General features: G+C 41.5%; 2 protein-coding genes across 7 annotated transcripts in view; one reads left to right on the top strand and one right to left on the bottom strand.

Moving 5' to 3' along the window:
- The window catches only part of TECTB (tectorin beta), a 21,846-nt gene extending 311 nt beyond the window's left edge, over nucleotides 1-21,535 (bottom strand). Inside the window, exons 1-10 of the mRNA XM_032281616.1 lie at nucleotides 21,002-21,535; nucleotides 20,064-20,254; nucleotides 18,588-18,730; nucleotides 18,410-18,482; nucleotides 11,190-11,293; nucleotides 10,970-11,053; nucleotides 6,517-6,679; nucleotides 5,221-5,293; nucleotides 2,692-2,724; nucleotides 1-1,448 (exon numbers count right to left, since the gene is read on the bottom strand). The exon at nucleotides 1-1,448 is cut by the window's left edge and continues 311 nt beyond it. Of these exons, the coding sequence (XP_032137507.1) occupies nucleotides 1,399-1,448; nucleotides 2,692-2,724; nucleotides 5,221-5,293; nucleotides 6,517-6,679; nucleotides 10,970-11,053; nucleotides 11,190-11,293; nucleotides 18,410-18,482; nucleotides 18,588-18,730; nucleotides 20,064-20,254; nucleotides 21,002-21,077 (990 nt within the window). The 5' untranslated portion in view covers nucleotides 21,078-21,535 and the 3' untranslated portion in view covers nucleotides 1-1,398. The remainder of the gene's footprint in view (nucleotides 1,449-2,691; nucleotides 2,725-5,220; nucleotides 5,294-6,516; nucleotides 6,680-10,969; nucleotides 11,054-11,189; nucleotides 11,294-18,409; nucleotides 18,483-18,587; nucleotides 18,731-20,063; nucleotides 20,255-21,001) is intronic.
- A 53,836-nt stretch (nucleotides 21,536-75,371) lies between these two features.
- Nucleotides 75,372-139,324, top strand: GPAM (glycerol-3-phosphate acyltransferase, mitochondrial). Of its 6 annotated transcripts, XM_032281611.1 has the most exons (24): nucleotides 75,372-75,606; nucleotides 87,890-88,043; nucleotides 106,776-106,868; nucleotides 107,584-107,688; nucleotides 107,776-107,906; nucleotides 108,775-108,897; nucleotides 111,028-111,101; nucleotides 113,706-113,819; nucleotides 115,620-115,766; nucleotides 116,390-116,486; nucleotides 117,126-117,262; nucleotides 120,484-120,583; nucleotides 120,909-121,121; nucleotides 122,907-123,020; nucleotides 124,796-124,881; nucleotides 125,588-125,703; nucleotides 127,785-127,855; nucleotides 128,649-128,913; nucleotides 129,458-129,600; nucleotides 130,794-130,871; nucleotides 131,787-131,927; nucleotides 133,118-133,307; nucleotides 134,460-134,518; nucleotides 135,477-139,324. In XM_032281611.1, exons 4-24 carry the CDS (start codon nucleotides 107,679-107,681, stop codon nucleotides 135,591-135,593), a joined length of 2,526 nt encoding a protein of 841 aa, XP_032137502.1. In that variant the 5' UTR covers nucleotides 75,372-75,606; nucleotides 87,890-88,043; nucleotides 106,776-106,868; nucleotides 107,584-107,678; the 3' UTR covers nucleotides 135,594-139,324. The 6 variants fall into 6 exon arrangements, with proteins under 6 accessions (XP_032137502.1, XP_032137501.1, XP_032137504.1 ...); XM_032281610.1 differs by lacking the exon at nucleotides 87,890-88,043; XM_032281612.1 differs by lacking the exons at nucleotides 75,372-75,606; nucleotides 87,890-88,043 and adding an exon at nucleotides 105,534-106,053.
- The last annotated feature ends 4,855 nt before the right edge of the window (nucleotides 139,325-144,179 follow it).

The raw sequence follows: 144,179 nt of genomic DNA, 5'->3' as shown, positions 1-144,179 counted from the left end.
ATACTTCATGTATCCGGAGATTTCATAACTAGTTTAATTTCTGAGTTCACTAAAACAAGTTGTAAGAGAATCATCAAACTGCAGATGGCAAAACTTCTCAAATATATTAAATACTGAGAGACAAACCGATGTGTTGTTCAAATCATAAGCCCACTAAATTAACTCTTTACATAACTAAGAAAATAACTTAGAACTCTGCCTTTTCTTATCACAATCCAGCCCATTCTCTACCAGAATTGGTTCATTCAGTTTTTATTTTGTTGACAATGTAAATCATTTATATGGGCATATTTTTGATCACTGGGGTGGCCAGTTACCAATATGTGCTGCTGCCTAGTTTCATTGGCTGTATTTGCATTTGCATTTCTGATTGTGTGTGGGCTTCATTCTAATGATCATAAGTGAAAGAGACAAAAACAGATGTCAGCTTCCATGTTTAAGTAAAAGCTAAATGAGGTCAGACCGTTTCTTATAAATGAAAACTTTGTAGTAGAGCAAATAGAGAAAAAATAGCATTGAGTGTCACGAGGCATTTATTTGTAGGACTGGGTCACCATACTCATAGCACCTGTGTCATGGGAGTCACTTCATGGTCATGTTTCCAGCAGCAGTTTCACTGGGGCAATGCCACATTATTAGGTTAAATTAATGTGAGTTGTATTCTTCTTGTGGTTATTCTTTTTGCAAAGATTCCTATTTAATTTGTGATTTCCTTCTGACTTTAGAAGTATATATCAGCTATAAAAACAAGGAGTTTATACCTATATTTTATTTCTATATTTAACAAACTGTATAATAGAAACACATGAGGTCAGTACTAGGGGCTTTCAAGAATCCGTTTCCTTTATATCATTAGGTTTGAGCAAAGCTAATGTATTTCACTCTGATTCCCATGTCATCTCCCACGTCATCAGTCAAAAGGCTGGAACCCCCTGCCTGGGGGCTCAGCTCTGGTCCTTAGGTAGAATGATACTGCCTCAATGACAAAGCCCCTTTTAGGCAAAGTCAACTATTAATGTGCGTTCTGTATTTAGCATTGACTTTGCAGTTGCACCCTACATTCTCTTCAAAATGCTCAGCAGTACTTGGTTGGGTCTGCTAACCTTTTAAAGTTAAAATAGCTTTCAAAGGAATTCACTGCAGCCCTGACTTGCGTATGGAGAAAGGAGGCTCCTCCCCCAGCTTTAGAAGGACTGTGGGAGCTAAGGGCCACAGGAAGTGGCCTCAGTGTTTCTTAGGAAGAGAAAACCATCACTGAATCCACAGAAATGATTGGAATGCATATTTGGCAAAGTGCTATTCTCTGCTCTTCTGCTTGTCTTTTGGCAGCACAGGAAACATGTTTGTCATTCGCTGAGGATGTTTGTGGGTGGAGGAGCGGAGCTGCCCGGCTAACTCCTATAACACAGCACAAATCCCCAACATCACGATGAGGTGGTGCAGAACAACTGTGGACCAGAAAGGGAGGGAGATGGCATTCAGAGACAGCTCTACAAGGGTAAAGCCAACTCAACAAAAGAGTTAATGCAACAAGAGTCAACTCAGGGGTCTTCATAAAATTCCACACAGTTTAGACAAAGTCAATTTTGTTCATCCCTTGGGGATTCTGTAGCTCACGTTTATCAGCACAAAAAACCTGGCAGATAACCTAGGTCGTGAACCTCCAACAAATAGAAATAAGAACTTTGATAATACAGTGATGGTGCATTGCACTGTAGGGCTTTCACTGTAGAACTTAAAAAAGATGAGAATCTGGGATCGGAGTTTTAAAAGTTGATTTACACAATTTTCCTGTAATGATGAGAGCAAAATCTATGTCTGTGAGATTATTAATACATTGAACTGTCTTACCCCATTTCCTTGTGTAGTTGCTTCCTTCTCATCATTCAGGTGAGATCTTGGGTCTTAGCTGAAATGTTTCTTCCTCTAAGGGGATTCCCTGGCTACTCTCTAAATCACATCTCCGATGGTTCCCAATACTTTACATGTATTAAGGAGCCTTGTCTGTCTTGCTCATGGCAGTACCCACAAGACCACTCCCTGGTACAGTCAACATAATCATGGCTCACCCTGACTGGGTGTTTGCTGGGCATCGTTCAGTGCCCTTAGCTGAAATTAAATATCTATACATTGTATTTTGTTGACAGTGTAAATCTGGATCTCTGGGGTGGCCAGTTACCAAGATGTGCTACTGTGTAATTTCATTGGCTGGGTTTGCATTTGCAAACACATTTGCCATGTAGACAGGGGCAATCATTAGCCCAATTTCACAGAGGGAACTGGGGTATGGAGGGGTGAGATCATTGGCCAAGGTCACTCAGGTAATGAGAGGCAGAACCATAATAAGAATTCAAATATTTGTTGAATGAACAGATCACTGAAAATCTTGTTCTCCAAATGTTAGAACCCAAGGGAAGCCATCTAGTGATGGCTTTACTGAGACTAGCAGAAGTGAGGTCCAGTTCTGCTTCGTCCAATTTACCTTCAGTTTCTCCCTCTCTTCTGAGTTCAGGGGCTGGTCAGAGGGAGACCTCTTGATCGCGCCCCCTCTGCCCCACTCAGGTGTGCTTTAAAGTATAATTTTCAATCCTTAAAAGTTTTGCTGGGGCCAAAGTTAGGCTTCATTTAAAACACTCTCTTCCTTTTAGCAGCAGAGTCCCACAAAATCTCAGAAGCGTCTCTTTTCCTTACCTGAGAAGCTATAGAGACTGGAAAATCCTCTGCCTGTAGTGAGTAAAGGGAGAGAATGGAGAAAGTTTAAGAAAAGCTCATGGAAAGGAAACGTCTCAGAGTGATGTTTCTAAAACACAAAACCTGGTTGGGTGCGGTGGCTCACCTGACCACCAGCACTTTGGGAGGCCGAGCACTTTGTAATCCCAGCACTTTGGGAGTCCGAGGTGGGTGGATCACTTGAGGTTGGGAGTTTGAGACCAGCCTGGCCAACCTGGTGAAACCCTGTCTCTACCAAAAATACAAAATGAATGGGATGTTGTGGCACGTGCCTGTAATCCCAGCTAATTGGTAGGTTGAGTCAAGAGACTTGTTTGAAGCTGAGATCACCCCACTGTACTCCAACCTGGGTGACAGACTGAAACTCTGTCTCAATCAATCAATCAAAACACAAAACCTAGCCATAATCCTCCCCTGATTAAACCATCAGGTACCCCACTGCCTTTCAGACAGTTTATACTGGGAGTTTACAAAATTTCATCTCACAATACTTTCTCTCCAAGGCAGGGGTTGGTAAGCTTTCTGGAAAGAACCAGATAGTAAATATTGTCAGCTTTGCAGGTCATACCGTCTCTGCTGCCACCAATCTACCCTGTAGTTGCCATGCGCAGCTGTAGACAATATCTACATGAATGAGTGTTGCTGTGTTCTAATAAAACTTTCTTTAAAGGCACTGAAATTTGAATTTCATATACTTTTTTTTTTTTTTTGAGATGGAGTTTCATTCTTGTTGCCCAGGCTGGAGTGTAGTGGTGCGATCTCAGCTCACTGCAACCTCCACCTCCCAGGTTCAAGCAATTCTCTGGCCTCAGCCTCCCCAGTAGCTGGGACTACAGGTGTGCACCACCACTCCTGGCTAACTTTTGTATTTTTAGTAGGGACGGGGTTTCACCGTGTTGGCCAGGCTGGTTTTGAACTCCTGACCTCAGGAGATCCACCTGCCTCGACCTCCCAAAGTTCTGGGATTAAAAGCGTGAGCCACTGCGCCTGACCCTGAATTTCATATATTTTTTATGTGTCATGAAATATTGTTTTGATTCTTTTCTTGAACCACATAAAAATGTGAAAACTGTTCTTATTTTGTAGGTCATAAAACCAGGAGTCACCAGGGCCTTGGCCCTTGGCCATAGCTTGGTGAGTGTCCTCTAAGATAGAGCCGCTCTAGCTTCCCAGCTTCCCACAGGTTTTGCTCACCCTTCATGTCACACTATCCTCCAGGTCTCACTTGGAAATTGTCAGCAGAGTTCTTCTGCAAGTCCTGCCCTAGGTTGAATCCCCTTGCTCTGTTCAGGATGAATATCCCTTATCCAAAATGCTTGGGACCAGGAGTTTTTCAGATTTCAGATTTTTTTTTCTTTTTTTTGGAATCTTTGCATTATACTGGTTGAGCATCCCTAATGCAAAACCCTGGAATCTTAAATCTAAAATGCTACAATGAGCATTTCTTGTGAGTATGACCTTTGAGCATCATGTGGGTGCTCAGAAAGTTTCAGATTTTAGAGCATTCGGATTTTGGGTTTTCATATTTGTGATGATCAACTGTACCCCTGTGGCACCAGCCCACTGTCACCCCCCTTCACAGTAATTTTCCTTTTCCTTAGTGTCTAACATCTCTCTCCTTGCTACACAGTAAATCCCATGAGGACAGGGCCTGCGTGGCTCACATTTATTCCTAGTGCCCTGCCCAGGCCAGACAGTGCTGGATACTCAGTAGAGGTTTTTTGATTTGCACATGACATTCTCATGACATCTAATTTATTTCCTTCCTTCCTTCCTTCCTTCCTTCCTTCCTTCCTTCCTTCCTTCTTCCTTCCTCCCTCCCTCTCTCTCTTTCTCTCTTTCTCTTTTTCTTTCTTTCTTTCTTTCTCTCTCTCCTTCCTTCTTTCTTCTCTTCTTTTCTTCCTTTCAATGGAGTTTTGCTCTTGTTGCCCAGGCTGGAGTACAATGTGTGATCTTGGCTCACTGCAACCTCCACCTCTCAGGCTCCAGCGATTCTCCTGTCTTGGCCTCCCCAGTAGCTGGGATTACAGGCGTATCCCACCAAGCCAGGATAATTATATATTTTTAGTAGAGACGGTGTTTCCCATGTTAGTCAGGCTGGTCTCGAACTCTTGACCTCAAGTAATCTGCCCACCTAGGCCTCCCAAAATGCTGGGACTACAGGCTTGAGCCACCACACCCAGCCCCATGACATCTCATTTTCTATTATTATTGTTCACTGCAAGTTCTGTTTGGAAGCTCAGCACTTTCTCATTCCTTGTGGGTATTTGAATTTAGGGTGCAGTTAAAAATTGTAGAGTAAATAACAAACCTCAACTCCTTCATTTGGCTTGAGCTGTTCCCACCCCCGGCTGGAAGACTCCAGGAGCAGGTGAAGGTTGTGCCCACAGGCACAACTGGTTTGGCAATTCAGTGAAAATGCTCAAACCGGCTGTGCCTGTGGACACAGCCCAGAGTGAACTCAACTATTTGGGAAACAGAGACGCTTACTCCGCAGGGAGAGCTCCACCACCAGGACTCCCCCGGTCTGGTCTCGCAGGAGGCGCTGCCGTTTATCGCAGGTCTGATGACCCAGAGAGGCAGAGGAAGAGGAGCGGGGAATGTGGGATGACAAGTGAGCAAAGAGGAGAAAAGAGAAAGAAAAGAGATTTTAAAAAGGTCACAGATGGAATGGAGTCAAAATTCCACAACGAACAGATATTAGTTACCTTTAAAAAAAATAACCCAGAGACACACTGTTTATCCCTTCTCCAACTTGAATACCAAAAGAAAGGTTTACTTTGTTAACTCTTCAAGCCAGAGGGAATCCTGCTGGAAGAGGTCGTTGAGTGTGGAAGGGACAGACTTGGTTTCCTTTGATAAGGCTTTTGCTTACTATCGCTCTCAGCACAGTAATTAGAGACGTGGACACTTGGGAATGTATTCTGGTTCGTTTTCTTTCTTTTTCAACATGTGGCATCAATACTCATCCTTTGATCAACTGTACAATGTCTCTCCTCTCTTCTCCCTGGTTCCGCACTGTCTGTTTTTTTTCCCCTTTTTCTATTTGTGCTCATAAAGAACCATTTTCTGGCCAAATGAATCAGTAGTAATATGATGACCTTATTTTTGTTGGTTACTATGGGCTATGTAGGTAGCAGCCTCTTTGGAAACACTGAGTTCTCCAGTTGAAAGAGACCAGAAGGGAGAACAGTTTGAGATTCGGCGCATCTAAGTTTAAGATTTGGCTTGAGTGAGCATCAGCATGACTGATGACTTGTTAAAGCACAGCCCACCGGGCCTTCCCCTCACACGGTCATATCAGCCATGGCCCAGTGTTGGGAATTTCTGCTGCAGTTCTCTGAAGTCACAGAGGTGAACCCTTAGGCTGTTCAGTCAAGACTAAAAACACCCACCTTTTGAGTTATGTTCACAGCCTGTCCCTGCCACTTAGACCTTGAATTTCCCTTGCTCTTTTCACTTCTTCAAAGTGTTTCCATGTTTGTGATCACTTTCATTTACCTACACTGCTCTTTGACAAGCGAAGGGACATCATTACTTACTACACTCTGCTTAAGGATGAGAAAAGCAGGTCCCAGCAGGTTAGATGACACGTGTGTAGGCAGGGCGGTTCGGACCCGGAATGTCTTTCCCAACAAGCATCTGCCCTTATACCCACTGCCATCTCCTCCAGATGCCCTCAGCACGCAGCTGCACTGGTCTGGTTAATTTCCCCACTCAAACTACAGCTCCTCCAATACCCCGGCCCTTTGAGTAACATCGTCCTTCTGGAGAGAGGCAGCTCACCACCGGGCAGGAGAGTTTCTCGCTGTCGCAGATGAACGTCTCACAGTGTAACCACACCTTGGAGAGTTTGGGGATGTTCTGGAACCGGAAAGCATTAAATTGGAAGGTTGCCCTGTGATCTTTCCCATTCTCATGCACGAGGATGGTTTCATCCGTGGGGCAGCTGAGGCAGATGGGGAAAGAAGAGTGAGCTGTCACCTCCTTGAACTCCAGTAACAACTGCTGAGTAATTTACATACAAGGCTCCCCGAGGTTGCTATAACCTGCCCAGGCATTTGGATTAGCAGCACCTCACTTGATTCTCACAACTGTGAGGTCAGGTTGAAGAGCAAGGAGATGGGTATGATTGTCCCCTTTCTATAGACAAGGAACAGTGGGAGGGGAGCAACTTGTAAGGAGTCACACTTTTAGTAAGTTACAGCTCTGTCCGAGAGAAAGACAATCCCTGGGAGAGAAAGCCCTCCGAGGACTGGGATATGTCCAGCCCTTGAGGGACATGCAAGGTAGGGGCAATGGCACCTAGAGCAGCATTGCCAATGTTGCCACAGCTGCCTAAGCTCAAGCCACACCCAACACATTTCTGTGTGTGTATTGTGAGGTTTTGCCATTTGAAATGTGTATTTATGGTATATTATTTAAATTATGTATATCTACAGAGTTACCTTTGTAAAAACGTGGCCACACTTCTAATAGAAGCGCAGAAAAAAATTGACTAAAGGATACCATCTCAATGTTAACACTGGCTGATACAAAGTGGCAAAATTATGGGCATTTTTGTTTTTTTTCTTTGTATTTTTATGTTTTTTTCCAAATTCTCTATAATGAGAATATAATATTTGTATACAATTCCAAAGTCTCAAAGGTAATAATTCAGTTAAAAAAAATGACACTGGGCCAGGCGCGGTGGCTCATGTCTATAATCTCAGCACTTTGGGAGGCAGAGGCAGACGGATCATGAGGTCAGGAGTTTGTGACTAGCCTGACCAACATGGTGAAACCCTGTCTCTACTAAAAACACAAAAATTAGTTGGGCATGGTGACATGTGCCTGTAATCCCAGTTACTCAAGAGACGGAGGCAGGAGAGTTGCTTGAACCCTGGAGGCAGAGGTTGCAGGAGGAGAGATCACACCACTGCACTCCAGCCTGGTCGACAGAGTGTGACTCAATCTCAAAAAGAAAAAAAGACACAGATGGTCATTTATCTAAGCTAGTGGTTCTCACTTGGGGGTCCACTTTGTTCCCCAGGGGACATTTGGCACTGGTCATCCAGACTGGGGAAAGTGTACTGGCCTCTAGTGAGTGGACAGAGACCGGGGCTGTTGCTAAACATCCTACAGTGCACAGGACGGCCCCCACAGTGAAGAATGGTCCCATCCCAAATGTCAAGGTGCTAACATTGAGAAACACTGGTTTCAGCAAACGTACTTTTTCATTGAACAAAGACTGATGACCTCAGTGCCATTCCTTGAACTAGGTGTTAGAAGCAGACACAGTGATTCTTGGGACTGTACAGAGAGAATCACACTATTGTAGGGGTTTGTTATCTGCAGGTAACAAGGTATATCAGGGTCTGTCCCTCTGTGGGAAAAGGTCTATGTATCAAAAGCTTCAGACCCCTGAACAGCACCACAGCAGGCCCCAGATTAATGCAACTCTGAGGCATCTCCCCTCCTGTATTGTAAACTTTGCACACGTGCCAGCGAGTGATCCAGTTACCCCAGGGAACCTCCATGATGTTCTCTACCCCACCCCCCATTCCCTCAGAAACAGACAGCGGGGAGCTCAGCTAAAGGTAGGAGCTAAGGAAGTCAAGTGTGGGAGTGAGAGAGTGAAGTGAGGGAAGGCTGTGCCTTTGTATCTGGAGAAGGGGTCAGAGCCAGTTCTGTGGGTGGTGGGCTCTGAACAGTGATGAAACTGGCATTTTCCAAGTTGTGAAACAAGACTCCTGTAGGATCATTTGGTCAATAAACTTGAGATCCTTGTATGAACTTCAGATGGGAGTTCTCAAAATAGCTCTTTGCAGCCAGAGTGCCTCAGGCCTGGTGTCAGCCAGTGGAAAATAATGTAAGCAGAGCTTTGTCAGGGGGTGGGGAGGAGGCAAAACATGGGCAGGTCTAGATGCCTTGGCACTGCTGCTTCCTGGCACCAGCTGCAGCACCCCCACTTGAGCAGCAGCTGCCTCTAGATGGTGGAAGCCCACAGGAGGCTCTTATGCCCCCTCTGCACGAGCCTCCTTTCCCACGTGGGATTGCTCTTTGAGATAAGAATGCTGCTTTAGGGGCATCCACGTGCACAGGGAAATTCCTGATGATATATCTCCTGTCACCTCTCCTGTCATCTCTCCTGGCACTTTTGTAAGCTGGGTTTTCCAGAGGATCCCAGTGTGTGCAAACATTATCTGGAGATTGTGGGAGTGGACTTTTGCATTCTCCCCTTTGGCACTGATCTTTGCGCATGTATCTCCAACCTCGAGGTGCCATGTCAACGAGGAAGAATATAGAAATGTATCAGGATGTCTTACATCTGGCTGTGTTGAAATGCAGATTCCCGGGGTTTCCCCAGAGTCCTTCTGACCTGGCAGGTTTACAGTGCACCTACATATGTAATAGGCAGTCTAGGAAGTTTGCGTGTCCACTGGAGCTTGAGGAAATTGTGCAGACCACCCAAAGCCACAGGCATCCCTTTTTTGGCCACGTTGCACATCTGCTGGATGGGAACAACAGCACCAGAACTCCCTGCAGGGAGATGATGCCAGGGGCGGCAGAAGCCTTTGCCTGGTGTGACCATTGCCTAAGAGAGGTTCCCAGAGCCAGATAGCAATTTCAGGTCCCCATAGGTCAATAAGTTATTTCAGAATTCCTGAAGTCATTTGATTGCACCATTGCTAACAGAGGCTAAATGAAGTGAGTCATTCAATGGCAGATGTGAAGTCAACACCCAGATTAAGCTGCCATCTCTGCAGGTGGCTTTGCAGGAGTGAGTAGGTGTGCCTCGGCCAGCCTGTCCTGTGCAGGTCACTCAGGAGGTAACACGGACTGAGTCTGAATCCCATATCTTCTCCTTCCTAGCTCCATATCTTAAGCAAGTTTCTGGACCTGCCTGTGCCTCAGTTTCCTCATCTATAAAATAATGATTATTATACTATCTATGTTATAGAGGGTTTAATGACATTTAAATAAATTAATATTTGTAAAACACCTATCTAGAACAATGTTTGGTATATTGTACGAGCTGTATAAGTGTTTGTTAAATAAAAATAAAGGTCCGGAGTAGCTCCACTTTTGTTATCTAATTATCTTTATCCTTGGGATTAATTTTTCCTTGGCCTGATGGGTTCTGAGGATAACACAGGCTCATTGGTCTGTTAGGTACTTTGTTTAGAGAACGATCTCTTGTTTGTTTACTGCTAATTATGTGGATGATGTCCACGTCTCTTATCTAACTCTACCTCTCCACTGATTTCCAAAGGTACTAAGTACTTCTGGACAATCATCATTTGAAGCTTAACAAGTCCGTAAATAAACTCAGCTAGGATCCATATTTCCTTATCCAAAAGCCTCCTTCTCCAACAGCCGAATACAAACACTCTTCGTCAGCTTCGTAGTCCACAGATTTAAGAACACAAAGCCATCTTTGTTCCCTATTCCCCAGATTTCTTGTGCTGTCCATTCCTCTACCTCCTGTCTGATTTGTTCCTAAATTTTCTCATTTCTCTAGAAGCTTTTCCCTTCTTTTTATTACCTTTTTCCATTTGCTTGGAACAATAGCAGTTCACGTCTTATCACCCTTGCACAAAGCTGCCAGGGCCTCTGATCTGGTCTTTCTACCTTCCATGCATGTTTCTAAATCATCCTGTGTGTGACTTCCAGAATTACCTTTCTACGGTGTGCTTCTAGTACTACTTCAGTGCTTTGCTCCAAATTTTAAAAGCTCCTGGTTATCACTTAATTAGTAACAAAAACAATGATCTTATTTTAAATGATTGGACTATCTGGCAGGTACCATCTGTTAAGCTTTTGATATGGATTATTTAATTTAGTCATCATTACGATGGTTCTATTGTCAGACTAACTGGATTTGAATTCAGCCTGCTCACTTCCTCTTACACACATACACACATGCACACACACACACATTTACTATGAGACCTTACCCTCTCGTGGGCCTCAGTATCCTCATTTGTAAAATGGGGATGATAGTAACACTACCTTCCTTGTTGTAAGGCTTAAAGGAGTTAATATAGGGTAAAACTCTCAGAATGGTATTTGGTTCCTAGAATGCACTATGTAACGTTTCTTAGTATTAGTCCTTTGCCTGGAACCACAGAGGATGTCACTGATGTAACCCCAGCAGGCTTCACCTCTTTCTCCCAAGCTTTCCCAAGTCAGGGCAAAGTAGCCTGCTAAATGCCCAGCTACACTGCTTAGCCCTGTCTCTAGATAGTGTACCTACCCCTTGTTGATCAGCTGCCACTGCAAGGGATACATGAAGTCGGCAGAGGGGGTGGCCCAGCAGCTGTTCAAGACCACTTTAAACCTGGAAATAAAACAAACTGGCATCACTTTGAAACAGGATCTTATGCCTAGAAACATCTGATGATTAAGAAGTGTGTTGGAAAGTCTTTTTTTTTTCTTTGCATTTAAACATACAAACATGGAGGAAATGTACTTACCTAATGCTTAACCCTTTGGCTTCTACTCCTGCAAACAGATCTGAACCGATTTCGGATGTCTCCAGGACAAAGGGAGCTTCTTTCTTGGTGGAGAACTTGGCATTCTTTGGAAGGAAATTGACACTGGGCATTATGACCTCTCAGATTGAGCAGCTGGGTCTGCCAGGAGCAGATGAATTGGGATGGGGATGAGAATCAACCCAAAGACATAAGCACATGAGGCCACAGAGTGATCCTCCAGGACCAGAGAAACTCTCTCTCTTAGGATTCTATGCCATCTTAGAAGGGTTGAGGACATCATACAATCACATCGTATTCTAGATTTGCTCATCATGACGAGACACACACTGTATGTCTCATTTACTCCGGTGAGATTTGACTAATTAAAAACAAGTGAAATTCAGAGATACTGAGGCACTGTGTGATACGGAATCACCCAAGGACACAGGATCTGAGCACATGCAACACCCCCCTCTGCCCTTGCTCGTCTCGACTTTTTGCCTGAGCAGATTTCAGCATGGGTTGGGAAGTATAGGATTTGATTCTCAGTACAATCATCAGCAACAATAACAATCACAGCCACAATGTATTGATCAACTGCTGTGTGTTGGGCACTGTTCTATGTACTAGGGTGGTCTCTATGTCAGGATATTGTTAGTGAACAAAGCAAAGATATCTGTCTCCAATGATCTGGCATTCTAATGGGGAGACAGACAATAAGTGAGGAAACAGTATAGTATGTTATCATAGACCATAGGACATTATCTAGAAAAGCTATAAAACATGGAGAGCAGGATAAGGAAGATCAGGAGTGTGAGGAAGAGCAGGTTACAGTTTTAAATGCAGTGGCTGGGGAGGCCTCACTGAGGATGTGACATTTGAGCAAGCTTTGGAGAAAGTGAGGAAGGGGTCCATGCAGCCACCCACGGAAGAATGCTTGAGTTAGGACAAAGGCCCTGGGGTTGGAGTGTGGCTGTCAGCACAGCAAGGAGGCCAATGTGGGTGGAGCAGGTAAGTGAGGCAGGAGTGTGGAGAGTGGGGAGCGAGGTGGGGATGAAGTTAGAGAAGCTCTGGGGGCTGATCAAGAAGACTGGAGCCAGCCAGGCACTGTGGCTCACACTTGTAGTCCCAGCACTTTGGGAAGCCAAGGCAGGCAGATCACTTGAGGCCGCAAGTTCGAGATCAGCCTAGTCAACGTGGCGAAACCCCATCTCTATTAAAAATACAAAAATTAGCCAGCACGGTGGCAGGCACCTGTAGGTCCTGTAGTCCTAGCTACTCTGGAGGCTCAGGCAGGTAGATCTCTTGAACCCGGGAGGCGGAGTTTGCAGTGTGCCAAGATTGGGCCATTGTACTCCATCCAGCCTAGGTGACAGAGTCAGACTCTGTCTCAAAACAAAACAAAAATAAACAAAACAACAAAAACAGCAACAACAACAAAAACTCGGAAAAAGTAAACACTGTGTCTTACACTCTGAGTGCAGTGGGGCAATAAGGATTCAACACCACGATTTGAGCACAGGAACAGCAGGTTCTGATCACTGGCCTGGCACGTGTGATGTTTGCCTGCCTTTCTCATCAAGACATTCTGGGTGTGCTGTTAGAAGTAACAGCAGTGTTTCTGTCTGACTTATGCAAACGAGGCTGATTTATTTCTCCATTCTCTGAGTCTTGAGTTTATTCAACTCTAGTAACAATCTTGAACTGCTCTGTTGAACACTCCAGAAACGAAAGCGTTACCATGCAAGGGCAAAAATCCTGGGCTAACCCTAGCTCCCACGGCTAACTTGGGACACACTATAGGCAAGTCAGCCTTTCAGACCTCAGTTTCTTCCTGTGCGAAATGAACACAACCTTTGCGACTTTATGTCATAGAAAAGTAAAGCTTAGACCACGTTACTCTTTGAAAGATTGAGTTTCATAGAGCTACAGATTTGCAGAACCGCAATAGGTAGATAGCGGCAGGAGGAAGGGATTTCAGCAAGGATGTCTAGTGAAAATGGACTTTATAGTATTCCACAGTGCATATGTACCACATTTTCTTTATCCAGCTTATCACTGATGGGCATTTGAGTTGATTCCATGGCTTTGCTACCGTGAATAGTGTTGCAATGAATATATGCATGCATGTGTCTTTGTAATAGAATAATTTATATTCTTTGGGTATATACCCAGTAATTTGTTGGGTGAAATGGTCTTTCTGGTCCTTTGCAAAGACATGGATGGAGCTGGAAGTCATTATCCTCAGCAAACTAACGCAGGAACAGAAAACCAAACTCTACATGTTCTCACTTATAAGTGGGAGCTGAACAATGAGAACACACGGACACAGGGAGGGGAACATCATACACTGTGGCCTGTTGGTGGATGGTGTTGAGGGAGGGAGAGCATTAGGAAAAATAGGTGATGCATGCTGGGCTTAATACCTAGATGTTGGGTTGCTATGTGCAGCAAACTACCATAACACACATTTACCCATGTAACAAACCTGCACATCCTGCACATGTACCCCAGAACTTAAAATAAAAATAACAAATCAACATAAAATAAAATAAAACGGACTTTACCCCTCAAATGTCAAACACACAGGGACTTTGCTGAGAGGACTCAGAATCTGTTTCATTTCCCAGCACCTCTGACATTATGTTACTGACAGGAAGCCCAGCAAGAGTTCCCTGATTCAGTCAGCCAGAAGTCAGTTATTTCCTCCCATTTGCCACCTCCTGCACCATTTAAATGGCTACAATAATTGGGTAATAATGTTCTTAATCGTAAGGGATCTACTGGCTTAATATGCAGGTTGAAGTGACAGATTTACATTGTTTTTTTAATGTTCCTTATTATTTTCTGAGATTTGTCATATTTCAAGAGGCCATTTTCAAATATGGGAACTCATCTGGGGACCCTGATGTAGTCCCCAAATGTGTCAGAGGTATTACTCCCAACTCTTTCTGCCAGGGACCAGCCAGAAGAATGTGAGAATATTGGAAAAATACCTCTCCTCGTGGAAGAAACTGCCTGGTTCTGTTACAAAGTGAAGAACAGAGTTTGCATCATTAATTCGATTTCTGAAACAGAACACTTCATGACTGGGTTCTCTATATTCTCACCCAACAACTCAGGCAATGCTTGGAATAATTTTTACCCTATTTCCTCTATAAAGTGAAAATTAGAAACCTATTCCAGATCTAGTAACCCCCCTTTTTCCATAGGAGATACATTTCAAGATCCCCAGTGGATGCCTGAAACTGCAGATCGTACCAAACCCTATATATAATCCTAAGATTATTTCATTTACTCCTATAACAAACCTATAGGATAAGCGCTACTTTTTGTTGTTGTTGTTGATCTGATAACATTGATGGCTATGGAGTGACGAATGGACAGGTAGTGTCTATAGTGTGGATATTCTAGACAAAGGGATGATTTACATTTCAGGAGGAACAGAGCCAATGGTGCAAGATTTCATCACGCTACTCAGAATAGGTGTGCAATTTAAAACTTATGAATTGTTTATTTCTAGAATTTTCCGTTTAATATTTTTAGACCACAGTTTACCACAGGTAACTGAAACCATGGAAAGCAAAACTGTGGGTAAGAAGGGACTACTTTACCAAAAGTTTGAGTCACAACTAACTGGTGTCCCAAGTTAAGGATGAATACACCTGGCCTAACAATAGTTCATGTGGAAAAATCCCAGAGTTGCTTTTGCTTATAAGCTCCATGTGAGATAGTGGTGGAAAAAAACCCCGAAACTGCCCTAAAGTTATTTTCCTAGGACACATTCCTAGGGTCTTCCAGAACTTAGAAGGTCACCTCTGACCCATCCTGGCCTGCACAGGTCTGACAAAGTCTAGAATATAACATTTCAACTCTGGGCTTTATTTATTATAGGGGTATGGTGCAACTGGAACATATTCAGAGACAAGTGACTAGAGTGGTGAATGAACCACCAACAGTGACACAATGTTTAGCTTGGAGAAGGTGGAGATATTTGAAGGACTGTCAGCCTCCTAATTATATGGTATTATTTCAGAAGACAAAGCTAGGACACATGGGCGAGAGTTCAGGGTGTCAGATATGATAGCTGATCTAAAACGAGAAGGCCCAAGTATCACTGTCTTTGGAAGAGGTGGGGAAGCCACCCCATAGCGATCTTTTTCTTCTTCTTTTTTTTTATTTTTTTTGTTGAGTCGGAGTTTCGCTCGTTACCCAGGCTGGAGTGCAATGGCGCAATCTCGGCTCACCGCAACCTCCGCTTCCTGGGTTCAGGCAATTCTCCTGCCTCAGCCTCCTGAGTAGCTGGGATTACAGGCACGCACCACCATGCCCAGCTAATTTTTTGTATTTTTAGTAGAGAGGGGGTTTCACCATTTTGACCAGGATGATCTCGATCTCTTGACCTCATGATCCACCCGCCTCGGCCTCCCAAAGTGCTGGGATTACAGGCGTGAGCCACCGCACCCAGCCCCTACAGCAATCTTACAGAAGGATTTTGGGCTTTGGGTGGAAAGTCAAGGTTTGCCACCTTCGAGGTTTGTTCTGACTCTTGGAGTCTATGATTTTGGCCTCTAATGCTTGCATTTTTTTTTTTCCATATTAAGCTTTTTCGTTTCTCTCTCTCTAACTAAGAGTAATGGTCAGTACTGTTTCGATGGAATGAAAGTCAGTATAACCCCACACTGACATCAATGTTCAGCCTTGTAAAGGTGACAATGCCAGAAGTCCTCAGAGTTTCCACTTTAAATAGGGCCAAAGTCTACAATGACGAGAATGGCTACTTTCTTGGGCACTTAACTTGTGCCAGGTACTGTGCTAAGTGCTTCTTAAAGATTATTTCATTTAATCCTATAACAAACCTTTGGGGTAAGTGCTATTAGTATCCCCGTTTAACAAATGCAAAAATAGAAGCCCAGAGAGGTTAACTGACTTGCCCCAAATCACACAACTAGTAAATGATAGAACAAGGCTTCAAACTAGTGGTCTGCTGAGAAGACGCATTTTCCTAACTACAGCACTAGGATATTTCTGTAAGCCCACTACCTTCCTTTATTTTGCATTGGGGGTCAAAATAACTTTTCACTAGGAATACCAACCATGGGATATTGTCCAGAGTGAGTGGGAGGGGGATGGAGAGAAAAGAAAGAGGAAGCCTGCTGAGTAGAACTGGTGCTTTTAGAGCCCAGCATTTGAAGCTCTCAGAATCCTAAGCAATTAGCAGTGCATGGATTCCATTGTGTTATCTAGGGCACAGCTCTCTTTCTGGTAATTTGATGGAAATATATGCAGGGAGCAGTTGTTGCTTCAGAAACACATAAGAATGCTCTCAAAGCGGAAGAGGAGAGGAGAAAAAAATACCAACCACATGGGTCAGGCATAGGGAACTGAGCCCATGGTGGGAATATTAATCAGTACCAACGTGTCAGGACAGCAGAGTCCCCTCTTTGCTGAGGTCCATTTGTTCTGGAAGGATCTTGGTGGGCCTCAGGGGAAGCTTGACCCTTACTTCTATATTTGTTGAAGGGAATGTCCTGTTATCTGTCTATCCAATGCAGAGGATGGCCTGGATGATGCTGAGGACATGTCTCTTAATTTTTTTTTTTTTTTTTAAAGAAAAGAAGCTCCTTCCAGTTCTAAGATTTGATGTTTTGTTTATGCCTCAAGCTCAGCTCTACATGGCTGATGGTGGGTGATGATTTTTGACAATCCTGATGTCTCTGTGTTGCCAGCTATTGTAAAACCTTTATGGGATCATATCTATAATTTTATCTGGTTAAAATAACAATTATCCACTTCCAGACAGGGACTCAATAGCAAAGGCAGCCTGTCATCAGGGAGTCTCCTGAGACTGTTGTCAGTGCGTGGAAGCCTATTTTCCTCTCCGGAGGGCTTTCATCAGTGACTAGTGGTTTCTTCACCTTTTCATCACCCTGGTGGCCCATGCTGTATTTATCCCCCTGATTATGGGTCAAGGGCTTTATGGATTCCTTTTCTCAGTAGTTAACCACCAGTGGTGTGTGGCTAGGGGCAGATTTTGTGGGATCTTGAAATTTCTACAATCTGGAGAGCCCTCTTTAATGAGAAGAATCAACTCTTTGAATACAGAATTGGACACAAGACCTTGAAAGGGCCTTGAAATGAGTTTCATTCCCTTCGCGGTAAGTAAAATGGCCATATCTAGGAGATCTGTGTTCAACACCGGCCACTGCTCTGAACTACATGTGGGCTCTCAGGCTAATCCCTTCCTCCCTGTAGGCTTCTGGTCCTCATCTGTAAAATGGACTAGGTTATTCTAGGATCCTTTTCAGCTCTCACCTTCTGAGTTCAGCAGGGCTAATAGCTTCCAGGCCCCAGGTTAAGCAAGTTTAAAGAGTTCAAAGTTAATGGAGTTACAGGTCGCACGATTTTTCTCCTTTGAGAAGTGAACAGGTTGGACATGATGTCCTTCCAAGGAGGTCCTCTGGCTCTAATGTTCTATGCAAAGGTTTGTTTTCTACCCACATCTTCTTTTAGCCTGCTGAGACAGTGTCTCTGTGTGCATGTGTCCTCAATGGAAGCTGCAGGTTTGATGAAACAAAGCACCCCTTCTAGAGAGGAGGGCAGCTGGGCAAATGGCCATTGCATATTTAGCTTCTCTGGAGCACTTTATTTTGAGGGAGACCAAAGTGTGCCTTTAACTTCTATGTCAACATAGGCAGCCTGCCCAAATTAGGCAAGGAGGAAACACTAATTGAAAGGCTTCAGAGACCAAAGAATTAGGGAGTGAAGACCAACCCCAATCCTTCTCTTTAGCCCTGTCCTAATCAGGAAGCTCAATACCTTGTGCCAAATATTTTAAGGGCTAGATCTTAAATACAAACCTCTGGAGTGGGTTGTAGTGAAAACTAAGCTTGTTACGAGTCAGATATTGGCTATTGTCTGTTGGCCTTCCCTCAATTTTCCCATCTATAAAATGGGAAGATTGGTCTTATATCTTTGTGGAAGGTCAGTCTTATATCTTCTATCTTATGCCTTTCAGCTCTTCTATCCAGTCTATGAATCTGACTTTCTGTGATACTTTGTTTTTAAAGAAGTTCAAAGCTAAACTGAAGCTTATGTTTCAACTTGAATTTAAGAATGGGGCTCTGCACAGAGCGTGGGGAAAAATGAATCCCGAGGAAGCATCCCATCATCTCCTAGAAAGGCCACAGGGAAGTCATGGGAACCTGGAGACTACTTACAGTGTAGAAGTTGAGAGACAATTGGCTTTCAAATGTGCCCATGCTCCCGTTCTTCACGTGAACAGTGGCCACTCTGAAAAGGGGAGAGAATTTTGCATAAGGACTGAAACATGCTGATTGATAGGGACTGCAGCACACACACAAGGCAGCCAGCCCTCCATGCTGCACAACAACTTACCTCTGGTCAAAGGCAGCCTGGTTCACCAAGTAGGTGGAGTGGTAGGTGCAGGAGAAGGAGTAGTTGACAGGCTGGTTTTTCACAATCACTGTACTGTCATTGGAAACGATGTGACTGTAGAAGTGGTAGATAGGTGGCTTGTACTGGACAAAGAAAGGAGACAGTGAGGATGAATCTGTGTCCTCATGATGGGAATGAACGTTCTGGAAAAAGTGGAGGAAGACGGCTCAGAAACAAGTCTAGTGGGGAGACATGAATGTCTTCCACTGACAGTGGCATCCACTCTTCTTGTTTGTGAGTGAGCTGATAATTTTGTAAAGGGCTCCTTAGTTTATTCAACTAAGAATGTTTAAAAATAATCTAGGCTGATATTGCATGCTTAAAAATCTCTATGTGCCCACTGAGCTTCTGACCAAAAAGAACTGGCTCGAGAATCTTTATTTCCCAAGATCGAGTTGGTCATCCATTTCTCCTGTCCAAGTATCCTAAATAAATGCTTCACTCATCTCCAGTTTCTAGAATGTTCCCTTCTGGTTCTTTGCTCTTTCCTTCTTCTGACTGTAAGTGTGATTTCTGAAACTCTTTCCTCGATTTATTGGGCTCTAAAATCACAGACTATTAGAGCTAGAGGGGATCTTGAACATCTACTTGAGAAGTGATCCACCTGAGACCACACAGATGATTTCTAGATCACCAGGATATACTCAGAGACATGATGTCTTGTTAATCATGCTCATGACTCTTCCCAAGAAATCACTGAAGCGTTGTGAAGTCTTTAGAAAGAGGAGCTGTTCCTGGAAGCTCTTTGCTCTCATCCTCTGAGATGGATAGATGCACAGCCTCTGGCAGGTAGGGTAGTAGGAATTCTAGACCTTGGTGGGAGGGCACCTAGCCTCCTTTCATGATTCCATCCCACAGGCACTGCGGTCCTGAATGAGTGACTTTATTGGAAAGTCTGATTTCTCATCTGTCATATGATACTTGGTAAGAGGATGCCTGTTTCCTAATAATTACCTTATGATACCCTACCTTGGGCACTGCACAAGACCGAGTTAGAAGTTGTGTTACACATTGGTCACTCCCTAAACTGCCCTTCCAAATGCTCTTTATCACCTCTTTGAAGTCTCAGGCAGAGAATGGCTCGTCTATCCACTCATCCAACCCAGGAAGGATGGCAGCTTGTGAGCACAGGCTTAGAACTTGAAGGTGGGAAGTACTTTGTTCTATGAGAAGGTAGCTTCACTGGCTTTGGCAACAAATTAGAAGGATAAGGATCAAGCCAAAAGAGTTATCTAAACTAGGCAGAAGAGAAGATTTTAAATAGCACAAACACTCCAGAGTATTTGGGAATCAGGATTAACCTTTAAAAGGGAACTGGTAAATTCTGAATACTTAAAAGGACGGATGGCAAACATCTCATTCTTGGGTCTAGTTGCCTTACCTTAAACAACTCTGCACTGTGTGGCATGGTCTTACCTCAGACTGGGTTCCGCAATAGGACTTGTTTTTAGGTGATAAATCTGGGATCACAAATTGGTAGTAACCTCCTTCATGGACCCCATTGTAGCACAAGCCTCCGAGAGCCAGCTGATGAACTTCCCATCCATAGGGACACTCGGGGATTTTGGTGATGATGGTTTTGGGATAACAAAACACAAGAATGACATCTGGACAGAGTACACATACAGTTTAAAATTAGTTATGGTAATCACATTAATGTCTACATATAGAACAGTGGATTCTAGCCATACTTGAACACGCAAAAGCAGTTGGTGAAAAACACCTTCCCTGGTATTCTTCAGCACCTGTGATGAAAGTTTTCCCCAAACTTCAGTCATTGAAGAGCCACTCCTACAGTTTTTGCTGCATCTATTTAATGACTACACTGCATTTAACATGGAATTAAAATTAGCCCATTTGAAAATTTATTTTAAGGAATATATTTGTGAAACAACAGATCGGATGTATAAGATATAAATAAATACATGTTAAAATCTCCATAAAATAAGCACATAACTTAAACATTTTAACTGTCAATTTCATGCATAATATTGTGAAATACTGATTTAGGGCACAGGATAGAAATTCAGTAGTCAAATGGAAAAAAAAGGGGGAGATATTTTATATGCATACATATATATATATATATATGAATGGGACGGGGGAGAGAGCGAGTAAGTCAGAGAGTGAAATTGATAAGGATTCTCTAATTAAAAAAAAAAAGTCCAAGTTTATCCAATACATTTTTGCTCCCTTTGGGAAAAATCTGATTGGCATTGGGGGAACTCAAGTACTTTTCTACTTGGCTAAATCATTGTATTTTTACAACAAGTTAAGCATAGAGTGCTGAGCATTGTAAAAGGAAACCTCAGAAACTTTCCTTCCCAGGAAAATGGACTGTGCCGAGGGCATACCTGCTTTATTTGGAGTGCACGATTTCGCAGAGGCTTCTGCAAAGATGGCCAGCAGGACAAAGGCCTTCATCACCATTGCTTCTCAGAGCCTGGTCTTTGCCAGGTGTCCAGACCAAGCTGGCCAAATGCTTATGGTCCTTCCAGGGCCTGAGCCTCGATCATTCTAAGTCAGAAACATGAATGAAAGGTTAAAATCAAGGGAAGAACAAAGCAGCACACACAGTCCTGGGGACATTTTCAAGGAAGATCAACGATGTTGTGTCGTTTCTAATTGTTTCCTCTTAGCGCTGAGAGGTGAACAGTGGGGCTCATACCGTTGGCAGCGTCAGTGACACCTGGAGTTGTTTATGTTCCCGACTGTTTCATGCTCTCCGGACTGCGGAGGCTGCCTGCTGGATGCTCCCCAGATCTGCTGCCCCAGTCCCAGTTTGACTTTATATAGCCCTAGAATGTAAAAGAAACCGGCTCCAGATAAGTCACAATGAGCATGCATTATCCACTGTGTGGGGGAATAAAAGGGGGGGCTTGCACAGTAATCCGATGGGAAGCTCGGTTACTTGAGTCTAATTTCTTTTGCTTTACAGAGTTGGAAAAACTTTTTTTAAACCGTTTCAGCCAAGATTGAAATGAAAGTTGATTCCCCCCACTTTTTACACAAAATAACTCTGATTGGAGGCAAACTATTTCTGCGCAATTCCAGGTGATGACTTTAATTCTTTTGTCTTGCTTTCTTATTTTGTATGTAGGTGAACTAAACTTTGAACTTAAGAAAACTCAAGCTTAACATTGTTGCACCTGATAACTAAATACATATATGCTATTTGTGTGAGTGTAAACATTTTAAAGGATTTTTTCCCTCTAATTAAAAAAAATAAATACTAGTGTCTTGAACTTCATCCTGAAGAATAACTTTTAATTGTACACCCTTGAGCTGTCTAAAGCTTTATTAGTATCCCAGAACAACGACATTGAAGAAGAATCTTAGAAATCTTCTCTTATAATTCAATCCTTAGTCACCTGGCAAGATCCAACTGAAAACAACAGATAACATGCGACTCCCATGAAGGTTCCAGATATATTATTGATAATGCTTTTAATTTAATGTTTCAAAACATTGGGAGGTGTCTTATAAGCAATATGTGTATATAATACGGTAAAGTTTCCTTTTTACCTCAAAACCTATTGTTAAATTGATGGGATGGCTATAATGATGGTGTCAAAGAATGAAGGAAATAGCCATGTGGCAAGCCATTAAAAATTTCTGTGACTCAGTTTTCTTCTCTGTAAAATGGTGGCTGTGGTTCTGGGCTGAACTTACAGAGTAGGGGGCAATGACGTGAAGGTTCTTGTAAACTGCAGATTACATGAAAAGTCAACTAACATTTTCTGGTAACATGTATGTGTCCCATGAGTTACTTTTCCTTTCCTTAGATGCACCACAAAGTGACTCATTGTAGATTTATGATTCATGTAACAGGATGCAGATCTATGCTGTATAACATAGATGAAAAATATTTTATGGATGATGAACAAATGGGCTGAAAGAGAGAAGAGAAAGAATATATTAAAAGAAGTTTTTTAAACAGTAGGACCAAGTTTATTGTGGCCTGGAAACAATGGCATATTTCTACTGTTCTCCACAGTTCATTCCTGAGCAGAAAAAAGACAGTTGATTAGCTAGGTGTGGTGGTATGTGCTTGCAGTCCCAGCTACTTGGGAGGCTGAGGCAGGAGAATCACTTGAATCCAAGAGGCAGAGGTTGCAGTGAGCCGAGACTGCACCACTGCTCTGCAGCCTGGGTGACAGAGTGAGACCCTGTCTTTAAAAAAAAAAAAAAAAAAAGACACTTGAATCTGAAAAATATATGTGAATTTTCTGAGTTCCTCTTTCCTGGAGCTTAGCACTAACTCTCTATGTTTCTTTCTCCCTCTTTTTTAGTGAACATTTATTGAGCCCCTGTGGTATACTGGACCAGGCCCTGGGAAGATGCATGCACTTCAGGTGGCTTGGTTCCCTGAGGAACTAGGGGAGGAGAGTGCAGAGATGGAACTGTGGGCTGGAGGGGAGGAAAAATGCATGATCAGAATGCTTGGCAGGTAAGCCACAGAAGAGTGCAACAGCCCAACTGCATAAGGAAGGGCTTCTGATGTGACATAAATGATTATTTATCACTGGCAATTCAGTATTGCTTGTTATTTATTTATTTTTTTAAATTCAGACTGAGTCTCACTCTGTCGCCCAGGCTGGAGTGCAGTGGTGTGATCTCGGTTGACAGCAACCTCTGCTTCCCAGGTTCAAGTGATTCTCCTGGCTCAGCCTCCAGAGTAGCTGGGATTACAGGCACATACCACCACACCCGGCTAATTTTTGTATTTTTAGTAGAGATGGGGTTTCATCATGTTGGCCAGGCTGGTCTCAAACTCCTGAGCTCAAGGGATCTGCCTGCCTCAGTCTCCCAAAGTGCTAGGATTATAGGCATGAGCCACTGTATCCGGCCTCAGTATTGCCTTTTAACATGGGTTGGAGTACTTGTTCCCATTTCAAGAGGATTCTACAGATACATCTCTTTTCAACCAACTTTGGCCCAGGCAGGTCAACAGTGTCGTCTTATCTCTGACTTAGCAGGGCAGGGGTCACTCATGGACAGGATTGCAGTGGATATAGACACGTTTCCACTCTCCCAGCAGAAATGTCTGATGGGTGCTAGCAAGATGCTGTGAGATGTGATAGGAGAAGCCTGGGCAGTTGGACTCTGCTGTCTGCCTGGAATCCAAAACCCACCTCGGTCATTACTAGTGTGTGTTGTTGGGCAGATTACTTAGCTTCTGGGAGTTTTAGTTTCCTCCTCCCCTGAAAGGACATGCTAATATCTATGACACAGTGTTACGCAGAATATTAAATGAGATATATATCTACTAGCGTAGACATGGCTTATTTTCCCTGATCAGGGCAAAGTACCAGGAAAGTCTTTTGTTTCTATGCTCAGCTCTACTTGGCCAATCCAAAGAGGAAAGCCTAGTAGGAATAGGTCACCACTAGATAACATACATTATTGTCATCAGCTCTGGATTACATCATATGTAACTAAGATCACAGGTTCTGAAATTAGAGGTTATGCCTCTGTCACATTTCCAATGGTGTTCTCTTGGGTTTGTAACTTGACCATGCTAAGCCTACAGTATTCAAACCTGTAAAATGGGGCTTCTCATCACCTATGGCTTTTGCAAAGTTAGAATGAAATAAGGCAAACAAGTTGCTCGGCACGGTGCCTGGTCACAGTAAGTACTCTATGAAGACTTGATGCCCTAAAGGGTATTCATCTGAGGTTGGTATCCTCAGCCTGGAAGGACATGTCCATAGTGTTCTCATGTGAACCCTGGGTGTTTTCTAATGGTAATATTTCTCTCTTTAGAAGGCCACCTTAACAAAAGAACAGGTGCTTTTGATTTCTACAGAAGTCTGATAGCAATAAGATCCTGGGACAGAGAAAGAGATGTCGCCTACAATTTCTTGGAGTGGGAAGCCATCAGGTACATGATACTCCTTTCAAGAACAAGGTGAATGAAATTGGGAAGTAGATTTAACTTTTGTGGCAGGCTGGTCTCTGGATGTTTAATTTGCATGAGAAACAGAATGGGACAAAATGTGCTTGGGCCAAACAGTATTTGATTCTTGCTCTGATAAAAGGCAGGAGGCTCCTATTTTTTTCTGCTAAGTAGCCCCCATCCCCCACACCAATGCCCCAGCCCATTCCTCCTCTGCTTTCCAACACTCTCTCTCCCCCAGATGAAGATGGAGTGGGAGGGGGTGCCACTGGGAGATGGAATCCAAAAGCAAATCTCCCACTGAGATGCACACTGAAGTTTGCTATTTCTTTGAAAACACACAAATTAAATGGAATGGAAGATCTTAACATTTGCAGGACCTTGAATGAGAGCCCAAGAAAGGGAATTTTATGGCAGACTTATCTGAAAGATGAACTTGTCTGTCCTGTATCTTCCTTTTGTGAATTGCCTAGCAATGGAAGGTACCTATTCTATTCAAAGGCCCTGGATGATTTGTGAAAGCTGTGGCCAGACACAAAAGGGTTTCCATTTGCAAAATTCCAATCAGTATTTTCATCCACAGCCCAGAAATCATATAGGCAATGAATCATATGATAAACAACACCAATAAACTCATACTGATGTAACAGACAAAACATCAGACATAATGCTAGCAAGCCTGCGTTAAAGATTAAAAAGCTGCTTTATTGACTGATTTTTTAGAGTACTCTATTTTGAGTTCATTAAATGTTAAATGAACTCCATTGTTTCCTGAAAGCTCTGAATCAAGCCTTTTTCTACTTTGTGGGAGGCTCTGTTTGCCAATTTGCAAATGAGTGGGTGTTTCCATACAGGCTTCAATGGCTTAAACCTCACACTACTCCCCAGGAATTAACAATTCCCCAGAGAAAGTGGTAGAAAAAGAGAAGTGAGAAAAGATTCACTGGTAATAGTGCATCAGGAATTAAGAGTAAGACACCCTGCTTCTCCCATCTCTCACCTGACCCTGAAACTATCAGCTTCAGAAACCCACATTGCTCCTGGCAGATAAAATGGCCCCTTCAGGATATCTTGGACTCTTTTCTGCCTAATCTCTAAGCAATGCCTTGATCTTTCCCTCAGAAGACGGGGACCCACAGTCACATCTTTCATGACCCCATCAACCCCTCCCTTACCTGTCTCCCCCTCTCCCTCCTCGCCCCCACTGGCAATCATAAGGCTGGAGAATGAAAAATTGCTCCTCCTCAGATCAAGTTTAGGGATCTCATTACTGGTCTAAAACATCCAAGGCAAGTAATTTATTTTGTTCTTGAAACCTCCCGGAGAATCACTCCTGTAATCTTTTATTTATTTACCCATTCATTCATCTAATGTGTAATGAGTGTGTGTTATTACTGGGCAGTAATCAAATATCCATCTGTATCTGTGTCTTGGGGTAAATGTAAGTATATGGAGGAAAGGCACAAGTGGGCTTCAGAGATAAAGAATAATGGGGCAGGCCGGGCGTGGTGTCTCACGCCTGTAATCCCAGCACTTTGGGAGGCCGAGGCGGGCAGATCACGAGGTCAGGAGATGGAGATCATCTTGGCCAACATGGTGAAATCCTGTCTCTACTAAAAATTAGCTGGCCGTGGTGGCGTGTGCCTGTTATCCCAGCTAGTCGAGAGGCTGAGGTAGGAGAATCGCTTGAAGCCGGGAGTCAAGAGTTTGTAGTAAGCCAAGATCATGCCACGGCACCCCAGCCTGGTGACAGAGTGAGACTCCATCGCAAAAAAAAAAAAAAGAAAAGAAGAAAGAATAATGGGGCAGAGAGGAGTCATTGACTTTAGATGGCCTAGTCAAGAAAATCTTTGGAGAGAGACTTAAGATGAGGCCTGAAGGCTGGAATGGGTGACAGTGGGATTTGTGCAGATGTGTATGCACGTGTATGTGTGTGTGTGTCTGTGTGTGCATGAGTGCACACATGTGTGGGGCAGCGTATTCTAGGCAACGGGTATGATGCTTAGGGAGGCTCTGATGCAGGATGGAGACTCATTTATCAACTGTCACTTGTATATACTTTAAAAGCTCTTTTCAGTGTTCAATTTCCCAGACATTCAAGCAATTTTGCCCATTAGAATTGAAGCATAATTCCTCTTGCCATATATTGCATACCATGAGGATTTTCATCTTTTTTGGATAACACCATTCTGCATTTTCAGATGAGTGTCATTTTGGTTATGGATTTATAATTTAAGACGAGAGTAATTGTCTCATGGATCTGCAGAAAATAGAACTAACAGACTTACTCTCTAGGACCCTGTCTGTTCTGGTTGACTGTTTTTTCTCCCCAGGAACTTCATGGAAAGCTATTTTCTCACCCAGGGAAGCACCCACCCTCTGGCTTCTTCCTCATGCCCAGTCAGATGCTAACCAAGTCAGATATCATCATAATTATGCCAGACCTGGGGTGAGTTCCATTTTCCTTCATGTGTGTGACAGTTTGTTGTAGAGGTTATGCCTAGTCCTCAGACAATCAGAAGATGTAGAAGGAAGAAGCAGCAGAAGAAAAGACCTATAGAAACATCTTGTGCGCCATCACTAGCTGACTATGCAGTTGGAACCGGATGCCTACATGCTCCAGGCATGTCAAATACATGGCACACATCTTGCTACTTTCACCTTCTGTGTCCATGCCAGACATCATTAATCAAGACAGTCTACTTCTCTAGCCTCTAGCATGACCTCAGAAACATTCTCACCACCGTACTCCAAACAGACATTATTAATCAATTGGTATTAGCATATGAGTTGAAAACCATTTGTGATCTCTAGTGTAAGCAACTGTACTGCTTCTAAGACTGAGAGATATACCCTTATGGCACCATGGACTTCTCCTTCATAATGATTATCGTAGCTATGATAGTTGTGACTATTTTTCATGAAGTTCGTTTACTGGACTGAAAGCACCAGTAAGGCAAGCCTTCCATCTGGGTTTTTGTTCTTTTTGTATTAAAGAAATCCTTAGTTCTCAACGCAATACCTAGCACATAGTTGATTTAGCAAATGATTTACTGAATGTGTGAATGACACAAAGATGTTCTTTGGAAGAAGTCAAAGTACTTTTCAAGTTGCAACACAACAGCCCCAAACACTACTATAACACTACTAGCTCTGTTGAGGGCATGATTCTTTATTTCTTTTTGAAGTCAATTTGATTTTGGCCACTTAGCATAGGTAGACCAAGACAGAATCCTTCTAAGCCCTGTCTGAGTTTTCTTCAGCCAACTCCTTGCAGTCAATACTAGTTCTCGATACTAGTTTTAATTACTACAGTTACTGTAGGCACTATCGTTTAAGTGTTTCTGAGGAGCAGACCATTTCCACATTGCACTAAAAAGGTTTCTGGGCCAGGCGCAGTGGCTCACTCCTGTAACCCTAGCACTTTGGGAGGCCGCAGTTGGTGGATCACCTGAGGTCAGGAGTTTGAGATCAGCTGGCCAACATGGCAAAACCACATCTCTAATAAAAATACAAAAATTAGGTGGGCATGGTGGTGGTTGCCTATAACCCCAACTCCTCCGGAAGGCTGAGGCAGGAGAATTGCTTAAACATGGGAGGTGGAGGTTGCAGTGAGCCAAGATCAATACTTTCTCTGCAAAATGCAAGCTTGACACTTTGATTAAATGAGTTTTAAATGATTTATTGTACCAAATTCTGAGTAGTTTCATTTTTCTGTTCTTCTTGACCCTAAGTATGTGAGTCTCATTTGCTTAATAAGCAGGGAGAATTATGCTGATTAAAGCTATTGAGCATTTTTGTCCTTGGAGAATTGCAATGCCTATATTAAGCATTTTGAGGAAAGTTGAAAATGGGAAGTAACACAGGGAATTTCTACTATGGCACTCAACTACTTCTAAAGATTAAAGGGCAATAGTTTTGATTACTGAAAGCAAAAGTGAGTTATAAATAATAGTGTATTTTCTATCATCTATAATTTGTTATTTGAGAGAGGAAAATATGAGCAGTAAGTTTATGTTGCAAACTTTCTTCACATGGTAATGATTAAAATACAATGGATTGATAAACCTTCTGATTTCCAAAATGAAATTATTTGCTTGTACAGCCTCAAGGTTTAACTAGAGGGAAATGGTAATTAAAATGGATTGATCGATCAATAGCTGCAAGAATGGCAAAAAGCTAGAGTAATATAAATATGTAATTATAGTTTCATTTACCAACCATTTCCTTAAAGCCACAGACCCAAGGGTGTGATGGACCCATGGGAGAAGACACAAAAAATTCTGAAGCTGGAGGTTCTACCTTTCTAGCCAGAGCCTCTGGAAATGGGGAGTAGAAATGTTAAGTAATTTCAGAAGTTGCCATTGATTGAAGGCCATTGCATGGAAACTAGGATCCAGATCACCCCGGAAATCAGAAGACATGAACAATGGAGAAATATTAAGAGCCAGTGTTCTATAGGCTATGAGGGTAGATAGCGGATGATGGGGGATTCTTGTTGATGTTTTTAAGTGCTAGTGAATGAGTAGTTTCTCTATATCCAGACCATTCATACCCATTATTCATTGACAAGCTCAAGGCTACCTGCTATGTGAAGCCATCTCAGATCTCCCTACTTCTGGGAACTTTGAACTTTTTAAACTTAAAACTTACGTTTTCTACCTCATGTATATGGCTGCTATGCATGTGTCTTGTCTTCTTAAATGGAGACCTTCTATATCTTTGTATTTTCCATAATGCTAAAATATGTTTTAATGATTATTTATTGAGGGTTCTATGCAAGAATGAATGGGTCAACAGATGACAGAAGTAAAACCCCAAATCTTAGTGGCTTTATATGATAGAAATTTGGTTCTTACACATGTGAAGTTTCAAACATGTATTCCCAACTGGTAGGTGGCCTTCCTATAGTAACCCAAGGACTTGAGCTTCATGCATCTCATGGATCTGTTCTCTTCTGGGTCCTTGGAGTTCTCTATATCAAGCCAGCAAATAGGAAAATGTTATGAAGGATCATCAATGGAAAATCTGAAAAGACCAGGCCTGGAAGCGGCGTATGTCAATTCCACTCAGTTTATTGGCTGGAACTCCATCACGTGGTAACATCTAACTTCAACTGTCTGTGCGTTGAGAAGGGGAAATGGGTTTTGTTGAATACATAGTGATCCAATACATATAGTTACCTTCTGGGAAATTGTGTGTCTATCTGTCTGTTTATCTATCTATCTATCTAAGAGTGGGTTTTATTATTCCTATTTTACAGATAAGAAAATTGAAACTTGGAAGATGAAGTCACTTGCTGGGGTAAGTGCTGGTGCTTGAATTTGACTCATGGCTGTCAGTTCTAAAGCCACCCCACTCTACATGTTTACTAACTTGGATTCTTATGCCATCCCATCGTTTGCTCTTTCCCCTGTCACCTGTCTTATTCAGGCTTTCCAGTGGCCTAACTGATCTGCTGTAATAATCCCAAACTCCTCCCCTTGATGTCAGCTGACCAGGCAAATTGTTACCAGATCAATCTTCTTAAGAGACAGCTCTGACCTTATCAATTCACAGCCTGAAAATCTTCAGTAAACACTCAGCAACTATTTGTTAACTAACTCCCTAATGAATAAAAAGTAAAGGCCTTGACCTGGGTTTAAGGCCCCCATAGAGAATTATCCAGAACAAATCTGGACAATTCTGAGCATATTCACTGGGTCCCAGAATGTCCTAATGCTCTGTGGTAAGCCCTGGAGAAGACTGTGCTCAGAAATAGCAACCAATTGATTCTGGGTTGTCAGAAGAATAACTTCTTTTCTGATCTTATTCCACAAGTGATTAGGTATCTTACTCCCTGAAAACCTTTAGGTTTAATCACACAGGACTCAGTCTTTGGCAGGAAGAGAACAAATAGCCTTTGGACATGTCACCCAGCTCTTACTGAATTCAGTAATCCACGCACACTGGTTGTGGGCGAGGAAATTGTCACAGAGGATTCCCAAGCTTGTAGGGGCTCTGTTTAATCCAGTGATTTAGCTGGAAAAACTGGTTTATGTATGATGGTGGCAGCAGATTTTCTTTAAGGAAAGGCTTTAAAGCAGCAATCTAGTTAGAAAGTAGGATATTTGAGTGATTAAGGGCACCTTACATAAGGTTGAAAATGATCTTAAATGTTCGAAGCAAAGATTGAAATAGTCAATGTGAATTACAAAAAGCTGAATTTTCTCCAACCCCCGCCCCCATCTTTTTTGCTTTACTGCCCAGGATGTACTTTTTGCAGTACTGAGGTTCTCCGCCTCTTTTTCTTCTTCACCTAGTTCTTCCATCTCGGCTTCCTTTGGAAGCATTGCAAGGTTATACCTGCCAATGCCAGATGCATTAGAAGTGTCTACTAGCAACTGCCTCCTGGGCCCTGTCCCAGCAGAAGATCTACAGATGGTGCGGAGATTTCTTTGGTGGTAGCTGACTGTGTGGGGCCCATCCTCTCTTTCCTGTCCTCTAGTGGTGATCTCTAAAGATCAGACCCTGTAGAGATGATGGCAGCAGAGTTTAGTGCAAAGACTTTACACGTTGCAGTGTGGCTGGGTCTTCTGACCCAAGGCAGCCAAGCCTCAGTCTTGAGCATGCTGGGCTTCAGACTCCAGGCAAAGCTAGAGAAGAATTTGGGATTCTAGGCTGGATGTGTCGATGGTTGTCAAAGCTGATTGGGACTTTTGAGATTATCTATCCAGAAATTGTAAATCTTGGCCCAAGGCTGTTGCATCTTCTCCTCCTGCCCTGGGTACACATTTTTCCCACTGAAATGCCTGGTGAGGCCTTCTGTAGATTTCTGGTCTCACCCCAAGGGAGGATCCAAGGCTAGTACCCTATTGGCAAAGCTCTTTTGCCAAGCCAGCTATCTCAATGGTTGCTGATCAGCCTATAGATGGATCAATCCCTGGTCCAATCAGCTGAGATCAGAGAGCCATGTTCAAATTGGGTAAAGTAAGCTGATCAGGTATAAGAGAATTTTGTTTTTTCTTTCCTTCAGAGAGGCTCATAAGTGCGCGAGGCCCTTAGAGTGTTATGTCCAGGACATTCAGACAGGCCCTTCTTCTCCTACAAAGTAAAAATGCCATTATACGATATTTTTCAAATTTGAATTGCAATGATAGCAAGCTATTTTATAGTATCACATTTCCAGTTGATAGTTATGCAACCCTTTGTTATGTCAGTGCTATTATAAACACTTTTCATGCATTGACAGATTTATTCTATGCAACAGTTGTATGAGGTTGGATATGTATGGTTATCCTCAATGTGCAGCTGAGGAGAGGCTCAGGATCTTGCCTAAGAAGACTGACTATCATCCTAAGCTGTATGGCTCCAGGTTTGCATTAATTCAAGTGTTTTATTCAATTCAATTTGTAAAGTGAAGAGCAAAGCAAAAAGTTTCACTAGTCTTATTAGCAGAAGTACTAGCTAACAATTAAATTAACACAGCCTGGCAGCTAAGAAATATTTTTTAAATGAGTAAAATAAGAAAAATGAGCAAAACATATAGAAGTCTTAGAATGACAATACCTAAGTATTGAGGCAGTTATTCATCTTGTTAATAATCTTATTATTGACTGTAGAGATCTAAGTTAGTAGCACTTCTAAAACTTTTTGGTCTCAGGGTTCTTTTATGCTCTTAAAGATTGTTGAGGGCTTTCGTTTATGTGGGCTATGTCCACTGATATTTAGCTGTATTAGAAACTAAAGCTGATAATTTAAAAAATATTTATTAACTTATTTGAATATAACAACACTTAACCCATACATGCTAACACAAATAATGTATTTTTGATAAAAAATAACTATATATCCCAAAACAAAAAAAATTCATGAATGCCACTGTTTTTAGATTGTTATAAATATCTTTAAAATTTAGCTTAATAGTAATATTTATGTTATATATACATATTCTGATAGAGGTATACAATATATAATAATCACATTAGGTTACATAAGGTATTTATCACCTGTAGAATTTATTTTTTGCATTATAATCAATTCAGTTCTACAGTTTTAGTTATTTTTAAATGCACAATTTATTGTTATTGACTACAGAATCATTTTTATAATACTAAAAATTACATACAACTATAAATAAAATTTACACATATCTGAGTCCTAAAAAAATATTTAGCTTAAGAGAAGACAGATGGATTCTAATATCTGCTTTTGCATTCAATCTTTTGTGATATGTTGCTTTGGTTGAAGTATACAAAGAACATCGGACTTCACACAGATTTATAGTTAGAAAAACTATAAATTTAGATATTTTTTAGATGATTGTAGATTTTTTTTTGATAACTACACCAAACCCAGTGTACGGTAGTTTCTTACAGATCACTAGCAATGTGGAATCGGAAACCATACTGATACTTTGTACTCTGTAATGCTAAACTCCACTGGGTCTTGTTGCAGTTTAAGGATTTTTTGCTCATGCAGAATTTATAATACCATGCATTTATCTTTCAGAAAATATTGGTTCACTAAGTTATTAGAGCTTCCAAAGGTTGACACATTTCATTATAGATATTTTTTAAAAATCACATTCCTTAAAACCAGAATTAGAAAATTCAATGAGTATTGAGAAACTGTTAAGATCATGATGGTGAAAGTTGACTTTGGAAATTCCAGTTTTCTAGTGGGAGTTCAACTTTTATGTTGGCAACAGACATCGTCAGTTGTTTCTTGTAGTGAAAAGCTCATTTTGTTCATGTTAGAGAAAATGTCTGCCAAAGATCCAAGTCTGAGTAATGATAGCATGTCTGTAGATTGTTTATTCAAGTAAAAATGTTGTTTCATAAAAAGGGGGCTAGTTCACTCCTTAATTCACATGATCTTAGTGCTTTTCTTCAAGATAATTATCATACTTTGGTATGTAGCAGAAATGCTTCATGCATGGTTTTCATTTTGTCACATGCAATATTAATATTAAAAATGATATACTTGAGAGTCAGGATTTATTTTGATTAATATTTTTTGCTGCTTCATCAAGAAAATTCTTCTGTGAAAGCAGCTTGTTTTAAAATTACAAGTATGTTGCATTGACAGTTTTGATGATTATTTTGGTTTGGCGCCATTACCTTGATTCCTGCTGAGGCACCAGCAGTTTACCCACCATTGCTTTTGTACAATTAGTGCAAATGTCAGCCTAGTGAAAAAAGCAAATAATGTCTTAGTATTATAATGAAAACGGTTTTTACCTCACTGACTCTCTGAAACAATTTTAGATGCAAAGAGACTGGGAGACCACATTTTGAGAACTGCTGGTCCGAGTTAACTACAAAAAACCTCTAGCATCATCATTTCCTAAGCACCTTTATGGCTATCAACTTTGTGTCAATGGTCATGTTATTATTTTTTGTTGAATTCTTGTCTTTCCCATTATATTAGAAGTGCTGCAGGGCAGGGAACTGTCCCTGGCTTATCCACAGCTGAATTCTCATCACCCAGCCTTGTGCCTGGCATTTAACTAAATAATTGTTAAATGATGATATGAAGTGCAGTGATTGCTGTCCGAGTCTTTGTCACACCAGGAGAAAGTGTCATTGCCTTAGCCCATGAAGATGATGCAATTGTTTCAGTAATGATGGGAGGGGCCACATGGATGGTTAGGAGCCAGGGCATGAATGTGAGACAGACTGGCTGTGTGCTTGTAGATAAGTTACTCAACCTTTAAATGACATTTAAACCATTTAGATGACATCTTTCATCTGAGTCCTTAGGGCTTCTGCTGGTGAGGCTCTTAGGGACTTTTCATGTATGGGGAACTGGCGGCTTACCTTTTCACGATGCCAGCACAGTTGCCTTCAAGATTTTGGGTGCTTCAAGTTCCAAAGTGCTTCACACCCTGCAAGTGAGTCTCATACTAACCTTGCTTTTAAATCACATCCTATAGAACTATCCATCCATCATTTCTGTCTTGCTAGCCCGTGTCTTCTCATGTGTTGGGAAATCAGTTCAAAGCAGAAGAACATTCTAGATCTGAGCTTGTAGGAGAAATTCAGGACAACCCCTTATTACCTTCTACCTACAATATTGGGACTCGGGGCTGGAAGTGTCTATCTGGTTGCATTTCCATTTGCGTTCATGTTAATTGGCTCTGTCTTTACATACCCAATTTATTTAGTGATTTTCTGATTACTATTTCCCCATTTCATTAACATTTTGCAATTGAAGGGCTTTATCTGTCAGTGACCTAATGAGTCAACAGGCTGGTCCAAATAATGGTATTGATATTTTGGGGTCACTCAGCATTGTGTTCAGCTGCAAGATTTTTTTTATGGGAGAATATAGTGCAATGATTTTTTTTCTTCTTTTGAAAGAAGAAACAAAACAGGGTAATTCAGCAAGCTGAATTTGAGTAACTTGGGAGCTGCATAGTCAGGCCTGCGATTTGCTCCAAATATTGTAGATGGTGGATAGTTTCACAGTTTCATGCCCTGGTCTTTGTGCTCCATCAGTTTACCCATGACCTCAGACCATTCACATTACTTTAGCTTCTGGTTTGAAACCAACTCTCTGTTCTCTTATAGTTGGATTAAAAAGCTATGAAAATAGATCCTCCCCAGAGGATTTAAAAGTTGGTTAAAATGGACAGGAAATCCATGTATGGCTCTGTGCACACCTCAAAGGTAACCACAGCAAACTGTGGTTTACCCTTGGAGAGGCAGAAAGGCGTGGACTTAGGAAGCACTTAGATTCTCCCCTGGTTTTGGTTCTTCCCTTAACTGTCTATCTGATCTTGGGCAAATGGTTCCATTTCTTTGGTCATTCATTTCCACCTCACTTCTTATAAGATTGTGGTGAAGGTCAGAGGAGAGGCATTCAAAAGATGTTTTGAAAAATTACAAGTTGTATATCAAAGCACTAATAACTTATAAGGAATTATGCCAGATCTCCCTCTCCCTCCACCTATGAATTAATGACATCTCTTGCTACTAACACTAGGTAGAGAGACAGGCTGATAGTTGGAAGTTGTGAAAGCATTTTCAAAACTACAAGGTCACACGTGAATGCAAGGCACTATTAGAGATCACGATTTCTGACAGTGAAGCTGTTCATGGGGCTAGTGGTGCCTTTATTTTGAGCAAAGGCTACTGGTTAGATTGTTATGCTGACTGCAATTTATTGGAGGAGTAAGTGGAGGGGGGCCTTGAACAGTGACTCTGAGCTGGTTTGCATGGCTGGAGTTCGGCTGAGACATCTTCTTAGCCTTTTCCCTTCCTCAGTTTCTTCCCTTTGTGTTTCGTACCCTCTTCCTCTTTCCCTTTGTGTTTTTATTTATTCGTACTACAGAAGTAATACTTGATCATTGCTGAAATATTTAGAAAGTATATAAAATATTAAAGAAGCAGAGAAAAATACGGGATTCCGTCGTCTTGAGTCAAATTCTGTTAAGACTTTGACCTATTTCCTTTCTTGTGCTGTTGTTGTTATTATTTTTTAACTCTGCATTTTAGCTATGCATTTTGCTACTAACACTCGGTAGAGAGGCAGACTGGTAGATGGATCTCAACTATTCATTGAGAGCCCATTGCTTATGAAGTTTTGATATCCTGCTAAACCTTCATTTTTGATTACAGCATAGTAGATCCTTGACGATCACTGGGGATGGATCTCAAGACCTTCTTGAATTTCTGTACTTGCTAACACTTGCATAGAAAATAATTTCCCCAATCCAACTTCCCTTCTTTGAAACATCTTCCTTTCCTTCCCTCAGCAGTTGACTCTGTTCAGGGTCTCTTCCCATTACTTTCCACAAATTAGGACAGTGATAACAATTGCATTGCATCATGGCTCCGTGACTGGGGTCCATCAATAACTATGGAATTGGATCTCATCACCCCGTTCACCACTGCTTGAAACTCAAATTCACATGACCCGAAATAACACGACTCATGTGTTGGACTTTCAGGATTACATCTGAATATAGAGTAAACCTCAAATATTCAACTTGACAGCCAAGGGTATCCTGAGCACCACACCAGTGAGTAAGAGGGGAAGTTCAAGATTCTGTCTCGTCTGCACTCTATCCTTTCCCAGGTGGAGTTTGGAGAATTGGAACCTCAGAGAATCACCTCACTTAGCCTCATTGCCATTGAGGGAAGGGTGACTCACAGCAAAAGTCTTTATTTTCTAGCTGGTAAAAGGGAGTCAGGTGGGGTTAACTGCAATGTAAACCATAAGCTGCCCACTAGGATCGCAGTAGAGGACCCTATCAAATGGCTGCTGGAAAATGCAAATGTTGACCTCTCTCTCCCCTCTGCACTTGAGCTTATCTTGAGTGGAATCAGAATTCTCTCCTCCATATCACACAAACCCATGACTTCACAGCAGGGCCTCCTTTTCCGTACACTGAAACTGTTATCCTACCAGGCAATCCCATTTTTCTACATTTGTGATTTCAAGGGAACTGATAGCATCCTCCATGGAGTAGGACTCATTGTCCCAGGACTTCTGGAACTCATATTAAATATCTTCAAGGTGGCTTTTTAGAGGCAGCTTACACATTGCAAGTGAGCGAATGACAAGACAGTGGTTTTGGGAAAAAAGAACAAAGTCAAATCAGTGAACCAGTGGAGCTGATTTGGGCTTGAGTTTCAGCTGACCCAGTGCCGCAAAAAGCACTGTAGCCCTCCAGAGCTCTTCCTTTGAGTGCATGTGTATTAGTTTCATTAAAGAGAGAGAGATTTTCACACTTTGGTAAAAGAGGCCTGATTTCGTGTAAGCCTTCTGCAGCCAAGTGTCGTCACTCCTTTGCTCAAGCATCTTCAATGGCTCCCTATTATTACCAGAATAAAATAAAATCTCCAGATACCAATATTTGGATCTCCAATGATCTCCCTTAACTTATACTTCCAGTTTCATTTCTTTTCTCCCCATCCCTTTACTGGATTAGTCAGTCTGTTTGTTGTATTTTATTATAAACACCTCTGGACTTCTGCTTAAATGTTTCCACTCTGCTCATAATGACCCCTTCCTCTTTACCTCCTTCCTTTTCAGGGTCATTTCCCACTCCTTTCCTGATTTGTGAGTGTTTCTCACTCACAGAGATTAGGGACTGGTGACAGGCCATGGGTTAGCTCAATCCGTTTTAGGATTTTATGAATTTGAGCCAACATTTAAAAATTGGCAGATTTTGGCCAGATGCAGTGGCTCACGCCTGTAATCCCAGCACTTTGGGAGGGCAAGGTGGGTGGATCATGAGGTCAAGAGATTGAGACTATCCTGGCCAAAATGATGAAACCCTGTCTCTACTAAAAATACAAGAAATTAGCTGGGTGTGGTGGCACGCGCCTGTAGTCCCAGCTACTTGGGAGGCTGAGGCAGGAGAATTGCTTGAACCCAGGGGGCAAACTTGCAGTGAGCTGAAATCGTGTCACTGCACTCCAGCCTGGCGACAAAGAAAGATTCCATCTAAAAAAAAAAAAAAAAAAAAAAAAAACTGGCAGATTTCATATAACCACTTAACTTTTAAGTTGACCTGGAAAGTGGCAAAGTCTGGCAATGATGTGTCCACATTTCTGCTCAGTGGTCGTAGCAGTGGTTGCAGATCAGCTCCTGCCCTTGTAGGTAGATGATGCAGTCTCTACTTGTCACGGCTCCATCCTTCCCTGAGAGTTTGCATGTGCGCTGCCACCTGCTTCTGCTTTTTCACATCTGTATTTCCTGTCTGGACTCTGTAAGTACTTACGTTTGCAACGCCTGCTTTAAATAAAGTAGTAATACTTTACAAATAATAAATTGAAAATGAAAATACACATGTGCACGAAGTCTTCTAAAGTACCACTAAAACAAAGCAAAACGCTGCCTGTGATAATCACCGGGGAGGGATCTTAATGAATGCTTTGATGTACAACTCATAAACCTCTTTTGGAAACCTCTTCTCTAACCTTCAGCACAATCTTACAAGTGAGGTGGAAATGAATGACCAAAGAGGTAGAACCACTGCCCAAAATCAGATAGAGCGTTAAGAACAGATCTATCCTCAGGGATTGCTAAACATGACATCGCAGAGTGGGTGGGGGCGACTGGATTGTGATCTTTGAGCAAATAGTCCCACTTGCTTGGGTCCCATCAGCACATAGTATGGGCAGACAGGGAGGGATGAAACGTGGGTTTTGAGAGACAGGAGTCAAGAGTGATGCCCAGGTTTTCATTCTGAAATTAGGAAAGTGGGGCTGTCATTTACAGATGGAGGGAAAACCATGAGGAACGTTGGCTGGGAGGGAATTTTTAGATTGGTTGTGAACCTGGTGGATGATATTCCTGTTAGACAGCTTTTAGGAATTAAATTGTGTCGTCCCCAGAGATACGTCAAAGTGCTGACCCCTAGTCCCTCAGACTGTGATCTTATTTGGAGATAGAGTCTCTGAAGATGTAATTAGTTTAAAAGAAGCCATACTAGAGTGCGGGGGACCCTTAATCCAAAATGACCAGGATCCTTAAAGGAAGAGGAGACACAGACACACAGGGAGAAGCTGGCCATGTGATGACAGAGGCAGAGGTTGGAGTGACGCATCTGCAAGCTAAGGATCTCCAAGGACTTTAGGCCACTACCAGATGCTTGAAGAGGCAAAGAAGGATCCTCCCCTGCACGCTTCAGAGGAAGGGTGGCATTGCTGATACCGCGATTTTGCACTTCTAGCCTTCAGGATTGTGAGAAAATAAACTTCTGTTGGTTTGAGCAACTCGGTTTGTGGTTCTTTGTTATAGCAGCCCTAGGAAGTGAACACAACCCCCAAGCATAGAGGTAGAGCGTGTGGCAGGATGTGTGCCTGCGGATGCATCTGCATTATTTTATTCTGCCTGATAGGCCTGTCTTTTACACATGATTGTGCCAGGCAAGAGCCCTGAAGGAATACAATGACTCACTCAAAATAGCTTGAAGAGGGTTTAATAAAGGGACTGTTCTCCCAGGTGGGGGCAAGATGCAGGAAGGGCAGGACCTGGGTCCAGCAACTGTGGGGATGGAAGAAATGAAGGAAGGGGACATGTGAAGGAACCTGGGGAGAGAGAGGGCTGTGAGGATAGTTTCACCTAATAGGGGTGGTACACACCCAGCAAACAGTGCCACCTAGGTGGTGTGGAGGGGTCAGGTGGCAGGCAGGATTAAGCACCCTGGCCTATTTCTTCCCTCCAGTCTCATGGTGGTCTCTCCATTGAGTAACCAATGGGAAGCCGGAGGATAAGGGAGCTCATTGAAGTGGTTCACAGAGGTCATATATAGGTCACACTTCTGGGGCAGAGAACAGGGTATAAATGAGATCTGAGAGGATAAACAGCAGACTTCCAGCTCACCCATTTTATGCATGTCACCAACACATGTTAAGCGCATTGAACACACTGACTCCAAGGAAGGTGAAGAAATTTGCCCAATATCATGAGGCTAAAGAGTCAGCCTCAGTGACTTCCACACTGGATCTTAACCGTGACATAATATGGCTTTCCCTAAGGGCTCACACATTTGTGGAACATGAAGCATGCTTTTCTGACTATGGAACTCAGACACTGAGCTGTTAGGGAAGGTAAAACATATTTGTGTAAGTCCATCAAAAACCTGCCTACCGATAAATATGTCAAAGGTGCTAGCCTGGGTAGGGATGGGGTTCCCTAAGTGGGACCATCATCACAGTTAAGTCACTCAGAGAGGACAAGATTTGTCCAGGCTGGAAAGAGATAGAGCCTAGAGGATCCTAGGTGCCATGCAACATGGAATAAGGCTGCAAGTCAACGAGGGAGGCATTGAGAATTAGAAGAATGTGACTTATACCATGTCTTGGGAAACAAGACGATTGCAGTCTTCTTGGTCAAACATCAAACGTAATTAGATGGGAAGAAACTGGGAAAGGCGACTTGTTCTTCCAGCCCTCCTAGCAAGAGTAGAGATGGTGTCTAGGCTTTCTCTCTGACTAACCCTGACTGACTAACCAGCTAGTGGCTGTCTAGGAAGTTGTGTTGAGAAGAATTTCAGATCAGTGGAGTTAGTATTTGGATAAAATGCTGTGATTGATTAGTGATGTCTGCTATGAGCATTGATTTGGGAGCAGCATGACACACATTTGTATCCTTGGGTGGGTGTATTCTTTGGTCCACAAAGCATCTCACAACCTCTACATAGATCATAACATGTTACTGTAGAAATGTGATGATAGATAGTGTGCATTTTCTATAATTCTTTCTTTTTTGCTTCCCCTTAATACTTTATAGGTTTTTGTTCATTTATTTGTTCGCTTTAAGTGAAAATGCTACTGATTTAGGTGTGCTGAAAGGAATAAGGAGAGGTTTATTTTGACCACTCTGGGCCTGGGTGTAGAAAGGGGAAGCTGACTCTGGAGCTAGGGGCAGGGCTGACACAGCTTTGGGAACCCAAGGCTGTGGTCAAGGTTGCCTGCATGGCTGAGGCCTTCCTTCCTCGCTATCTCATTCCAGCCAGCAGGTTTCTGGTTGTCATTTAAGGAGACCATTGTTGTTTTATGTCTTTTATCCCATCGGTGTCGGCCAATTAGCTGGTCCTTACATTGAGGCTGCCATTTCTTCACCTCCCTCTGCCTTTCCCACCCCCATATTCATGAAAGTTTGAACCCAAAGCCTCCAGTTCTTGACATCTGGGAGGCAGATCTGACTGACAGGATGAACGATGGGTCTGTTCTCAGGCTGAAGTTTCGTGAGGCTGCGACTTGGCTGCATGTAATCAGCAAAAGGGGCGATACTCTTCAAGAGACCTCAGGACACACCTTTTCGGTCATTCTCCTGGGTGACCTTTATGGTAATTTTGTTTACAAGAAGACTTCCCAGGACCTCAGGAGGTGTAGAGGGGAAGGAGAAAGGGTCCATGGCTGGGGCTTGCTGTTGGTTCCCACCATTGTAGGGGTGAAGGGGAGAATTCCCCTTGGCCCTCTGAAGTTTCCCTGAAAAATCAGCTCATGAAAAGTGGACTAATTGGAAGGCATACAAATTTTATACACACACACACACACACACACACACACACACACACACACAGAAACACAAAGTATTCAGAATGAAGACCCAAAGATACAGGGGAAATTGTCTATTTTTATGCTTAGGTTCAACAAAGTTCGGACAGATGTGTATAAATATGATTGGATAGAAAGGGTATGATCTAATGATAATCGACTGGGTGGGGACCCCCAGCAAGGCCTGTCTGTCTAGATTCTTCTCAGTCTCTCCTTCCTTCTGGGTACGGGGCAGATCCTCTGTGGAATAAAGGGAGTCTTATGACCTACAGTCAAACAAGGTAGGTCAGGTCATTTCTTTTTTTTTTTTTTTTCTTTGAGACAGAGTCTTGCTCTATCACCAGGCTGGAGTGCAGTGACCATGATCCCAGCTCACTGCAACTTCCGTTTTCTGGTTTCAAGCGATCCTCCTGCCTCAGCCTCCCGAGTAGCTGGGACTACAGGCACGCACCACCATGCTTGGCTAATTTTTTGTACTTTATAGTCAAGACGGGGTTTCACCATGTTGGCCAGGATGGTCTCGATCTCTTGACCTCGTGATCCACCCGCCTCGGCCTCCCAAAATGCTGGGATTACAGGCGTGAGCCACCGCATCCAGCAGTCAGATAATTTCTTATGGTGAGTTTTTACACAGAAAGGCAGAGGGAAATTTGGAGTAACATATTTAGGTTTTATGGTTGGATTTGGGGAAAGAGGGCTCTGGTTTCTATGATCCACCTTAGGGAAGAGAGATTCTTCTAGCTGCTATGACTAGCCTTTAGGGAGAATAGGACTGAGAGACAGGAGGGCAGATAAGGTTAAAGAAAAACTTTTGCTTTGAGGCTGCTTCTAAGGCTTTCATTTGAGCTTCAACAATGTTGTCATGGGAGAAGGGAAAAGAGAATTCTCCCAGAATCACATGGGAGAGCTTTTCCTCCCCACCTAGGGAGGTTCAGATGAAAAGGGTGGGAGAAGAGCCCCTGGATGATTCTGGTGGACACCCTCTGGCTCCTACCTAACATAGGAATGGTGTGATTGGAGGGGCTCCTCTAGCCACCTGGCCTCTTTATTTCTCCCTCTCTGTGTTGGAGTCTAAAATGTCTACCATGGACCCATTGTAATAACTACAATCCTTACCCTTTAAAAAGGTATCAGGCTCCATAGGGCAGATATTTGATTTAAACGCCCAGGATTTGAGGTGGACGTGATGCTGATCTGGACCTGGAGAGTCTGAGGTTTGACCCTGGCACTGTTTTCAAGTAATTTGAGTCTTTCCTTGGGTTTCAGTTCCCTCATCTGTGCAATGCTAGGTAGATACTTGGTGATCTTGACCTCACCTTCCTTTTTCTCTGTGTAGATTTAATTCTTCCCACCAGGGGAAATACCCATGTACCTTCCTCTATTCCCGCTACTCTCCAGCTTCCAGTACTTTCCAAAGCAAGGTCAACGGGAGTGTCACAGACAGCTTCTTGAAAAGGGAAAATGTCACAGAAAGTCCACATGCCACTCAAGTGGGCTGTGCATGTGAGTGTTTGAAGGCAGAGGGCAGGAGTTTGATATAGAAATTGGGGACCTGGTGGGGAGCAAGGCTGCAAAGTCCTTGAGCCTGAAAAAGCTTATATTACCCCATCTCCTATTTAGAATACAAAACACAAACACTAAATGGCAAAATAGATATCAGGAATCCAACATAGCACTGAATTTTCAATGCCCTTTTGGAAATACCAAATAACACTTAAAAAAGGAAAACTCTTTCTCTTGGAGAGTGGGATGGTGGTGAGGGAGGCCTGTGCTTTGCTGGGTCCATTGTTACAGCTCTGGCCACCTCCACAATTGGCAAGGGAATTTGCTTCTTGAGTGTAGGAGCCTCCTTCCTTTCCTGGTCACCACGTCTGTGTCTCCTCTCCTCCCCTCCCCTCCCCTCCCCTCCCCTCCCCTCCCTTCCTCTCTCTCCCATTTTTAAGAAGAGAAAACTAAAGTTGAAGAGTTAAGGCTGGTAAGTAGTATAGCTAGGATTGTAAGCTCAGACAAGTCTGGCTATAAAGCCTCCACTTTTACCACTGTTGTATCTCTCTTAGCAATGAAATGGATAAAATGGAACATGTAGTTGGAAGGGAACTTTTCTATCTGTCTGCCAACAGTTTTTGTTGTTGCTGTTGTATTTTTAACTAAGGAAGAAACTGAAATTCAGATTTCATGTGATGAAAAGAATACCTGGGCTTGTGTCCTGGCTATATCCCCCACCAGCTCTATGAGTGCGCAAATTTCTTCATTTCTCTCTGTCTCTATTTCTCCATCTGTAAAATGGAGGTAATAACAGTACCCACCTTGTGGCATCCTTGTGAAATAATGAAATAAAATAATCCTGATAAAGTGCTTAACACAATAAGTATTAGCTATTGTTACTGTCATTGTTTATACCAGTGAAAAATTAGATATAAATTTCCAAAAGTTCTGGTTAAATAAATTAGGTATACATACACATGCATGAATATTGAAATGTGCATATAACTGCATAATTGAAATATCTCTATATAATTTACTTTATATGTATTATATATCATAATATATAAAATGCATTGTAATGAATACAATAAACTATTAGAAACCATAATTTGGGGCCAGCCATGGTGACTCACATCTGTAATCCAAGCACTTTGGGAGGCCAAGGCAGGTGGATCACTTGGTGTTGGGAGTTCAAGACCAGCCTGGCCAACATGGTGATACCCAGTTTCTACTAAAAATACAAATATTAGTCAGGTGTGGAGGCGGGTGCCTGTAACCCCTGCTACTTGCTTGAATCCTGGAGGCAGAGGTTGCAGTGACCCGAGATCGCACCACTACACTACAGCCTGGGCGACAGAGTGAGACTCTTGTCAAAAAAAGAAAACCAACAAACTATAATTTTACAGAATAGGTACATGGAAAAGTGCTCATAATTTAATGTCTAGTGAAAAAAATAGGTAACAAAACATTGTGTATGGTATAATCCCAAATTTAAATTATACACACACACACACACACACACCCCTATCTGTCTATCTAAGCTACAAAGCTATAACAAAATGTTAACACTTATTTGGTTATTTTCTCTGGGCAAAGAGATTGTGGGTGATTTTTACTCTTAGTTTACGCATTTCTGCACATCTCCCATTTTATCCAATAAAATGAATTGCTTTCAACATGCAGACAGTATCCGGAAATGATTAGAATTTCGTCATCCTTGGTGCTTCGTTGATTTGTGACCTTTCTGTCCACTGGAGTGCTTATAGGTCTTGCTTTTCTTTTACACACCATAAGAACAATTGGCCTATTCCCTATTTACCTGTAACATCACAAGGGTGCCTGCCTCAGTCCACGCGATGTCCACGAAGGCCTTTTGTCCCGGGCGCAAAGTGAAAATGCTCCCCCAGGACCATGCAACCCTGCAGCCTGTGCCAGGGAGCATTTAGTTTGTCAGCTGTCCCTGGCTTGCCTGCTTTTTGAGCTAATTCTTTTCAAGGTGAATGTAAATTTTCTGCCCCAGTTTTATATTTTAATTTAGTTATGTGTTTTTGATAAGCTCTGAGAACCTTGTTTGGAGAGGCAGGCCTGGAGCTGGCACAGATGTACAACCACATGTGATATTAGGGACCATCTTGGTCTGTGTTTCCTAAACTTTCCTACCTCATAAGAGTATATGAATGGGTTATTCCTCCTTCCCTCTCTGGTCTTAAAAATCCATAAAAGCAGTTTTATCATTATATGTGTGCGTTTTTAAAAATAAAAGCAAAATATAAAGTTTTATATTGCCATTAAAAAAAAACAGCGTAAAAATTAAAAAATTGCAATGCAACCAGTGTCTCAGTAAGATAAGCTGGCTTTCTCCTGCCTTGGGCCTCCCTAGATCCTGCTGCATTCCTGCAAGGATACCTATTCCTTAGTTTGAGAAGCACAGCTTTGTAACTGCTGAATTCTATCTGTGGGGCCTGGAAGGCCAGGCCAGGCCGCTCCCTTCAGTTTTTCCTTGTGATTGCTACAGGGGTGAAGGATGACCTTTCCTGTGCTTCAGAGAGAAGCATCTGCAAAGAAGTTTCCCTTGATAATGTTGGCGAACTCAGTAGCAAATCTTTGATGTATTGTTTTGCTAAGAGGGTTTCCTTCTTTTTTCTTTTTCTCTTCTTCTTCTTCTTCTTTTTTTTTTTTTGAGATAGAGTCTTGCTCTGTTGCTCAGGCTGAAGTGCAGTGGCATGATCTCGACTTACTGCAACCTCCACCTCCTGGGTTCAGGCAATTCTCCTGCCTCAGTCTCTTGAGTAGCTGGGACTACAGGTGCACACTACCAAGCCTGGCTAATTTTCTTTGTATATTCAGTAGAGACGAGGTTTCACCATGTTGGTCAGGCTGGTCTCAAACTCCTGACGTCAGTGATCTGTCCTTCTTGGCCTCTCAAAATGCTGGAATTACAGGTGTGAGCCACTGCACCCAGCGTCTGTCTCTTTGCTTTCTGTCTTACTAAAGCCTCACCCCCAAGGTAGCTAGGATCCATGCTGGAGTCAGGAGGTGAGGGAAACCAATATAGGTCCCATCAGCATAGATCCAATTTGACCTTTTCATCTTGATGACCAGAAACCTGAAATCCAGAGAAAATAATTAGGAGAAGAACACTGAAATTCATTATATGGGCAAGGCACAGTGCAAATTGGCCCTTTCTGCCCTATGTCTTGTTTAACCTTCATAACCTTGTGAGATAACGGGTATCATCTACATTTTTCTGATGATGAAACAGAGGCTCAGAGAAGTCATCTAACTTCCTGAAGTCACACAGCCAATAAGCAGAGCTGAGATTTGCTATGTAATTGCCCTGACTAAATTCAGGGATCTCTCCACCCACATTGACATTCTTGAGTTCTAAATGCTCACGATGTGCTGGGAGGAACGTCCCAGGAGTTTGTAACACACAACCATCAAAGTGTTCATGTCTGCAGACAACTCACTTTTAAATTAAATTAGGAGGAACCACTATTTCTCACTTGCTCACAGGCTTTCTTCGGTGGAAATAAAAGGGGAGGCATGGGCGAGTGAGGAATATAGGGGAATAGAGGGTTGGAGTGTGTGGTATTAGAAAGAGTCTTTCAGAACATGTTGTCAATATACCATTTATGAATTATGGTTATATTTTACTTTTCTATACATTTAAAAAAAATAACAAATCTGTTTTCCTATGGGAAAGTCATCTGTCACTGGGTTGTTGTAGAATATAAATTGGGAAGTGTCACAAACCACCTGCTTTCAGGGACCTGCCAAAGGCCACTCTGACTAATCAGTAATAACTCTGGAATCAGAATTCAGGTGTCCTAGTTTCTAGCCTGAAACTTGTGTAATATCGCTGCTTTAAAAATTTAGCCTTTAAGTGTTGACTTAAGGAGGACTCTAATTGGGAAGAAGGACTTGACCCTCTAGCAGTACCTCAAAAGCTTTAACTAAAATCAGTGAAATCAATGGATCCAACTTTAAAAGTCTGCGCCTTGCACACTTCTTTTCCTTCCTTCATCAATCCATAGAGCAAATGGTTCTGAGGAAATGCTCATTCAGCATTTGTTGAATGTACGAGTGTATGTCTACTATGTCCTTAGAGAGTGAGTCTTAATATGCTTTAAGAATCAAATGAAAGCCCTGGATTTTTGTGGCAGACAAGTGTACAAATGAACATCCTCAAAAACATTTACATGTATGTTGAAGGGATTATTGAACTTGCTGAAGTCTGTTTGTTCATTGAGTTCATAAGCGCTAGAGGAAGGGCTTTTGGCCTAAGTGTTAGACCTTGAATCAAACATTGTTCCTGTTTTCAAGTTGCTCACAACCTAGTTTCTTGCTACTCACCCCTTAAATTTCATAGCCTATTCCACGCAAGGATGGAGAAACATGTTAAAGATGCACAGTGTGCTTTATTACAGTTCCCAAGGCATTGAGCATAAATCCATCTATTCTCAGGCTTTTATAAGAAAGGCTTTATACCAGGTGCCATGAGCACACAAAAACATACCCCACAGAAGTTCTGCCCTCAAGGTATCCCTTGTCCATTAGGAAGTGTGGAGAGTGATGCAAAATACGGCTATTTCAAGGCCTAGTGAGCAAGGCAGCTCATAAGGATCTTAGGCATTTGAAGCAGGGAGGGCACCTGGTGGGCTCAGGTGGTGCTCAGGTGACGGGAGGTGGAGCTGAGGCCAACTTCGTGCTGTTGGTTCCCATGCCAGAGGCTCAGATGGGGTAAGCAGGATTCTGTGCAGGGTAAGTACTCAGATAATAGGGTGGTAAAATCTCACCCCTAGGACTCAACAATTGACATTACTAGAGAGAACTGCAGAGTGGGGAGGGGGAACCATGGAGTCAGAGGAACCTAGGTAGGACCCCAGCTCTGCTAGCCACTGCCTGGGTATCCTCAGGCTGGTTCTTTAATCTCTTTGAGCTCAGTTTCCTTTCAGAGCTGTTGGAAAAATTAGAAATCAGATGTAATGCTGTGTGCATAGGGATGCTTAACAGGTTAAGGTTTGTTTGTTATTACCCCTTAAGGGAAAAATAAGGCGGGGCCAGGCTAATGTTAGCTCCTCCTACTTGGCACATGTCAACCCAGCATTTTCGGATGGTGACTCCTTCCTTCAAGCTCATTTCACTCTACAGCTTTGGGAAGGAGGAAGGAGCTGTGCATTGGAAAACCTGATTTTGAGTGCCCAACCTGTCACTTACCAGCTTGTGATAACCCTCAGCAATACGTGTTCCTCAATTTCCTCATCTGTAGAATGGCATATGATAGCTATGTCATAGGGCTGTTGTGAAGATTAAATGAGAGAATATATGTCGCAAAAAAAATAAAGCCATCGTGAATGATCCACAAAATGCCTGTTGACACCATGATGATGTGACCAATCTCTGGTAGAATTGTATGGACCCAGGCCAGGTGGCCTGCTCTGTCATTTCTGAAGATGGAGATGGCAAATGTGATCAGACGGAGGCTGGAGCTAATAGTTTTATGTATTCTCTTTTTTCCTAGGCTCATCAGAATAGAACCCTGAAAAGGACATGAAAGGAAGAGAATGACTATTTACCGAGAGCCTGCTATGTGCGAGCACCGAGACAACTGCTTTGTATACATTAGCTCATTTCATACTCAGGGAGCCCCAACAGGTCTATACACCTATTCCAGTTTAGGTATGGAATAAGCTCAGGAGATCCTCTCAAGAGCCTCATGATAAAAATTGCCCTGGGATATGACAGAAGATAGTTTTATATAGAGGAAAGAAATGAAGAGAAAAAGATAGGGCTCACATGGAGGAATTGAGGAAATGCAACCCTGGATGGTTCTAGCATCTCTTTGCAGAGACTTAGGATTTCATGGAACACTAACATTTCAGAGAAAGAAAAGGAGGTATATAAAGATGATCTAGATTGAATTCTCTTTTTTTAAAATAAGGAAATTGAGGCTCACATAGTAAGAGGCTCACCTATACTCACAGACATGAAGTGAAGAAGGCTAGATTAGAAGTTAGCTCCCTGAGTTCTTAGTCCAGCCTTGTTCTATTGCACCGTGATTTCATGCTTCTGTGTGTGCCTGTTGGTCTGATTAGGGAAAGAACATTCGAAGAGGAAAATCACTTTTGGGTTTATTGCTCAAATGAGAGGCCAGGGGTCATTGAAAACATTAGACTTTCAGCATCGCGGGAATGATTGTCGGTAACACTTGATGAGTTCCTTTGATGTCTAGGGCTTCCCTTTCTGGGTCTAAGGGAAGCAAGGTCACAAGGCTTCAAAAAGCTTATGTTCACGTGAGCAAAGAATGCTTTGCTGCAACTGAACTTTGTCACTTGAACATTAATAGTTTTGAAAGAAGCTGCCTGGCCTCAGAATTCGAGTTCAACTGGGAACTGGAGCTGTCCTAAGAGTCAAACAAGAGGAGTAAAGTGCCGTGCCTGTGGCATGGGACGTGAATGATTCAGTACACGTTTATCAAGTGCCCGCCCTTCCTCTGTGCAGGGCTCTGTTGAAGACCTTCCTAACTGGGGGAGGTGGACCACAACAAAGAAGTGGAATATATAGTGGTGGGAAGGACTGTGGGGAAAAGCAAAGCAAGAGAAGCAGACAGAAAGTTCTAGGGTGGAGAGTGGGGTTCAGGGTAGGCCTCGCCGAGAAGGGGAGACATATATATGTATACATATAAAAGTCTGGTAAGAAGACCTAACATGAGATCTATCCAGTCAACAAAAATTTAACTATAGGCACAATGTTGTGCAGCAGACCTCCTGAGCTTCCTCATTTTGTATAACTGAAACTTTTTGCCTGTTGAATAGTAACTCCCCATTGCCCCCTCCCCCAGCCCCTGGCTTCTACCCTTTTACTCTCTGTTTCTATGAGTTTGACATGTTTAGATACATTATATAAATGAAACAATGAAGTGTTTGTCCTGTATCTGGTTTATTTCACTTAGCATAATGTCCTCCAGCTCATCCATATTGTGGTAATATGGCAGGATTTCCTCCTTTTTTATGGCTTAGTAATATTCCATTATGTGTGTATACCACACTTGCTTTATTCATTCATCCATTGATAGACATTTAGGTTGTTTCCTCATTTTGGCTGTGGTGAATCATGCTGCAATAAACATAGGAGTGGGGATTTATTTTTGACATACTGATTTAATTTCCTTTGATATATTCCCAGTAGTGGGATTGCTGGATCATATAGTAGTTCTATTTTTAATTTTTTGAGGAACCTCCATACTGTTTTCCATAGCAGCTACCCCATTTTACATTCCCACCAACAGTGTGCAAAGGTCCCAACGTCTCCATATCCTCACCTCAGCTTATCTTTCGTTTTTAAATAACAGCCAAATAGGTGTGAGGGGATGTCTCATTGCCATTTTGCCTTACATTTCCCTGATGCTTAGCAACGTTGAACATCTTTTATATACCTGTTGGCCACTTGTGTGTTGTCTTTGGAGAAATGTCTATTCAAGCCCTTTGGCCATCTTTAAGTTGAGTTATTGGATATTTTGCCACTGTATTTTAGGAGGTAAAGGAGATATTTGCGCAAAGACTTGAAGGAGGATTAGAGAGTAATCTGCACCAATGACTGGGGAGGAGTTCTTTCTGGCAGAAAGAACAAGAAGCACAAAGTATTAGGGACAGGAGCCTGAAAGGGCAGATGGAAGAGTAGCAGGGAAGCCAGAATGGCTGGACTGTGACTTAGGGAAAAGTCATAAGACACGAAGTCAGCACGGCACCAAGAACCAGAGCTGAGGCGGAGAAGTAGTCTGATAATGGGGTGGTTTTGAATGTGATATCAGAACAAATCAACCAATACAGCTTTAGTTAACAAATACGCAATGTGTGCTTTCTACATTCAAGGCAAATACAGCACAACCCTGACACATTCACTGTGAAGGTGGTCTGTTAAGAAAAGTAAGAAAAATAACTGCAATACAAGGCATGCCATAAGCACCACAGAGAGGAGCAAATCACTAGGGATGTTCCCCTTGTTCCCAATCAGGGATAATTAAAGGCTTTGCTGATTTGGCCTTTGACGTGGTTTTCAAGAACGGATAGAATTTCTAAAGTCTCTTTATTGTTCCGGTAATAAATATTAATACAATGTATGTTCATCACAAAAATATTATAAAATGTAAAAATATACAAATATAAAATAACCACCAATAATCTCACACCCAGAAATAATTACTGTTAATATTTTGATGTATTTTCTTTTTCTTTCCGCCATACAATTTCCCCTATACAAAATTATATAATCAATCAGTTTATACAATCACACACAGTATAAAACTTAGATCAAACTGTTCACAGATTTATAGTATCATTTTTCATTGAACGCATTATGAGCATTTTCTAAGACTATGTAATTCTTTGAAATGTAAATTTTATTTATTGCTTGATATTCAATTATGTTGCACCAGGAGTGATTCAATAAGCTTCCATTGTTGGAAATGTATTGTTTTCTTGGCTATTGTATAGATAGTTCCACCTTATCATTCAAAATGCTCTCCTCACTAAACATTATTATACATAAATCTTAGTACATATTTCTAATTATTTTCTCATTATTGAACTGGAATTACTGGATTAAAGAATATGTACATGAAGTTCTCAAACATATTATACCTATTAATCAACTTCCCGTCAAAAGGTTGTAACAATTTATAAAGAAATCTATGAGAAGACCTGTTTTACTGTGTCCAAATTAATAACGGTCATTGTTACCAAAAAAGAAATTTCCAATTTGAAATGTTTAAAAAAAGATCTCATTTTTATTCCTGATTCAGTTAGTTTTGTTATATAACAGATCATTCCCCAAATAGAGGCTTATGAAGAAAACCATCAATTTAGCTAATGATCTATGAGTCTGAAATTTGTGTTGGATTCAGTTGGGGTCACTCATGCAGCTACTATCAGGGAAAAACTCTACTTTTGCAGGATTTACTGCTTATTGGTAACAAAGGCAGGAAAGTTTGTGACTGGATAAGGTACCTCTCATCATCCATCAAGGGCTTTCTTATGTGGCTGGCAAGGAGTTCTGAGATACAAATTCTTTTCAAGTCTCTCCTTGCATAGCACCTGCCAACATGCCATTGGCTAAACCAGGTCACATGGTATCAGCATGGGAAAATAGAACAAGACCAAATATTTGTTTAGCAATTAATTGTGTGCCAAACACTTTCCATGCATTATCTCATTGAATTCTCACAACTGTCCTGTGAGTAGAGCTTAAGGATTTTACCAGATGATAGCAGAACAACTATGAGATATATATTAAGAGATTTATTGCAAGGAATTGGCTGTATGCAGTTGTGGGTGCTGGCTGGGCAAATCTGAAATCTGTAGGGCAGGCTGGAAATTTTAGGCACAGCCTGCAGATGTAGTTCAGAGATGGAATTTCTTCTTTACCAGGGAAGCCTCAGTTCTGCTTGTAAGGCCTTTTGACTGATTAAATTATGCCTAGTCAGATTATCTGGGATGATTTATCTTACTTAAAGTCAACTGATTATGAGCTATAGCACATCTTTAAAATACGTTACAGCAACATCTTGATTAGGGTGTGATACAACAACTGGAGACTGTAGTCTAGACAAGTTGACACATCAAAAGGCCATCATAAGGACCCAAGAGAGGTTCAATAATTGGCCGGGCGCGGTGGCTCAAGCCTGTAATCCCAGCAGGCTTGGGAGGCCGAGGCGGATGGATCACGAGGTCAAGAGATCGAGACCATCCTGGTCAACATGGTGAAACCCCGTCTCTACTAAAAATACAAAAAAATTAGCTGGGCATGGTGACACATGCCTGTAATCCCAGATACTCAGGAGGCAGAGGCAGGAGAATTGCCTGAACCCAGGAGACGGAGGTTGCGGTGAGCCGAGATCGCGCCATTGCACTCCAGCCTGGGTAACGAGAGTGAGGCTCCGTCTCAAAAAAAAAAAAATAATAATAATAATAATTTACCCCAAATCATTGAGCTGTGAAAGTGGCAGAGCTGGAACTGAAATGCAACTCTGATTGTGAAGACCTCAGTATTATTAGCCACTACACTCCTTTTGATATTGTAATATTTTGATACATATATTGGGTGTTTCAGTATTTTTTCCTTTGTAAGTTTTTCTTCTCCACTGTAGAGTGGGGTAGCATTTTAACAAGTGGGGATGTGCGGGGCCCCTGGGAAGAGGCAGAACTCATTTGTAAATGTAGAAGTAGAAACTGAGGAGTGTATGCAAGGGTCTTTTAGTTTCCTGTTGTGCTGTAACAAGTTATCACAAGCTCAGTGGTCTAAAATAACATGAGTTTATCATTTTACAATTCTGAAGGTCAGAAGTCCAAAATCAGTCTCAGTGGGGTAAAATCAAGGTGCCAACAGGATTGTGTTCCTTCTAGAGGCTCTTGATTTGTCTCTTCCTTGTCTTTTTCAGATTCTCAAGACCACCTGACTTCCTTGGCTCATAGTCCTGCTTCATTCTGACCTCTGTTTCCATGGACATATGTCCTTCCTGAACTCTCCTATTTCCTTCTTAAAATGACCCTTTTAATTATCTTTAGCCATTGTGGATAATTCATGGTAATCTCCCTATCTTAAGATGCAAAACTTGATCATACTTGCAAAGTCTCTTTTGCCATATAAAGTAACATTTTTACATGTTCTGGGGATTAGGACATAGACATCTTTGGGGACTATCATTCTTGCTACCACAAGAAGTTATGGTGTGAGGGATTCAAACTATCTCTATAAACTTTATAAAATCGCAGACAAAGGGCGGGGGAGAAATGTAAATAAACCAAGCTTGCAACAAACAGTGTTAATCATTAGGTCAACTTGCTTTCTTACCTGCTTCCTCATAGCTGTTTGGAGTCTATTGCTGCCTCAGGATCATGTACACCTTGTTACAAGATTATAGTTCCCCTCAACTGTTCTGTAGATAACAACTTTAACATTATGAGATGTTAAGTTTTCCCTTTGAGAGCTTCCTTTCAAGGGTTGCATACCAGTGAAACTACTAACATCATCTGGTCTGAAGGACCCCACAGGAGCTGACTCACCAAAGAATAGTTTCCTGATGATTTCATTCCTCTTACCCCAATCAATCAATGACCCCAACTCTCCAGCCCCTTCCACTCCACAATCTCCTTAAAAACACAAGTTGAGAACTACTTGGGGAGACGAATTTGAGGATTGCTTTCCATCTTCTCGCATGGTGCTCTGTAATCATTAAACTTTTTCTGTGTTGCAAACCCTGCTGTCTCTGTGTCATTGGTATTTTACTACACAGTGGGCACATAAACATATTGGTCCTATAATGGTATCTATTTTATTAGGCCTATTGGTGCTTGTTGGGAGATGGTGCCACATAAATCAAAAGAGATGGTGTATTAGTCTGTTCTCATGCTCCTACTAAAGACATACCCAAGACTAGGTAATTTATAAAAGGAAGAGGCTTAATTGTCTCACAGTTCAGCACGGCTGAGGAGGCTTCAGGAAACTTACAGTCATGGTGGAAGGGGAAGCAAACTGTCCTTCTTCACATGTTGGCAGCAAGGAGAAGTGCTGAGTAAAAGGGAGGAAAGCCCCTTATTAAACCATCAGATCTTGTGAGAACTCAGTGTCATGAGAACAGCATAAGGGTAACCACCCCCATAATTAAATTACCTCACACCAGGTCCCTCTCACGACATGTGTGGATTATGGAAACTACATTCAAGATGAGATTGGGGTGGGGCACAGTCAAACCATACCAGGTGTGTTGGGACAGATATAGAAAGTCTTGAGTATCTTCTGCAGTAAAAAGAGGACTGAACTTGGTTTCAGAAGACTAGGGCTCAACTCCCTGCTCCACCTCTGGTTGTGCAAAACCTATCTAACCATTTTATGGTCTCAAGTTGCTGCTCAATGAAATTTTCACCTTGAGCATAATCAGCAGTTTCTGTGGGCTATAGACCCTGGGGCCTGTGGTGTTCTTGGGGGAAGCCAATGAATCTATGCATACACAAATGACACAACAGCTCTCAATGTGTGCTATTTTTCAAGTATATGAAGATTCCGTAGTGATGACTAAGAAACACCATTTACTTGAGAGTGTTACTGAATTCATTGTACCTATTTGTCAGTCCACATATTCTGCAAATAGGAAACGAACAATGCAGAGTCAGTGAACTTATTTTTAAAATAGGGCTTGGAACTACTAGGATGGATGGATTCTCCCAGCAATAAGATTTCTTTTGAATTGAAAAAGAAGGGGAACACCAGTGTTTTTCATAAGGGGAGAGGCCTGTGTGAGCTGTCCTCTGAGAAGGCCACTCTAGCAGTAGTGTGGGCCATGGACTGAGCAGGGCTTCTCAGCCTTGCAAGCTCATTGGAATCCCCTGGATCATACTGGTACCTTTGTCCATGGCCACACATTCTGATGTAATTGGTCTGTGGTGGAGATGGGGAAATCAAATCTCCCTAAATAATTTTAATGTCCACCAAAGTTACAGAACCACTAGTGTCAGGAGTCATTATGTTTATCAAGAAGCTGAGAGGGACCACATGAAAATTGCTGAGGCCCTAATCACACTCAGGCGAGAGACAATGAAAGGGATAGAAATTGAGAAAAGGGGACAGTGGAGGCTCTGCAGAAATGAAATCAATAGCACCTAGAAAATGATTGCATTGGGCCTAGGGTGGTGGCTCACACCTGTAATCCCGGCACTTTGGGTGGCCGGGCTGAGCCGGGTGGATCACCTGAGGTCAGGAGTTCGAGACAAGCCTGGCCAACATGGTAAAACTCTGTCTCTACTAAAAATACAAAAATTAACTGGGCATGGTTGCGGGCTTCTGTAATCCCAGCTACTTGGGAGGCTGAGGCAGGAGAGTCACTTGAACCTGGGAGGTGGAGGTTGCAGTGAGCCGAGATCTCACCACTACACTCCAGCCGGGGTGACAGAGCTAGACTCTGCCTCAAACACACACACACACACACACACACACACAAATAAATAAAATAAAATAAAAAATGAGAGAGAGAGAGAGAAAAAATGATTGCATTTGGGAACTGAAGATGTCAAAGTTAACCTGAGGTTTCAATACTCATGTTAATAATAATTGCAATAATAATGTAGAAAGAGAAGACAAACCTTTAAAAATGCATATATGTGCCCTGCGATGTGTTAGCACATCCACTCATCAAGTCCATTTCTCCTCACAGCAATGCTATGAAGCAGGAGCTCTTTTTCTTCACTTTTTATAGATGAGGACACGTGAGGCAGCTGGTAAGTGGCTGAGCCAGGAGCTGGCTTCCGTTCTGTCTGAGTCACACTCTGGATTCTCCATCACCAGTCCACATTGCCACATTGTCAGGCTTGGGGATCCTGGGCAATGTCATGGAAGGAGGGGCCCAAGCTAGTAATCAGTCAGGTCAGCCCTGTGGGTCCTACTTCTAAGAAGACTCCTCACCCCTTCTGGGTAAGATCTCACTGCAGGTAAAACACACACCCAAATGGGAGTCAACTCTAGACCCTAAAAGGCATGATTGTTACTGTCTGGGAAAGCTAAGATGTGACCATAAGGGGCACTATTCCTTAACTTCGGTCACTTGCATGCCACCTTCAGGTCTTTGCTAAATCCTCTCACAACCCTTCTTTAGGGCCTGCTTCAGCATGGCCAAGAGATTTTTAATGTCACAGGTGATAAGTTTAAGGAGGACAGTTTTGTAGGCCTGATGATTGGAAGAGATAATTTAAAATGTGCGTTGGTAAGAGTAGAACATTTACATGTCATTAGCATGTCCTTAAATTGGGACGCTGCAATAATCAGCAGCCACTGGATTTTGCTACCAGAGGGAAGGGCTTAAATGATTAAAATTTTGAATTGTTTTATTGTTAAGAGTGTGAATCTCAAACATACGCAAGTTGTAGCCCAGAAACCAGCCCCAAGCCCTAAAGGATGAATGCCGATTAATTCACTTGGGTCTGAAAGATGCTACTTTGCCCTCATCTGTAGAATGATGATAATAATGACTAATCATCATAGAGGTTATTATTTTTGGCAACAGAAATTTGTCATCTCATAGTTCTGGAAGCAAGAAGTCTAAGTGTCAGCAGAGCCGTGTGCCCTCTGAAACCTACAGGAGAATCTGACAGTGCCTCTTCTTAGTTTCTGGTGGTTTGCCTGGAGTCCTGGGCATTTCTTGGCTTATGGGTGCATCACTACCATCTTGCCTTTGTCATCACATGGTGCTCTCACTGTTTCTCTGCCTTCACATGGCCATCTTCCTATAAGGACACCAGCCATATTAGGTTAATGGACCACTCTCTTCCGGTATGACTTCATCTTAATTATTTCTGCAATGTCCCAATTTCCTAATAAGCTCACATGTTGATATCCTGAAGGTTAGGACTTCAATATATCTTTTTTTCTTTTTTTTTTGGCAAGAGAGATACAACTCAATTCACAACATCTGCCTCACTTGACTATATTTTGTTTCAGGTCTTTTTACAGTAAACTTTCTTTATTCCCACCCCTAGTTTATTTTTCTTCAATGAGATCTTATCAATTACTTTTCATAATAATTCCATACTGTAAGACATTATTATTTTTTTTTTGCATGTGAATGAGAAACTTGTTGAAGGTCATGCAGCTTATAGGATTCAGAGGCAAGATTTGAAGTCAAGCAATTGACCATCTCCCAACGCCCCGTGTCCACTCATGGAATTGTGAAGAAGAAAGGAGATAAGAATACATTTGACGGTAGCCCGGGTGCCGTGGCTCATTCCTGTAATCCCGGCATTTTGGGTGGCCGAGGTGGGTGGATCACAAGGTCAGGAGTTTGAGATCAGCCTGGCCAACATAGTGAAACTCCATCTCTACTAAAAATAGAAGGAAAGAAACATTAGCCAGGCATGATGGCAGGCACCTGTAATCCCAGCTACTTGGGAGGCTGAGCCAAGGAGAATCACTTGAACCTGGGAGGTAGAGTTTGCAGTGAGCCGAGATGGTTCCACTGTACTGCAGCCTGGGTGACAGTTCAAGACTCATCTCAAAAAAAAAAAAAAAAAGAAAAGAAAAGAAAAGTAAAAAAGAATACATCCAAGGGTAGTGACCTCAGACTATTCATTTTTATTACAATGAATTCATTATACCAACGCTGAGCACCTGCTGTATACTATGCATGCTGCTGGTGCTAGAGAGACAGGTGAGTAAAGGCATGAGGAGACATTACAGTTTGTGGAAGAGAGGCAGATATCAATAGCCACACAAATGGGATATGTGAGTACAATTTAATATTAGCTCTCTAAAGAAAACTGACCCAATTTTAAGAGCATTTAATTGGGAACTGGCCAAAATTGAAAGAGAGAGCTAACTAAAAATAATATGACAATTATTATTAATGGGGGAATGGCTTGGATGGGCACTATATGTGTCTTGCAAGCAATAAAATAAATAAGTAATCAAGTATGCTTTCCATATCATGGGATGTGTCCCATTAGTGAATTGTGAAATAAATTTAATGGTTGCAAGTGGCATTTAAAAACAGAGTAGAGCTAAACCTCAGAGCGTATTGCCCGCGAGAAGGGAGGTTTTGTGAAACTTTTAGTTGTATGCGTGCGTGTGTGATCTGAGCCCATACATAAAATGTATTTTATAATGTGTCATCAAAGTAGAGAAAGATGAGCTTTGTGATTAGGTGGGTCTCCAAGTTTCAATCCCTGCCTTGCCATATTCTTCCAGAGCAACTTTGGGCAGCTTGTGTAATTTCTCCAAGCTTTCTCCTCTGCTAAGACAGAAAAGGGTCTGCCTTATGTTTTTAGGACCGATTGCAAGCAGAGAAGGAAGCCATGCACAGGCAATGTCTGAAACATGCTGTCTTCCTTCCCCAGTGGTTTGGTCATGTTCGCAGGGTACTTCTCTGATTAGGTCAGCCCTACTCCCACCCACCTTCCTGACATGTGTCTCTTTTCTAGGCAGTGAGTGCCCAGGATCCCACACCCCATGAAGCAGACTCTTTTTCTTCCCCACATCACAATCTCCCGCCCCCCCGCCCCGCCATCTGCAGGTCAGCAGTAGTGGACACGTCTTTGCCCACTGCCAGTGTTCCATCTCAAGTGCCAGATTCGGCCTCAGAGCTTTCTCTGAAACCAAGGGAACCCACTCAACCCACCTGTAGGTGTTGCCCAGAGCTGGGGGCAGTTAATGCCCTTGCAGAGGGATAAATGCCTGTCCAGATCCTTCACAGATCCTTCAGAAGGACACTTCCAGCGAGGTGCAGTGGCTCACACCTGTAATCCCAGCATTTGGGAGGCCAAGGCAGGAGGATTGCTCAAGCCCTGGAGTTTGAAACCAGACTAGGCAACATGGTGAGACCTCATCTCTATAGAAAATGTCAAAATTAGGTAGATACAGTGGTGTGTGTCTGTGGTCCCAGCTACTTGGGAGACTGATGTAGGAGGATCACTTGAGCCTGGGACGTCAAGGCTGTAGCGAACCCTATTCATGTCACTGCCCTCCAACCTGGATAATGGTATGGGACACTGTCTCAAATAAAATAAAACAAAAATAAAATAAATAAAGAAATAAAGGCCACTCTGAGTCATATTCTACATGGTGCCTCAGATAATCCCCAGAAGGTTTGGGCTCCATTCTCCAAGGTGGGAATCAGCTTGATAACGTCCTTTTAACTGGTGCTCCCCACCATGGTCTCATTCTCTGGGGTCTCTCACTACTGCTTCCTGTATCTTTTCCCAACACGTTACCTGCTTCCAAGGGCCTGATTTAGGCTCTGTCTCTGGAGAACCAAAAGAAACCATGCCAGCCAGCACTCAAGGAGACTTAGGAAGACTTTTCTCAACAGCTCCGCGTTCAGGAACTTTCATCCAATCTGCTGATTCTCACTTCTCTAGACTAATGGAAACTGAAAGAAGTGGCGACAATAAAACCCCAGAAAATCCACACTTTTTTTTTCTTGGCAGCCTTCTCAGTTTGAGATTGAGCTTCTGAGCTCAGCCTGGGTCAGTTGATGCCTCATTCACTTATGCATCCTGGATGATTCCTGGCAGCAGTATTAATTATGTTTTTTAAAATATACTGATTGGGCATGGTGGTTCATGCTTGTAATCCCAGTACTTTGAGAGGCTAAGGCAGGAGGACTGCTTGAGGCCAGGAGTTCTAGACCAGCCTGGACAAGATAGTGAGATGCCATCTCTACCAAAAAAAAGTTTAAAAAAATCTAAATACACGAAAATAATTCTGGTGGTCACATAGTGAGTTACTCGCGTATCTACTAATTTTTAAATGTCTATGTCTATTAATTTAGTTAATTTAAAAAATGTTTAATGTAATGTTCTTTTTTACAGCTTTTTTGAGAAACAATTCATATATCATACAATTTACCCACTTAAAGTATATAAGTAAGTGGTTTTTAGTAAATTTACAGACTTGTGCAACCATCAGCCTAATTAATTTTTGAGATTTCGTCATCCTCAAAATAAACCCTGAACCCATTAGAAGTCACTCTTCACTTGACCACAACTTATGCCATCCTCTGGCAACTACCAATCTATTTTGTGTCTTCATCGATTTGCCTATTCACAGAAATGGAATAATACAACACGTAGTCTTTCATTTCTCGCTTCTTTCACTTAGCATAATGTTTTCAAGGTTCAGTCATGGCGTAGCATGTATCAGTACTTCATGTGTTTTCATTGCTAAATATTTCATTGCATGAATGTACCATGTATCCATTACTTCTGGATTGTTTTTCTGGCTCACTGTAGTGTCCCTAACTCCTACAACAGCATCTGCCAAAAATGCTGTTGAATAAATGCATATGTGAGTGAATGAGTGATCAGTGATAACTATCATAACAGGAATGAATCTTTGTTCACAAACTAAGCTGTAAAAGAGGTGCAGGAAGGAGATGGAGCAAGATGGCTGAATAGAAATGTGCAAGCAATTGTCCACCCCCACAGGAACACCAAATTGAACAACTATCCACAAAAGAAAAATACAAAAAACCTTCATAAGAACCAAAAATCAGGTGTCTTTTCACAGTACCTGGTTTTAATATCATATTAAGGAAAGGGGCACTGTAGAGGGTAGGAAAGACAGCCTTGAAATGCCTACACACCTCTCCCTAGTCTTCCAGCAGCCGCCATGTGGTGCAGAGAGAGAATCTGTGTGCTTGTTGGAGGGAGAATGCAGTGATTGTGGAACTCTGCATTGAAACTCGGTGCTGCCTTGTCATAGCAGAAAAAAACGCCAGACAGAACCCAACCGACACCTATAGAGAGAGCATCTGGACTAGTCCTAGCCACAAGCACATCATCCATTGCAGTGGTCAGAAGCTGAGTTCAGGCAAGCCCTGCCATCATGGGCTAAAGTGCTCTGGGGTTCTAAACACACTTAAAAAGCAGTCTAGACCACATGGACTATAATTCCTGGGCAAATCCTAGTGCTGTGCTTGGCTCAGAGCCAGTGGATTTGGGACACATGGGACCTAGTGGGATACAAGCCAGGGAGGCCAAGGGAGTGCTTGGGTCACCCCTCTCCCAACCTCAGGCAGCACAGCTTAAAGCTCTGGGAGGTACTTCTTCCTTCTGTTTGAGGAGAAGAGGGGAGAATAAAGAAGACTGTATCTTGCAACTTGGACATCAGCTTAGCCACAGTAGAACAGGCATCAGGCAGAGTCCTGAGGCCCCCATTCCAAGCCTCAGCTCCTGGACATTATTTCTAAATGTACCTGGGCCAAAAGGGAGCCCACTGCCTTGAAGGGAAAGGCCCAGTCCTGACAGAATTCATCACTTGCTGACTAAAGAGACCCTGGGCCCTTGAATAATCAGCAGTAGCAGCCAGGAAGCATTTGCCATGGCCCTTGAGTGAGACTCAGAGTTGTGCTGGCTTCTGATGTGACTCAGCACATCGCTAGCTGTGGTGGCTGCAGGGAAAGACCCCTTCTGCTTGAGGAAAGGAGAGGGAAGGTTAAAGGGGATTTTGTCTTGCAACTTGGTTACAAGCTTGGCTGTAGGGAAGTAGAGCACCAAGTGGGATCCTGGGATCCCCGATTCCAGGCTTTGACTCTTGAATGGAATTTCTTGACCTGCCCTGGGCCAGAAAGGAGCCCACTACCTTGAAGGGAGATGCTTGGGCCTGGCAGCCTTCACTATAAGCCAATAGAGAGTCCTTAAGCCTTGAGTGAACCACAGTAGTAGCCAGGAAGTCCTCACCGTGGGCCTGGGGTGGTGCAGGCCATGGTGGAGAGATGCTTCTGCTTGTGGAAGTGGAAGGGAAGAGTGGGAAACACTGTCACGTGGCTTGGTTGTCAGCTCAGCTGTAGTATAATAGAGAGCCAGGTAGTTTCCTAAGATTCTTCAGTCTATACCCTAGCTTCCAGATGGCAACTCTGGACACATCCAGGGCCAGGGAGATCTCATTACCGTGAAGGGAAGGACACAAGTTTGTCTGGATTTGCTACCTGAGCTCTAGGGCCTTGAGTAATCACAGGCAGTTGTCAGGCAATGGTGACTGCGGGTCTTGGGTGAAACTCAGTCCTTGGCTTGGCTTCGGGTCTGGCCCAGCAGAGTCCCAGTGGTGGTAGCCACAGAGGTTCTTCTGTCACTCCTCCCCCAGCTCCAGGTAACTTAGCACAGAGAGAGAAAGAGAGAGAGAGAGAGAGAGAGAGAGAGAGAGAGAGAGAGAGAGAGAGAGAGAGAAACTCTGTTTGTTGGGGGAAAGTAGGGAAGGAAATAAGAGTCTCTGCCTGTTAATCTAGGAAATTCTTCCAGATCTTACCCAAGCCCACCAAGTCAGTATCTCTATGATTCTGCAAGAGTCACAGCATTACTGGGCTTGGAGCACCCCCTAAAGCAGATATGGCTGCGGTGACCAAAGACTTAGATCACAATACCCAAATCCCTTTGAATACCTGGAAAGCTTTCCCAAGAAGGATGAGTACAAATAATCCCAGACTGTGAAGACCATAATAAATACTTCCATATTCAATGCCCACACACCAATGAACATCAACAAGCATCAAGACCATCCAGGAAAATGTGACCTTATCACACGAACTATTAATAAATAAGGTACCAGTGACCAATTCTGGAGAGGCAGAGATAGGTGGCCTTTTAGGCAGAGAGTTCAAAATGGTTGTTTTGAGGAAACTCAATGAAATTCAATATAATGGGAAAAGGAGTTCAGAATCCTATGAGATAAATTTAACAAGTTGAAATAGTTAAAGAATAAAGCAGAAATCTGGAGTCGAAAATGCAATTTACACACTGAAGAAGGCATCAGTCTCTTAACAGAAGAATCAGTCAAGCAGAAGAAGGAATGAGTGAGCTTGAAGATAGGCTATTTGAAAATACACAGTCAGAAGAGACCCAAAAAAGAGAGGAAAAAAAGGAAGCCTGCCAACAAGATCTAGAAAATAGCCTCAAAAGGGCAAATCTAAGAGTTATTGATCTTAAGGAGAAGGCAGGGAGACAGAAGGGGATAGGAAGTTTATTAAAGGAATAATAATGATGGCAGCAGTGGCCAGTCTGGAGCAGCTGTTATTAAGATACCACCTGCAGCGGGGCAGGTGAAGGGAGGTTGTGAGTTCTGTGGTGCTGGTGGGAGCTGGGAACGGGTGAGAGCCCTGCCCCCTGGTGAAAAGCAGGAGCCTGTGCTCCTGGGCAGAGCTGCAGCTGCGCAGCCAGGGCTCCAGACCTGAGCATCCCTACACTCTTGGGCATCCAGGAAGCCCTTGTCCCCCAGGCTTGGAAGTGTCTGCTCCTATTCCCTGGCCTCTCCCCACTCCTGGTTCCCACTCCAGTGCACAGCAAAGCTATGGCTGATCCTGGGCACTATCGTGACTCAGACGGGCTCCTGGGCAGAAAGGAGCAGGTCCCTGGTGAAACCTCACCTTCAAGCCAGGGACTACCTGAAGCCTGGGGTCTGGGCTGCCAGCTGTAGGTGGAGTCCATGGCCCAGAGTGAGAACTCTCCTACTCTTAGCACCATTGCTTACATATGCTAAGGAGGGCAGTGGCATAGCTTAAGGTACTTGATTTATTCAGAACCTGAGCAGCAAGTAGTCTGACAAATTGGAAACGTTTTGTTCTAACTCTCTACTCTCCTCCAACTTGCTATGTGACCTTGAATAACACCCTTGGCCACTCTGAACCTTTAGATTATCCTCTTCCAAGGTGAGGTACCAGCAAATTAAAATGTCAAGTGGCTTTCAAAGGTTGAGTCACTGCTCTTTGCCATGAAAAATGAAATGCCCCGGACTTAAAGGGCTTTGCATAGTTTGTCTGGGACCTAAAGGAGAAGTGAGAAATGGGTGCGGGCCTGGCACGTCAAGCTCCCAGCAGAGTGCAAACATCATCTCATGAAGCTTCAGGCACTGCTGGCTTCCTGCAGGTGTTAGATCTGAAAGCAGCCAGCTGGGCTTCTCAGTTCTCATTTTTCCCTTGTCAGTAGGGGGACTCTGTGGACTCACTTGAGGGGCTGGACTTCATTCTTGACTCTCTTCTCTACCCTGAGAGCTAATCACTAATTTTGAGCCATTTCATCTCCTAAATAGCTTCAGGCCACCTACTTATCTCCATTCACCCTGACGTCCTCGAGTCTAGGCTCTGGGTTCCTGTACCAGCCTCCTAATTCATGTGCTCCCTGGTTGGCAAGGAAGCTAGAGTGATGTTGGGAATGAAACCAGGATCACTCCTCTCTCCTGCTGAAGCCCTTCAAAGCTTCTCTGCCACCGTAACATAAAGTTCAAACTCTTTGCATTGCTTCCACTGCCCTCTATAATCATCTGTTTCTCCAGCCCCTTCTGCCCCTGCCCTTGCAACCCCAGCCACATTGAACTACTTGCCCCAGCGCTTCCTTTCCTACCTCCAGCGCTTCCACAAGCTATTATGTGAGGAACCACTCTTTGCCATTTCAGTTCGATAACTTCCACTTGATCTTTAGGCCTCTCAATTTGGGAGGCACTTTCTCCCCCCAGTTCCCCTGACTTACTATGTCTGGCTTAGGCTGAAATTTTTCCTCCTTTGATAACCCTGATTAACCGGGGGTGGGGAGCCTCTGCCTGGAATGCTAGTTTGAGAAGGTTTTCAGGGCCAAGGTTAGTGGGAAAGAGCTGTGAATGGTTAAATGTATTTGAAATGGAAGGAAGAGTGGGTGTGGGCAGCCTCACCTTCGCCTTCCTTGATGTAATACTGCCTATCTTCTAGGTCAAGCCCACTCTTTCCGCCGTGCAATCCTCTGACTGCTTCTGCTCTCACTGATTGCACTTTCTCCAAATGTGTTTGTGTAAATTAGAGTCACATGACTTGGCCCTGCATCGTTCCATACTTGCATTAGGCATTATTTTTGTCTCCTGGTCTAGACTAGAAACTCTGAGAAAGCAGAAACCTTTCACTGTAATCCTTAATGCTCTTCTCTGGCACAACTGGAGAACAGGTGCTGGTGCGTGACTCTATAGCTGTTTGCAAACTTTGGCTTCTGATCCCCACTACCCTGTAGATGGCCACTTGTTCTTGAATCTACACTCCTCCCTGCAGCTTCGAAGCCCCTGTGCTTCTGTGCTGCCTCTCTGGGCTTACTTCCTGTCCCACCTGGAACTCTGCTCTCGCCTGCCTGTGCTCTGCCTGAACGTCTCATGGCTCTCTCCTTCACATCATTCAGGTCTCAATTCCAATGTCACCTTTTCAGAGACTTTCCTGAACATCTGGCTACTCCTTTGTGACTCTCTAGAGCCTTACCCTGCTTTATATGCTTTAAATCACAGTCTTACTTTCTGAAATTATTTGTTGATGTGCTTCCTTTTTTCTTATTCTTTGTCTTTCCGTACCACCCAGCCTCCACAAATAAGCTTCCTGAAGGCCGTGTTTACTCTGCCTTGCTCTCATTGTATCCTTAGGCCAGGTGCTATTGCTGACTGGATGGATGGATGGATGAATGAATGAATAAATGAGTGAATGCCTAATGAATGGGCTGTCTGCTTTCAATATTGATCCAGTAGAACTCTACCCAGACGTTCATTTTCCAGACCTTTGAGATGATGGCCTTTGGCTCTGCAAATTCAGGAGAATTGTAGATGGCCTCTTGCTTTTTAAGAGAAAGCTGTATTTATTGGAAAGAAAAAAACATAAGAGAAAGGAAATGATTGCTGAATTTCTGTGTGAAATGGCCTGTCTGAAAGGCAAAGGAGGCATCTTTTTGCTCCTCAGCTTCTCAGCCTCCTGGGAAGCGACAAGACCATGAAAAGGCCCCTTCTGGTGGCCATATTTGTTGAAACAATGAGCCATGTTTCACAGCTGACTCATCAGAAAGGAACAAACACCCTCTTTCTATCCGGCTCTGAGCCTTGGACTTGAGAATCCCCTGAAGAATGTTAAGGGGGTTTAATGTTTCTCAGCAGAAACTGCTTTTGGAGAAAGGAAACCAGGAGGAGGGAAGCATTTTACTGTTTTCCTTTTGGTCTTAACAAACAAGGCCTGTTCAGTAGAACCTCTTTTCTTTCTTTCTTTGCTTCTTTGTTTCTTTCTTTGCTTGTTTCTTTCTTCTTTTCTTTCTTTGTCTTTCTTTTTCTCTTTCTCTCTCTTTCTTTCTCCCTTCTCTTTCTCTCTTTCTCCTTCCCTCCCTTCCTCCCTCCCTCCCTCCATTCCTTCCTTCCTTCCCCTCCCTCCCTTTCTTTCTTTTCTCTTTTTCTTTATTCTCTCTCTCTTTTTTTTTGGTGTGATTTTTATTCCCTAAATTCTGTTTTGCAGTTTATGCTCAGAAGACTTCCATTTCCTCCAAGTCCAAGTGGAAAGCTGCATAGGCCACAATTGTTTTAGTTTTTAATATTTTTTACTGTGATCAATTTGGAAAATACCAAAAAGCAGAGAATGAAAATGAAAGCAATCTATTAATATATTCCCAGCATTCAGAGGCAACTCTTTAGGCTTTTGCTTCTCTTTGAAAATTGGGAGCACATCATATACAGTGCTTTTCCATCTGATAATATACCACAATGAGTCATGAACATTCTCATGAAAAAAAAAATTTTGCTTTGGTTTTATAAAACAGTGCACTTTTGTTATGGCAAATTTAAAAACAAATAAAACAAAACAACAAACCTAGATAGCACAGAGAAATAAATTAAAAAACCTACGCTTCTACCACTGAGAGATAATGACTACAAAGTTTGTACCCAACTATTCCTTAAAAATATATTCTTAAAAACATTCTAAAAACCTAATTTTACAAAAGACAAAGAGAGCCAAATTGTACATTCAGTGGGGCAAAAAAGATAGCTTTCCATAATGTAAAGTCAAGTAAATTTCATATGCTACATGATTATTATGTGATAAATATATGACAAATTCTATTGGTCCAGTGAAACCTATTTAAATCACGTTTGCCCTTGCCTTCCTTTACTATGGAGCATGCAAAGTAAAAAATATCCAGTTCCTTTGCAGTTGTGGGTGGCCATGTGAGATGTTCTGGCCAATAAGATGAAAGTAGATTTCTGAGAAAGGCTTCTCTTTGAAAATAAAAAGGAAGTTACTTACAAAAGAGAAGACTTCTGTCCTTTGTATTTCTCTCCTTTTTCCTTATTGCAATGTGGACTTGACACCTGGAATGCTGCAGCCATTTTGAAAACATGAGGACAAAATCTACAAGTGGAGGGCAGTATAGAAAGAAAACAGTAGAAATTATTGATGATTTTCACGGCAACTTCCCCAGGTATGAACAGTCTTTCTCAGGAATTCTTGAGTGAGAAAAATGTCTCATACTTGGTTGAGCCATTATTTGTGGGTTTTCTGTTACTTGCAGCTGAATACTCTCCAAACTGTTTTGTGATGCATGGCATTTAACCAAATCTAGCGTTATTCATGTCTGTCTTGTATCTCTCCATGCTCCATGCCAAATTGTCAACTCTCAGATTAGAACTTGGGAGAGTCCTGTTCACAATAATATGTCTAATCCAGCAAGTTACATATTTCAGATACTTACTTCAGTGGAAGTTCATAACATCTGGCTGTTTCCACTTCCTTATTTTTTATTTTATTTTATTTTATTTTATTTATTTTTGAGACAGAGTCTTACTCTGTTGCCCAGGCTGGAGTACAGTGGCACAATCTTGGCTCACAACAACCTCTGCCTCCTGGGTTCAAGCGATCCTCATGCCTCAGCCTCCTAAGTAGCTGGGATTACAAATGCTCACCACCACAGCCAGCTAATTTTTTGTATTTGCTGGTAGAGATGGGGTTTCAACATGTTGGCCAGGCTGGTCTCGAACTCCCAGCTTCAACTGATTTGCCTGCCTTGGCCTCCCAAAGTGCTGGGATTATAGGCGTGAACCACTGCACCCGCCTTATTTTATTTTTCTTTTGAGACAGGATGTTACTGTTTCACTGAGGCTGGAGTGCAGTGGTGCCATCGTGTATCACTGCAACCCCAAATGCCTGGGCTTAAGTGGTCTTTCTATCTTAACCTTCTGAATAACTGGGACTACAAGTGCAGTCCACCATGTCTAGCTAATTTTTCTTTTCTTTAGGAATGAGGTATTGCTATGTTGCCCAGGCTAGTTTCAAACTCCTGGCCTCAAGCAATCCTCCTGCCTTGGCCTCCCAAAGTGCTAGGGTTACAGATATGTGCCACTGTGCCCAGTTCACTCCTTTATTTTTATGTAGGTTGCAAAATTTTTCTGTCCTTAAATCCCCATGAGTGACCAACTCACCATCTCCAAGTGAAGGATTGAGCTTTGTACATCTGTAATCAACCCACAGCCCATTGCCTTGTGAATGGTGGATGCTCAATAAATATTAGTAATTGAATTGTTTAATTTTAACTCTCTGTTGTCTTGGTTACAGAATATGTCAGGCTTTTTGAGATTATTGATTTAGCCATCTTTATAGAATCCACAAACACAAAATGTTGTTTGTTTATCAAAATGCTAAGCAGAGCTATTAAAATGTCAACATATTCTTTTGTTTAAAGAATATTTTTAGCTTCCTGTCATCCAATAGCAATCAGTTAATTATTGTCACTAGCAACATATCTCAGTCTGGTGGTGAGATAACACATTTGAAAGAAAGGTTGTGTTTAGAAAGACCTTGAAATGATTAGTGAGGAAACTATGATTCTATTCATGTTGTCTTGTTGTGATTGCAAGTGGGATGTGGTCAATTAGCTGAGCTATGCTTTGTGCAGCCCAGACCTTTATAATTGAGGAGCTCGCATTCTTGCCTGTCTGGGTAGGCAATGGCTCAGCAGGGAGCCTCATGACCAGACAGACAAGAGGGAAGAGGGCAATGTGGTTGCCCAGTGAGACTTCAGAACAAATTGATCCAGACTGTTTGTGATTCCAAAAGCCACCCAGTACTTGCAATGTGGTTCTCCTTGTGGACAATTGGGCAATGGGAGGGGGTGGGGACAGGGAACCTTAACCTCTGCCTAGCCACTCACAGCAAGATAAGAGGCAACTGCTCAATGTGTGTCTTCAGCTTATGCCCTCTTTTGCCTGGCTCAGTCCATCTTCTACAGGGATGGGAGCCAGCATGATGAGGGAGAAGTTACTCAAGAGGCCAGTCTTCTTGGCTTTGGCCCTGAGGGATGCCTCTTGGGTCCTAGTAGCCTTTGGACTTCACAACCAAACAGGTGAGTCACTTGAGCAACTGAAGGACCAAGACAGCTTGTGGCTGGGCTCCAGATGGGGAGGTCCCAGGAGAGGGTAGAGCAAAAGAGAAGGCTCTAAGGTTAGTTGGAAAGAATAGAACAGTGAAAACCACTGAGCTCTTTCATGCTCCTTTATCCTCTGAACTATTAGTCTAAATCAAAGTTCAGGTGTAATGGACCCCCTTTTGTGGAAAGATCACATTAACTGCCATAAGTCATTTTCTAAACGGAGGTATCAGGACAGGGTCCACAGGAAGTAAAGGCGGAAGATGCTGTGTTAGAAAGAATCATAGATGTCTGCACGTAATGAGCCTTAGAGGTTACTTAGGTCAACAATCGCCATTTACTAATATGGAAATGGCTAAAAGAGGGAGAGTGGCAGGCCTAAGGGGTCAGGGTACAACTGGGCTTCTTTACACCAGGCTTGGTGATCCTTCCCCATAGCTCTTCTGAGCCTCCTTTTGTATTTCTAGTGGGAAATGGGTCACACTCCCCTGCAGCCTCTGTGTTCTGATTGCTGTGCTCCGTAAGTCCTCCTTCTTCCCCTTCCACCCTCTCCCCACTGATGACCTTCCTTTCAGGGGCAAAACCCACCTGGCTCCAGAAAAGCACATATCACATGCTGAGAACATAGTAGGTGTTCAGGCAACGTCAGCCTTCTCCCCCCTTTAGCATCCCTTTGATCCCTGGAAGATCAGGAAGCAATTGGAAACCCTAACTAGATGCTTTTTATGTGCTAAACTACATTGCAAGCTATTTCAGCAAGGGCTTTGCTTGGTCTCTCCTGTAAACTCAGGGCCTAGCTTGGGATCCCGGCACATAGTGGGTGCTCAATACAAGCTTGTTGACAAAATAAATGAGCACCATGGGAAAAATCGTGTGATCCTCAGAACAGTCAGGGGAGGCTCCCAGGGGAGGTGGGGCTGAGCAGGGCCCTAGAAACAAGGCTACCTGTGATTCCTTTGTTTATTCATTATATCGATTTAATAAATACTTATTGTGCCAGGCATTCTTCTAGAATGATGGGAACACTGCAGCGAGCAAAACAAAACATCCCTGCTATTAAGAAGCTGACACCCTGGTGGAGGGGGAGAGTTGATAGATAATAAAATCTCTACTGTTTTACGATGATTCATGTAATGGAGGAAAATGGAGGAAGGTAGCAGGGACAGAAATGCTGGGTGGTGGTGGGAAGTTGAGGGAAAGCTGACGTTTTATATGAAGAGGTCAGACAGAGCTTTACTTATGGAAAGGGGACTGTGAAGTACTCTGAAACAGATCATTGTGCCAGGGGATCCCACTCAGGCTCCGACAAACCCATTACTCCCCAGAACATTCTTTTCCTTTTGCTTCCCCATGTAAACCTCCTGGTAGTGGAATCAGGCTGGCTGGCTGGCGTAGGCAGGAGAGTGGCATTGTGGGATGGAAAGGTGGTGGTGATCACAGGCAGACTGGGTGCTCAGTACCTGGAAGCTGTGAACCTCAGTCCCTGGCTTTCCAGGACTTGATTCAGTGGTCCCCACCCTTAGGACTCTTCCCTCCAGGAACCAGTAGCTCCCAGGCAAGACCATTAGAATGGCTTATCCAGTGCTGGGCCCTCCTCTGGGATTTTGGAGTTGTGGCCGAATTTGTGCTTGTGGGCAAATTTATAGTGGGGGAATCTGGATAGTGTCACATTGTGAAAAGGCAGCACATCCTGCATTCTAGATCAGAAGCTGAAATCCAGGCTGGGGAGGCATCCACCCCATTCTGGCAGAGATCCCTGGACCACTTTCTTGCTGGGGAGCTAGGCTGGCACATGGGATCCCCAGACTGGCCCTGACCAGGCAACGTCATCCTAAGGCTTGTGCTTCCAGCTAGAATCTTAAGTGCTCTGCTTAAGGAGAAGGTTATATGAATTCTGTGAAAATGACCATGCTGTTAACTGGTCTGGGATGATTGTTGTTTGGATATAAACAAAAAGGTGATCCTGGAGGCTGGAGAACTTTCGGTGACTATGGCGCATGTGCCTTTCCTGCCGAGAGCTGCATGGCTATCATCTGATTCCAGGAGGGGTGGTTGACTCCCAAATGGCAAAGATTCACCTGTTTAATATTCGTAAGAGTCCTTGGAGTCTTAGGGGCAGAAAAGGATGTTTTTAGTCCTTACTATTTGCATATTTTACAGGGGGCTTTGATCTGTGTGATCAACAAGTTTGAATTGAGAGAGAAAATGTCAAGGTTGGTTGCCTTCCCGAAATACAAAGACAAATAGCTTCAAGGAGAAGAGAGGCCAGGGGAGCACTGTGTGCTCCGTTTATGATGGGCTTTGCTTTCAATACAGACACTTGCTTGGAGAGAATCTAAGACAGCTTACAACCCTCTCCCAGCACATGTGTCTTGCAGAGGAGGAAATGTAAGCCTTGCTTCCTGGACTGTAACCTAAGGCCAGGCGGCTCAGCTCATTTTCTGCCAGTGGTGAAACCAGGCAGACATTTTATCTGTGCATACTAAAAGAATGAATCCCTGCTTTCCAGGACATGGGAAAATGGCATTTTGGGCCTAGTTGTTCTTGCTACAAAAATAATCATGGTCATTGCATATGAAATAATTTAACTTATTATTATTTAAATTTTATTTTAAATGGCTGGGTTTTTTTTTTTTTTTTTGTTTCAGATTAGACTGTCTTACATTGAAGGAATACTTTATACTTTTCAAAATACTTTTATATTTGTTATGACTGAATCATTGGTCTCAGTTTTCTCAGTTGGGGGGTATAGGATGTGAACAACATCAAGGGGAAGTGGTAGACATCACTACACATGCCAGCTTAGCTTGATCGGTCACCCTGTGAGGTGTTCTCAGGCCACGTCTGAGCTCTGCAGGAAGGTGTTTCCTGATGGATTAGTCAGGTCTATGATGAATGTCAGAGGAAGGAACTAGTTACCCAAAATTCTGTGAGGCCTCTCATCTTTTCCAACCATAACAGTCCATGACTCTAGGACAAGGGTCAGTAGATTACAGCCCTGGGACCAAATCCACCCCACCACAAGTTTTTATTTGAATAGAATTTTACTGTAGTCTTTGTTTACATGCTATTCTTGGCAACTTTTGGGCACCATGGTGGAGTTGATTAATTGTAATAGAGATTGTATGACCCACAAAGCCTAAAATATTTGCTATTTGTTCTTTCAGAAAAGTTTGCCAACCCTGTCTTAGGGTAGTTTAGAGTACTTCTAAAAAACATGTATATATATCCGACATCTCCATGAAGGAGGAAGGAAGATCCTAGTAGATTTACTTTAAGAATAAGGAAAGTGAGGCACAGAAAGAAGTGATTGCTTAGGGTCACAAAGCCAGGTATCACTGTATAGGTCCCCCAAGGCCCATAGTTCATTCCACTGCAACATGTGACTTCAAATTAGAATGTCCTAGTTTGGTGTAGAAGAGTTGATTTAATTTGTTTTAGGATAAGAGTTACACATCACGTATTTAGCCATAAACTAGGAGATTAATAGAATGTTTTTCATGTGCAAGACAGGGAGCTTGGAAATCCCTGCTTGTTATTGGACCTTGGGCACTTCATGTATTCAAGTGTGAGTCCTCCTAGTGAAAGATGATGAAACAGGAGTAGATATGTAAAAGATTTATTGGGGGAGGTGCTTGTGGAGGATGAAAGGAAACAGCAGAATTAGGCAGACCTTGGACGAGGGTGCAGGTCTGAACCCTGTGAACGGAGAGAGTGAAGGAAGGATTGGGTCAGAGGAGTCTCAGACCACAGGGCAGCTCTGAGAAAGGCTGTCAGGCTGATGGGAAAAGGCTACATAGGGAGAAGAGGAGAGGACTGATTCCTATGTCCCCATTGTGTTCAGCTGCTGACCAGCAGTGGCCTGGGTTATGTGTGACCCTGGCAGGAATGGCATGGTGGAGTCAACAGGGCAGCACTGAGAGGCTGCCAGTCAACCAGGAACCTGCAGCAGGTTCTCCTGAAGGGGAATGTAAACAGTGCTCCTCTGTGGCTGGCATGGCATGCATTACTGACCCACGCCATGGGTGAATGCTATGGCTGTGCCTGGCTCTGTGCTAGGCCTGGAGGCTACAGAGAGCTGAGAGAACATTGTTCCCATCCACAAGGACTCATGATCTAGCTGGGAAGAACAAACAAGCACACCTGAACAAGCAAATATGCATAAGGCAATAATAAAAGGGGGTGTGTAATGGAGTAGCCTGAAATTGTCAGGAACAATGTGTGCTATGGTTCAAAGGGGGACCCTGAGAGGAAAGCCTGGGATGTTCCCATTTGGCATGATGACAGGCGTGTGTGCAGGGTGTTCTGAGTCATTTCAGCCTTCCCCACACCCACACGTCGCCTTCATCCATTTGGCATTCACTGAGTACCTACCAAGTACAAGGCTCTATGTTAGGTACACCAAGTAGGTGGGTCCTTGGCCATAAACAAATCTATGATGTTGAGGGGTGTTATAGGCACTTGTGATGTTGAGGGGTGTTATAGGGGTGTTGAGTCATTTAAAAAAACAAATCTATAGAAATATGTTTGGGTTTGTGTGGGTCTCTTAATGACTAGGATCCACTTCCAGCCCGCCACTGCTGGTTTTGTTCTAGTTCCTTTGGACAGGCTCATACCCTTCATGACAAGCCCTTTTCACCGGTCCCTGCCACTGGTTCCTCTACACTAAGGACTTCTTTCACAAACTGCTACCTCCTGTACTGACATTGTTTCAGGAAGGCAGAAAACTGCCAGGTTTGGCTCACCTCAGTGCCCCCAGTCAGCACCAAAGTAGATGCAAAATAAGTAACTGTTGAATGAGTGCTTATTTACGTCACAAGAGGGTTTCCTTTAAGTTCCTTTAAATACTGAGCTTTAATATATTAAGACCCTTTAGGATTTGTCTTCCACTCCTCAGGGCCTGTAAGAGCCTCAGAAGAAAGAGAGGGAGTTCTTATACATTTAGTCTTTGCAACAACAACTCAGCAGGGAAGTGACTGACAGTGTTCAAAGTCAGAGGGACAGGGCTAGCAAGGGCCTTTATTGACCCCAGCACCCCCCTTGTCAGCCTTCTTAGTCCCCAGAAGGTACACTCTTTTCAAGACCTCTTCATAAGCCAAACAGAGCAATAATAGTTTTGGAAGGGGAGGGTGGCAGCAGCTGGAAACAGGATGAAGAAATAGAAAAGACCAAAGTCATGACTGATTAAAGACAAGTAGGAAATGCACATAAAGCATCTTCAACACATGACAGCAAGTCTCTAGGGTTTCCACGACCCTTTCAGGGTCACAGTCAGTGAGTTGGACATCTGGTGTCAAATAGGCTCACCCCGTGGGGATCCCAGCCCCGCTCAGCCCTGCTGAAGTCTCCCTTCCCCTCAGCAGTGAGAACGCTCCTGTAAGTTGGAACCAGGCAGGACAGGAGCCTGGGGCTCCATGTGAACACTCAAGCTGCGGACACATCTACCAGGAATGAAGCTACTGAGCTCCAAGTTTCGCTCCCCAGTTAGAAAACCCCCACCAGGCAATGCGAAGAAGACACCATTCATTGCATCATTAAATTATAACAAGCCCTGAAATGCACTCCAGAAGCCTGGGTCTGTTTGTCCTTGCAGTCAGAAGGAAGCCAGTGATTGGCTGGCCAAGCTCAGCCTAGCAGGCCTTATCTCTGACTGGTTATTATTTGATTAAAGAGGCTTCTTCCTTCTGTGGTGTTTCAAAACTGCACTGGGAGAATTCGCTGCTGCGGGGGCCTCTTTCTGAGGTTACTGAGGAGCACCCAAAGTCCGTCAGCCTTTGGCCATACAAACGGGCACCCAGAGGAACTGGACTTTGCTTTTTATTCACCCACAGCCTGGGACCATCTTCTCCAGAGTCTCCATCAGCTTTGCTAATCAACTGATTGGAAATAATTCCTCAAACACCACCAAGTCAAGGATACAGGTATTTAAAAACCTGGGGGACAGGGTGTAATTTCTTAGGATGTCATGACAAGAGACACAGGGTTAGGACGAGGAAGCCGGGGAAGCAGAGTGAAATGCAGGAGAGGCAGACACAGTAGGAAGAAGAAAGACAAAACAAAGAACTCAGAATCACGGAATTCTATGCAAAGGCAAAACTGAGGCTCTTGAGCATAATTATTTGCAGCTGCAAAGAGGTTTGTGCTGTAACATTCACATCTGTGTGCATTTGCTCCTCACAAAATCCTTCCCGAGTTTTTGCTACTCTTTTGGCCTCCATGTAATCCTCCACCCTGTTTCAGAAACCCCAAAGTCCTGAGAAGATTTTGGACACTTTATGAAAAATCTAATTGCTTTAGCTTGAAACGTCATCAAATCTGATTTGCAAATGGTACATGGCCTTCAAAGGCTCTGCTTAGTAGTCCAAATCCTGGTACCAATCCTCATGATGTTGGCTACAGAGAAAGAGGAGGGGCTGAACCCCTCTTTTATGAAAGTTTATTTCCCACTTTAAGGTCTGTGTTTAATGGGTGATATTAATTCTTATCCCCACTGTATTCCTACTCAGGGGTGTTTTCTGAGCTTTGGTCAGGCAAATAGCTTTATGTCAAAGGACTTTCTCACTGTAGGGGAAAACTGGGCTCCATGTGGGGCCAGCAGGATTTAACCATCTGGAATGAAGATGAAAGACAGCAGAAAAGACAGACTTCATTTGCTCTCTTCGATTTGGCTGGAGGTGGCGGCAGAGGGGAAGATATGATGCAAAACCAAGGGAAACAATACTTTTTATTTTAGTACTGCGTGGAAAAGAATGCTTTTATAGTACGTCGGTATTCTTAACACTAATTTTTCCCTATATGCATTGCAGGTTAAGAAGTAAGCATGCCAACAGCATTTTCTCTCTCCACTCTTTGTGGCTGACTTTATTCCCAAGTATTTCTGTCCGTGTTGTCTTAATTCTCAGTGTTGGTATCCGATCGTCCCTGCTTTATTAGCTGCAGCAGAATGAGTCCATGGATCCCCCACAGGACGGTGAAGAGGCTTCCTGTGCTGACTACTGTGGTCCCTAGGGAGCCTTCTCTGCAGGGGCCCTATGGGATTTCCTGACATTACTCAGAGCATGAGGGCCAGGAAGTTTGTCATAATAACTCATGCTCTTCTTCCTAAATTTGTGGAAACTGCCAAGAGGCGGAGGGCAAGCCCGGTGCAGGGGTTATGCTTCTTGCATGTGATTCTTCTCTGTTCTGTTAGAACCATTTCTCTCTTTGCCATTACCTGCATGGTCTGGATCCTGTGTGCCTCTTGGGGCTCTTTCCTCATCCTTCTCTACCGCTGTCTCACCACAGGAACACTCTTCCAGTTTTCCGGACCCACCATGGTCAAACCTTATCACATGTTATCCTGTCTGCTTAAAGCATTCTTCACCCTACCCTGCCCCCTGGTCTGACCAAGTCAGATCAGTCATCTCTCTTTCTGAGTAAATCTACTTCCTCTGCTATGAGGTTAGAGTCCCCTGAACTTCCCCTTATTGGACCACTAACCATATTGTCATATGATTGCTTGTTTCCTGATCCATAGTCCCGGCCAGACTGACAGCTATGAAGGGAGGGTTCATGCCTTTATTGCTCTCAGCCAGGACCCCAGCACCTAGGAATCCATGACACCCAGTAGACTCTTTCTTGTAATAATGGCTAACATTGATGGAGTGTCTTCTGTGTACCCAGCACTCTTCTAAGGGCTCTGTACTTATTAACTCAGTCCCCACAATGAGCCACTGAGGTCACTGAGGTGAGTGTTAACCCCATTTAACAGATGAGCAAACTATAAGTTAAGGAAACTGCCTAAGTTAGCACAGTAAATGGCAGACTTCAGAGCCCATACTTTTTTTTTTTTTTTTAACATCTATGTCATGATGGCCACTCTAGGACTGAATGAGCCAGTAAGAAATTGATGAATGATAGCAGGCTGATGGTAAACACATAGCAACTGCTTCACCTGCTTGGTTGGACCCCATTCATTCAGCTGGGTCTACTGAGCACCAACCACGTGCTAAGCTGTGAGCCAGGTTTTGAGAATTCAGTGATTAGCAAGCACAGACCCTGGGCTGAGATGCTTTCAGTTCTGAGATCTGCTCTGTTCTCTCTGTCGGGATCAGCTTTCCTCATCTCCCTCTTAAGCCGTGGTAGCCAAGGTTAAGCACTCACAGTCTCTCACCTACACACGAAGAGAAGCCCCAAATCTGGAGTTTGTTTCAGCCTTGAAGGACGTGCTTAATGAAGCTAGCATTGTCCAGAAGCGGACTATATCTCAGGCACTGTGCTAAGTGCTTTGCCCTGGCTGTCTCATATTTCCTCCTTATGAGGTAGGGGGGTTAGCACCACCCTGTGTTTCAGATGAAACAAACCAAGGCTAAGAGAGCATAAGGAACATGCCATGCTGGTGAGTACTAGAGCCAAGACTCAATGGTAGGCTGGTCTCGCCTCCAAGCCTTTGCCCTTTCCTTCTACCGGGGGCTTTCTCCAGACCCCCAGCTTTGGGCTGACTGCATTCTGGTGCCTGGTTTCTGTTAATAAAAGTAACAGCAAAAAACACAATTACTTTTGCACCAGCCTAATAATATTCCTATCAGACCGATATTCCTATCGGTATGCCTCCCCAGTTACTAAGTTGGGGTTTGTTCCCAGCTTGGTGGTCCTCAGCCCCCTCTTCCTTGCCTGGAACCCTGACTTAGCATCTTCTTGGACAACTGAGGCTTGTGGGCTCCACACTTGTACATGACTTGGCAAGATGGGACACCCGCCTGGGGACACCTGCTTTGAGCAGCCCTAAGTCTCCAAGTGACCCCTCCTCTTCTCCTCTCTCAGGGAATAGCCTTGGGGCATCTGGTTCTAGAACATCGCATTTGAAAAAGTCTAAACCAAGGTCTACAGCTTAAGAAACCCTCATAAATCTGTTAATCTTTTGTTAGAAAAGCAGACAGCCTAAGGAAAAAGGTCATTAGAATCCACAAGTGGATCTTGCTTTTTTCACTTGTTATTTAAATTGTCCAAGGTCTAGTTTCCTCCTTTGGAAAGTGAGTGTAATCATTTCTCATGAGGTTACTTTGAGAGTACAGATTCTGTGTTGAGTAAGTATCAGTTGTGCGCTTACTGTGTATGAGGCACGGTGGGTAGAGTGGAAGATGTGCCTGTTCTTGTGGAACTTACAGTTGACCGACATTAAAAAGAAAGCACACAAACAAATGGGTCAGTCCCATATAGGATGAGAACAAGAACAAAGAACCTAGTTTAAATGGGGCGGGAGCTAGCCAAGAAAAGATTCTTTGATGAACCAACAGGATTTGAACCCTTCCTGCATTCGACCGGAATGCAGGAAGTGCTCACTACCTGCTGCCCTGGCCATGGACCTGCACCTCTCTGGGGCTCAGAGTCTTGAGCATAAAATGAGAGAGTTGGACTGAATGATCCTCAGCATAAAATGAGACTGAGTTGCCCGCCTCTGGCGTTTTATGATTTGATGGCAGGTTAGACCCAGATGAAACGAGGGCCTCTGACTCCCTGTCCTGGGCTCTCCTTCCCCAGGTGCTTCTGCTGGTGGAGAGAAGCTAGGCCCAAACTCAAGGACGGTGGGAGGAAGAAGTGGCCCGTTCTGCCTCCTAGAATCCCCTTTCTCTCAGCACCTCCCTTCTACTTCCCCCAGTTGGAGCCCAGCATTCACCCCACTGCAGTCAATCCTATCAGAAGAAGCCCCTAAGCCCCCTTCCAAGAACTACGTGCATCCTTCCTGTAGACCTAGTTCTCTGTGTCCTTCCTCTCCAAGCACCTGCGTGTCTAGCCTGGGCAATCAACCCACCTGAGATGGGATTCTTTGGATGGTGAAATTCTGAGAACAGGAAGGCTGTGAGGGCAGCAGGGAGCTGAGGATTTGAGAACAGGCCCAGGTCTGTTCCTTGGCTGCCCATGAGTGCTCCCAACGCTTTCCAGTCGACCTCCCCCAGGAGCACCATGTTCCCTTTGCACAGCACACCATATCTATTGTGGGCTCTTATTAGTGACATGTCTTGCAAATGGCTGGTTAGCATTTTTTCCAGACACAGCAGAAACTCTGGAGGTGGTGGGGAGGCGAGGTTTTCAGAGGGTGATGAAAGGAAATGCTTAGCCTCAGGCTCTTGAAAGAATGGGGTTATCAGCATCTTTAATTCTCTCCCACCTTTCCTGAGTTGGGTGGAGGGAGGCTGTCCCCTCAACCTCTCCAGAAGCATATCCATTCTTTCTCCCTCTCCTCTTCCCTACCTGGGGTCTCATTCTTGCCTTCAGTTATCTGTTAGCCCATCCCCTCCTATTGCTCGCTGGTCACGGGCTTAGTGGGACCTCCAGGGCCATTGGTGTTTTAGCTGATGATGTCTAAAGAGGGCAATAATGGTGGGAAAACTGCAGTAGGCCCGAGACTTCAGGGCACACAACTCTTCTCCATATGAATTCAAGATTTGAAAACTCCCTGTTTGACAGTAGAGTCATAGAGAGTTGAATGTTAAGAAAGGGACAGAGATGCTATGCAACAAAACACAAGATCAAGAACTGTTTCCCAAGAGAAGTTGATTAGCAAGTTGTACCCCAAGGCAATGACCCCCAATAGCTCCTAAGAGGAAAATTACAGTATATGTGCAATGAAAAGTTCACTTTCATCCTTCAGTTCCCAGAACCTCGTGGTACTGGATTCTCCAAGTGACACAGCATGTTGGATGTGTCAGGCTGAGCCAGTGCTAATTAAAACACTGCATCACAGCTCCTGGGTTCTCCAGGCACAGGCAGGCAGGAGCCCTTTTTCCACCCCTTGCCTGGGTGCACTTGCTTAGTGAGCTTTGCATGTAAACTCCACTTATGCCCTGTGGGGCCGGCGGGAAGTATAGCTGTGTTGGGGGCTTCAACATCCCGCCAGAAATCAGATTGGCCATAAAAACACCCAAAATGAGTCTTGAAAGAAAGTAACATTCATTTCCCTGTGAGCTGGACATTCTGCAAGAAGGGGGTGGTTGCTGTAGAAATGAACGCCGAAGGCTGCTAGTAATGGTGTTTTTTTGTTTGTTTTTGTTTTTGTTTTTGTTTTGAGTCAATTCCAAAAAGTGACTATGAGGAATGGGGGCTGGGAAAATTAAAACCTTGGGACTGAGCACTCTGCTAGGACTTGGCTCTGGGAAAACCAGGAGGACCATGAAGCAGCAGCAGGCAGGAGGCTGGCTGCACCCCACCATCAGCTCTGCTCCCCCTCGGACATCTGCAGGTACTGTGGGAGAGGAGCTGAACTTTTGCTCAGCGATCCCCCGGGCTGGGGCAGCAGCAGTTTTGGCTCTCATCAGGCTCCCCTTGGGATGCATTTTAATTGTCTTGTGGGTTGATGCTCAGGTTGAGCCTGCTGGGTAAGGCAGGGGTAGGGCTCTTCCATTACCCAGACAGAACAACACGCACTATTAGACACTAGAAAATGTGCTCTCTAATCCTCCAATGACACGGATCCGTGAAGCAGCACTGTGTGTCCCTGGGGCTTTGCCATCACTCTTTCAGTGCCTGACCACACCATCATGCCTGCCCCATGTCTAATCAGCTCCATGAATCAGGCCAACAAGGCACAGTCACTGCTGTCAAGGAACTCACAGCCCAATGGAAGAGACTGGTGATTAAACAGGCAATTTACTGCAGGATTACAGAGTGGAAAATGTGAGCAGACCATAGAGCGGTGCAGTGTATTCACAGTGCAGTGTGTTTTTTCCCAACTCTCCCCCTCCCCAATCCCTGTCCATGCCCTGAACACCATCTCCATTCCAGCTGGGTCTCAACTGATTCTTCTTCAGCCACCGCCCACGGTTGTTTAGCATTCATGGCGGCCACATGCCAGACCTCAGGTAGCTGTTGCTTTATGATTTTTTTTCCAGTCTAGGGTGAGTATATTCAATTTGAGGAACTTCCTTTCGTTTTGAGAGTCTATCCTTCCTGCTTGCTGGAATTTTAAAGCATTCTTTCTTTTATCAAATGATGGGGTTTGTTGATTGGTAATTTATGTTTAATTTAATGTTAACATCAAGACTGGGCAGAATAAAAAAGTTAGTATCCCTTGGTTTACTGCACTGATAGCTCAGAGTCCAGGAAGCATTGTTCAAAAAGCTGGTTGTCACCAAGGCTAACATTCATGCCCAAACCCATGTAGGAACCCTTGGGATATCCTTCTTAGTTTCTGATTTCCCAGCCTGTAGCAGAGTGGCAGAGTTGATCTATTCAAATTCCATTCACTTCCCCAAGACACTTAGCTGGCTATTGCAGCCAAATCCTTAAATAGAAACTACTGTTTTCTTGGCGTCCCAGGCTCCTGTATGTTTAATGCCTCAAGTATCCACTCTCTGGGCCAAAGTCATGAAAATCTAAAGGGGAAATTATCCATCTCAGAAAGCAGTTGCAATGGAAATAAAAGCAATTAGTACTTAGTGTTATCAGGATGTTTAATTTTTCACTGATATTTCAAGATAAAAGTTGATCTTCAGAGTGGTGTTAACTCAGGTCACCAGCTTCCACTTAGAAGCAGCTTAGAGACTGGTGCAAAGATGCCAGTACCTTGGCTTATGGTAACCAAATCTTAGGAGTTCTCCATCCACCTGCTTCTGTTAGGGGACCTTGAGATCATTGGCTCTGCTGTGGTTAAATGAAGTCTCCTCATGCATGTGGTTATTCTGACACTTGAGATATGGTCCAGGGCACTGGAAGTCCCTCACTACCTTGATGGATACAACAAAATGTCTACCAGGCAACCTGCATCTCAAGAATGTAAGTGGAAAATCCAAGTTCTTGGACTTAAACATTGTTTAAAATAAGCAAGTCATGCTAAGCTTAGATATTTAGTGGCAAGAATCATTTTATTCTACCCATGTTTGCAATCTTGGCTTCTCTCTGTGACAGCAACTGCAAAAGGGACTCTCATGCTTGGGTTGAGTGCTTCTTGAGGTCAAGGATATACCTTTTGTGATATTGGTGGACACCTTTTCCCCCTGCCTGTCTCTCCCTTGAGACCCAACACATCTCCTGGCACATAGGAGGCCAGACATGGTTGTTGGTGACAATGGTAATGCAAAACATACATTTTAAAGAGAATGTTTCTGGCAGTTTCTACCATGACCTTATGTGACGACTTAATTATTAATATTTTAACTTGCCCATTTTGTTATCAAAAGTTTCTTTGATTTGATCATTGTGTTTGGTTTACACCCCTAAGAAAAGGAAGTTGAGGGAGCATGAAGCTGGTGGCCGAGCCCCTAGAGGGACACTGTGTTCCTCTGGAATCTGAGCTGGCTGCTTATGCAGGGGCAAGAGCATTGTGGAAGATTTTAGGCGATGTTTCTCATCGAGGCTCTGCCAGCTGTGTGGACCTGTGCAAGTCTCTTTATCTCTCTCGGTTTGGGTGTCCTTATCTGTAGAATGCATTAGGTTGGATCAGAATGGCTCAACCTTGGCACTATAGGCGCTATACATTAGATAATCCCTTTTGTTGTGGGGATGGTCCCATGCATTGTAGGATGTTTAGCAGTGTCCTGGTCTCTAACCACTAGATGCCAGTGGTACCCCTCCCTTCATTTGTGACAACTAAATATATCTCCATACACATATCTCCTGGGGAACAAAATCACCTCAGGTTGAGAACTATTGGATCAGATGATTTCTACCTGAGTTTGAGAAACCACATTAAGAGTTGTTAATACATCCTGTTTTATTGAGCTTCTACTCTGTGCTAGGCACTGTATTGTACATTCTAACACCTTTCTTGAAGGCATCTACTTCAAGAAAATCTGAATTAGAGCTGGATAATCTGAATTATTTGCTCAGGCTTGGAGGTAGAGTGGAAAAGATAGAATCCCTGTTTCAATTCTTACTAGCCATATAAGTTCCATTTCCTCATCTGTAAAACATCAGATTTTCACACTGTTGTCAGGAACATATAGTGTATAGGAAAGCAACAGATCATGGTAGACATACAATAATTAAACTTCTCTCCCCGACCACCGAGGGAGTCAGATCTGTGAAAATCATTAACTTTGCCATTGTTGCTCTATCTTTACAACCTATTCTTCTTCCCCTACGAACCCCTACCTCCCTCACTACTCAAGCCAATGCTGATATATCATCTTAAAATCCCATCAATGATAGACTGGATAAAGAAAATGTATTACATATATACCATGGAATATTATACAGCCTTAAAAAAGGATGAGTTCATGTCCTTTGCAGGAACATAGATGAAGCTGGAAACCATCATTCTCAGCAAACTGACATAAGAACAGAAAACCAAACACCGCATGGTCTCACTCATAAGTCGGTGTTGAACAATGAGAACACGTGGACACAGGGAGGGTAACATCACACACTGGTACCTGTCGGGAGGTGGGGGGCTAGGGGAGGGATAGCATTAGGAGAAATACCTAATGTAGATGATGGGGGGATGGATGCAGCAAACCACCATGCCACGTGTATACCTATGTAACAAACCTGCATGATCTGCACACATACCCAAGAACTTAAAGTATAATTAAAAAAAAAATCCCCAACTGTTTATTTTGAGAAGAGACCCCAGATCTCTTGTGTCACCAGGTTGTTGACTTGGGCCATCCTTGAAGGGGTTGTCTCTTTCTACCAAAAAAAAAAAAGCAAAGAAAAAATTCTCTAATAATCAGAGATTTGCAGACAGTGTTGTTTCATCTGTGTGTTTGAGCAGGACAATGGCAATAGGAATTGAGGACAAGGGACCTTCTACCATGTGCACTAGCAGACTGCTCCGCCTGGAGGCACTGACTGGGCCTGGGTCCTCAGTGTCTCAAGACCATGCTTTGGATAGTGACAGCAGCTGCGGTGCCATCGCCTCCACAGAAAACATCCTGGTGTTTGGTAGCCTGGCATAGTGAGAGGCCTCATGGCACAGTGAGACGGAGTTCAGGGTGAGGGAGTTTGAAGCTGCATTCTCCTCTCCCTGAGACACTGACTAGGGGATCCAAGGAACATGACGACGGGGTAGTTCTTTAAAAAACAGACTCTGCCTCACATCCCAGCTTCGCCACCTACTCCCTGTGTGACCTTGGGAAACTTAGTTCTTTTTCCTGAACCTCAGCATCAGAGCTGAGAAGTCTGTAATCATAAGAGTCTTTCCCGAGTTGGATAGTTATGATAATTAAATAACAGAGCATATGGAGAGCGCGTGGCACAGTCCTGGTAAACACTAAGTGCTCACCAGAAATCCATTATTGTTAATAATATGTGTGGTCTTAAATGGTAACTGTAAACACTAATGAATATAACATGTTAAACAGACAACAACAAGCAGAAGCTTGGGTGGATGAAAAAGAATGAGGTTGACTCATTCTGTTACTGACAAGAAAATAGCCTTAGGAAGGGACAGAGTGGGAAGGCCGTAGTAACTAGCACCTCAATGCTGGCTGTTGGCAGAGCTGGGTCAGTCACCTCTCTCCAGAGTCCCCTTCAGATGCTGCTTCTTCCATGCTGGGACTGCTTTCCTGCTCAAACATTTATAGCCCATGTTTAGAAAATTACACAAAAATTAAGGAAAATGACATTTTAGAACCATGTGCTGTTTGCAGAGGAAATCTTTTTGAAGGCTTGTTTTTAAAGGGATTCTTTCTTCAGGATAAGAGAGAAATGAGGCCGGGCACGGTGGCTTACACCTGTAATTCCAGCACTTTGGGAGGCCGAGGTGGGTGGATCACAAGATCAGGAGTTTGAGACAAGCCTGATGAACATGCTGAAACCCCGTCTCTACTAAAAATACAAAAATTAGCCAGGCATAGTGGTGCGCACCTGTAATCCCAGCTACTTGGGAGGCTGAGGCAGGAGAATTGCTTGAACCTGGGAGATGGAGGTTGCAGTGAGCTGAGAATGCTGTGCTCCAGTGTAGATGAGAGTGAGATTCTGTAGCAGAAAAAAGAGAGAAATGAATATTTTGTCTGATATGTTCCTAAATACCTAGGGCTACCCTAGAGAAGGGGGTTTCTAAATTTCCATCTTAGCTGGATGAAATAGGAAGAGGAGACTGACTGCTTCACTGTTTCTCTCTCCCTCCCCACCACCTCCTCCCCATACACACACACACACACACACACTGCTGAGGAGGCCTGTCCTCTACACTCCTTCCTGCACTAACCCATTGCTTATATACCGTCAAGCACTATTGAAACTACCTCCTTTGTCCCTTGGTCTCCTACCTTCTCAAAGTTCATCCCCTAACTCCCAGCCCGGACCCAAGGGATGGCGAGTTGATATTTTGCTTCAATGCTGATATTCGGTCTTAAGAACCACTCTGAATTACTAAACAACTGAGCACAAATATGTTAACGTTTCCAAATGAGATTTTGGATTTCTCTGGGCTGGCTCAGACCCATGATTCATATCTTGCCTTTTACCCGTGGCCAGTGAGTCATAAGTTTGCTTGAAAAGGAAAGACTGAGGTCCAGGCTCCATGGTTGAGAGAATACTTTTAACAGAGGGACTTGGTACTATTTTGGACATGCCTGAGATGAAGATTTGTGTAGGTTTTTTATGGTGTCAGCGTGTAAAATTAGGCATAACTACAATGTGAATGGGACCTTGCTTAAAATGTCATAAATTATTTGAATCAATCACTACTGCAGTTTTAACTGATAGTTATATTTCAGTCAAAGGGTTGAATCAGGGGAGTCATAATTCCTATTAGAACTCTATCTCCTATTTTGCCTTTTTAAACTTATTATGTATCTACCTGCTGTCTTACTTAATCAAAGAGGGCTCACCATGAACATAAGCACACATTTGGATGTTCTTTTACTCACCCTCTCATTTTTTAACTCTTTTCTAGAATAACATATATAGAATGATGACTTAATAGAGAGATTGGCAAACTATGGCCCCTGGGTCAAATACTGGTGACTATCTGTTTGATGAATAAAGTTTTATTGGCACACAGTCACATCAGTTTTCTTATATACTGTCTAAAGGTGCTTTTATGCTACAAAAGGATTGAGTAGTTATGACCAGGACCATATAGCCCACAAAGCCTAAAATATTTACTATCTGACCATTGATTTAAAGAAAAAGTGCTGATTCTTGACTTAGAGAATGAGTGTTGGAGTCAGATACATCTGAGTTTAAATCAGGTTGGTTCCCTGCTAGCTGTGACACTGGGAAAGCTGTATAACCTCTCTCTGAAACCTAATCTGTACAGGGCAGATGATAAATACCTATCTTAGAGGGCTGTCGTGTGAGATCATTGAAAAACCTACAGTCTTGTGCCTGGCACAGAGTAAATGCTCAATTAATGGTAGCCATGCTGATGATCTTCCATTCTTTTATCCAACAAATGTATATTTGATGCTTTCTCTATGATAGGCCTGGGAGCTGCAGCAGTGACTAAAACATAGAAAGTTCCTGCTCTTATGGAGCTCACATTCTAATGAGGAAGTCAGAGAATGGTCAAGAAAACAAATCAACAGGTTATTTTCAGAGAGAGAAATAAGTGCTATAAATAAAATAAATAATGGATGATATGGAAGAAGGTGACAAGGCAAGGGACAGAAAGTTGCTAACCAAGTTAAGATCTAAAAATAATAATGAGTCAGCGATGCAAATGTCTGCAGAAGGAATGTTCTTGGGATGGTCCAGGAACAGAGAGTGACCTTGGGGACGAGGGTTGAATAAGGTAGGGGAGAGTGATAGAGGACCAGGGAGGAGAGGTAGGCAGGGGCAAAAGCATGTCAGAGCTTGCAGTTCCGGCAAAGGTAATTGGCTCAGAGGTAGGAGTGCAAGCTAAGACCATGTAAGTGGGTCCTTGACCTTATTCTATGATCTTTGTTCTAAGTATCATCATCTATCTTCTTCTGTCTCAGGCACTGGCCATCGTTGAATAGAGGAATGAGTAGGGTCCTTGTGAGTCCTGGTCAAAGTGGCAGCTGTTGGCTGTGGCAAGCCCATCATACCCTACTTGGGTTCTCCTCACAGTACCCCTGACTCACCAGATAGATCTTCTGGCCAATGTCCCTACCTCTTTAAAATCACTCCTTTTCAGAAGCTTTTAATGCTTCTCCAGGTAGAGCACTTAAGGTGAAATCAGTTAATGTAATCTCAAAACTCTAATAAATGTCCAGCAACATAAGACCACCAGATAAGCATTTTGTCTCTAGGGTCACTCAGAATTCACAGCTCAGGTCTCATAATTAGCATTTCTTTTATGTCTGAATCATTGAACAGGTGTGGAGAGCCCCATGACAATATTTTACCTGTTTAAGGTTTAAAAGAAGGCCTTAGATATAATCAGCTGCTCAAACTGCCTCCAGAGTTGCTAATAATAGCTACACAGTACTCCACAGGACACCACTACTGCATACCCGTGGCTCATTTAGAGGTAAAAGTATCCCTTCAGTTTACTTACCTTTATTCATTTTGAATGACTCCTTCTTCCCCTCTGCTTGTTCTCCTCTTCATTATTCTTCATCTTCATCATCAGCAAAACTTTTTATTGGAAGTACTCAGCCCACTAACAGCAATTAATGTTTCCCTTACATGCTGCTAAAAGTCTTAAGGTGCATGAGACAAAAAGAAAAAAAAAATATTTTCCTTACAAAGCTGGACAGGGTTGTTCATCCCTGTAATCCCAGCACTTTGGGAGGCCAAGGCAGAAGTATCCCTTGAGCCCAGGAGTTCGAGACCAGCCTCGGCAACATAGTGAGAACCTGTCTTTACAAAAAAAGAAAAGCAAAAATTAGCTGGGCCTTGTGGCATGCACCTGTGGTCCCAGCTACTCGAGAGGCTGAGGCAGGGGGATAGCTTGAGATGGGGACACTGAGGCTGCAGTGAGCTGAGATTTTTGTGCCACTGCACTCCAGTCCAGGCAACAGTGAGACCCTGACTCAAAAGCAATCAATCAATAGTATAGGTGTTGAAGGAAAACTCTATTCTCTCTCTATATATATATATTTCCTTTGCAATATGAAAATACGTATTCCTGTCTCAACTTGCTTTAGACGTAGTTAAAAGAGCAAGATCCAAGTGTGGCTGTCTTCCAAGCCATGCTTTCATACATTGATTCTTTTTTGATTTAGTTAACAGGAATTGCATATATTTATGGTGTACAATGTGATGTTTTGATATGTATACTGATACTGTTTGGCTGTGTTCCCACCCAAATCTCACCTTGAATTGTAATAATCCTCATGTATCAAGGGCAGGGCCAAGTGGAGATAATTGAATCATGGGGGCAGTTCCCCCTTACTGTTCTTGTGGTAGTGAGTAAATCTCATGCCGATGGCTTTACAAATGGGAGTTCCCCTGCCACAAGCTCTCTTGCCTGCTACCATGTAAGATGTGACTTTGCTCCTTATTTACCTTCTGCCATGATTGGGAGACCTCCCCAGCCATGCGGACCTGTGAGTCAATTAAACCTCTTTTCTTTGTAAATTACCTTTATTAGCAGTGTGAGAACAGACTAATACATATACATTGTGGAATGATTAAATTGAGCTAATTAATATATTATCCAACTCACATACTTAACTTTTTGTGGTGGGAATATTTAAAATCTACTCTCTTAACTATTTTCAAATATACATTATTATTAGCTATAATCACTATGCTGTACAATAGATCTCCAGGAACTTACTCTTCCTGATGAATGGACACTTTGTACCCTTTGACCAACATCTCCTAGCTTTCCACCTTCTCCAGCTACTGATAACCACCATTCCATTCTCTGCTTCTTCAAGTTCAACATTTCTATATCACACATATAAGTGAGATTATGCATATTCATCTGTCTGTTCCTGGCTAATTTCACTTAGCATAATAATGTCCTCTAGGTTTATGCATGTTGTTGCAAATGACAGGATTTTCTTCTTTTTTCAAGGCTGAAGAGTAATTCGTTGTGCGTATACACCACACTTTCTTTATCCACTCTTCCATCAATGGACACATAGGTTGCTTTAATATCTTGGCTATTGTGAATAATGGTGAAATGAACATGAGAGTACAAATATCTCTTTAATATTGCAATTTCAATTCATTTGAATATACACCCAGAAGCAGGCTTACTGAATCAGATGGTAGTTCTATTCTAAATTTTTTGAGGAACCCCATACTGTTTTCCATAATAGCTATACTACAAACACTGATTCTTAATCTGGGATTCATGAATGACCTTGAAGGGGGATTATGAAATTGCTGAAAAAGAATGTCAACTTTTACATATATATTTTTTTTCTGGGAAAGAGCCTGGAGTTTCATCAGATTATTGAAGCGTTCCCAGATGCCAAAAAGTGAGGAACTACTGTTTTAAAGACTTTACTGACTCAATCAATAGTATAGTTGTTGAAGGAAAACTTTGCAAGTTTATACCTGGGAAAGAAAAATGTGCTGAAGTTGAATCTGGAGAAGCCTGTGATTCTGAAATGCACCTTTTACCAGCTATGATCTGTGAAAGCAAGTGGGACTGATATCGGGAGCCAATGGAACTTTTGGACTTTTAGGGGACTGGACACTTTCCTAGGAACTGTAAACATTACATAGCACCCATTCTATGACAGGCACTGTCTCAGTGCCTTACATATTTTAACTCTTAATCCTTATAATACTATAAAGTAGGTACTATTATTAGCTTTGTTTCATGGATGAGGAAAATGAGGCACAGACAGATGAAAACCATAAACTGAGTTTACTTTAAACATTCCAAGACCCTTCACAATTGTGGACAGTGTAATTTGATGGGCTGTAATTAATGGTTCAGAATAATTATCATTTTGACATGTGTAAATGGCAGCCATGTTGTAATCTTGAAGTACATACCTAATTAATAATAGAATTCCTATACACGCCACCTCTGGTTTTGTGAATAAGAATGCCTTACCAGTTCACATACAGAGGAGAGCCAGTTAACTGCTTTGCTTAATTAGAATTTGGCTAAGAGTCACTTTTTTTATAAAATAGGTTTACCAACCAAGTAGGCAATTTTATTTTTATAACTATTAGCACAATCAAAATAATTCAGATTGTTTACCTAAGGCATGCCACAGCTTTTTTGTTTTGTTTGTTTGTTTGTTTGTTTGAGATGGAGTCTTGCTCTATCACCCAGAATGGAGTGCAGTGGCATGGTCTTGGCTCCCTGCAACCTCTGCTTTCTGGGTTCAAGCAATTCTTCTGCCTCAGCCTCCTGAGTAGCTGGGACTACAGGCGACTGCAACCAAACCCGGCTAATTTTTTGTGTTTTTAGTAGAGATGGGGTTTTGCCCTGTTGGCCAGGCTAGTCTGGAACTCCTGACCTCATGATTCACCCGCCTCAGCCTCTCAAAATGCTGGGATTTTATAGTGGCATGAGCCACCATGCCTGGCCTGGCATGCTACAACTTTGTGGAGCTTAAAGTCAATGAAACTTTATCTCTGGGAGGTTAAAATTTAATTCATTCCAGGATTTGATCAATTGATGGGGTTTTAGATGTAATTCACCCTCTACCTAGGTTATTTATTCAACAGTTAATGAGCAGGTGACCTAGAAATTTAAACAAACTATTCTCTAAGAACATCACTTATAAATAAGCTAGAGAAAATCCAACATTATTGATGTTAAGTTTTATTTAACCCATTGATTACCTGTAGCGGTTACTAGGAATTCTACAATTTATTTAAGTGTGCTTAATTTGCATGTGTGTCCAGTGCTTTATGGAGGTGAAATAGGAACACTGGCCCAGAAGTGAGAGCCTCTGGAAAAATAACTATGATGTGACTGATAAAGGGGGAAGATATTTTGTCATCTCATAAGCAGAATCGGGTGTGCAAAAGGAATGAGGAGAAGTATAACTCACCCTAACTGAGGGAAGGGTTGGGCTCTGTGATCCATCCAGCTAGTAGTTAAAAAAAAAAAAATGGGGCCAGAAGAGGACATTGCACCTTGTGATCCTGGATTATGAAAAGCCTATTCTCTACTATCTCACCTGCATTTTGGAGAACATCTGTGTAATAAACATCAAATATTGTATGGAGTAATATGATGATGACTGCTAGTTAGAAAAGATGTGGTTAAAACCATAGCCAATCCTGCTATGCTTAGGTTTTGCTTTATATAAGGTAATTTAGATAACTGGAAACTAGGTTGATAACACTTTTTACTTTGGAGACCTTTTCTTGTGGGAAATCTTGTAAGTTAAAAGCTAAAGACTTCATATGTTTAGAACATCCAAGAGAATACATTTTCCAAAAGAAAATATTTGAACTTTTGTATGTCAAGTTTCTTTAGAAGCATTCTAAAAATTCTAAATTTCTTTAGAAGTATTCTAAAAATTAGCATTAGTTGAACTTAGATTGATCTTTTTTCCAATTAGACTTAATGAGTAAGATTCTACCTTACTTTGAACTTATTAGAAAAAGAATAATCTATATGCAAAGTAGTTCAGCTTCTCCTCTTCATAAAAATTCTTTCCTTTTGACAAAGACTGAGTCTGAGGGAGGAATGATAAAAATAAATCTCTATCCATGCCTAGGCATTTTCAAGTTCTTTCTTTCAAGAGTATTGGACATGTGTGTGTTTACCTCCCAGCCTCTGCTTGGCCTTGTTCTAGATTGCGTGTTCTGTTCGGTGTAGACCACCCCTACAATGTAGATCAGGGTCCCTATCTTCTTTGCAGTCATGCGTTTCCTCTACTTTGACCCAGGGAGTGAGGTGAGGGAGAGAAGATGGGAAATCTGCTGCCTACCTTAGACGCATGCCTATTCTAAGAGCTACAAGGTCACAAGCCTCCAAACGCTGTGGTTCACACATCCCTCCTTGAATGTTTCTATTCCTAGGGCTATTCTTGTTCAGGACTCCTGGTGGTTATAATAGCCATGCACCCTCTCCTTTTATAAGTAGCTAATCATGCCTTGTATTCAGACATTCAATAAATAGATATTGAGCATCTGCTTTACGCAAGGTACTGTTGGGTACTAGGAATGCAGGGGAAAAGTCAAGAATGCCATTTAAGAGAGAGAGGGGCAGATATTAAATGATTAATTCAACATTTAAGGATTTAGTTATAATTGTGGTAATTCCTATGGGAAAGAAGCTTAAGAAAGGAGCCTAACTGGCAGGGTATGGTGGCTCACACCTGTAATCCCAGCACTTTGGGAGTCCGAGGTGGGCAGATCACAGGGTCAGGAGTTCGAGACCAGCCTGATCAACAAGGTGAAACTCCATCTCCAACTAAAAATACAAAAAATATCTGGGTATGGTGGCAGGCCCCTGTAGTCCCAGCTACTCAAGAGGCTGAGGCAGGAGAATCGCTTAAACCCGGGAGGCAGAGGTTGCAGTGAGCCAAGATCGCACCACTGCACTCCACCCTGGGCAACAGAGAGAGACTCCGTCTCAAAAAAAAAGAAATGAAAAGAAAAGAAAGAAGGGAAAGAATGAAAAGAAAGAAAGAAAGAAAGAAAGAAAGAAAGAAAGAAAGAGAAAAAAAGAAAGAAAGAAAAAAAGAAAGAAAGAAAGAAGAAAGAAAGGAAGGAAGGAAGGAAGGAAGGAAGGAAGGAAGGAAAAGAAAAGAAAAGAGAAAAGAAAAGAAAGAGGTCTGACTTAGTCTAAAGGGTCCACAAAGCTTTTCATGAGGTGATGAGGCTTGAGCTGTGTTATGGAGTTGGAAAGAAGGAGATGTGGTGGGGACCACTGCAGGCAGAACGAATGCAAGGGAAGGGCAGAGCCTGGCTCTCTTGGGGAAGTGAAAGAAAGCCAGGGCGGCTGGACTCAGAGAGAGAAAGAGTACGTGGAAGGAGATGGGGGTGGTGGGATTAGCAAGGGCAGACTGAGCCAGGTATTTGATGCATGTTACAGACTTTAGTTTTTGTTCTAAAATCTGTAAGGAATAATTTGAAGGATTTTAGTCAGTTGGAATGGTGATAAGAGACATGGGGGTATTATTTGGTATGGTCAGTGCTGCAGTTTCAAATGCTCGGTCTGTCCGATATGTATGGGATGTCTGGATGGGTAGCCAGTGCAGTTGATATGGGGCATCCAGGCAGTGAGTCACTATGCCCCCCAGTGAAGATGGTGATGTTTTGGATTAGGGTAGCGCAGCAGGAAAGGGAGATAAGTGGGTGATGGGTTTAAAGCTATTTAGAAAGTAAAACTGTAAGAGTTAGTGTTCTATTGGATGTAGGAAAAAGTCAAGAACTTCTAGGTTCTTGGCCTGCTAGGGAGATGGTATGAAGTGAGAATGAAAGAAGGACTTGAGCCAGTAAAACATGCCAAGGGAAAACATCTAGGTGGGAGGAAAGAAATGCAGGAGAGCACGGGGTTGTGAAAGCTGAGCGACTGCCTTGCTCTTTGCACCCAGAGCTGGGACTTGCTCAGCAAGCCATCCCTCCCCAGTAGTCTGCGATCAGGTTATACAACAGTCGGAAGCTTGGAATAAGTCTGGGCTTGTCCATGTTAGAATCTAGTTCACATTAGGATCTCTATTCCAGAAGACAAGACACTTTTTTTTTCTGCCTCATTCCAGCCAGCATATCTGCTCCACAAACCATCTTGGACAGTATCTTTCAAGAAGCAATGGTGATTTTTAGGGAAATGGTCTTAAGCAATACTTAAGAACAAAAGATTTTCCTGAAAGACATAGTGTCTTCAGAGATGCAATTCTGAGCACAGCAAAGACAAGTTTTTATGATGTTATATAGTATAGCCTGTCTTGTTAGAAGCTCCTAAGTGTCTCCACTCTACATCAGGATCTTTGGTTTATCTTAGCCCAATCAGAAGTGTCATTAATATGGTTTGATTGTCTTGACAGCTGTTCACAAATGTTTAGTTATCTGGTTAGGGACACACAGTAGGATTGTACTTCTTTACCTAACAAAGTGGATTAAGAACCAGTGCACAACTTACTACACTCTTTTCCAGCCTTGGCAAACATGAAGGCATGTGTCAACATGGAACCTTCCTCAGCCTGGGTCCCTCAGTGACCATTATGAGCAGAGTCCCAGAATCATCTGCTGTTGACCTGTAGCATAGGCAAGAAATAAACTCTGTTATTTCAAGACTGAGACTTTTGTTACTGTATTATAACCTAGCCCATTCTGACGGATACAGAGTCACTTTTCCTAGAACAAAGTAACCTTAAGAGTTCATCTTAAGAGTTTCAAAAATTTTAAGACAAATTTTGTGAGGATCCAAGCTCAGAGCAATAGCGTTTCCTCTTTTGTCCCCCACAGTATCTGCAAGAAGTACCTTTTCCAAGCACAAGGTCTTGGCAGCCTGGCCTTGAGATGAGGACCACCGAAGAACTAGGGCCAATTCCAAAGCAAATCCTGTTTTCAGACCTGGGATCTGCTAGTTCAGCTCTAATTACCATATTCTTGCCTAGGCTAGCTGAATAATATATCAGTTGTATGTTTGGGCTTTAGCGTCAGGTAGAACCTGAATTCAAAGTGTGTTTCTGCCACTTTACAGATTCTGACCTTGCCTGGTGCCTCAGTTTCCCCATCTGAAAACAGGAGTGATAATAGTTTCTAACCCATGGGGCTGTTGAGAGGACAGGTCCCTCATCTGCCTGTTTGCCTTTGGATCTATTCCCCATCCTTCCCTGCTCTACTCTAGATCTCAGGACAATGCTCCCTCGTGAACTTATTCTTCAGGCTTCCTTGAAGCTTGGATCAGCCCAATTGGCAGAGAACGGTCAAAGGTCACGGTATCTCCCTCTTTCCCAGGTGGCACCTCCAGCAGTGGTGGCTCCATGGTTTTGGCTCCTCCTGGGCAGGAACCCCTCCTTCGTCCCAGTTGTAGCCTATGAGGTGACAGCTCTTGGCTCTGTCAACATGTCTCTTTGCCACTCCAGCCTGAGGGAGGGTAATGATCTTGTGTTGCTGCTGATCGCTAGGCCTCACTCTTTTTCTTTTGTCCTCTCAGCTCTTCCAAGACCTTTCGAAGTAGTTCTCTGTATGAAAGTCTCACTACTGAGCTGTCTGGCATGGGTTCTTTTCTCCTGATGGTGCCATGACTGACACAGGTGATTGTTTGAGAAAATGCCTCTAAAGTACTTAGAATAGCACTTGGCACATAGAAAGTGCTCAATAAAGGGTAGTTCACAAAATGTATTTACCTTCTTCCTACCTAGATTCTCTGCTGCCAATTTAACCCAGGCACGCAGGCCCCTGCGTACAACATAGTTCCTGAATCATTGCCCACTTCCCCTCTTCCTGGTTGACCAAGTCCATAGACCTTGGCTTCCATTTTGATTCATCCTTCTCTACTCTTACAAGGTAAAGGGTATTCACATACCTCCACGACATTTATGGCACATGTCACAATTTTATTTGTAATTTTCTAAACTTTTTACTATGGCTTAAAAAGACCTGGTCTCCCTGTGTTCCCACTTCCTCCCTCGGCCACTTTCCCACTTATCCACCCCAGCCACACTGGCCTTTGTTCAGTTCTCACTCCCTGCAAAGCTCTGCCCTCCCTCCAGGCTTTGGCATGTGCTCCTCTTCCTTCTTGGAAAGGTGTGCTCTGGACTCCTGTCTTGGCTGAGCCCTGTTCACACCCTAGCCTCAGTGTAGCTGCTCTTTCCTTTCAGAAGTCCTCCCTGACCATCTTATCCAATATCGACCACCTCTGTTTTTCTCTGGGACAGATGCTGCTTGGATTCTTTAGTGCATTTTAAAAAATTTCTTTGTAATTTTAAAAGTGGGTTTATCCTTCTTCCTATTGTCTCCATCCCTACCTACCATAGGCCATGAGACCATGAATTCCACAAGGGTAGGATCTGTGTGTGACTTCTTCATCTGTGTGTCTTCAGCACTTAGCAAGATGCCTGCTGCAAAAAAAGGCTCTCAGTCAGTGTGTTATGAATGAATGGATGAATGAATGAATACTGTGCTAACCTGTCTTTAAACAGCTTATGTCAAAGTTCTCTTATAGGCCAATAGTGATAATTTGGGGAATTTGGGGTATTCCACCCTCCTACCTCTTACCCTGTTGCTTGTGTTGTGTGGAAGCCAAGCAGAGGCCCTGGGTCGGGTCAGGCTGGTCCCCTTCCTGATTGCACCTTACTTGGGCTCTGCCTGGTACTTGAAGTTCCATTCCCTTCATGACATACTCAGCCACTGGGACCTTCACTGAGGTTTCTAAGGTGCTAGATTCTCATTCTTCACAGTCCCCCATCTTCACCCTTTTTTGAAGTCCTGCCACCTCCAAGGCTCTGCATCTGAAGGATCTCAGATCTGAGCCACCATCAGTCCCCTGAGCCCTGTCCCTTCTCAATGCCTAGGCCATTCTGGCCTCCACTCTGTCCTTGGACGATCTTTCCTCCTACAATCCGGCTTGAGTCCATAAGAAAACAAAGGTCCATTTAGGGTTTGTCTTCTTGGATACCAACTCCAGTCAAGCAGCTTCTCATTTTTTGGCGTTTGATCACAAAAAGGCAGTTAATTGCAATTACTCTAGGGCTTATGGAACCTCAGGATTTAAACCACAGAGCCTGGCTACACTCCTGGGAGAAGGGAAAAATACCTTTCATTCCTTAAGAATGAGCAAACAGTAGTTAAAAATTAAGAGACATCCAAGCTGATTCTGCTAGTTATCCCATGCAGAGCCCCAGTTTCCCTCTAGTATTGGTGCCCTGCCCAGTGGCACAGCACTGTCTAGTCCCCACTGTGTTTTCTTCCTGAGGAGTTGAACTTTGTCATATACTCTATCTGGTGGGAGATGGCAAGAGAGATTTCCAGGAAGCCTGGCTGTCTATTGCCTGGCTCCAGTGTATTTGATGACCATCTTGAGGGACTGCTGCTCTAACCTGCCTCATCACAAAGACCCTTTCCATTCTAAGCTGTCTGAGTTGAACCTGGGCTTGGTGTATTCTCTGAACACTATGTCTTGTTATAACTAACTACAGTATCTGGGAAAATGTGCTTGTCTTCCCTTCTGTTTGGCTCTGCCCTCCTCACTCTCCCTCCTAGAATGAGGTTGAGCCCAGGAAGTTTACATTATTATAAGCCATGATGTTTGGCCACAAGTCAGTCTTCTTTAAGACTTGGAAGCAAGTGTGTATGTAAGAAGAAATATCATATAGCTTGGGAGCTATTGCTTTGGAGCAATTGCTTGGGACTAAGGAAATAGTTGTCTGTGTCTGTAGGATGGGCTCGCTTTTTTTTGGGCAGCATTTTGGAAGATTCTTCCTTTTCCTAAGAAGGAAGGATATTCATTATTTGCTTCTCTGAATTATTCAGTTCTGAATTATGATTTCATAAACCAGTATATATGTGATGGGTAATGCAATTAGCAGTCCACGTGTGGTGCACGCTTACAGACGTTTCCAACTGGCACTACAACTATTCCAGTCATCCTTTAACGTCTCTTATTTGGAAGCTTAGTCTGTTGATTAATTTGTTGAAGCAGATTTCGGTCAAAATGAAGTCCTTATTATGCCATAAATGTGGTAAAAGTAAGTCAGAGGGGTTTCCCTCTCTTCTGGCCTAAGACCTTTTCTTAAAGGCAGAATCTAAGGTCACCTTCACTACCACCCCTCAGCATGTGATACACTGGTAGGGACTATTTCTAGACATTCTCTCTCTCTTTTATTATTATTTTTGAATGTTTGAATCATTCTAGCAATGAGATCCAGGCTCAAATATAATTAGAAATGCATTTATTTATTTATTTGTAGCTATTTAACCATGTATATTTTGTTTTATCTAATGAGAGCTTGAATTTCTAAAAACAGGAACTAGAGTGTATCCTCCTCACAGAGTATAGGTAGGCAGTAAAAAAAGTGTTTGACTAATTGTTTAAATAAACTGGGCTTGGGATGTGTTGCAGTAGGGCTTTAAGCTGCCCATTTCATTACAATAAACATGCGTGGTGACGATCAGGAATGCATTTACCGGAGAGTGACGGAAGACAACATTGTAGTGGCTTCCACAGATGGAGATTTGGCAGAATTCAGAGGTGTATGGTTGGTGGTATTGGGTTTGGACATTGACTTACATAGCAAATGGGAGGAAAGGGGGAAAGAAAGCAGTGCCAGCTGTGTCCTCTTTTACCAGGAAAGAAAAACTTCTTCAGGAACCCTCAATTTGCCTTGCTTTCAGTTCACATTGCCCAGAACTGGGTCATGTGACCATCTTGGCTGCAAGAATTGTTTGCAGTATTAGGGAACAAGATTATCATAATTGGCTTAGATACCTTGATTCATTCTTTCCTCAGAACTATACAAGAGATCACCCTGAATATAACCAGAGGGGGGAAATACGTCTTAAACAGGCAGGTCTCAGCGACTGCCCCAAATCAGCTGGAACTAGGAAGTGAATTCTGGAAGCCACAGCTCAATGAACTTGATCCTGATTTTTGAAACAATGATTAAACAGGCATAGTGTAAATATTCTTGACTATTTTGACTATAATCTCAAATGGAGGAGGTACGGTGCTGCCTTGTTCAACGCTGTGTCTACAGTAGCTTTCTTGGCATGAAGTAGATGTTCTATAAATATTTATTGAATAAATAAATAATCAAAAGCAGCCCAAAGAAAAGTAGGTCATAATGAGGACAGCATGGATCCAGTAAGAATAATTAATGCCAAGCTACTTACTTTAAAAGTTTTTGATTTTATATAAGGGAATTTAATAGATACTTTATTATTGGATTTTGGCAAGTCAGTTGACAATGTCCTTACATTTTTCTTGTAGAGAAATGCTACTATACATAGGTAGACCTGCAGCTACTTGAACAAACGCATCCAGGGAGGCTTTGGCCAATTAATCTGGATCAGTCTGAAGGGGAGTCTTTGAACAGGGACTATTAGGAAGGCAGCATGAATTATTGTCAAGAATATGAAATTTAGTATGAGAAAGACCTAGGTTCAAATCCCTTCTGTGTTGCTTTCTGTCTAGTTGATTTTGGCAATTTATTTAATTACTCTGAGCCCATTTTTATTATCTGTAAATTAAGGATCTTAATATCTTACGGGATCATCATGAGAAGGAGCCATGTTAAAACGTAGCAGGTATACTGGTCAGCCTGTAGAACAGCAGAAGAAAAGGTTTTAAAATACCTTGAAAATCTGGAAAATGGCAAAAACAAAACAAAATGTAGTATACACAGAGGTACATGTACATTACTTTCACAAATGCAGGGTGTGTGTCATTTTCATAATTGGCTTAGATATTACGATTCATTATTTTTTCAGAAAATAGGGAATAGCTTCTCTGCTGGTACAATGGGTGGGATCAACTTTTTATAGGCTCTAATCAGACTCTCATTATGAAGATAGGAAATCTAACACCTGGTAACACCACCCTGAGAACAAAAGGCAACTGGCTTGGGCAATGAAATGCTGCTTTGCTATGTATATAGAATTTGTAGTGATGCCACTCTTCTTGCTCCTAATAGCAATCATGTGTGTCCTCCTTCTCTTTTTTCCTTATGAATCTGGCTAAAAGTTCATTCATTCTACTGATTTTCTCAAAGAATTAACTTTCAGTTTTAATTGTTTTTATTTTCCTATTTTAAAATTTTTCTGTTTCCATTGATATCTGCCCTTTATTGTTTTCTGTTTTTGTTTTGCTTACTTTTGGTTTAATTTACTCTTTTTTTTTTTAAGGCTGAATTTGAGATCAATGATTTGGGATCTTTCTTTTCTTCTAGCATAGGTGTTTTAGGACTATAAATTTCTAAGTACTGTTTTAGCTGCAATCCTTAAAGTATGATATATTGTGTTTTCATTATCATTCAGTTCAATGTACTTTCTAATTTTTATTTTTTAACATCATGATTTTTTTAAAAGTATGTGAGTTTCCAAATAGTTAAGAATTTTTCAGATACTTTTAAGTTAGTGTTTTCTAATTTCCACTATGCTCAGAGTATGTTTTATGTAATTCAGATCCTCATATGTGCATTGAGACTCATTTTATAGTCCAGAATATGATCTGTCTTGGTGGATGTTCTGTGTGCATTTGAATGTTTATTCTCCTGTTACTGGGTGGAGTGTTCTATTAATGTCAATTAGGCCAAGTTGGTTGATGGTATTGTACAAGCCTTTTATATCCTTATTAATTTTGTACCCACTGTTCTGTTAGTTATTGGTAGAGGGATATTGAAATTGCTGACTACAATTGTAGATTTTTAAAACATGCAATTTGATTACTTTTTATTTATGTATTTTGAAGTACTGTACTAGAGGAATAAATATGTAGAATTGGTTTGTCCTCATTATGAATTAATCTTTTTATCATTATAAAATGATCCTCTATAAATTACCTGATACTAATATAACCATCTATATTTCATTTGATTAGCATTAGCATGGCATATTGTTTTCTAATCCTTTACTCTTATTTGTCTTTATATTTAAAAGTGAGTTTTTAAATAGGTGGCATATAGTTGGATCTTCATTTTCTTTCCAATCTGACAATATCTGCCTTTTAATTAGGGTGATTACTTATATGAGTTTAAATCTACCATCTTGCCATGTATTTTCTCTTTATTCTATCTATTCTTTTCTCCACACTCATTTCCTGCCTTCTTTTGAATTCATTAAACATTTTAAAAATTCAACTTAATCTTCTTTGTTGATGTGTTAATGGTAACTCTTAGTTTTGCTTTCATAGTACTTGCTTTAGAAGTTAAAGTATACATCTTTAACTTATTACAGTTTACCTTAAAGTATATTAAACAGCTTAGTGCATAAAATAAGAATGTTACAACAGAATACTTCTTCTGTCCTGGACTTTGCGCTGTTGTCATCATATATTTTACTTCTATATATGTTATAAACCCCACAAAGTATTGTTGTTGCTTGTGCATTAAGCAATTATCTTTTAAAAGGGCTTTAATGGCTGGGCACAGTGGCTCACTCTTGTGATACCAGCACTTTGGGAGACCAAGGTAGGTGGATCACTTGAGGTCAGGAGTTCGAGACTGGCCTGGACAATGTGGTAAAACTCCAGCTCTACTAAAAATACAGAAATAAAAATTGCTGGGTGTGGTGGCAGGTGCCTGTAACCCCAGCTACTCAAGAGGCTGAGGCATGAGAATTGCAAACCTGTGAGGTGGAGTTGGCAGTGAGCTGAGATGACGCCACTGCACTCCAGCCTGGGTGACAGAGTGAGGCTCCATCTCAAAAATAAAATAAAATAAAACAAATAAAATAAGGGCTTTAAAAATAAGAATTATTATTTACCTACATATTTGTGGTTTCTTAAGCTCTTAATTCCTTTGCATAGATTCAGAATTCCATCTGAAAGCTTTTCTTTTTGCCTGAAAGACTTTCTTTAACACTGCTTATAGAACAAGCCTGCTGGTGGTTAATTCTTTCAGCAATTCTTTGTCAAATATGTTTTTATTTTGTCTTGTTTTGATACATATATATAATATATATATAAAATGTACATGTTATATATTAATATAAAAGAATTCTAGATTGATAGGTTTTTCATTCAGTACTTATAATGCTGCTCCACCATCTTCTGGTTTGTATTTTTCTGGTGAGAAACCTTCTGTCATTCTTATCTTTGTTCCTCTGTACAGTAATGTCTTTTTTCTCTCTCTCTAATAGCTTTTAAGGTTTTCTCTTTATCAATGGTTTTACACATTTTGAACATGATGTTTCTTGGTATGGTTTTCCTCACGTTTCTACTGACTTTGTTGAGCTTTTTGGGTTTATGAGTTTATAGTTTTGGTCGAATTTGGAAAGTTTTCATCGATTGTTTCTTCAAATACTTTTTTCTGTCCTCCCTAATCTATTCTCACCTCATATTTCTCATGTTTTTCAGGGACTACAATTGCATGTATACTAGGCACACTGATACTCTGTTTATTTTTATTTTCAGTCTTTTTCTTCACCCAGTGTTTCATTTTGGATAGTTTTTATCACAATGCTTTCATGTTTTTTACTGTTTCTTTTTTTAGTAATGTCTATCCTATTAATCCTTTGTGTGTGTGTGCGTGTGTGTGTTAAAAATCTCAGTGATTTTATTATCTCCTATGTGTTTGGTTTGTGTCTTTTTTAAAGAAAAAAGATTTTTCACATCTCTACTTCCCATGTTCAGTCTATTTTTTCTATTTTTGAACACATTGAATACAATCATAATTACTTTCTTAATGTCCTTGTTCTCTTATTTTATCATCTTTGTCATTTCTGGGATGCTTTCAATTGGTTGATTTTTTTTTCTCATTACTTTCCTGCTTCTTTTTGCATGCTTGATAATTCTGATGTGATTCCAGACATTGCAAATTTTACCTTGTTAGGTGTTGGTTATTTTTAATTTCCTATAAATATTTTTGTGTTTTACTCTGAGACACTTTGTTCTTAAAAACAGCTTAATCCTTTGGGGGCTGACTTTTAAGATTTCTTAGAATCAGAGTAGTATTTACATTAGGGCTAATTTTGCCCCATTACTCAAACAAAACCATTTGAGTTGTGAATTATGAGGTTTTCCAGCCTGGGTGCCAGGATCCGGTACTATTTCTGGTCCTTTATGATCACTGGGTATCTTTCTATTCTGCCTTTTGGGAGCAGGGTTAATTTCCTATCCTGTGTAAGATTTAGTTATTGCTCTCTCTTTTCTTCATAGATAATTATTTCCTGGCCTTAGGTAAGCTTGCTCACACACATTCTCTAATCAGCAGAAGTGAGCTCTGTTGTAGATTTCCACATATTCTTTTTTCTCTGTGTAGCTTTCTCATCTCTGATATAGGACTACCAATTCTAGCTGCTTTGGCCTCCCTGCTCTTCCTGCTCTCCCAGTTCTGTCTCCACAACTCAGGGCTTCTGCCTAGCTCTTCCTGGATTCCCCTCTTTGTACTGCAGCCTGGGCTGCTCCCTCTAGTCAGTAAATCAAGGCAATGATAGGGCTCACCTCATTTGTTTTCTCTCCTCAGGGACCACTGTCCAGCACAATCTTGAAAAGTCATTGTCTTATATACACCTGTTTGTTTTTGTTTTTAGTTGTTTTAGGCAGGAGAGTAAATTCAGTCCTGTTGCTCCACCTTAGCTGGCTAGGCTGGATTGCTATAAATTACTGTGGTTCTCTTCATAAAACAGATTGTCAAGGGTGTCAATTATTTCCAAAACAATTCTCATTAAGTAACATGAAACATCTGACATTGCAATATACGTCTCCTCGACAGTAACGCTTTGCAAAGGACATTGCAAAATGACTTTTATGTAAGATGATCCATTTTTCCCTTTGGCTTACATTTTAAAATTCCTGTGGTATTCTCTCTAGTGCAATTGTTCTTAGTTTCTCTTTAGTAGTGACTTCAAACCCTAAGACTTTTCCCTGTTTTCTCCCCTCTTTCTTTTTTCCTTGTCAGGGGCCAATAACCTGTACACAATATTTCATAATATTTTGGGATTAAAATTCATCTTCCTGACTAGTCAGCATAAAGTGCTCGAGTATTTAGGTCTGTGCTTATTGCTAAGATTATGTGTGTGGGTTGACTAAAGACAGGGTCTTTGACCTCAAGAAGCTCAAAATCTGTTTTTTAAAAAATGAGTATCTACTCCCATTGTTTCGGATTGTTTCAAAAGAGGAGGACATTTGCATTTTGGGGCAGATTTATACATAGAGGTACAAGAAAATTCAAGAGAAGGAATTTTTTTTAATTGTTCCTTAGCCCCAACAAGTATTTATTGAGGGCTTACCATAAAAACAAGAGACTTTGGTATCAACTAAGAGACTGAGGCAAGTCACTGACATAATGTGTTTGTAATCTTCTAGAAGACAGAAATTGAGAAAGATCCAAGGTGTGGTATCGTAGCACATGTTTGAGATATCACAGGTGTGGTTATTGAGGGTTGGAGACATTAGGGAAGGCTTGAAGAACTAGTTCAGGAAGGAACTGTAGAATTTCAGGGAGAACAGTATGAGCAGAATTAGGAGGAGAAGTGCCCATGGCTTGTCTAAGAACAATCAGAAAGGAAGTGTAAGGCTTCTGTTGGAGAAGAGGGAATAGCAGAGACCTCTGTGTGGAGGCTTTATTATATTCCAGGCCTATGGGGATTTTTTTCCAGGTGGATATGCATGAAGATTTGTATTGAATAGGGAATTAGGATTAGTGAGTGTAGGAAGGACAAGGAGAGGTGGCGGAGGCTTGAGGGAAGGGCATATGCTTTAATCATCTTTGTATTCCCAGATCCTCGGTCATACTGAATGTTGCTTGAGTGCATGTAAAAGTTTATTAGTTTTTGAGACAGGTCTCGCTGTCACCCAGGCTGGAGTGCAGTGGCGTGATCTTGGCTCACAGCCACCCCTGCCTACCAGGCTTCAGCAATCCTCCCACCTCAGCCTCCTGAGCAGCTGGGACTACAGGCGTGTGCCACCACCCTCAGCTAAAAAAGTTTATCTTTTTCCTTCTAAATTGCTAATCTCTTGATAATCACTGGCCTTGTCAATGGCGTGACAAATATTGTGAAAGAGCCTTTTCATGTTCAGTGTTAATTTGTTTCAAGGGCTAAGGGTAGGCCAATTTGAATTCAGACTCCTAAAAGCCACTTTTTAAAAATTATATTGTAAATGAATTAAATAGTTGCATATATTTCTGTGGTACAAAGCAATGTTATAATTAGCTTGATTCAGTTATTCCACATTATGAATACAACGTGGAATAACTGAATCAAGCTAATTAGCACATCTACCTATTTCTCAGTTTTCATGGTGAGAACTTTTGAAACATACTCTTAGCGATTTTGAAAAGTGTAATACATTATTATTTACTATATTTTACATGATGTGCAACATACAGTCCAAAGGAAAAAAAAAAAACCCTTATTTCTCCTGTCTAACGGAGGCTTTTTATCCTGTAAGTCTTATTTGCTTCACTTTACATCTCATTCTCCTCCTTAAAGGAAAAGGCACTCAGCCACTTTTGTAGAAATTACACAACATGACCATTTGCAATCCCTGCCTCTCTCATTCGTAATAAATCCTGCAGAGTCTTACAGGTCTCATAAAAAGACCACACACATAAGCGGACAGCCCACGCACACACTTCCAATAGAGCCTTGAAGAGGGTCAAGCTCCCAGATAAGCTGAATTCACACAAAGCAGAATGACATACCCACACACACTCACACACGCAAGGCCTAGGCAGTGTAACCATCTGTCCGGGCGCTCACACACTATCTTTAGCCACACACAGGCACGCACACTCGAGTGCGCACTTTCTACTCTCAGATCCACGCACGCTCCCCGAGGCCCACAGGCCGGGCCCCGCCCCCGACGCTGGCTCGCCGGAGGCCCAGCATCAATCCCGCGCGCCTATTGCGTCATCAGGGCGCGCTATTGCAGCAGTCACTGGCCGGGGCTTGAAGTGCAGGCAGCTGCAGCAACCGAAGCCGGAGCTGCTGGGGTGCGAGCCGCGAGGGCGGGTACAGGCTGCGGGAGGCTGCTCGGGCCTGGAGCGCCGGGACAGGTGCGTGGAGCTGGTGCGACTCCTGCAAGTTGCTGGGGCAGTCCTATCCCTTTTTCCCTGTCCTCCGAGCTCCAGGCTTCTCCCTGAGAAATGGGTTGGGCTCGTGCAGGGGTAGGGGTAGGATTCAGTTCTCCCGGGGTGACCAGGCTGGGGCATGGGTTCCGCTGGGGAGGAAGGAGTCCTTATGGACTCAGCCCCCTAAGCATGTGCACGCGCGGAGGCGCCGCCAGCCAGCCCGCCTGAGTCCCTGGGGGACATTGAGGCAGCAGGGGTGCTCTGAGAGCAGTCAGTGTGCTGAAAATAATTAATGATAGCGTCACCATTGATTCGACTGAGCGCTCACTGTGTGTTCCACCCTGTGGTAGATCCTTTGTTCGTATTTATTCAGTCCTCTCAGCAACCCAAGAGGTAAGAGCTATCATTATGCCCATTTTCCAGATGGGAAAACCAAGGCATTAGAAGTTAGCTAGCTTGTGTTAGTAAAAAAATCACAGATGGTAAGCAGTGGAAGATTTAAGCCTCAGAGCTGGTCTCCCAGCCTCTGCCTTTTTCAGATCCTCCAGTCTGCTTCCCTCAGCGCCTACTGGCTGGTACCTCTGGGGTATTGCTTTTTTTACTCCTTGACCTTGAGCGAACTGTGGGGAGGAAGTGCAAAACGTGGACTTCCTGTTGGCACAAGTTGGTCTCTTTTTCCTCCCCTCATCCCCTCTTCGTTTTCGCAGGCAGCAGCGGCTCCACTGTTGTATAGACATTCTGCACCCGGAACTGATAGCTGAGTCCTGAGGTTTTATGATACAGAAGAACTTTCATCCCAGGTGCATTGCTTTATTCTCTCCCTTGGCCTATTATGTTACCTTGTACTTACGTTAAATTGTTGAGGACGTAGGTAGTTATGCCGAGAATAGCAGTGATTGTAGCAAACCCATGTGGGGATTGTAAAGAAATCCGAATATGCCTTCCAAAGGAACACTGTTAATCTCGACGTGACCCTTCAGGATTTTAATGAAATGATTTTAGGCCAGGTGAGAAACAGGCAAAAGCTGAAATAATTTGAGACTAGAGATTATGTTAGAGAGGTTTTATATTTTGGGTTCATATCTATTCTAGGAGTTTACTTTCAGTGAACCTTTTTCCTTAGGGTAGAAAAAAGCTTATCGAAAAGGATGAAAACTTAGACATCCGATTTTTCAAAATAGTGTACTTTTCTTTCAGAGCTTTGTAGCTTTGTATTACCTTTGTATTAAAAGTGAAAATATTTCTTTTAGGCCATCACAGGAAAATTGCGATCTTAATTCAATTTAAGTGGGGGAACTTAAGGCATGCCCTAATTGCCTTAATTAAATAAACATGCCTTCATTCTGCCAGGAACTATTCAAATATTAACGAAAATGAAATAAAAATAAGCTTTTAGTTACACTTACAAATGACTAGTAATAGCTATTTTGTTTGGAAAGTCTAAGGATACAATGTTGTATCCTTACATATTCAGGAAGTCTTAGGATACAAATGTTGATTTTTTTTTTTTTCTAGTCAGGGCAGCCTGTGTTCATATAAACACATCAAAGTCAGTTTTTACATTGTGACTCAACGTGGTTCGAGTCTATCAGTTCATTTGATATCCCATTATGGAGCAAAGTAAAGTAGAAATCAGAATTTTGAGTTCTGGTATTTACTCTCTCAATTCCTTGCTAATTTAAATGGTACATATATTTTTTTTTTTAGCACATGATTTTGGAATTACAGTTTGTGACATGGATGAATCTGCACTGACCCTTGGTACAATAGATGTTTCTTATCTGCCAAATTCATCAGAATACAGTGTTGGTCGATGCAAGCACACAAGTGAGGAATGGGTAAGTTTAGGATAAGGGTTAAGAGCATTCAGCCTAAAAATGTTCATCTTAATAATGTTTATGAAGGTGCAAATACTGGCAGCAACATAATAATGAGAGATTAATAGCTACAGAACCTGGTATCTTTATGAAGCCTAATAAAAAATTTTATGGCATTATGTTGGGAAGAAAAAATGGGTAGAAAATTTAAATACACTGATTATGTTTGAAAACGAAACGATCCTTTTGCATAGGGAAAAAAAACACTGTAGTAGTTTTTGGTCAAGTTAGTTTTTTTTTTTTTTTTCTTTCTTTCTTAGTATGTACTTTCCATGGGTTTACTTAAAAAGTATGGGTTTTATAATAGAAGTAAACTTTAAAAAATTAAAAATAGGAAATTATAGTATGAATTCAAATCTAACAGGCATATATTTTCTTGGATTGTTTTTTCTATTTCAATGTAATGTGACCTATATTGTGAAATTGTAAAATCTTGCTCATTATGTTAGGTCTTTATAGTTCTGTAGTGGGAGTGTGTGGTTTAAAAGGGAGTAAGGTTAATTGTAGCATAGAGATCCAGGAGTCTGAATATATTTGTCTTGCTGTCGAAAGTCTGTTTAACTTTCTACAATTTAGTTTTTAAATTTTTGAACGCTGCCTTCAGTGTGTAGCTATTACTATTCTTGGGTGCTCAACTTTTGCTTATGTGGTAAGTTTTTACCCAAGTGTTGATCATGGAGGGAGTACTTAAATGCAAATCACCGTGTCCAAAAGAAGAATATGCCATAAGTCTTTCTTCTGTCCAAAATACTTTAGTTTTTGCGATCATGTAGACGAATATTCTCTTGCCATTTAGACACTATTTTTTTTTTTGCTTAATGTTTGTCAGGGTGAGTGTGGTTTTAGACCTACCGTCTTCAGATCTGCAACTTTAAAATGGAAAGAAAGCCTAATGAGTCGGAAAAGGCCATTTGTTGGAAGATGTTGTTACTCCTGCACTCCCCAGAGCTGGGTAAGAATCTTACTGCTTGTTGGCCTTAATGCGCAGCATGAAATATGATTTCCAACTTTGTAGTGGGTGGTCTTATTCTACTAAATTCACTTTCCTAATAGAGACTCATGTTTATGAACCAAATATTTCAAGTAAAGATGGTGGCACACTTTTTCTTTCCATTCATTTATGTAGTAAATATAGGTTCCATAATTGATACTAGATAACATTCTAGTTCCTTTGAGGTTTTAGTAGGATTTTAAAGGGGAGAGTAGATCTTACTTTCAGTTAATTCTTCCCAGGAGTTAGTGGGAACCTTCATGAACTTTTAGGTATTGAACTTTAGCACTTAACATTAAAATCCTAGCAAGAGAAGAAAGATAATGGGACCGAAGAAGAAGTTAAAGCTGTGGCTTTGCTCTGAGCCTTGGCTAATGGAAGGTGTCCTCTGACTTTGTGATAGTGAAGGATCATCACCTAAAATCTTAGGATGAAGATTTTAGAGAGTGTATATGGGTTTATTGTTTGTATTTTGGTGAAAAAACATGAGCCATGCAATATCTTCTGCGTTACGGTGTAGTCTTTGAGAAGAGTCAAGTGGGTGAGAGGTAGAGTTTTGATGGTAGTTGAAAAGAAGATCAAGTTAGCACAGGAACATAGAATTTCATGTGGTTATATCAAAGGCGGTAGAATTGCCTTTTAAAAGTCGTTTCTGGATAGTACGTTCTCTCTGGGATCCAGTTATTGGGATGTAGAAATTCTGCCATTTAAGTGCCTGCCATTTATAGAGGTGGCTTATAACCTCTGTGACTAGGTAATTGTGCTGTGTGAATTTTCTACTCCAGGTTGGCTCGCAGAAAGTAGAATTCTGAGTCTGGGATAAAGGGGTTTACTGACGTGGGAGAGAATTGTGTGGAACCCAAGCAATTTGTGTTAAATGTTCAGGTCTGCTCTAGAATGTCTTGTTATAAATATTGCTTCTCTTAAACCACAAGTGCATTGTTGCAAGAATTTGGTAGAATTGAAGGGTCCTAGAAATTTCTAGTCTAGGAGTAAAGCTGGTTCAGATTAATAAGCCACTTGAAATCAAGATTTAAACAAAATGTTATGTGGCTTTTCTTTTTAGACCTGACTCTAGTCTAATTCTAATTTTGAATGTTTACTGAAAACAATAACTACAATGTGTTCTTAAGTCAGAGAGTATAAGAAATTATTGGGTGATGGTGATGGTTTAGAGTAAGGGTAGATAGTACAACAGACGATTGATTTTTGCCTAACTATTGTACCTGGTGGGGCTGAACTTGATCTTGAATAACTTCCGTGACATGATCATTTAAAATCATTTATTTAAAAATATTTTTATTGGTAACTTTATGATATTTGCTATCTTTTCTCTGAAATCCTATTTTCCTTTTCTCTAAAGAGATTCCACTTAAGTATTTTTATATTTTTTGTTGAGGGAACATTATGCTTTCTCAGCATTTCAGTGTGGAACAGTTACTTTTTTGCCCATATCGATAAAGGTGGCTTATAACCTGTGTGACTAGGTAATTGTGCTGGGTGAATTGTGCTGTAGACTATCTTTTCAGCAAAGCTATCTCTGGATTATCTTTCAAGATCACGTGTACAGAGGGTGACCAGTAGACATACGATTTCTCATTAAGTGGACAGTTATTCAGGGTTAATAGAAAGACCATACTCTTTGGAGCAAGACATAAGATTGAATTCTAAACCTCTGCCAACCTTAGTTTTTCACCTATAAAATGATGTTAATAACTCTTATGTGTCAGGATTTTTGGGAGATGTAGTAAGAAACAATAACTGTATAGTACTTAGCATGATCTTTGTATTTTGGAAAAACTGAAATCTTGACATTCCTGTAGCTTCAGTTCTTTCAGGGGGGAGATGAGGAGTCAAGAAGGAAGGGGTATTATTTCCTTTGGTTTTAAGGTTTTTAAGATTAATTTTGAGTTTATGACTTTCTTCGAAGGCTAAAAAGTATTTTTCAATCAAACATTTTTCTTCACTTAGATTTTTGAGGCAATGTCTGTTTTTATGCATAATATTAAAGTCATCAAGAACTGGTAATGAGAGCTCTTTACCATCAATCTAGTTGTGTATTTATGTCTACATTTACTTTGTTTTATATAGGACAAATTTTTCAACCCCAGTATCCCGTCTTTGGGTTTGCGGAATGTTATTTATATCAATGAAACTCACACAAGGTAAAAAGAAATTTCTTGTGTTTTTAATACATCTCAAAAGAAAAACTTAATAATCAGTTAACACACTTTAAGCTGAAGTGCTTTGAGTTATTGAGAGTTAATAGAATATGAGTTAACAGAAATATGAATTTCTGACACAAGAGGCTTTATCTGAAAATTGGAAGCAGTATAGCCACAGAGAGAACTATTACTGTTACCACTTCTGTAGTTATAAATATTTTCATGAGAGTGTAGATGCCACTTAGAGTGTTCTTTGACTTGTTCTTATGTTGATTTTTGGATATGAAGTATGCCAAAATGTGGGAAATATTTGTCTGAGGAGACCAGTAGGTTTGAATCTCTTATGATTTATTATAACTATTTAATACTTCAGAAAAAGTATAAATTATTGATCTGCCCAATCTGTAAAGTGTTAGAAGACATTGTTCTATTGAGCAAATGCCCTTTGATTTATTATTTACCCAAGACTTTACATAGAATTCTTACAATTTCCCATCACATGGGATGGGTTGTAAGTACCAGTGTGAGAGAAAAGGGCCTTTGTTTGATCTGACTCTAGGCAAGGGGACGAAGAAGGGGGGTTGAAAGTTTGTGTGAATATCTGTGAGGCAAGAGAATCAGTAGCCAAATGCTAGCCATCCTTGTAATTCTAAGAGTAGATACCTGGAGTAGGCAGGCAGGTCGACTCAGATGGTGAGAAATACTTGAAATTCTATGAGAATTCGTGCAAGAAATCAACTACTTGAAGCCTTTATGAAATTAATTCTCATAATTTGATGATTAGATCACACATGAGAACGATAATACTTGCATTTGTAGTAAACTTTTGAAAAATAGAACTTAAGTCTAAGACGTGAGCATGTCTTTCCCATCCCCAGGTTGCTGGTCTCTCTTTTAAATTTAAATTTAAAGGAGGGGGAGAGACTTTGGTGTTGAATTTGTTTTTGATAAGATGATAAGATTCTAAGAAAAGGGATCTAATAGAGACTTCTCTTCCTTACGTGTAAGTAGATATTTTATATGTAAAGCCAAGTGGGTTGTTTCTTGCCCTCAATTAGAGACAGTTAAGGAAAATAGCATTTGCTATGATGACTAGGCAGTATGAAACGATTCAATGAAATAAGCTGCATGTTCAGCTATTTAATTCTAATGTGTATTATGTGAAGCAAAGCCTAAAACATTTTTACACACTCACGTACGGTCACACACTCTGTCACTCTGACACTTATGCACATGTACACAACACACAATGCTTACAGTCAGTTGCAAAGGGATTTCATAGAGAGCTTGGACTTTGTACATTCCAGTAATATTTCTGAAAATGTTGGCTGAAGGAAAAATTTAGGATTAATGTTTAACATACTGGGCCAAATTTTTGGAAGATTTACACAAAGGAAAGGAGGAAGAAAGAGAATGGCAGGAAGGAGAGATGATGAAATAGGTGATTCATAAACAATTCTCCCTCAAATTAGTTTTTCTCAATTGAGGGCATTCTGGGTCTTTTCAGAGTTACTGAATTGATAATGATAATGTGGCATTATATAGTTATTACAAATGGTTTCAAATTATTATATAATGAAAGCTTATAGTATTCTTATTCTGAAACTCATCTCTCCATCCTCTCATCTAAATACCACATAGTCATTTGTTACTGACAGGAATATATTCTGTTCCTCAGGTATATTTAAAATGTAGAGGGGTTAAAAAAGAGAAATTCTGGCTTCATTAGCCCAGAGCACAAATATTTAGATCGTGCTTGACTTCTTTCAACTGATTAGCCTTGTCAGTTCAATTAGAAAGTCATTGATTATCTTAGGAAAAAAAAAAACTATGACAATAAAAAAAAATTAGCCTTTAGTCATAGGAAAAGACTTCCAAATTTATCTTTTTGGGGGAGGGAGAGGGAGATGGAGTTTTGCTCTCGTTGCCCAAGGTGGAGTGCAATGGCTCCATCTCGGCTCACTGGGCTCACTGCAACTTCTGCCTCCCAGGTTCAAGCGATTCTTCTGTTTTAGCCTCCAGCATAGCTGGGATTATAGGCATGTGCCACCACACCAGGCTAATATTTTGTATTTTTAGTAGAAACAGAGTTTCACCATGTTAGCCAGGCTGGTCTCAAACTTCTGACCTCAGGCGATCCGCCTGCCTCAGCCTCCCAAAGTGCTGGGATTTCAGGTGTGAGCTACTATGCCCTGCCTCCAAATTTATCTTTTTGTAGCCCATAGCTATAACTATAAACTGTATGGTGTATCAGAATAGATATAGCTTATATATAGCATTACACATTTTTGCCTTTTAATCGTACTAATAAAGCCAAATGTTCTTATTTCTTTTGTTTTTATATAGGGTTATTCAGCACAGTAACACTATTCAAACATTAATACACAAATTCCAAGTTTCAGCTTTAGCTGTGAGTACATTAATAAAATTGGCTGCACAGCATTCTGAGTGACTAAGGAGAATTTGTTATAGGAGAACCCTAAGTCTCAGAAATAGATGACATTAGGCCTTGTTTTTAATGGGCGCAAAATTGGTTTATAATTTAAGCAACTTGTTTTAGGTGTACCTATAATACGTTTCTGCTAAATCATTTTCACATTACAGACACCGGGGATGGCTTGCAAGATGCCTTTCTTATGTTCTTTTTATTCAAGAGCGAGATGTGCATAAGGGCATGTTTGCCACCAACGTGACTGAAAATGTGCTGAACAGCAGTAGGTAAGGGCGGGGCATAGGTGTAAAGGTGGGCAGAGGCAGGGATGGGTGGTAGGAGTGGGAGGGGGAAGTAATTCTCCTTAGTAACCTTTAGTTTCTTTGGGACTATGTCTCAAGAAGTGTTCACATTTCCAAACATTAAATGTTAAGCTCCAAAGGAAACTAAGGAGAACAGATGCTTTGGTGACAGTGCCATGTGGGAATAGCGTTCTTGTTTTGTGGATTAATAATTAAATGGGTTTCTAAAACATGAAAGGCAAGTAGGAGTTCAGAGATGCATGTATTTCCAGATGCATATATTTCTCTGTTTTCTATAATATAAATGTTGGAGACACTGTATTTCCTATTTTATAGCCAAAAGAGAAATCAGTTTGATATTGTTGCCAGTTACTGAGTACCTAGGTAGAAATTCTTGTACTAGAAAGTCATTGCTAGAAATCTTAAGAGAATGAGATACTGCCTTTGCTCTCACAGGAGCTTGGTTACAAATGGTAGAGACTGACTGGAACTCAGGTGGAAGGGGAAATAAACATTCTACAGTGTGGGAGTTTGGGTGAAGGTGTTCCAAACTCCCATGCTCTAGAATGTTTATTCTAGAATACTGGCCTCATTGGTATGGCCGGTTTTAGAGGTCTACTTGGATTTGGGGAACAGGAGACCAGGGCGAATTAAAAGGCTGCTTTGACTTCTCAAGAGTCCTTTGCAGATTCTGTGTTATGTTTGTTAAGGCCTGAACAGGGATGGCACGTAGTACATACTCAAGAAATACTTCTTGAATGAATGAGTGAGTAGTTGATAATGAAGATGCATCAGACATGGCAATGACTTGTGGAAATATTCCTGGCCAGAATGCAATTAATGCTTTTTAAGAAATAGACTTGGGGTACATTCATGTCCTTTGGTATTGGTCTTTTTGTATTAGTGAAATGTGGGGCTATGCGGAATTTTGCTCTACTTCACTAGTCCAAATTCAACACCAGTGGGAGAAAACACAATTGTTTGAAACTCTTAGATTATTATATATTCTCTTTTTTTGCTAAAACCTTCAAGTATGTTTATTTCATCCAGATGTTTTGACTAGTAACTGGGATCTTAGAAGTGGTTGAAGGAGGTTGAACCTCATGCTTTTTTCGCTAAGTCAACTGGAAGATTTATAAAACTGGATTAAATGTTTCCTTTAATCTCACTGCTTATTACCATGTGCTGTGCTCTTTTGATCTTGAGCTGTGTCTTTTAAACATTACTGGTTTGAGTTGAAAAAATATTTATAAATATTTATGTCCCTTTTTGATCCCTCCCAGAGTTTTATGTATAGTTTTACTAATGGAGTCACAATAGAGTTAATAGTAAATTAGGTCTTCAAAAGAAAAATCACACATTAATTTGGTAGTAGAGTTTTGGATACCTCTGAATTATACGCCTAAAAGGATAACCTTTCCTTTACTCTCTTCTGCTAGAATGCAATTTTGTGTCTCTCACACTTTAATGGGAACATTCAAATTCACATAGTTGTCACCCAGTACATTTGAATTAAATTCTTCAGTCTGCTTTCCAGATCCTCAGAGATTCATTGATTTAGGAATATCAGTGAATATCCCTATCTCTCCTATCTCTGTTAATTGATAGGAGCCAGTGTCTTTAATAGCCAGAAAGAGCACCTCTAGCTTGAGCTTATTCTTTCATATTACCACATTTCAAAGAGAACATACGTTTTGTTTGGGGATTTACAACTGCAGTTTAGAAAATACTGAATATAGAATGTAGTAGAGAACCAGTTACGTTGTCTCTCCATTTTCGTACCAGAGTACAAGAGGCAATTGCAGAAGTGGCTGCTGAATTAAACCCTGATGGTTCTGTCCAGCAACAATCAAAAGCCCTTAACAAAGTGAAAAAGAAGGCAAGAAGGATTCTTCAAGAAATGGTGGCCACTGTCTCACCAACAATGATCAGGTATTAAAAAGCAAGGCAAAAAGCTTTCAATTAAAGCCATGATGATTTGAGCAAATAAGACTGAATTATTGAACTTCCTAGCACAGCTCTCTTTGTCCAAAAGAAGTTTTAATGAATCCTGATATTAAACTCTTGTTTATATTCTTATTCAGCTTTTATGCACAGTAGCGCTGTGTTAGGCTTGAAGGTGCCTTCATCTCTGTTAATTGATAGCAGCCAGTGTATTACAATTGACATCTGCTCATCTAGACTAGTTGTGAACCAACTTTCACATAACCGAGTCATAAAAGGAGTGGTTTGCGTGCATCAGAGGCATCATTCTGCTCACTAAATATTAGTTTGCCTTGGTCATTTGCTTCTGCAGTATAAAGTATTATTAGAGTGATATGTGATTGTAGTCCATAATAAATGGATACTTCTGTAAGTAGTATATGTATATAAAGTTAGGTCTAATCCAGCAATTCAGATACACATGCGCACATGTAAACACACACACAAAGTCATTTACAAGTACTTTTAGGTTGTAGGTCTAGAAATTTAAGTAGACAGAAGTCAACTGTATATACTTGTATGTAAAAATATATGTGTGTATATTTATGTTTTTTGTTTGTACTTTGTTTCAGACTGACTGGGTGGGTGCTGTTAAAACTGTTCAACAGCTTCTTTTGGAACATTCAGATTCACAAAGGTCAACTTGAGATGGTCAAAGCTGCAACTGAGGCAAGAATTTCTGTGAATCTGTTGCCCCGTTTTCCCCTCATTTGTAGAGTGCTTTTAGAGTTCTTGTGGAAATGTTCTCGTGTGCTGTTGTGTATTTCAACTCATTTGGAAGATTTTCCTTGTTTGTGGTAACTTCAGTAGCTGTGTCTTTGGGGAGGAGAAATGGGAGTACTTACCGGCAATATGCAGGATTCCTTTTGTAAGTTACCTTCCAACAACCCTGAAAGTCTGGTAGAACAATCTCTGTTTTGTAGATGAAGCAACAGAGACACAGATAGATAAATAGGTTGTTTCAAGTGGCAGATAATAAGTGACTTGCCCAGGATTTCAAACCAATCCAAGCTTGACTCCATAACCTGTGCTCTTTTTATATCAGTAGAGCTGCTTCTCAGAAAATGTATAGGTCAACTGGAACTCTTGATTGCTCTTCTTCCCCCAACTGATTTCTGTTGTTATAGTTGCTCTTATTTTTAGCTCAAAAAGTATTACATTGAAGGGAGTTCATATTATTGGAAAATGTTTTTAAGGAGTGAGTCACTAATTAGCCAGTGTTTGAGTGACTCTAGCCAAATATGCAGTTGCAAAGTGTGATTGAATTTTACATTTGAATTTTAAATTTGGCATTTTTCCCTTTGCTAGACGAATTTGCCGCTTATATTTCTACCAGTTCATAGATCCCATATTGACTATCTGCTGCTCACTTTCATTCTCTTCTGCCATAACATCAAAGCACCATACATTGCTTCAGGCAATAATCTCAACATCCCAATCTTCAGGTAAGATGAGCTTGAGATTTAAGGAACTAAAAAGATTATGTTTTGAATTTTTGGGTTTCTTAAATTGTACCTTTGGATATATCTTATTGTAAGGATGACATTAGCACTTTTTCTTTTATTATGAAAGTGATACGTGTTTATTGTGTAAAATTTGGAGATACAAAAATTGCATTAAGACTATCACCGTTATTTATTTTATATATTTTATGTGGGATACTTGGTGAACTGTGACTCCCTAAACTTTATGGCCATTATTTATCAAATAGATAAAAGGCAATTAGAAAGGCAAGATAGCAAAGTAGTGTACCAGGCTCAGCAGTAGGGAGTTGTGTGGCGGGGGAGGGGGCAGTGATGTGGGAGAGGGGTTACTGGTATAAAGATAACCATGCCTGGTACTTTGACCTCATAATTTAGTAGAGCTAGAACCACTTAAAAAGTACAGTATAATGTGAAAAGTGTCTTTTAGAGGTTTTCAGCTTTTTAAAGGTTTTTTAGAGGTTTTCCTCAATGCATTCCATTTGGAGGAAATAGTCTGTGCAAATGCAGAGAGATACAGGAGCATGATATGGTTGGGAAGTGATGGACAATTAGGTAAGGGGGAAATATGGGATGCATTGGGAAGGATCAGAGACTGAAGGTGTTAGCTGCATAGGTAGTGAGAGCCAGATCAAAACAATTTCTAAGCCAAGAGATTGGAGTCTGTCCTGTACTTGAGAAATGGCGTGTTCAGATTTGTATTTTGCAAGGTCATTCTGGATTAGAAAGAATGAAATCAATTCTGATTCCATTTAGATAGTTCAGGCAGAATGTAATGCAGGTCTAAATTAAAAGTATAGTAGTGCTTTTGGACAAGAGGGCATAGATTTTGAAGTATTTAGTAGCTTGAATTTATAAGACCCAATGCGAGTCCATATGGGGGCTCAGTAGAGAGAGAGGAAGTAACAAGATTCCCAGGTGTTTACCACCTAGGAAACTGGGTAGATGGTAGGTCTGATCACCAACAAGGAATTGGTGAGGAACTGGCTGAGCTGGTTTGGGAAGTTAAAGTTTCAAAACCTGAAAGCACAAAGCAACTCTAAGGTCAGCTCTGTGAGTAGAGAGTGGGTAAGAGGAGCATGAATTTAGAAAGAGACTAGAGGAAAGTGGGCTGGCTTTAGGAAAGGAAAGGTTGTGCAGTAGAGCTTCACAAGATGGCATTCGTCATCTTTGTGTGCTGTGTACTCAGTATCACAATCTAAGGAGCTCCTTCTTAATCCCTTGGTTCATAGTTCTCTAGGCTTTCAGAGTTCTGTAGCTAACCAGACTCCTGTGACCAACTAAAGAGACGCCATGCATTCATGCAGTCAGTGATATTTATCCAGCAGTGCTTTAGACAAGAGAGAACAAAATATATAGTCCTTGCCTTCACATAGCGGAATGGATAATACAATAGAGTGTGATATGACCCTACAGGGTAGATGTGCTTTTCCAAGAATTAGAATATCTGTTTACTCTCCAGGGTACCTCTTCCCAGGACCAGGGAACCTGGGAAACTGAATTAGAAAGTCATTTGGAAGTTTCTGGTGGGCATAGACTTAGAGGGACTAAGTTCTGTTGGGGCTCTAGAGAGGCTTTGCTTCTCTTGTAATTAGACTATTTCCTGTACCCATTTCCTCCACATTTGGTTCTCAACTAGGATTTCTTGGAACTACTTAATAAACACTGATAGTTTTTCATAATCCAGCTTTCCCTTTCATGGACTCTATGTCAGCCATTGTGTAGCTCATCCGTCCTTCAGACACAGCAGGCTATAGATAACCCAGCCTGTTTTTGTGCAACTTTCTTTTATTACATGACAGCCTCCCCATTCCCAAACCACTTCTCAGGTGTTATTTTTGTAAATGGCTCATCTCATTCATTGTGAATTTATTCTGCAGAGTTTTACTGTTAAAGAGTGATTACTAAGCTTTGGCAACAACTTACTGTGGACTCCATGCATTTACTGTAGAGCAGTGGTCCCCAACCTTTTTGGCACCAGGGACTGGTTTCATGGGAGACAATTTCCACAGACCAAGGGGATGGGGAGGATGATTTTGGAATGATTCAAGCACTTTACACTTATTGTGCACTTTATTTCCATTACTATTACGTTGTAATATATAAAAAAATAATTATACAACTCATCATAATATAGACTCACTAGACGGTCCCAACTGGGAGTGATGGAAGACAGTGACAGATCATCAGGCATTAAGAGTCTCATAAGGAATGTACAACCTAGATCCCTCAGGCGCAGTTTACAGCAGGATTTGCACTCCTGCGAGAATTTAATGCTACTGCCGATCTGACAGGAGGCGGAGCTCAGGGGTTAATGCCACCAATGGGGGGAGTAGCTGTAAATATAGATGAAGCTTTGCTTGCTCTCCTGCTACTCATCTTCTGCTGTGTGGCCTGTTCCTAATAGGCCAGGGACCGGTATTGGTCTGTGGTCCTGAGGTTGGGGACCCCTGCTATACCCCAAAAATATATATTAACATTTATATTAGTATCACTTTACTTGAAAAGAATAGGAGGCTGTGAGTTTGGAAAGCTTGACTTAGACAATTTCAACTTCATGTCAAAATTAGTTTTGTAGAAAGAGACATGGGAATGGAAAAATTGTTTTATGCCTGCGTATGTGCAAATGAAGCATATTTTTGTTTCATGTTATGTTTTGGAAAGATGGTTATTCTTCGTTTCAGTTGGTAAAATTATTTTCAGTTGGATAAAATTATTACAAGGACCCCCTGGAAGCAATACTTATTTGAGAAAATTTCCCCCAAGGAGCTTTTATAATAAACATCGTATTCATTTTGTAGTAAACATGCCATGAGCAAATTGTAGGATATCTAAGGGTCAGTGTCTTCAGACCCTGGGCAGGATTTTAAAATTTAGAAGTGTTACATAATGCTCTTAAAATTTATACTATCACCTTTACGGTAACATGTCATTCAGACTCCTTTTGGCTTGGAACACATGTCATAGAGGTTCATTATACACAGTGATATCCCAAAGACTGATGAACATGTAAATGAAACACATCAATATATGGAAAATGAAAAAATGCCTGCATTTTTACTGTCAGCAGCCCATACAGCACATATGGCTTGTATCCAATTGGCAAATGTTTTGAATTAACTTGGAATGTGAGTATTCTTTTTACATTTTTCTTCATAAATAATTCATGCATTCTGAATTTGTAGTACCTTGATCCATAAGCTTGGGGGCTTCTTCATACGACGAAGGCTCGATGAAACACCAGATGGGCGGAAAGATGTTCTCTATAGAGCTTTGCTCCATGGGGTATGTATGATTGCTAATTATCCTTAGAGCCATTGTGTTGGTTATCACAGTAAAAGCAAAAATGACGCTATTGAGTTGGGATTTTTAAGAAACTATTATTTGGGTAACTTGAGTGATTATTGCTTAAGCTTGGTGATTTATTTTGTTGTTGTTGTTATTACCAAAATAGAGCATTGGAGGAGCTGCTTTAATAGTATGAATAAGATACTTTGTCAGTAGTGAAGTTATAGGTTTTTCTGTTTTGCTTTTTAAGATTTAATTTTTCTGAGCTCATTCTAAGTTGAGTGGTCTTGAATTCATGTTTTACTTTCTTCTCATATCCTAGCATATCGTTGAATTACTTCGACAGCAGCAGTTCTTGGAGATATTCCTGGAAGGCACACGTTCTAGGAGTGGAAAAACCTCCTGTGCTCGGGCAGGACTTTTGTCAGTTGTGGTAGATACTCTGTCTACCAATGTCATCCCAGACCTCTTGGTAATACCTGTTGGAATCTCCTATGATCGTATTATTGAAGGTCACTACAATGGTGAACAACTGGTAAGGGTGCCTACACAAAAATTGTCTTTCTTTATCAAGTTTTGCTTTTAGATTTAACTTTTAGAATTTAGATTTGCTTTTAGAATTAACTAACAATTTTTTTTTGGTACTCCCTATGTTTAAAGCACTGTATGAAATGTGACTGGGTGGGCACAGTGAGTAGCTTTCATGCCCTATTATGAACTTGATTGGTAGTGCTTTTATGGTGTCTTCCTGAGCTTGGCAGAAGTGACATGGTTAGATTTATCAGTGCTGACCTTGGTCATGGGATTGGGAAGTGGGAGAAGACTTGTCACCACGCTGCCATCTCTGCTGTGGAAGATTATCTGTGGTTTGTTCTCCCCAGGGCTTACGGATAATGTGCATATTTTAAATTGGGCTTGAAGAACTGGTGGGGGTCGTGGTGGTGAAAACAGCTACAAATTAATTTGAGAAGTAGCAATAACTTTTTCAATACACCTTTTTATTGACGTGTAATAGTTAACAAGAGTATACAAATCATAAGCATGTAGCTTGAATTATCACGAAGTGAATACATCTATGCAAGCAGCACCCAGATCAAGGAACAATATTACCAGGACCTTTGAAACCCTCCTGGTGCGCCTCCTATCTTTATCCCCTCAAGGATAATCATTAATTTAATTTCTTACACACTGGGTTAGTTTTTACCTATTTTTGCACTTGCATAAATTGGATAATATGTGATCTGTACACATCTGATTTCCTTTGCTTAAGCAGGTGTTTGTGAGATTCATCCACATTGTTGCATGTAGTTTGTTCCTTCTCATAGCTGTGTAGTATTCCAGTGTATGAGAATACCACAATTTATTTTACTATTAGCAAAATGTTTGTCTGTAATCATTCTTGTGTATTTTTTCTTGATGACCACATACATTCGTTTTGTTGGGTATGTGCCTAGGAGAAGAACTGATGGGTTGTAAAAAAATGTGTATTTTCAGCTGTAGTAGGTACTGCCAACCACTTTATCAGAATGATTTTACCAACTTACCACTCCAATCAGCAGTTAAGAGTTCCAGTGGTGTTTAGTTTTGTTATTATTTATTGTGGAAATTTGGGGTGAGGTACTTATTTCAAGCTTATGGCTCCAAACATGTCAGAAATTCAAGAGGCTTTAGAAATTGTTAGGCTTACAAATGAAGCGATATGATTTGCATGGCACTCTTCTTGTGTCCTGTGAATCTGTCCTTGATGTGTACCCTGTTCATTCTGTGTCTCACAAGTTCATTTATGAGTCTGTGTCCATTATATGTCCTGTCATTGTGCCTTATGTGTAATAGATACTAGGTGCTTACTGAATGAATACTCAGTTCCCGCTGTGAGGCTGGATTTGCAATTACTTGGCTAATATTAGATATGTAGACTCTGGGGATCATCAGACCTCAGATAAATGGCCTCTTTGAAGTTTGATTTTTATTTAAGAACCACAGAACAGTTTTCCAGGCTATGTCAATTTTTCCTTTGTTAGTTTGCAATTGTATTTTTGTGAATTGTGTGACCATTATACTAAATGAAATAGTATTAGATGTTTCATTTTTCATTGGCTGAATTATATCTCCCAATGACAGGGTTACATCTTCTAGCATCTTTGAATACCAGACATTTTCTGACAGGCCGCAGTTAATGACTCCTTCCTTTCCTTCTTCATTTGTTGTTCTTTTTCAAGATGAACTTACAGTTTCCATAAAACAGGTTATTCTGTGGGTAATAGAATGTTTGTGTATGTGTTGGCTTTCTCACTATGTTATTCTCACTATTGGAATTTAGGGCAAACCTAAGAAGAATGAGAGCCTGTGGAGTGTAGCAAGAGGTGTTATTAGAATGTTACGAAAAAACTATGGTTGTGTCCGAGTGGACTTTGCACAGCCATTTTCCTTAAAGGTGAGTGTCTATTGAAATGAAACCATGTCAAAGCATCGACTTGAGTCAGGGGGTTCCAGTGCCGACTCTAACAGCACCTCTCTGTGTGATGTGGGGCTGCAGTTTGCTCTCCCGTAAAATGAGGACTATGACAAAGGTGGTGTTTCCTACATTTTTCCACAAAATTTGCCTATTGACAAAGGAGGGTGAGTTTCTGTTTTGGGAAGATACCAGGCTCGACATTTATTGCCATTATTTAACTCATGGCAATCTAAGAGGAACAAAAAATAGGTAGAAGGAATAAGTTCTAGTATTCGATAGTACAGTAGGGAAATTATACTTAACAGTAACTTACTGTATATTTCAAAATAAGTAAAAGAGAAGAATTGTAATATTCCCAACATATACAAAAAAGATAAGTGTTTGAGGTGATGGTTATGCCAAATACCCTGATTTTACCATTACACGTTGTATATAGGTATCAAAATACCACATGTACCCCAAAATATGTACAACTGTTATATATCAATTAAAAACCCCAAAAGTCAAAACAACATTTTGAGATGGATGAATGAATAAATGAATAATTGTAAAAAAATAAAAATTCATGTGAATCTTTCATGTGCCTTTATAATATGTTTTTATATCTTATTTTTAAAAATTGCATTTAGGGGAAATTTTTCCAACAGCTCCCTTAAAATCTGGGTAAATTTTTTTTTTTAATATGGAGTTTTGTGCTCTTGTTACCCAGGATGGAGTGCAGTGGTACAATCTCAGCTCACTGCAACCTTTGCCCCCTGGGTTCAAATGATTCTTCTGCCTCAGCCTCCCAAGTAGCTGGGATTACAGGTGCTTGCTACCACACCTGGCTAATTTTTATATTTTTAGTAGAGACGGGGTTTCACCATGTCTGCCAGGCTGCTCCTGAACTCCCGACCTCAGGTGATTTGCCTGCTTTGGCCTCTCAAAGTGCTAGGATTACAGGCATGAGCCACTATGCCCAGCCAAAGCTGGGTAAATTTGGCACTTAGGATGATGCTCTCTGTGTCCTATTGTGTAGAATCAAGTCCCCATACATCCAAGGGATAGCGCCATCCTCATTGAAAGTCTGGGACTGGCTGGTGCCTGAGGTCCTTGCTGTTTTAAATTCTTAAGATATTCAAATTGTAAGGAGAAGGAGAAGAATGAGTACAGAAGTAGGGAGCCCAGGGATAAGGAGCAGAATGTCCTGCCTCCTTTTATTCTACTTCCTGGCTTCACTTTAAGAGATTCCAGCTGCTGTGGTAGATGCTTGCTGGCCTTAAATCCTTGATCTTTTAGAAGCTCATCATTTCTTGCCACTTTTCTTTTTCTTTGTTTTTTAAATGGTCACATAGCTCCTCTGTCTTGTTATAATTTGCTTTTAGATTGAGGTTCTTTTGAAAATAATGTGACCCTTGGGTTGCCAGATTATTTTTAAGTATGATTATGTTATCACTAGTTAATGATATTAGGAATGTCAATTTTATGAAGATGTGTGAGAAAAGGTAAGAATTTTCTTTTAATTTTGAAATGATTTTGTTTGAGCATCCTATTCTTTGTGCCTTCAGTTCTTAAGTTCAGTTTCATGCTTAGCAACATTCTTGAGTCATTCTGGGTTTCCAAAGATATTTTGGGATATAGAGAGTATTTTTCATGTTCCATAGCATGGCTTATTTTATGAACAACTCCCTTTTAACCTGTGGAAGATGAAATTGTATTTTATATGTTGGTGGGAAAGTGAGAGTAAATGATCATGTTGTATTTTTTTTCTCCAGGAATATTTAGAAAGCCAAAGTCAGAAACCTGCATCTGCTCCACTTTCTCTGGAGCAAGCATTGTTACCAGCTATACTTCCTTCAAGGTAAAATTTGTAGATTTTTTTTTACAGGAATTAAGCTACTAAACATCTGATATTTCTTGTATTGCATAGATTAACTTTACTGAATGTATACATTCTTATTTTCACTTCTTTACTCAAGTAACTTTTGCCTTGGTCCAATAAGGGATGTTGAGATGACATGTTTTCATATTAGTTTGGAGGGTTTTTTTAATTACTTGCTTATAAAATCTTTTTTATTTTGTGAATCATATAGGAATTCTTATTTGATTTATGCTTTTTGAATGCTTGAACTGATTTTTTTTGGTAGTAGGTTATGCGTATTGTATGTAAGTGAAATGTATAAAAGATTTCTGCTGTTTGAATTTTTCAGAATTCAAATTGAATTTTAATTTAGGGAAATTGAATATGAAGCTCTTCCTTTAATATGTGGAAATATTGAATTTTCAAAAATGTTTTAAAATAGTGCATCTTGGTTTATGTATTTTTCTGCCAGTGGTTTTGGAAATGATGTATCCACAGACTATTTAGTCATAACTAAATAACATATTTTGTCCAGGCCATAATGCGGTATGTTACGGAGGAAAACAACCCATAGAAATCATCTATATGTGGTTTGAATTTAAAATATGTTGCAATTTAAAGTATCTAATTTATTTAAAGATCAATTCCACATAGTTTGCCTTGTAAAAGAGTGTGGTTGTGGGTTGATTTTCAAAACACTTTTCAGACCCAGTGATGCTGCTGATGAAGGTAGAGACACGCCCATTAATGAGTCCAGAAATGCAACAGATGAATCCCTACGAAGGAGGTTGATTGCAAATCTGGCTGAGCATATTCTATTCAGTAAGTAGAATACCAAACCCTTTAATTCTACAGTTAAGATTCATCATGGTGCAGTGTAATCTATACAGGTTTTGGGATCTGCTGAGGTTAGTTTCTACTTCAGGTTCTGTTAATTCACAGGTGGTAATAGGTGAGTTATTAGAAAGAAGGTGATACCATGGAGATTGATATAATATGAGTTAAACATCTTATACAGTGTCTGGTAATTAGTAGGTGTGCATGTGGTAGTTTTTGTGCTTTTTAAAGATAGTATTAAAATGATTTGTTATCATTTTAATAAATGATTTTATATTTGTTGTACCACAAATTAGTTCAAATATTTGAACTAATATACCACAAATTATATACCACAAATTAGTTCACATCATTTAATAACAAATGATTTTATATTTGTTGTTATACTGATGAGCAACAGAGGCTTCTGTTGCTCATCAGTATATTTTATTTGAACTAATTTGTGGTACAACATCTAGATTTATAGTTGCATGTCCATTTCTCCTTTGACCTCATAAGTTTTTATAATGCAGCAAATATGAGTAGCTTTGTATAAAGCTTTCACTTAGCCACGGAGAATATGAAATGAATAATTAATGGTTCTGCACTCAGCGAGCTTATGCTGTTGTCGGTGGGATGGTTGTACACAAATAATTAAAGTGAACCCAGAGAGGAGTGTGAGTTCACTCCAGGACCAGTCTTCTTTAAGTTCCAAGTTGTATAGTTGTGTCCTGTCATGGAGGCTGCTTTAAAATCCCAAGGCAGTGCCCTGCTTAGCCCGGTTGTGATTTCTTGCCATTCTCTGGGCCAGGACGCTGGTGATACTCTCAGCACCTCCTGCCAGTGCTACTGGGGAGGCCTCCCTCCTTCACCTTGCTCCTCCTGTTCTGGGGGCTCCTATTCCTACTTGACTTTGGGCCAGAGGATTCTTTCTCAAGCACATTCGATTACGTCTCTCTCCTGCTTAAAATCTGGATACAAAAAATAATACCTTATTGTTGAAAAGTTGGAACGTAAAGATGAAATAGATAGCAAAAACCCACTACCGAAATAACCAGTGGTGTTGCTATGTAGTCTCTCAAAATATTTTTTTACAGTTTTGTATTGTGCTGCTTTCTATTTATAACACATGTATTAATATTTAAAAATTCTTTATAAATATTTTTAATAGCTATACATATAGTACTGAGTACTTTTTTTAAATACTGGAGACAACTTCAATTATGAGTGGTGAATGAAGTATTCATAAATTGACTGTTATCTTAGAAAACTCACAAATGTTACCATGATTTCAGATTATTATTCCATGGGTGTTCTCAGATTTGATTTATATAATTATAATTTTATGCAAATTCACAGTGTTGCAGTGTTGGATTGTGCACTCTAGTTATTCTCAAGTGTGTTTCTGTGCCTTTCTTTCTTACCTCTGGGTCAGGTTGAAAGAGGAAACGCAAACGTATTGAACACCCATTACTGTGGCGCCTGTGCTGGGCCAATCATTTTATTCTCACACAGTCTAATGAGCTAGGGTAGTATTTTCATTTTACCAATGAGAAACGTGAGGCCAGAAATTTAAGTAATTTGCCCCAAGTCATGAAGTTAGTGAGTAAGTTAGGATTTGAGCTCAGATTTTCCTGACTTCAAATCAGCTGTTACCCTTCTACTACACTTTCCTTTTAACATGGGAATACCAGCAAGAAGAGTGGAGTTGTAGCTATAATAGACAGCAAGTGGGTGCAAGTCAAGGAATATGGAAATGGGAAATCCTGTAGAACTCAAACAGGCTTGTACTTTGGGTCTTATATTTCAATAAGAGTGTCTCTTCTTCATTCACTAATTAAGTTCCATTGGCCTGGAGGTGGACCGGTCTTAGCCTGTTATATGATGAATAGTGATCTCTAATGAGGTTCCATTGTACCAGAACACTGTGATATTATAACTTCCTGTTGGTAAATCACACTTATTGGAAATGTGATAGAAGACTTTTATAGTTTTAAATACTCCTGTTTAAAATTTAGATATTTCAAATAAGTTCAGCTATATCTGAAAAAAGTGCAACTAAATAAAGCTTTGTGTTTGCCTTCCAGCTGCTAGCAAGTCCTGTGCCATTATGTCCACACACATTGTGGCTTGCCTGCTCCTCTACAGACACAGGCAGGTATGTCTGCAATGTCACCTGCAGTTAAGTAGGAAGCAGGAGAATGTTTTATCAGCTGCTTGAATACATATAATACATATTCAGGAGGCAGATTTGGCACACTTCTGGCCGGTGCTGAGATAAACAGTGAAATAAGCTGAGGACTCTGTCCAAAGGAGTTTATCAACTTGGTGGAGGAAGAGTCTACATTAGAAAACAAAACGAAACAAAACCAGACTGCTTGATATACGTAGTACTAAGACATTGCTTGATTAATAATATAAATAAGTTCTATTTCATTAACCTGTAGTATGTATACTGATAGCAGATGCTTTTCAAATGAATTGACTGGCATTTTAGAACCCACCCTTTACCCTCACAAAATACATTTGTCTGAGCTTTATGATGGAAGAAACCACACCAGTCTTGTCCCGTCATGTTCTCACTACCAAACACAGTGCCAATATATATAGGCACCCAATAAATATTTGTCAGATAAATATTTAAAATGAAGGGGATCTTGCTAAAAAAATAAGCACTTCTTACTTGCAGATGGCTTTTTTTTTTTCCCCTTTGATCTTACGTGTGCATATCATGTGTCGTGGCCAGAGTGTTCACTAGCATGTGTCATTCCTGGAGGACCAGCTTTTTAAGCAGTTTTCTGGCTCACTCTGCATTGGTGTTCTGGCCCTCCTCTATGTGCCAGCAGTGAGCTGCAGAAAAGCCAAGGCAAGGAGAAAGTCCTGGAGTGTTGGCCTCTCAGCTTTTTGGAAAGCAGGTTTCCACTGGCATGATACCGTTTTTGTCTCTTTAGGGAATCGATCTCTCCACGTTGGTGGAAGACTTCTTTGTGATGAAAGAGGAAGTCCTGGCTCGTGATTTTGACCTGGGGTTCTCAGGAAATTCAGAAGATGTAGTAATGCATGCCATACAGCTGCTGGGAAATTGTGTCACAATCACCCACACTAGCAGGAATGATGAGTTTTTTATCACCCCCAGCACAACTGTCCCATCAGTCTTTGAACTCAACTTCTACAGCAATGGGGTACTTCATGTCTTTATCATGGAGGCCATCATAGGTATGTCAGGCCTTGAAATATTTTCAGTAATTTTCATGGACAGTAAAAGAGCCTAAAACAGATAGTGATATCTGCTTTAATTTGGGTGATAGCCCCTTGCTTGAGGGAATGTGGATATATTTTTAGTTTCCAAATGAAAATGTAATCTCCTGTTATATCACTGTTCATAACTACAATGAGTAGTTACCGAATTACCATTTGTATAGTATTATCCTTATTAGGAAAGGTAGAGTGTCTTGCTATCCAGGAGCTGAAAATCTGAGATGAAACATATACAGGGCAGCAAAGTGAATGGAAGACCTCATTTGTGATAGGAGAAGAGAGGAAGGAGAGGACAGGGGGCTCATGTCATTGGAGAAGGTTTTTGATGGAGTTAGGATCATATGGAATCAAGAATTGAATTGTGGGATTTACTTAAATTTCTCCAGCAAATACAGGCCATTATTTTTGATGTATTAACAGTCTCTCAAGGTTATTCAAACCAGTTGAAGTTTTTCTTGGAGGCTTAGAGCTGGCAACTTCATTGTTGCTTTGCTTTTCTTAGCTTGCAGCCTTTATGCAGTTCAGAACAAGAGGGGATTGGGGGGGCCCGCCGGCACCCCACCTAACCTGATCAGCCAGGAGCAGCTGGTTCGGAAGGCGGCCAGCCTGTGCTACCTTCTCTCCAATGAAGGCACTATCTCGCTGGTGAGTGAAGACTCTTCAGTGTTGCCTGGTCTCTTTTCTTGAGCGTTTTCATGAAAACATAAACCCTCTGTGTTTTTCCGTTAGAGAATGTTCGGCCCATTGTTGACACTTTATATTCCACTCCTGGATTTCAATGACCACCAAACCAGTATGTCATTTCCTTTCTTGGTTTGCTCTTTGGCTCATTGTTCCACTGAATCCAATCTGCAGCTATGAGCCGTGATAGGACAGATTGGTCAGTGTTCTCAGCAGTCGCAGTCAAAGCTAGTGAGCACGTATTATGTATGAGGCACTGGGTCAGTGGTTTGTAAATAATTAACCTACCCACCTGTAGATGATGGAACCACAGATGTTAAGAGTCAGAAGCAGCCTTAAAAATCATCTGTTCAACCCCTCTCAATTTACAAGTGAGGAAATCAAAGCCCAGCAGTACTAATGAGCATGTACATTATATACCCAAACACTTTTAGGCATTTATCATGAGACATATGTATTAAGCAGTAGATTTCTTTTTTTTCAAACTCATCAACATGTAGAATTCATATTATATTTGAATTCTGATATTTTCCTTTGTATGACTGTGTCTTGAGATGTTGATGGGATGAGTACATGTGTTGGGAGTAGCGCCCCCTCCACGCTGTCCTTTGTGTGAGGTGTAGTAGTGCTCCTGTTGGGGAATCTATTTTGCAGGAACCTTGGGTGGTGGGTTGGGAGGGATGAAGGCAGATAAGACTCCTGATTGACCTTTCCCTTTCCTTGGTTTTTGTTTACTTATTCCAATGTTGTATTTCCTCATTCACCACTTTTGTGTACAGTATTTATTATAAGATAACTTCTGCAGAGAAATTGTCTTATAAAGTAAAAGAAATGGATAGTGGGGGACTGACAAGCAGCCTTCAGAGGGCTTGCCACATTGTGGGTGTGGGGAGAGCACTGAGCTCAGGCGTACCCTTTGCAGGTGGTGCAGCGTTGGGTGCTCTGCCAGAAAGTGACAGGTTTCTTCTCAGGCTTTGTCCATGACCGTGTGTGTATCAAGAGGGTGGGCGTTGGGAATCACAGGACTTTACCCAGTGGGGGGAGGGAGGTAAAAGAATGGAAGGATTTGGCAGCTACCTTGTACCATTTTTTTCTGCCTTAAAAAAAAAAAAAGGATAAAATGGTGGCATTTACATTTAAATGACTTTTCTTTTCAGCCTTGCCAGACATTTTACCAAGTTTGCCATGAAACAGTAGGAAAGTTTATCCAGTATGGCATTCTTACAGTGGCGGAGGTAAGAGGAAGAGCTTTTCTTTATTTGCCTTTATGAAGTTACTTGTTCTTCATTCCCTTATCTTTTCTGCCACTTATTTAAACCAGTAACTGGCCAGGCTCAGTGGTGTGTGCCTGTAATCCCACCATTTTGGGAGGCCAAAGTGGGTGGATCACCTGAGGTCAGGAGATCGAAACCAGCCTGGCCAACATGGCAAAGCCCTGTCTTTCCTAAAAATACAAAAATTAGCTGGTCTTGGTGGCACACGCCTGTAAATTCCAGCTACTTTGAGGCATGAGAATTACTTGAACCTGAGAGGCAGAGGTTGCAGTGAGCTGAGATCATGCCACTGGACTCCAGCCCAGGCAACAGAGTGCGATTCAGTCTCATAAATATATAAATAAACCAATAATTACATTTGGTATGTTGTTATGTTCACATGTAGAGATGCAAAAAATAAGAATAAGGAGAGGAAGTGTCCTTTGGGATTATTTAATATTTTGGTTTCTATTTGTAAGTTGTGTTGTCTAAAACATATCCTGAATTGATTGTGTGACATCCAGAGGTTTGTATGTTAAGTTGAGACATTACACCTGTCAGTGTGCTTGTAGCTTGCACATCTGCAGTTTTCATTTTTGAGATTCTGTTTTAATTTTGATGGATTTGGTGTAGAGGGGATGGCCCAGAAAAGTAGATATCAATTAAGAATATGTGGGGGTCCTTTTATTTGATCTTTCTGGTAGCTCTCCCCTCCTACCCACTCTTTTCTTTTGTCCCCTGAGTTTGAGTTTGGAAGGGAAGTGGATTGACATTATGAATGGCTAAACACAGAAGAGCCAGGAAGGGCCAGAGAAGAGGACTGCCTTGTCCTGGCACCACTGGGCAGTTTGTGTGCCAGTGCATATTTATTTACTATCCTTCACCTCCTTGGCCTAGCAAGATGACCAGGAAGATATCAGTCCTAGTCTTGCTGAGCAACAGTGGGACAAGAAGCTTCCCGAACCTTTGTCTTGGAGAAGTGACGAAGAAGATGAAGACAGTGACTTTGGGGAGGAACAGCGAGATTGCTACCTGAAGGTACTTTGGTGAAGAATTCTGGTGGATATGACAGGGATATGTTGGAGTTTATGTTGCAGTGAAATCAGCTGGAGCCCTGGTGATATCTTCGTATCTAAAGAACCCCAGCTAGCTCTGGTACCTTCTATGTGGTAAAGACACTCAGACTGTTTGAGTTGAATTAGTACCTTATTCAGTTTAAGTAGAAAAGGAAAGGAGAGTCTGAAAAGTCAGGAGGATGAATGTCATAGGTGAGACTTTCATCACCCTTTTATGAAATACACAGGTACATACCTGTTTCCCTACACCTGCACCCCCTCATGAGGCAGCAGTTTTGCTGTTGAGCTGCCATCGGCCTGGTTGCCCTTGAGTCAGTCTTGCTATCCCTCCAAAAATTTCATACATTAAGCTCTTTGCTGTCAGTTAAAACACATACCATTATAGGAGAAAATTTAGATTAAAAAAAATTGTCCCTTTTTAGAAAAATCAATTTTGTTTAATTTATAATTTTAGAACTTAGTAATAATGACCTGTCTTTTCTGAAGACCCTATGTGGGTTACTCTTTTTTGACAGTTGGAATTGTCTTCTTTTTCACTTGGATGATATTAGCTTCAAGATTGGGCAGTGATCTTGCTTTCACACCCTAGAGGGGCTTCACTGAACCAACGTGTTTTGGGTAGGTCCAGTGAGAGCCTCCCAGCCATAAAACACTTGTCATGGTGGCCATCATTCCCCACAGTACTGCACTGTGGGCAGAGGCCATTTAGGGGAGGCAGGGAATTGGTGCTGAAGAAGGACTGAAATGGTCTTGTTGGTCTCCCATTGACCTTTTTGCAGACTTGAGTGACTGTCGAGCCCAGGTTTCAAACTGTGGAGGGCCTGGTCTTAAGACCAGCTATTTTCAGTGACAATAAGATATCATAATTTTGGCATTCAGTTATGAAAATTTCTTCTAGGTAGCTGTTCAATGAACACAAGCCTCAAATACTATTTAAAAAAAGTGAGTGATTGCAATAAAGAGTGTTTGAAAGCCAGCAGTTTTTTCCAGCAGAGATTCTCTGCATGAGGGGCAGTGGGCCGCTTTGAGGTAGTGCTGCTGTGCGTGGCCATCTTCTCACGCTACTGGCTCTCCCGAGAAAGTCCTCTGTCCACCTGTTTTGTGTCTCTTGTCACTTCCTCATGACCTCATCTCCTGCTTTTGCTCTCTCAGGTGAGCCAATCCAAGGAGCACCAGCAGTTTATCACCTTCTTACAGAGGCTCCTTGGGCCTTTGCTGGAGGCCTACAGCTCTGCTGCCATCTTTGTTCACAACTTCAGCGGTCCTGTTCCGGAACCTGAATATCTGCAAAAGTTGCACAAATACCTAATAACCAGAACAGAAAGAAATGTTGCAGTATATGGTATGTTAAGTCACTATTTGGTCTTTTAAAATCTTTGTTTTATTGATTACAGAAATTCACTAATTGTAGAAAATTGGAAAAATGCAAACTTATCCTGACCTCTGACTCCGTAGAGTATTACTATTTCTCTTCTTTGGTATGTTACGTAGGTTGAATGATACAGTCATGCACTCTTACATCTGGCTTTTTTCATGTAACATTATATTTGAGACTCGTATAGTCGTTCCATTGTTCTTGTTGTATAGTGTTCCATTGTATAAATGTTTACCACATTTTATTCATTCCACTGTTGAAGGATATTTGGGTCATTTTCAGTTCACAGCTGCTTTGAACAGTGTTGCTGTGAGCATGTTTGAGTACGTCTTTTGGTGAACATCTGTGCCCCTATATACAGCATATCTGTGGGAACAGAACTGCCTGGCTGTAGGCTCTGGGCATATTCAGCTTTAGTAGATACCACCAAACAATTTCCAAGTGGTTATACCAACTGGTACTGCCACCAACAGTGTGTGTTTCACTTGCTGCACGTCTTGGCCAGCACTCTGTTGTGTTTGTTTTAGGAGGTATGATTGGGGTGAGAGTAGTATTTTCTACAGTTGTAATTTGAAGCTGAATCTACTTTGAATCCATCTTTAGAGCCAGAAGGAATCTAATCTAATCACCTCATTTTATAGATGAAGAAAATACCCAGGGTCACACAGCTAGTTTATGGGTAATCTTGGGATCAGAATTCTTGTTTCCTAACCTCTAGGCCTGTCCTTTCTCTGGTTCCACTGATGTAGCAATCATCTGTGTATCACTGTATAGCTTAAAGAATACTTATATACCGTCTCATTTGATTCTCACAAAAGTCCTGCAAGATGGATGGTTTAGGTATTTCTACTTACCTCCATTCCTCTGTATTTCTCTCTCTTACACCCTCCTTTCTCTCCTTCTCCCTTTGTTTTTTACCTCATAGAGGACAAAGTAGGTTTAAAGAAGCAGCAAGTCATCTGAGACCTCACAGATTGCCAGTGGTAGAAGTGGGGCCCCACCCCTGTCTGCTGACTTGCCCTCATTCTCTTTCTAGCTCCCAATACTTTCTGTGGGTATTGGGATTGTCATGATTTGTTGGGCCTAACCATTTGATGGGGTTTTATTCTCTCCCTCCAGCTGAGAGTGCCACATATTGTCTGGTGAAGAATGCTGTGAAAATATTTAAGGATATTGGGGTAGGTGTCCACCATTTATGGTATAAAAGCTGTCTTCTGTTCTTTTTAGGTCTAGTCTGTTTGAGCTACCTTCATGGTAGGGTGGACCCCGAGAACAGCGGCTTCTGCTGGTTTAATGATAAAGGCACTTTTGGGAATGGGGCATATAGGATGGGTAGGGCTGTGTTGAAGGTCAAGCCCATCAGTGCAGATTTATTTGAATGTTCTGGAATTTTACTAATTTCACATTTATTCCCAAACTGCTATATATAACTGGTATCAATATGTTTCAAGATGCTACAGGTTGAGTATCTCTTATCTGAAATGTTGGGACCAGAAGTGTTTTGGATTTCAGATGTATTTTTATTTTTATTTTGGAATACGTGACTTATACTTACAGGTTGAGCATCTCTAATCCAAAACCCAAAATGCTCTAGTGAACCTGTCTTTTGAGCCCCATATTGGTGTTCAAAACGTTTCAGATGTTGGAGTACTAAAGATTTTTGACTTTTGGATTAGGAATGCTCAACCTATACCACAGTCTTGGCTCTTAATTACTCTATATGATTTTTAGTTACTTTCTTGTATTTTTACAAGTATTCCTAGAAGTATTCTCAAGTGTCCTTTACCTTCATGATTCATGGGGAATGTGAGTCCATAGAGATACTAGTGACTTTTTTGAGGGACTGTTTATAACTTTATCCTAAGGCATTTTATAGTATAGTTATGTTGGTTGAAATTTTAGAATATAGTTATGTTGGTTGACCTCTATTCCAAAAAAAAAAAAAAAAACCTTGCTTGGGTTGGTAACTCCCATCTCATACTCACACACACGCATGCATACATACTTAAAGCCACGATGTGGTTTTGTGTGCCTTTACTGCCTTCTGAGGTCTAGGATACCACAGGTCAGGTTAGTAATAGAAATGGGTGGGGTTTTTTTTTTTTGCCTTTAATTTAATCTAAACTTTTTCTTTAGGTTTTCAAGGAGACCAAACAAAAGAGAGTGTCTGTTTTAGAACTGAGCAGCACTTTTCTACCTCAATGCAACCGGCAAAAACTTCTAGAATATATTCTGAGTTTTGTGGTGCTGTAGGTAACATGTGGCACTGCTGGCAAGTGAAGGTCATAAGATGAGTCCCTTGTAGGTACCAGCTTCTGGCTTGAGAGTTGAAGGTGCCGTCACAAGGTCAGGCCTGCCCTGTCCCGAAGTGACCTCCTGGAAGACAAGTGCCTTCTCCCTCCATGGTTCTGTGATCTTCCCAGCTCTACGTCGACACAGAAGCCTAGAGATAACACCTGGAGGGACCTCAGCCTCTATTCACAACTCATAATCAGTAGACTACAAGATGAAATCTCAATAAATTATTTTGGAGTTTATTAAAGACTTACATTTTAAGTCCAGCTTTTAAGGACTAATTACTGTGATGGACACAGACATGTAGCTGTGTTCTAGAACTGAATCTTGTATGGTATACTTAATGCTGTCGGGTAATTTGTTGGTATATTTTCTGGCTAATGGTGAATGCTCTCTTTAAAAATAATTTAGTCATCCATTCACTCTTTCTCAGTTTTGTCTTTGTCAATAGTAGCTACGTTTTTAATGGGAGCACCTTTTATCCTAAAGTGCTTTATAAATGAATGGACTGATACATATCATACCCAGGTATCACTGTGTTGTCCTTTGCGGTCAGATTTAGAAAATGTTTTTAAGAGCTATGTGAAAACAGACCATATTAGTTTAGGTCAGGAACTGAGATATTGTAATCAAATAGCTGACATGAGGAAGTTAATTTAGCTGGCAAAATTCTAGGTAAACTTGGCCAGAAAAACTGGTGTTGAAAGCTTTTGCTCCTATAAAAAAGTGCCATTGAGTTTTAAATGACCAGCAAGTATTTAGAACCCTTCTGTTTTATGTCTGTACCCCGTCCCAGCCCTCAGGTAACACCTGCCTCTCACAGGTACAGCTGTTTCTTGGAAGTCCACCAACCAAATAGCAACTTTCCTAACTTGATTAGCTTGAGCTGACAGACTCTGTTAGAATACAGTGCTCTGGCTACAGACCACTGATGAGGGCTTCTGTGCTGCACACAGATTGTGCACTGCACCCCAGTCCAGGTGACTAGTGCCCACCCCAGTTGTGCAGGGCACCACCTGTCCAGTTTATGTATGTGGTGGCCCTACTGACTGGTAATGGTTAGAGGCATTTATGGATTTTTAGCTTTGAGGAAAAACCATGGCTTTTAACAAATTTTTATGGGTTATATGCCTAAACCCTTGTGCCACATAGTGGTAAATAATTATAAAAAATGATCTGTTCATAATAGGTAGGTGCCTTTTGTGAGCAGGGAGCATAATTATTAGTTTATTATGGTAATTATGGTGATTTCTTAAAGATCATGCAATGTTAAAATATTTTCTAACAGTTTACTGTTGCTTATCTTTAAGATATTATGGAATTAAGAATTTTTTTAGATGAGTGTTACACAGATTCTTTGAATTTAGTATAAAAGTACTGAGAATTAAGTTTGTAACCTCCGTAAGCTTGGATTTTAAACACTAATAGTATCTCATAAATAACGTGTATTTTGGGAGAGGGATGGATGCTGATTGATATTTCACATTGTATGAAATATCATGTTTGAAATTCATAGCAATAATGCTATGCTGCTGTGATCCCTCTCAAGTTCTGCATTTAAAATATATTTTTTCTTTATAGGAATTCATGTACCATTAAGTCATTGTCAGTTGTAGTAGCTTTGATGTTAAATAAGATATCACATTTTAGCATTCCATTTTACTGAGTAGGGTAGAAGAACACGTCTTTTTCTTGGCTACTTTGGAGGAATCTCAGGGAGTCTTGTGTATTCCCTTGGGTGTTCCCCTTATCAGGGGAAATCAAACATTTCACTGGTCTCTTTTTTTCATCCTTTAAATTGTAGATTAAGGATTACTCAAGCTCACCATTAGTCAAGGTTGGGACTCAGTTCCCAGTGGACACTCTGCCCTGCCTGTCACTGCTACAAAGAGCTGCTGCTTTGCCAGCCTGAGCAGAGAAAATATGGCTTCTCTTGCGTTATTTTCCCTTTTGGTTGGTTTTGTTTTCTAGAAGTTCGATCAGATGCTTTGGGGAATGCAATGTATGAGTTGCTAGCTCTCACCACTTAACTCACTGTGAGGATAAATATGCATGCTTTTTGTAATTAACTGGTGCTTTGAAAATCTTTTTTAAGGGAGAAAAATCTCAACCAAAGTTAGGCTCATCCAGACAAGCTGACCTTTGAGTTAATTTCAGCACAACTCATTCTTCAGTGCCTCATGACTGAAAAAAAAAAAAAAAAAAAAAAAAAGCTAGAAAAGCATCTTCACAATAAAGCTTCCAGAATGCACCATTTTGCTAAAAGATACATTCTCATTGTTTTCCAACAGCAATGGCTTCCACATAAGGTTAAACAAACTAGGTGCTTGTAAATAATTTATTACAGTTTACTTTATTGCATTTCTATAACATGAAATGCATGCCCTTCAGGGGAAGACTGTGAGTCAAGTTAAAAACACACACACACACACACACACACACACACAATATTAAGCAATATGAAACTACTCTGTTTTTAAAAATGAGAATGTCCTAAGTGATTCAGAAGAGAGGAAGGAATTTTTGCACTCTTAAAATTACATGAAAAACAAAGGCAAAAACCAGTGTGAAGTATGTAGAACTGCTAACTGAGAAGGCATCAAGCCTTCCTTCTGAGATCTGTTAATTCTCACAAAGTCATGAGGGTAAGTGGAGAAAATATTTCTGGGATTACAATGAATGTAAGCTCAGATTGTGGAATTTTCAGTAACCTGGATGGGGAAAAGCATCTCCCATAGTGCTCCATGTAATGTGAGTGTTCTGTGAGATGTTCATCAGTGTGTTACAGAAATGGTGTTGCTGGGAAACTAAGTTTGCACATGGAAACTTACAATGCACTTTAGCACAGTAAGGGCTTGACATCCAGCAGTGAAAACTGTTTAACTCAGCATTGCCCAAACTGTTTTGACACCAGGACATTTTTCTCCTTTGGGATACCTATGAACCTCTCATTAATGTCCTGTGGAGAACATTTTGGGAAACACTATGTTAGATAGTTCTTTAAGGAGACAACACGGTAATGAACAGATGGCACTGGGGCAGAATTTGCATGCATTTTGTAACATCCAGTGTTGCATTGAATAGGTATGTATTTCCTCCCTAGAGAAAATAAGCACAGAAAATTATAACGTAGGTGATTGGAGTTCTTTCCTTTGATAGAACAGCCCCAGCGATCCTGGCCTTTTCACTGAAAGTATCAGAATACATGGATGAATTGGGGTAAATAAGGTTTTAATTCAGATCTAGAAGAAAGTATTGTACAATGGAATGCAGATTTTTATCGACAGGTAGTTGTAGTGTTTAGACATGACAGGACCTATTGTTGAGGTTTATAAGACTTACTATGGGCTGTAAACCCGTTTTTTAAAACTTCTTAGAAACTTGAGACTTGCCATCTGGCATTTTAGTTTAATACAAACTAATGATTGCATTTGAAAGAGATTCTTGACCTTATTTTTAAACATCTAAGGCTCTGAAATGTTTTGATGGAAGGTATTAAACTATTTGCCTGTGTACAAAGAAATGTTAAGATTGTTGTAAAAAGAATTACTGTAAGGTACTGTGAAATACTGCGTGATTTTGTGAGTGAAACATACTTGGAAATGCAGATTGATTTTTATGCTTGTTAATGTATTGCAAGAAACACACAAAATGTAGATTTGTTTTAATAAACCAAAAAATTAACATATTCCTGATGTGTTGGATTTGTATTTAAAACAGTTTCTTACATAATTCATTATACAAACAATTATTCTTTTCTGACTTTACATAGAAACTTATTAAAATGCTTAATGGTATCTTCCATAAATGTATGACCCTACATTACATGCTTTTATTATTGACCCACAGCTTTCCACATTTGATCAAGCATTTGGAGATGTAGGTCTACTTAGCTATTGCTCTCCTTTTATTTAGTGAATATCCATATTCTAGAGAGATTCTCTGGGTTTTTGTAAAGATTTCTTTAAGCTTGGTGCTTGTTATAGTTTTGCATATTTAAGTTTATAAAAAGTGTTTTCTCCACCAGTTTATCAGAGTGGATCAAACAATATTAGTTTACTTTTTTGACTAGAAAATTCTTTCTTTTTTCAGAGCACAGATAGATTTTGTGGATTCTTTGAAAGTTCTCAAATACAGCCTGATCTCCATAGTGTTCTGGGAACAGTGGTAGAGGTGTACCTGCTGATGATGTCCGTGTCATTTGGATGCATGATGTGACTGTGAAACTGATTGATGCCCAAGACCATCCCATCCGTTCTCCAGCCAACCCCTCCCTAAATTTTGAACCCTTCTGATTTCCTCTGTGATGTCGTTGCTGTGACTGTGCCCTTATCCTGGCACTAGCAACTCTCTTGCTGCTGCGAGAGGTTACCTTCCTTTTATTGTAGCTAAATTCTGATAGCCACTAGGTAAGTGGATGTTAATTTTGAAGCCCCATCTCTTGATGTTTAGTCTACTTTCTAATTTTAGTCCTAATATTGTCCTTTTTAAGCTCTTGCTGTCTTCTACACACTTAGCTAGTAAAATTCCAACATGCCTCCTTGAAAGTACAGGGGCACTTGTGGTATTGACACCCCCACCTGGCTTCCCTTGCCCCTTCAGTTTCCATGGCCCTGTTGTCTCCCATCTCCCTTCACGACTCCGTTCTTCTCCAACTCTTCCTTCCCTCCCATGCTTTACCAGATAGTCCTGGTGGTGTTGACGGATCATCTGATTTAAAAAAAAAAATTAATATAATCTGAATTTGTGTATTATGTGAAAGCATCTAATTTTTACATGATAGTCCAACAACATATATGGATCAAGTAAATTGCCTTTCCAGGCCATTTCCATATTGGCAACTGCCAGTTCATATCATTTGGCCTAGGAAAAAGAAGCATGAAAGGACCAGTTTCAAGGTGCCCCTTCCAGGAGGAGCTACTAAGCAATCCCCAGGGGAGAGAAAGCTAACCTTGGTCATCTGACTTAGGCAGGGCTAAAGCTTGAGGCAAGTATCTGATGAAGACTGGTGGTGTTTAACTAGGTATTGAGCACATCTGGGTCAGCCTTCGACATCTGACTCGCTCCTGTGCCCATGTCAAAGATAGTGTGTATTAAAACAAGCTAGCATTGAGGGCTGACAGGTCATTAGAGTAAATGAGTGGACAAACTCAATTTCCAGCCTTCTGGGAAAACATCTTGCCTCTTTTGTCTTGCAGGTTGGTGGAAGATCAATAAGGAAAGAACACACACGGACACGCCCTCAACTACCTCCTCAAAGTTCCCAACCTGCATAGCCAAGATACAGGTATTGATCGACTTACCACCTATACAACGTACGACCATTCGACTTTACGACCATAATCGCTAGCCACGACTGCTCTGCGTCTGGCAGCACAAACATTGCCCAGCTGGGCGTACGACAGTGCGGACCAGCTTCTGGCAGCACTATCATCTCCGCGTGCACCATTTCAACTGTACATATAGTCTACTCAACTTATGACCAAATCATGTTACTACCAGTCCGCGGTCCCAACTGTGGTCGTAAGTCGAGCACTAGCTGTACATCATATGCTACTTACTACAAGTGAGGTGATTCCCTAAGGCAAGAGCAGAGGTAGTATGCCTGAGTGTGCATTTCACCTTGTTGTTTACTTCCTTACTGGTGGGCTAATCCTATGCCCATGCCCTCCTTTTTCTTTGTAATTATCAACAATCCCCTCTGACTCTTAGAAGAGTCTAGGTGTGTAGGATAGACTGTCTGGTTGCTGTATTCATGGGCTGTGCAGCTGCTAGTGACAAGGAATTTTGCTGGAATAGAGAAAGAAGCTATTTCACGTGGTGGCTCATGCCTGTAATCCCAGTACTTTGGGAGGCCGAGGCGGGTGGATCATGAGGTCAACTGATTGAGTCCATCCTGGTCAACAAGGTGAAACCCCGTGTCTACTAAAAATACAAAAATTGCCTGGGCATGGTGGCACAAGCCTGTAGTCCCAGCTACTCGGGAGGCTGAGGCAGGAGAATTGCTTGAACCAGGGAGGTGGAGGTTGCAGTGAGCCGAGATCACAGCATTGCACTCCAGCCTGGGTAACGAGAGCAAAACTCCATCTCAAAAAAAAAAAAAAAGAATATATATTCAGGTTTTTATCACCTGAGGATTTTAACAGTCTTTGAGTTTACGTGTAAGGAAATGTTTATGCACTATAAAACATTTAACTTCTGCTTCTTGAACCAATCTTAGCACTTGTTAGAGAGAGCTCAGAAATAGCCCAATTGTCCCCAAGTATTGTCTCTCAGAGAATCTCACAAAGCCCAACTCTTTTACTTTTGGAGGGTTTGAGGCCAAATTTACCTGCTTTATTATTTCTTCATTGTTGAAATGGTGGGCAAACATCCCGCTTCTATTTCATGATTCTAGGTATACGTGGTGGGGAAGAGAGCACTGATTCCCTTCTCCTAATGAGGAAAAAGTAGTACAGCATGGGGCCCACAGTGCGGATTTCGAGGAGCCATGGAATATGGTGGCTGTCCACACCAGTGGTTGTCAAGTGTTACCAGACAAGCAGGATCAGCATCACCTGGGCAATTTGCTGGAAATGCAGCTACTTTGAGCCCCAACCCAGAGACCAGCAATATGTCTTTTAACAAGTCCTCAGGTGATTAAAGTTTGAGCACCCTTGCTCTAGACACATTACCTTGGCAAAATTTGGCATTTTGCACTTCTACACAATATACTCCAGAAGCAAAAACAAGGGAGAGCACATGGGTGATAAACGCCCTTCCAAAATGGCTTTTCTCCTCCAGGACATATTAAAGCCATCAAGTAAATGGGACAAAGCTGGGCTTTCAAATAACAGTACTTAGATCCTCTATGCACCTGTAGAGATGTTTCTACAATGAGAAATGGCAGCCTCGAACCTTATCATTGCCTGGCCATCTCTGTAGATGCTGGCATAGCTCCTGTGCAGTTGGGTGACTTACACCACAGTTAGGCATTGAGGTGCTTCTCAGCCCTCAATCTGTGAAAAGGAGGCTTGCCCGAGTTTAATTCTGTGTGTGAGTTTTATACAGTCCTTTAAACTGATCCCTTGGTCGGTAAACCTAGGGCTGAGAGCTGGCTTTCTTGTGCATAGGCAGACTTTGAGCTGGTCACATCACTTCTGTGGGCATGGTCGTTCTTCATATGGCATAGGTGCAAATGCGCAATGGATTTTTGAAGATGAAATTAGGTTTGATGAACGTGGAAGTGTTCTGTAGGCTTGCAAGTGTGAAACGACTGTGTGTATTTTGTATGCTTTCATATGATGGCCAGTTAGGTGTGGCTGCAGAAGAGACACAGTGTATTGTAGTCATAGGTTGCAGTGACAGGAGGCATGGGACACACTGCACAGGGCCACATGGGAAAGACTGGTGTGGTCAGGAGGCAGAAGACAGGAGTGAGCGGTGAGCTTAGGTCAGAGCCTTTATTGATGCTTCTGAGGGAAAGGCAAGCTAGGGCAGGGCAGAGTGAACCATTTAGGATTAATAATTAATTGAACAGTTGGATAATTTCATTAGGTGCTAAGCTATAGTGGTGGTCCCTAGTTTTCTGGTATTGGTCCCTGGGATGAGTTAAGTAGAGCAATATTGCTTACAAGGGTGCATGGCCCAGATTGAGAAGGAATGGCTCTGGATTAATTAGTGTGGATATCAAAGTAGCTTTGGGCAGAGTCCTTTGCTAACTCTAACAGTTGGCTAGTGCCAGGACGGGCAGTCTCTCCCAAGCCAGACAGTCTTTTTAAGATGTCAAAGAATCAAAGGACAGAAAGTTTAGCTCTGAGGAAGCTTATGGGTCCTTCAGAAGGAAATTAGGGGTCAGGTCACCTAGTATTCTGCCTCCAAGTTTTACAGAAGAGAAAATTACCAGTGCTCGCACAGTAAGTTGATAGAATCTAGACCAGAAGCAACATTGTTTGCCTCAGTCCAGTCAACACCAGCCAAATGGAACATGGACAAGTCAGTAAAATGACTAAGTTCTCCCGCAGCAAAGTTGAATCATCCATGTGTTTGATGTGAAGCTTGGCGAATGACATAATGATGCGGAACTGGTAGTTAGAGAATTGGCTCCAGCAAAGCAGCGTGGCAGACATACCTAGCACTGACTTGCGTTTCTATTGTTAGTCACTGTGGTGCCGAAACCCAGGACCCACTCTTGGTCTCTCTGTTCTTCTTGGCTTAAATTTCCGCAACACTGTGCTAAGCACTTTGTATGTATCATCTCTAATCCTCTGGGGTGGGTACTATTAGTCCCATCCTACCAGCGATGAAACTGCGGCTCAGGGGTGAAGTAGTTTGCAGAAGATTCGTAAGACAGAGTTCACATTTGCTCTTGATCATTGTAACGCTTCTTTCTGGGGTTTGCAAACCCAAGGAACCTTCAACTTGGAGCAATTGACAGAAGCACAGGGAAAACAGTGCTTAGGAAAACATCCTTAGGATGGGGGAGGAGAAAGTAAGCAAAGGGCTTTGCAGAAGCCCTGTTAGACGGTCTTGCACAGAGCTGAGCAGGAGGAGAGTCTTTGAGGT

The sequence above is a fragment of the Sapajus apella genome, unplaced genomic scaffold, assembly GCF_009761245.1.
Source record: "Sapajus apella isolate SASKATOON/1434 unplaced genomic scaffold, GSC_monkey_1.0 scaffold13, whole genome shotgun sequence".
NCBI classification, from domain to species: Eukaryota; Metazoa; Chordata; class Mammalia; order Primates; family Cebidae; genus Sapajus; species Sapajus apella.
The sequence above is the reverse complement of the archived record's forward strand: the minus strand, read 5'-3'. Positions and strand labels throughout refer to the sequence as shown.

Coding starts and splice junctions, on each gene's coding strand:
- GPAM (XM_032281610.1), top strand. Junction 107,907..108,774: donor AGCACACAAGTGAGGAATGG/GTAAGTTTAGGA, acceptor AATGTTTGTCAG/GGTGAGTGTGGTTTTAGACC. Junction 117,263..120,483: donor CTCAACATCCCAATCTTCAG/GTAAGATGAGCT, acceptor CTGAATTTGTAG/TACCTTGATCCATAAGCTTG.